The 135,414-nt window shown below is 33.3% G+C and overlaps 1 protein-coding gene across 1 annotated transcript; it reads left to right on the top strand.

Annotated features, from left to right (window-relative positions):
• Window positions 1–49,695: 49,695 nt before the first annotated feature.
• LOC114332335 (facilitated trehalose transporter Tret1-like) lies at window positions 49,696–133,883 on the top strand. Its single transcript, XM_028282120.2, has 3 exons — window positions 49,696–49,865; window positions 128,968–129,369; window positions 132,796–133,883. The coding sequence occupies exons 1-3, from the start codon at window positions 49,796–49,798 to the stop codon at window positions 133,788–133,790; spliced, it is 1,467 nt and encodes a 488-aa protein (XP_028137921.1). The 5' UTR covers window positions 49,696–49,795; the 3' UTR covers window positions 133,791–133,883.
• Window positions 133,884–135,414: the final 1,531 nt, after the last annotated feature.

The raw sequence follows: 135,414 nt of genomic DNA, 5'->3' as shown, positions 1-135,414 counted from the left end.
AAGGGATGAGATATGGTGTAGGATCTTCGGAAGTTGGAGATGATACTTTTCTTTTTTTATTTGCACTATACTCAGTGCTTGATGTACTACAGCTTGGTTGGCTAAAACTTTTGGGTTTCTGTAGGTGAGGCCTCAATGGCTTGAAATAAGGAGATGTACTAACTTCAGAGGAGTTAGTTAATTTTGGAAATTCTTTGTCTGAATTTGACAATATTTCAAATCTGTTATTAGAAATAAGACCAGAAAATGATGAGTCACTCAAATTTTTTGCCTCCAAATATGAGATTTTATGTTCAATCATGATATTTTTTATTTTTTTTTGATGTTCGAAAAAAGCACAGTTTTTAGAGATCGATATATGCTTATCAGTTTTACAGTGTATGCAATACTTTTTTGTTTCATCACATGTATGTATGTCATTTTTAATTTGTCCACATTGTATACAGTATTCCTGTGTACCTTTACACTGTCTAGAAATATGTCCATATTTGAGGCATTTATAACATTGCGTCACTTTACCCAACAATTTTTCCACTTGGAAAAATACATAATTTATCACAACATAGTTTGGCAAACAATTGCCTTCAAAAGTAATTATAACATTACGTCTAGGGACGTATTCTATATTTCCATCCTTTTCTACTTTCCTGTGCATTCTTTTAATATCAATAATTGGTGAACTAGAGCTCATATATTTTTTCAAATAGTCAATATTATATTTGGTATCAACATCGCGTATCAGTCCTTTGATTTCCAAGAGGTGATTTGGAATGTACGCTTTTAAATTATCGTCCTTTAAGTGACTATTATTGACTAAATTGTTTGCATCCAAAATAGATTTGAGGATTACTTTAACACGGTTTCTTCCTATACTTTTAATTTGCTTAATATTATTAATCTTTAATTTTTGATGTAAAATATCTGCAACAACCATTGGATGCAAACGGGAAATATTCTGATCATTGGTCTTCTCAACATAAACACAACAATTTTGAAAGTCGTAACTATTACAATTAATATTAAAAAGTTTTACCTCCCTTGTAGCAGAAGAATTTGTGGTGATAGTTCCTGTATCCATGTCTTGATTACTATCACTAATAACTTCAGCAGTATTTAGTTCGCACACTGGCGTCTTTTTTATATTCTCCCCCATCTGGGGAGAATATTTTCACTTTTGTATCACTATTCTACAATATGTAAATGTTTTTACCCACGATGAAATTTAAATGTTTTAATTGTCACAAAAACTGCGAGCTGAATGTCAATATTTAGGTACGTTTAACCATGGCCAAATTTTAAACTGTTCACACAAAAGTTAAACACCGTGAAAAGAAGCCTAGGCTGTTTAACCCATAGGACTGAAACTTCTTATCAATGATAATTAAAACCACTATAAAATTAATTTAAGTTAAACTACTAAAAAATTAATTTTTTCTGGAGCTATTTTAGATGCAACCGTATTTGACGTTTATTAATGTCGATCTGCCCTTAAATTGATGGTTGAGCTATTTATCGATTCAGAGGAGTGCATGCTAGCGCTGTTGAGGAAGCCTGAAATGGTGGAAACAGCTGACCAGCGAGTTTGTAACCCTCTGAATCGAAAACAAGCAAAACCATCTATTTACTTTGTTAAATATATTGATGTCTTTAAGGAATTTTACCAAACGTTCAATTTTACAATTTTCTCTAAAGATTTCACTTGTTGTTCCGATGGTGTGGTTGTTCTGTCTCCGCAACTGGTATCTTGGACACTCTACAAGTACATGCTTAACACTTAGTGGGATATTACAGTTGTCACATAAAGTGGGATTAGTGTGACTAATTATAATATGTCCGTGTGTAAGTCGGGTATGTCCTAAACAAAGACGAGTAACAATGACTTGGTGAGTTCTGTTGTGAATTTGAGATTTCCATGGTTTTACAAACGTTTTCACTTCGCGAAGTTTTGAAGTTGAACTGTCCCACTGGTTTTGCCACAGATTTTCGACTTTCACTTTAATAAATGATTTTAAATCGTTAAGAACTACATCTCTCACTTCACTCGCCGTTTAACTGTTCCTTGCATGTTGGGCTGTACGGTCCGCTTCTTCATTTCCTTGAAGGTCAATGTGTAAAGGAACCCATAGGAATTGTACAGTATGGCTGTTGTTTTGAATGGTAGCTAATTATTTTTTAATTAGGAGAGCAATTTGATGCTTCGTGAACAGTTGGTTAATGGTATTGATGGAACTGAGAGAACCGGTAATCAGAGCCTATTTTACTTCAAATCAGGCCCGAGGCACTACACAATTTTCGGGCCCCTAAATATAATTTAATAATAATAATTTTTTTGAATGTATTAATTATTTAATAGAAATATACTTGCACAAGAAAATAAAATTTTTATTAGGTAACAATAAATAAAATTTATATTTAAACAATTAAACATTGTTTAAGGGGATAGGCGCAAACTTTCGAGTTCAATGCTATTTAAATGCATTCATTTTTTTTCGAAGCCTGAGGTAATTTTGAAAATTTTAAACGCAGAATGAAAGATTACGATACTACCGAGAGCCGAAAGTCCCTAAAATCTTCGATAATTTTTTTTGTAATAAGTTACATTGGTGAAAAAAGAGCAAATTGAGTGTGATTTTTAATTTTAAATACATATCTTATTCAAAAGAAACTTTTTATTTATTATTAGGGACATTTGGCCCTTGGTAATAATGTAATCTTTCATTCTGCGTCTAATTTTTTTTTAAATATTTAATGTCTGACTGGTCTATTCTATTATTTGACAAATAATGACACTATTTCGAAGTCTATTAAGTACGATATAACGCCCAAGGGCGTGTTACTGAAAAATAGCGCCCTAGGACCTATTAAATTTAATTAACTAGTTAAATACTGTTAAGTTGACAAATAAAACTATGCTTACCACAATTACGTTACGACTATTTCTGGTAAATGTAATTATTTAAAAACTAATTAATTCAAAATTCATTCAAATTTTTTGCATATAATAATAGAATAATTTAGTCGGACATTAAACGTTGAATGCACCACGGGTATTGTAATAATAACGCTTTCGGTCAACATCATTGACCTCAAGCGTTATTATCCTTATAATACCCTTGGTACCTTAATAACTATATTAGTTTTTTGAGGATTCGAAAAAATTATTATTATCACTTATTTATTTATTTATTTATTAACGGGCCTTGCCCACTTTTAGTACAATTTAGTTTAAAAACCTCAATAGAATTAGTCAAATAATAAAACTAAAAAGTGCTTAGAAAAATAAAGTTAAAGTTAAAATAATAAAACAATACACAATACACCATTGATATATGAAACTGATAAGTACAAAATCATTAGTTACACGTTATTACAACATTGCTACACCATCACATTGAAAAATGTATATCACAATTTAACAGGCTCACAAATTTACTAAAGCTTTCATTAAAAAAATCCAAACTATCAGCATAACAGTTAGCCATTCGTGACACTCTAGGTATATAAGAATTAAGGCCAACATTAATGCATTTAAAGAGCAGTGAAGCCGAAAGTTTGCGCCTATCCCCTTAATTATAACTCTTATGGTTATCATTTATCATTGCCTCTTCGTAAAATAAAAGAATTTTAAAAATTTGTTTTGTTACTGTAATAAACATGTTTTGTTTGGTGATCTTTCCGGGCCCCATTCAAATACGGGCCCGAGGCAGGTGCCTCCCGGGCCTAGTGGTAAAATAGGCCTTGCCGGTAATTATAAGAGCATTGGATATATTACTGGAGTTAATATGAACGAGAGCTTGATAGATGGCGTACGGCTCGCCAGTATGTATACAGCTTAAGGATGGTAGTTTATACTCAAGTGTAATATTTCGAGTAATGACAGCTGCCCCAACTCCAGTAGAAGTTTTAGAAGCTTCTGTGTATATATGATAAGATTTAGAAAATTCTGTTAGTGTGTTGATGAAAGTATTTTTTATTAAGGAGTGTGGAGTATCGTTCTTTCTAAAGATATTTAAGGATGTATCGGATTGAGGAATGCTTAATGTCCAAGGAGGAGGAATTTCTATGAAGTTGGAATAGGTATTTGGTATCGGAATTTGTAAAGTCCTAAGGGTTTGCCTAACTCTTTCATAGAATGTCGGTTTCATGTTCCTATTTTCAGTATATAAGTTTTTAAAACGATCAGTGAATATGCTATTTCTAGTTGGATGGTTTGGATTAGAGTTAGCGGCAAATGCATATGTGAGAGTTAAGTGCATCCTTCTATATTTAAGTAATGGCTCTCCAGTTTCTGCTCGTAAACTTTCTATTGGGCTGGTCCGAAATGCTCCTGTAGCTATTCTTAATGCCGTATTTTGAATTATGTCAAGGTGATGTAATGAGGATTCTTTAGCAGATACATATACTATGGAACCGTAATGTATTTTAGATCTAATTAGGGTTTTATAAACATGGATTAAGCAGGTATAGTTAGCTCCATAATTTTTATTAGAGAGAGTTTTCATAAGATTAATTCCATTTTGGCATTTTTTTTATTTGTAGAATATGTTTTTTCCATGTAAGTTTCGTATCAAAAACCTTCCCTGAGAACCTAATATCTTCGGCACAATTCAGGATTTGGTTACATAATTTTAGTTGCGGTTTAATCGGATCATGTTTCTTTGAAAATAACAAACACTTTAATTTGCTGAGTGAAAACTGAAATCCTGTTTTCTTTGACCAGTTTCCGAGTTCATGAAGTGAGGTTTGTAAGTGACGCTGTGCTGATAGGATGTTTTTTCCTGATGAAACCAATACCAGATCATCCGCATCTAATCTGCCACGGACTAAGCTGGAGTTTGATGCTATAATATTATTCATGGCAATTAAAAATACCGTTGCGCTTATTACAGACCCCTGAGGGGTGCAATTTTCTTGATGACTTATTGAAGATATGCAGTGGTTGACTCTTACTTGAAAATTGCGTTGTTTAAGGAAATTTGAAATGAAATTAATGATATTACCTCTAATATTCCAAGTGAGTAATAATCTGATAATATCGTAACGCCATGCTGTGTCAAATGCTTTTGTAATGTCTATGAATACTGCAATAGTTTCCTATTTGTTCGCGAAATATTCAAGAATTTCAGATTCTAAATCAATGAGGTTATCAGTAGTAGTTCGATTTTGTCGAAATTCACTCTGCTCGTTAACCAGGAGGTGATTTTCTTCTAATATTCATAGCAACATTTTATTAATTACTTTTTCCATGACTTTGCACATTACATTGGTGAGAGAGATGGGTCTATATGAGGAAATTTTAGTTCGTGCATTGTTAGGTTTGAGAATAGGTATAATTATTGAATCATTCCAGGTAGTTGGAAAGACATTATTTAACCACATTCGATTGAAAGTTTTTAGAAGAGTACACTTAGCATTGTCTGGCAGTTTTTCCAAGAATACTAAGGGTATATTATCGGGCCCAGGAGCAGAGATTTTTGTAGCATTAAGGGCAAAGTTAAGTTCATCTAAGGTTAAAGGAATATTAAAGGAACTATTATCTCCATCTTCACAATCGAGCTGTTGTTTTTCTGTGATGATTTTGTGTTTTATAAACTCTTCGGAATAGTTGCTATTGCTGGAGTTGCTTGAGTATGTAGCAAAAGCATCAGTTATTTCATTGGGTTTTGTTATTACATTAGCAGGGCCCCCGTAAGGGCTACTGGCGCCTGTGTGCAAAAAAGGATTTTGGCGCCCCTTAAGGCATTTTGGTTCATGTTTATTTATTTATTTTTTTGAAGGTAAGTAGGTATTTTAGGTAGGTGCTTGAAATAAGGCAAAAAACTGAATTGTATGAGTTATAAGTTTTAATGAGTTTTCCCCCAAAAATGCTTAATTTTTTAGTTATTTCAGGTTGAAATATTCGATTTAGAATTTGACGATTAAGAACGTGTTTTTAATGAGCTTCAATTATGCTTTTGCTAGGTCGATAGACTTCATGAGTATACAATTTTTTTCGTTTTTTTTTTCTATAAGCTACATTTTTGATAACAATATTTTTTCGATAAAATACATAGGTACTTACTTTTTGAGTTATTTGGGAAAAACCGCGTAAAACTAGTTTTATGTTGAAAAGTAAACATTTTCACTCGCGAAGAACTCGAAAAGTATTGATTTAGTTACCAAACTCTATAGAACAAAAGTTGCTTAGTTATTTTAAACCTATATTTTTTCACCCCCGGGAAGTGGTAACTTTTGTAATGATTTTTAACTTTGAAAAATATCGCTCGCCAAAAGCTACAGATACAGGCAATGTCAAAAGAATTCTTAGTGAAATGTTTACTTACGTTTGGAAGGGTGCAGATTAATTTTTTTTTCAAATATATACCGGGTGTCCACTTATATTTTCCCCAATTTTAACTTCCTATAACTTCTAAACGGGTCAAGATAGAAATATGCGGTTTTCGCTGAAATGTTTTATTTTAGTAAAAGTTTTGTTTGAATGGATTAAATTTTTTATATCACTGTTAAATAAAAAATGGCGGATTTTTGAAAAAAAAAACGTTGTTGACTTTTTTTTTTATTAAAAAACCCAGTATATTTTTTTGTAGATTGAAAGAACGGTCATTTACATATCCAGCGATATAAAGTTTTTTAAAATCGGTTGTTAAATGACTGAGCAATTAATTTTTAAAATGAGAGATGCAATGTGGAGATCACATAACATAATATCAATTTGCTTAGTTATGTTTTATGTTATTTAGTTATGTGGTATCCACGCTGCACCTCTCATTTTAAAAATTAATTACTCAGTCATGTAACAACCGATTTTAAAAACTTTATATCGCTGGATAGGTGAATGACCGTTCTTTCAATTTACAAGAAAATATAATGGGTGTTACATTAAAAAAGAGTCAACAAAGTTTTTTTCAAAAATTTCAAAAAAAAATTTTTTGTAATTGAAAGCGATATAAAGAACTCAATCCATTCAGAGAAAACTTTTACTAAAATAAACCATTTCAGAGAAAACCGCATATTTCTATCTTGAGCCGTTTAGAAGTTATAGGCAGTTAAAATGGGGGAAAATATAAGCGGACACCCGATATTATAAAATAATTATGGGGTCAGTATCATCAAGTAATAAAAATAACTTCAACGCTTTCATTTCATTAAACAAATGATTGGGGTCTATATCCTCATTATGCTGATGTGTCAGTCGTTCTTCAAGAACAAAACAACGTTTTAAAAGATCGCTGTCACTTAATTTAAATATATGTATATATGTGTATTTATTCCTAATCCTATTTCATTTCTCAACTTTTGTTTTAAAATTATTTTTTTTGCAATTTTTTTTTTATTTTTGACCCTGGATTTTGGCGCCCCTAAAGGATGGCGCCCGTGTGCATTGCACACTTTGCACATATGGTAGCGGGGGCCCTGTACATTAGTATTATGAGTAATAAAAGGCACTTGGTAATATTTGTTTTTCCTGATATTTTACGAATATTGGACCAGACTGTAGATAAAGATGTTGTACTGTTTATATTAAGTGAATACAAAAAACAGAGAGCAAATGCTCGATATATAACAAAAAATGCTCGAAAAAGCAACTGAAGGGGACCCCGCACAAACCTTATGGAAAATAGGTCCCAGTGGATTTCGTTCATACTTTGGGAAAATACTCTTTGAAGCATCCTGATAAAAAGTTCTCATGGGCACAACTTAATCGTATGAAGGATTTTCAAGATATAGAGGCTCAAACTCGAAAAATTATAAGATTTACAGGGTATTCCAATTCCGTGAGTTATTGGTTATTTGGTAACATGTAGAAGTTTGGATCAAGGAAAAGTATTATAGTATTAGTAGTCTCGGATTTTTTCCTGGCTATCCAATGGCGACCTTTACTTTGACCTTGACCTTCAACGGACGTCATCTTCTAGAGTTTCGAGGGTTTTAGGCATTAAATTGATGCAAATGAATTATTGGAGGGTTTTTTGAGGCCGCTAAGCACGAATCTACCACCAGAACCGACTCCCGGAGCACCTGGTTTCCAAGGTCAATGAAAGGGGCTCCTGGAGTTTCGATGGTCTTTGGTACTACATTAATGCAAACGGATTAGTTATAGGTTTTTGGAGTTGCTATAAACCCATACACACCGATACTCACATGCACATTCACAACATGGAATCAAATACCTGTTAATACGTCCACGTGGTTGATGCTGGGTAATGCTAAACACAGGTTTTATATCGGATGGGTCAACAACATCTATATTCATCAAAACAATAACGAATATAGGTATTGACACAAACTTGCAGATGTTATTTTGATCCCAACCCGTAACCTGTCCTTTGTACGTCCTTTATACCGTTTTCAAAGTCAAAAATATTAATAAAATAACTATATTCAGCTCTTCAATTGTTTTAATTATTTATAAAAAATATAAACTCAATTTATATCTGACAATGTTTTTCCTTCATTTATTTAAATATCGATTTACTACATTCTATTTTGATAGTGGTATTCATCGTGGCCACTAGATACTCCAGAGTCTTTTATCTATGTCATATTTGTGTTCAGCAACCCCAAAAGCACAAGAGTAATCCGCTTGCATCAATTTAGTACCGAAAACTCCCAAAACCACAGAAGATGATGTACCTTAGGCACCAGATACACCGGTGTCTGTTCTGATGGCGTTTATGTGTTTAGCAGCCCCAAAAGCAGCAGCCCTCTGCCTTAGGCACCATGTGCTCCGTGGATCGCAAATGATATCGAATTCACGTTCAGCAGCCCCAAAAAACCTGTGAGAAATCAGTTTACATTAATTTAGTACCGAAAGCTCTCGAATCTCCAAAGCATGACGTGCCTTTGGCACCAGGTACTCCGATGTCTGTTCTGATGGGGTATTCGTGTTCAGCAACTCCAAAAACCTGTGAGTAATCCGTTTGCATCAATGTAGTACCAAAGATCCTCGAAACTCCAGGAGCCCCTTTCATTGACCTTGGAAACCAGGTGCTCCGGGAGTCGGTTCTGGTGGCATATTCGTGTTTAGCGACCTCAAAAAACCCTCCAGTAATTCATTTGCATCAATTAAATGCCGAAAACCATCGAAACTCTAGAAGATGACGTCCCTTGCCTTGGCCCTGGCCACTACGTCATTCGGAGGTCAATTCTGATGGCATATTCGTGTTTTGCGATCCCAAAAAACCCATGAGTAATCTGTTTATATCAATTTAATGCCTAAAACCCTCGAAACTCTAGAAGATGACGTCCGTTGAAGGTCAAGGTCAAAGTAAAGGTCGCCATTTAATAGCCAGGAAAAAATCCTAGACTACTAGTACTTTTCCTTGATCCAAACTTCTACATGTTGCCAAATAACCAGTAACTCACGGAATTGGAATACCCCGTAAATCTTATAATTTTTCGAGTTTGAGCCTCTATATCTTGAAAATCGTTCATACGATTGAGTTGTGCCCATGATAACTTTTTATCAGGATGCTTCAAAGAGTATTTTTCCAAAGTATGAACGAAATCCACTGGGACCTATTTTCCATAAGGTTTGTGCGGGGTCCTTTGTCTCAAATTTTGAGACAAATTTCCTTCAGTTGGTTTTTCGAGCATTTTTTGTTATATATCGAGCATGAGCTCTCTGTTTTTTGTAGTCAGTTATGTTAGTTATGTTACTATATTTTTTCATTCTGTTAAAAGATGCTTTATATGGCTTGATTGCATTTTGATATGCTCTATTCCACCGTGGTAGAGGTCTGTGTTCCCTTAATATTTTAGTTTTTTCTATATGTGTTTCTACCGCGTATGTAATAATATTCGTAAAAATGTTGAGAGTGTCATTTACATCAGTGTTTTCAAAACTAGATACTTGTAATTCTTTGTCTGTGTCTATGATATCAGCGTACTTGTCCCAATTAGCGTTTTTCAGGTTCCATTTTCGGACTGGTTGGTATTCAGTGATAGTGACATCAGAAAATACAGAAATTTTTATTGGGTAATGGTCGCTCTCATATAAAAAGGGTAGGGGATCCCAATTAAGAGCAATTGAAAGAGTTGGGTCACAAATCGATAGATAGATTGCCGATATATTATCACTATGTACATTAAATCTGGTTGGTATTCCATCATTGAGAATGTTTAAATTTCCTTAGTTAACAAGTCTTCGATTAGTCTGCTTTTGATATTAAAATTTGTTGAGCCCCACATTGGGTTGTGACTATTGAAATCTGCTACTATTAGCCTGGCCATAGGTATTTGTGAAATGAGTCGGTTAAGGTGAAAAGTGTATTTGGGGGAGTATAAATGCAGCATATGGTAGCGGGTAGGAACTCCTTTGGACAGTCCTACCAGGGAAAGTGAATCAATCCCTGCCTTCCGCAGATTCCAGGAGTTTCCTGACCCGGGAAACTAGTACCTGCTTAGGGTCCCTTGTCCAGGGTGACGGATGAAGACCACAACGGTATCCACGGCGGAGAAGAAAATCTTCGGTACGGTGTGTATGGCGGAAGTGGCGACCCCCGATTTTAGGGATGGTATAAAATCAAATACAAATGGGCAGCTGGAGCTCTAGAGTCGTAGAGAAGACAGTCCATCTAGAAGAAAGCAAACTTCAAAATTAAACTCTGGCCCTCCATGTTGGGGGTTGGATCGTAGGGCTAGCGACTCTACATTCGTAAAAAAGGAACTGCTAAAAATCCGAAAACCCAGCCTCGGAACCCGGACCTGAAAAAACCACGACGACATCCGCAACGAAAATGGACAATGAATTATGGTACATGGAACGTCCAAGGCTTAAAAGGAAAAATTGAAGACGTAATCAAAGGAATGAGACAACACAAGATATCAGTATCCGTTCTTACTGAAACAAAAAGAAAAGGTAAAGGTATAGAAGAAATTGATAATTTTATCCACATCTTCAGTGGCGTACAAAAACATCAAAGAGCTGCCAAAGGAGTATCAATCCTTATCGATAAGAGATATAAAAATAAAATAACAAATTGGGAAGCAATAAACGAGAGAATTCTGACTGTCAACTTAAACATCCATGGACACAAAACCACAGTAATAGGTATATATGCCCCTACCGAAGATACATTAATAAACGAAAAAGACGCATTCCAACAAGAGCTTGAAGACACGATTTCTAAAATCGGAGATCAACGGGAGATATTAATGATGGGCGACCTGAATGCAAGAACAGGAAGACAGAAGGACCACCTAATTGTAGGAAACTACGGGGAAGAAGTAACCAATGATAATGGAGAAAGGATCATTAGTCTATGTCAACAATTTAACCTAAAAATTTTAAACGGCTTCTATCCCCACAAGGACATACATAAGTTCACTTGGCATCAAGAGACAAGACAACTATGATCGATTATAGACTACATTATAATAAAACAAAAATCAGAATGGAAAATCCAAGACACAAGAGTATATAGAGGTGTAGAATGCGGATCTGACCATTACCTACTAATATCTCGAATCAAAATCCTCTTCAAATATGCAATAAATGAAACATCGAAAGAAGAAAGAGTAGAAATAATCAAAGAACCCAAATACAAACTAACTGGGCTATATGACGACAGCACCAGGTTCCTATACCAGAACAGACTGGATCAAAAACTTGATCAAATTGACCTGACATGTAGCACCAATATAATTTACGACAAAATAACACTTGCGATTAAGGAAGCAGCCAGTGAAGCATTAGGCATGGAGGAGATAACAAATACCAGGAAAAATAACAGCATAGTCTGGAGCAATGAACTTGAACAACAGAAACAAATAAAACAACAGAAATATCATAAATGGTTAAAATCACAAAACGCATATGACAAAACCCAATACCGCCAAGAATTAATCAAATATAAAAAAATGTTAACAAAAAATGAGAACAATACCTGGGAACAGAGATATAGGGAAGTGGAATGCCATCTAGGTGGAAGCAGATCCTCAGAAGCTTGGAGGTTCATTCGAAATCTAAGAAATGAAAATAGAAATAATACAAACCTTCAAATGATTGATTTAAAAAAATGGAAAACCCACTACAAAGAAGAACTTCAAGAAAATAGACAGGAATACATAAATACATCACCAAAGCACTACAATTTAAATGGTCAAGTCGTAGAATTAAATGACGAGTTCGTTGAGAGAATGATTAAATCACTAAAAAATAAAAAAGCATGTGGTCCAGAAGGAATACCAGCGGAACTTATAAAAAATGGAACTGCAAAATTGATCAAACTAATAACCTTAATTTTCAACAACTACACAAATGGAGAAAACATACCAGAAAATTGGAAAACAGGATGGATAACCCCAATACACAAAAAGGGTAACAAGGAAGACTGCAAGAACTATCGCTGTATTACTGTAACCAGCACCTTTAGCAGATTATATGGGAAAACTTTAAAAGCTCAAATAGAAAATGAATATGCACCTATAGAGATCGAACAACAAGCAGGATTCCGAGCAGGAAGATCCTGTATCGACCACATCTTCACGCTCAACCAACTCAATGAAAAAAAAGTAGCCAGAGACAGAGAAATACATCTACTATTCGTTGATCTAACTAAGGCATATGATACCGTACCACTTTGTAAATTATGGCAAGTCCTGGAAAAATCCCCTATTAATATAACTTTAATAAAAGCAGTGCAACAATTCTATAACAATATCCAAGCAAACATAAAAATCAACAGCAGATTATCCGATAGCTTCATGGTGAATAAGGGACTACGACAGGGATGCAGCTTATCGCCAACACTGTTTAAAATCTATATAAATGAGGTCTTGCATAAGTGGCGCAAATCGTGTTCTGGAATGGGGATACAGCTAAACGACGACTCAACATTATACACACTGCATTTTGCTGACGATCAGGTGGTGATTGCCCAGGATAAAGATGATCTAATATTTATGACAAACCGGCTGTTTCGAGAATACAAAAAATGGGGCCTATACGTTAATATGAAGAAAACCAAATATATGTGTATAGGAGGACAGAAAAGTGAGTTACATCTAGAGGATGATATGGTTATCAAGCCAAGCTCTGATTATGTATACCTTGGAACGAGAATCCAACAAAGTGGAAGGACAGAATTCGAAATAGAGGAAAGAATTATGAAAGGAAAGAAGGTAATAGGAGCTTTGAACTCGCTACTTTGGTCAAAAACCATATCAAAAGAAAAGAAAACACAGCTTTATAATAGCATCTTTAAAAGCATGGTACTGTATGGATGTGAAACCTGGCAACTGAATAAGCGAACAGAACAGAAGTTGCTTGCACTGGAAATGGACTTCTGGCGAAGATCGGCCTGCATCTCCAGAGTCTCACATATAACGAATGAACGGGTACGAGATGTTATGAATAGAAAAACAAACATAATTGAAGAAGCCCAACAAAAACAACTTTGTTGGTATGGCCATGTACAAAGAATGGAGGAACATCGACTCCCAAAGATAATAATGGAATGGCAACCCCCGGAAAGAAGGAAAAGGGGCAGACCGAAAACAACCTGGATAAGTGGAATCCAGAAAGCCATGTCTGAGAGAGATCTCCGACCAGGAGATTGGACAGATCGACGCGGCTGGAGAATAGGAACCGGAAGGCGCAGGACGCTATAAACCGGTGTTATATATATATATATATAAATGCAGCATACATTAATGCATTGGGAAGCTTTAACTGAGACTGCTACAGCTTCGATGTCTGTTTTTAGAGGAATTGTTTGTGCTTCAAGAGTATTTTTTAACATAAATGGCCACTCCACCACTTGCTGTTTACTGATGGTTTCTATTTTTATAAAATGTTGAAAATTTTTTAAATGTGTGCCAATGTTGATCTCTGAAATTTGTCTCTTGGGGACAAATGATGGCGGAGCTAATATCATTAACTAAAAGTTTTAGCATTTCGTAGTTTTCCATAAAACCCATTTATATTCAATTGTAATAAATTGAATGTTATAGTTATAATTATTGAATGATCAGCTTATGGGATAATTCAGTCGATGTATCTGTGTCAGGCTCTTCATCCTTGTAGTTGTCTTTTGAAAGCTCGGAGGTATATGAATGAATTTTGGATAAGAGTTGTCTAAATTCTGGAATGTCTAATGTATATTTATTTATAACGCTAATAGCATCTTTTGTCTCATGAGTGTTTTCATATAAATCAACTGTTTCCCCGAAAGTTAATATTTGTTTTTCGGAATTGAATAAATTTTTAATTGGTTGCATTAGCCTTTCTAAAAGTATTGTTACTGTTTTTGTTTTTATTCTTTTTTGTTTTTGAGTTGGCTTTAAAAATACATCGTCACTAGGTGATGTCTTAATCGGGGGTGATATTGCTTCAGATACATTTCGTTTGGAGGACGATTTTGATGTATATTCCTCGTTGTATACGCTAAATCCTTGTGGTGATGGGTTCTCTTTATTTTCATTAACAGAGCAAGAAATATTGTTTAGACTAGAAGATGAAGGGTGTTTAGTTATGACTGTGTGAGATAATGGGGCTGGCGAGGTGGGTATATTTGGTTTGGATATCACTGGTATTATAAAAACTGTAGTTGATGTATCAAGCGTTGTTAAGTTGGTTGTAGATAATGTTTGTGGTAGTGATGTTGAATTATTTGATATGTTTTTAGAGGTGCACGTTGTTGAGGGGGTAATAACAGTCATTTCTGTTGAAGATACTGTAGTAGGTTCGTTTCTGTTTGAAAGTGTAGCAGTTGGGACAGCTCTGTTTGAGAGATTTACATTTACTGAGCAACTATTGGAAATATGGCCATGTTGTTTGCAAAGAAAGCATACGTTGTCGAGTGTCAAAAAAATTCGATTGTTAGTATCTTTATGAGTTATTACAATGGAATCTGAGTAACATGTTTGTATTCAGGACTGGTGGTTCCTATTTGAAGAAATGACATTGATGAAGTTGGTTTTACCCTAAAATTTGTAGATATTTTTCTATTATTTTATGCGGGATAGTGGGAGAAACATTGGATATTAGGAGCCTTTCATTTGGAGTAATTAGTCTACGGACTTGAGTTTGTATATTGTTTACAGTGATGAAACCACTACTGTTTGAAAAGAAATCATCTACGACTTGTTTGGTGGAGAAATAAATGCAGTAAGATTGTTGGTGATTCTTGATGAAAAAAGAATGTATTTTGGACTAACTAAAGATCCTACCGCTAACAAGTAATCTTCTAATTTAACATTATTGAGAGAACTAAAAACTATTTCTTGTTGTTTGGATAAAAAGATTGGTTCTTGTTGTTTACTCGCTGCAGCTGAATAAGATAAAAGTGTTTGTGATGTGGATTGCGATAATTCAGTGCCATGATTGGTGACGTCAAATTCCATTTCTCAACACCATTTGACTTTCCTAAGTAAGGACCTGTTCCGCTTCACGTTTTCTTAATTGTCTTTAACGACAAAAAACTGGTGCCGGTAAATGAGTGGTATAATTTATTGATGGTATTTTGTAAAATTCTTTGGTTATGATTTACTTAATAATAGAAAAATGTGTACTCACAGAAAATGTTTTTCTATACACAATTAACTAACACTCTTATATTTACCCCTTTTTAGCTGGCCCCCCAACTTGCAAAATTTAAAAAGCAAATAGTGCTGATTTATGAGCTATTTATGAGCTTTCATATTCCGCAAACTAAAAATTTTGAGCTCGTTACACTGAGCAGGAATTTAATACTCAGCACCCCCCACCCCCACTACTTAAAATAGGGTTATTTAATCGATCTTTGCGGCAGAATTACGAGCTATTTATGAGCTCTTGAAATCCTATATTTTTGAGCTCATCACCTTCACCCCATACAACCCTTTAATTGATTTAACTTAAGAAGAAACATGCTGAAAAAAGTTGAAATTTATCGTATCGCGGATATAATTCGTATAGCTTATATATTCTAAGAATAAACTCTTTAATCACGCGCATTTCGACTATTGAGCTACAACCCATTGAAAAGAAAACTGAGCAAAAAAACTACCCATCTTCTCGGTTTAAGAGAGAGTTGTAGTTAAAATGAATTAAATTCAATATTTGGCGACTACATATGGTTTAATAATTTATGAGCTCCCAGAATTCGCGCATTTAGATCATTAAATTGCAATTTCTTTTGCATAGTGCAGTCACTGAAGGTAAAAATCAACTATTACCTTCAATTTCGGTGAACCTTACTCGATTTTCACGAAGATTGGTGAATAATTAGAGGATACTCCAAGAAACAAAGGTGACATGGTGCCACCTTGAGTCTTTACCCTGAGGATGGATAGCGCCCCTTCTAGGGGGTGGATACCACCCCTTCTCGGGGGTGAAAATTATTTTATTTAAAATAACTCCAAAAATCGATAGAAGGACAAATTATAAGCAGAATTTGTTAAATAAAGTTATTAAAATAAATCAATACTTTTTGAGTTATTAAAGATCAAAGACTTTAATAATTTATCTTGAAAAAAATGCATGCTTTTCGGTTTTTCGTAAATCACTTAAAAATTGTAAGTTTTTACAAAAAAGTTATCATTACCAAAATTAAAGCTTTGAAAAACCTTTTATTATTAATTTAAAGTGAGTTATAGGTAATTAAATGTATTTTTTTTGTCGGCTAGTACTTAAATCTAATTAAAAAGCCTAATTGACTAACAGGAAAACGATACATTTTACAAAATACACTTAATATACATTATATTCAGAAATACTTATTAAATGAGCACCGAAAGAAGTTGATATCCTCAAAATTAAGCAAGTGAACATGAAAATAATAGGACCCTTTCGAATTTTTTAGTAAAAAGTGAAAAATAAAACGAACGCCATTTCCACAAAATTTAAAATTTTTAGTAATCCATATGAGACTTTCTTTACTTTAGCATAAGTAATGACCTTAAATATTTTGACCGATTTATAAGGCATATTTTAAAAAAATATATATATGATTAAAAAAATTAAAACTTTCAAATTTTCGTAAATTATTTGCTTTTAATAATAACTACAACAATACTCGATACACGTAAAAAATGATAGATAACGAAGTTTGGTTTTTTTTATCATAACTAAGATAGAAACGTTTAAGCCTAAATTTTACTGCGAGAACAATGTAACTGAAGCCCTTTAACCTATTATCCTAAAAAAATATAAAGTATTTGAAAGATTGGGTCTATTGAATAAAAAGAAGTATTTGCTTTTACTTCCTCGTATTTAAGTATTGACTTAATAGTAATTCAACAAAGCATTAAAGAAATGACTTTATTCAATTACTATTAAGTAAATACTTAAATATTTGTAAGTAAAAGCACATACTTCTTTTTATTCAATAGACCCAAATAAAGTCATTTCTTTAATGCTTTGTTGAATTACTATTAAGTCAATACTTAAATACGAGGAAGTAAAAGCAAATACTTCTTTTTATTCAATAGACCCATTAAATATAATACAGTTTTATAGCTCTTGAAATTACCTTTCAAATAGTTGGATGTGCCTGATATCATAGAAATGAACAGAGTTATTCCAAGAAAAAGCAATACATGTATTTTTTTGGAAAAACTTTTGGAGTATAAATTTTGATGGTATCAACTTCTTCTGGGGCTTATTTGATAGGTATTTCTAAGTACTTTGACAAGTATTTAGTAAGTGTTATAAAATGCATCGTTTTCCCGTTATTTAAGCTTGGATCCTTAGATTTGAATACTCGCAGAAAAAAAATGTACATTTAATTACCTATAACTCACTTTAAATTAACATTAAATGGTTTTTCAAGTAAGGAATTTATTATATTTTTTATTAGCTTCAATTTTAGTGATGAAAACTTTTTTGTAAAACTTACAGTTTTTGAGTTATTTATGAAAAATTGCTTTAAAATATGCATTTTTTTTTCAGAAAAATTAAAATATTTGATCTTTAATAATTCAAAAAGTATTAATTTATTTCAATAACATTATTTAACGAATTTTGCTTAGAATTTGTCCCTCTGTCGATTTGTAGAAATATTTTTACTAAAGTAATTTTCACCCCCGAGAAGGGGAGACATCTACCCCAGGCTAAAACCGCAAGTTGGTACCATGTTACTTTTGTTTCTTGAGGTATCCTCTATCCACTCACAAATTTTCGTGAAAATGCGTGGAGGTTCACCGAAATCGAAGGTCGTAGTTAATTTTTAACTTCAGTTACTGCACTATAGAAAGAAAATTGCAACTCAATAATTGAAATGCGTATATTTTGCGAGCTCATACATTATTAAACGATATGTAGTCTCCAAATAATTACTTTAATTCATTTTAAGTACAACTCTCTCCTAAGCCGGGAAGATGGGGTGGTAGTTGAATAATCGAAATGCGCGTAATTTAAGAGTTTATTCTTAGAATACATATTATTATAAGCTATACGAATTAAACTACTATTAACTTTTTTGTAAAAGCTTACAGTTTTTCAGTGATTTACGAGATCCCGCGTGAAATCAGTGATTTACGTATTGACTTATTTTAGTAACTTTATATAACAAATTTTGCTTATAATTTGTCCTTCTATCGATTAACTCTAACCACTCACCAATTTTCGTGAAAATCGATGAAGGTTCACCGAAATTGAAGGTACATAATAGGTGATTTTTACCTTCAGTGACTGCACTACACAAAAGAAATTGCAGTTTAATGATCTAAATGCCCGTATTTTTGGAGCTCATAAATTATTAAATAATATTTACTCGCCAAATAATTAATTTAATGTATTTTAAGTACAACTCTGTCTTAAGCCGGGAAGATGGGGTAGTAGCTCAATAATCGAAAGGCGCGTGGTTTGGGAGTTTATTCTTAGAATATATTATAAGCTATACGAATGATATCCGCGATACGATATATTTTAATTTTTCTCAGCATTTTTCTGTTAAATCAATTAAAAGATTGTTTGGGGATGAAGGGAATGAGCTCAAAAATCTAAACTATATAATTTCAAGAGCTCATAAATAGCTCGTAATTCTGCCGCAAAAATCGATTCAATATCCCTATTTTTAAGTAGTCGGGGGGGGGGGGACTAAGTCGGGGACCCAATAAAATATTAAATTCTTGCTCAGTGTAACGAGCTCAAAATTTTTAATTTGCGGAATATGAAAGCTCATAAATCAGCGCTATTTGTTTTTAAATTTTTGCAAGTAGGGGGGCTCAACACGGGTCTTATACTTGATGTTAACGTAGTGTTGATGTTGTATGATTGGTTTTTACAACATAAATTACTAATCTGTCAGGATCGATCAAAAAAGCGCGTGTGCTTATTCGATATCAGTGCCGGACTCCCCGTGAATTTTTGAACAAAAAGTTTTTTAATTCCTGGGTTTGTCGGTCTGTTATTAATAAAACACTTAATTAAACGTTTCAGCTATTCGCCATTTTCAATAAGCACTTTAATTCCTAATTATATAAACCTTACATTATATACACGAACACTAAATTTACGTCTGCACTTGTTAGCTTTTTGGGATGGAATGCAAGCTTTGTTATCTGACTCTGACTCTTGAAACATATGGTAGATTTCAAAGTATCGTCGGTTAAGGGTCGAACTTAAAGCATCTGCTGATGATGCATTTATAAAATAAAATCAATGTATTAAATTGTCGTATATATTGGAGAGTATATCTGTCTTGTTATTTATGCAATTTTGATCTTTTGTTCTTTTTCTAAAATCTCTACATTTTCGAAATCAAAAGCATGGTTATTTTCTATAGAATGTTTGGTTAAGACTGTAGTGTTTAATTTGTTAGTTTGTACACTATGTTTGTGTACAACAACCCTTCTATGTAGGTATTGATGTGTTTGCCCAATGTATGTTGAATTGCAGTATTTACAATTTACTTTATGGGATTTTGTTCATAAATAATATCCAAAGGAATATTTATCCTTACGAACTTCCTTTGTACCCCAAGTACCTACATATGCCATGATGAAATGTTTATTATTTTTGTGGTAGTATTTAGTTGTTATTAATAGAATCCTTTTTCTGTGCAAGATATTTCAGATACTATATCAGTGCTTAAAGAAAAGGTTTACAAAGTTTACATGGTTTGTCCTGGTCAGTAATCATGCTTACTGAAAACTTACTTAAACTCTTACTGTCTTTCTAACTTGCATCTGGTCACTTGAACGCATAATTTCTTGGTCTAAAATAATTAGAATTTATATATTAGATTTATGTGTATTATCTGCTCGTAGAGATTTAATTTACAATGTTTATTTTAAAATTGCTTGTAAACGGATTTTATTTATATTACTGGATATACAAAAACTTATATAATTCTTCTTGTTTGTCAGGGCTTTGATGAGATTTATTTTATTGTATTTATAGCAAATTTATTTTATTTGCACTGATAGCTAGATACGTTATTTTGTATAATTTGAAGTAATGTATAATTAGTGATGTTTATTAGATTTTTTCTACAACCGTGTTAAAATAGCTATTTTTCTACGGCCGTGCTAAAAGAGCCACTTTCACGCACGCATTTCGTTTCCGAAAGTTGCACTTTCCCGCACGGCGTGAGTGTAAGTAAATTTTCACGCACGGCGTGCGAGAATGTAAAATACCTTGTAATATGGCATTATAATATATTATAATACATGCAATAAACTAATATTTAGATATTATTTACTAATTTATTTCAAATTTATAAAATCAATGGAAAAATTCCAATAGTTGGCTGTATACCATAGTTTAAAAAAAACTTATACAGAAGTAAAAACTTCAAGTTGTATACTGGTATAAAATCGTTTATTAAAAACTTCATAAAATGTCGTGCAAAACGTTTTCGTTCTAATTCAGAACATCTTCAGTGCATTCTGCTAAGTAGTTGAAACTAGCACTCTAATTAAAGTGGTGACATCATAATATATGGTTTACATGTTAGATTTAATAAAAATATGGTGAATACCAGTCGACGTTAAAAGATTAAAATCAGTACATGCTTAAAGGGCAACGAAATGCTTCCCTGCTCGAAAAAGTAACTAGGTACTTGCCAGTTCAATGGGCACAGACCAACTCAGACCAACAGTTGGTCTGTGCCCATTCTCTATGTTCTTAAATTATGAACATAACAAACAATTTAAGAGACTGAGGGCTGTTTGATTGGTCAACTCTTCTTATGGGGCTGGTGACTTCCAGGTACATCTTTAGCTGTAGAACAGTTTCAGTGGCTGTTATGTAAGTACATACCGATTACTAATAACTTTATATTATGTCTTTTGATCGCATACCATCTTGTCAGGGCTCCATCAACCCTTAACTAGTTAAGGATTGAAGGTAGTATATATTAAATTATATACCAAACAATTTTCATCAGATGGGTCGTTCCCAATGACAAAATGTCTCATTTTTTACATGCTATAGACTATTGAGTTCAGTACTACACAGTTGTTTGGCTTTATTGTGTGTGATATTGTGTGTGAAGACAAAGTTGTTTTTTATGTTTTATATATGTATATGTACATGTCTCTCGTTTTGTGATTTTAGCTTGTAGTTTGTATTGAGAAGACTTTTTGTACTGGGCCTGATGATGAGTCATATATTGTAAGACTCGAAACCGGTTGCCCCATGATTATATAACAACTAATAAAAATACAAACTTAAGATTGCGAGTATTGACTCAATTACTATATCCAATTGTCAAAGCTTTCTGTTGTAGTATTGTTTATCTTGACTTTATTCATTGTTTTTTGGAGAGTTCATTTTATAATTCTAATAAACTTTGGAGGAACGTCCATGTCTTGCAATGCTGTGAATAATTCGCTTTTTTTCACTCGATCGAAAGCCTGTTTAAAGTCAATGAAAAGAACCATGGTGTCTTTATTATATTCGTAATTTTCAGCTTGTATTTCTCGTAGTGTGAAGACCTGATCCACAGTACTTCTGCCTTTTCTGAACCCACATTTATATTCTCCTATGCTTTTATCAACCTTCGTTTTTAATCTGTTTTTAATATGCATAGCCAATATTTTTTTATACGTTATGTTTAGCAGCGCTATGCCTCGATAATTCTGACAATCAGCCATATTTCCTTTTTTGTGAATAGACACAGTATTGCTTCTGTCCATTTCTCAGGTAGTATTTCTTGTTTCCATATATTATTAATTAGTTTATGGATTTTATCTACTAACTGATTTCCTCAAAATTTAAGCATTTCAGCCGTTATGCCGTCGCTTCCTGGGCTTTTGTTCATTTTTAGTTTATCGATGATATTCTGAATTTCGCTTATAGTCGGAGCCTGCTCTTCACTCTGTTGATTTTGTATTTCATTTACTAGATCCTCTGTTTCCTCGTTATTATCGTCTGTCTCTTCAGGTCCATTTAGAAGCTCATCAGAATACTGCTTCCAGCGTTCTAATATCTCTGGTTCACCCATAATCATTTCTCCATTTTTGTCTTTATAATGTACAGTTTTCGGTTGGTGCCCTCGTTTCTCATTTTTATCCCTTGGTACAGGTTCCTAATTTGATTATTTTTGTAGCTTTCCTCTATATTTTTCAGTTTAACTTCATAATGTTTCCTTTTTTTTTTCTCGTAGTATTTTTTTGGTTCTATTTCTTTGTTTGGTGTAATTTTCCTGCGCTTCTCTTGTTCCTTGAGTTATCATTTTTAATCGTAGCTTGGCCCGTTCTTCTGATTGTTCACATTCTTCATCAAACCATTCTTTTTGTTTTTTCTTTGTGTTTTCATTGGTACTGGAAATATTTGCTGCTTCTTCAATTACATCTTTTAATGTTCCCCACATGCATTCTACATTCCTTTCATCCACTATGCTCTCTAATTTGTTGTTAATAATTTGTCCATACAACGTTTGCTCACATTCTGTCTGTAATCTGATTGGTTTGTTTCTTTCGTATTTTCATCTCTTTTTGTTTCGAAGAGTTGGTACTAATTGTTTCATCCATATTCCGACCAAATAGTGGTCTGAGTCCATATCGGGTCCTCTATATGTTCTCACCTTTGTTAAGCAGTGTTCTTCGTTTTTCTCAATTAGAACATGGTCGATCTGGTTGACTATACTGCCGTCTGGAGATTTCCATGTTCCCTTATAAATGTCCTTTCGTTGGTGGTACGTACTTTTTATTATAAGTCCCTTTTCTTTGGGAAAATCTACCAGGAAATATCCATTTTCGTTAGTCTCTGGATGTAAACTGTGCTTGCCTCTAGTGGGCATTATTATTTCTTCTCTGACTATTTTGGCATTAGCGTCTCCTAGAATGATATTCATATCATACCTGGGTATAGCCTCATATACTTCATCTAATTTGCTATAAAATTGCTCTTTAAGATCTATTACCTTTTTCTCCGAGGGTGCATGTATATTAACAAATGTTATTTTTTGATATTTACCTTTTAATCTGAGAGTGCATAACCTGTCCGAAATTGCTTTAAAATCTGAAACAAATTCTTTCAATTTTTTACTTATTACAAAACCTGTACCCAGCAACCTTTTACTGCCTCCGCTAATGAAAAATATATAGTCGTCTATTACCTGGCTACCCTGCCCCAATTGTTTTGTCTCTTGTAGAGCTATCTGCTAGATCAAACTTACATTTCCTAGCTTCGTTTATTAAATGCTTCAGCTTTCCTTCCTGATAGGATCCTCTCATATTCCAAGTTGCTGCTTTACCATTTCTTCGTTATTTTATTAATTTGTTATTTGATTTCCTTTTTTCGTGTCTGTGTTCCCTGCGGTGTCGTCTTTGTCGATTCATCTTCGTCTGCATCTGATTATAGTTTTTTAAGATGTCTTCTTTTATTTTTTTCCAATTACCCGCTTTCTTTGTTCCATTTTCATAGCTCATTGTTTGCTATTAATATCTGGTAACCTATTTTTGTGATTTTTACTTTGTTTCGCTGCTCTCTAGCCATTATTCTAATTTTGGCTTATATTTCCCTTTCGTCTTTTGTTAGATCATCATTTACATATATTCTGTATATAATTACAAGATAGAGTTTTAATAAAACTCTTCTGCTTGGATGAGAATCATGTGATATATACCTACTTTTATAGTAACGCCACCTCACGTGGGTTGAAAGCATGCTTGCGATTTGTTGGAATCGTTAGGTACCTGTTTTGGTCTTTAGGCGGGAGGGACTTTATTTGTTTTGTTTCCAAAGTAACTTTTAGTCGATTGAAATGTCTTTCTCTTCTTCTTCCTCTTGATAAGCAATTCTGCTTGTTCATTGGCGAATTGATACCTCTATGGAAGGTTGTTACTCCATCTTTCGTACACGTATCTCCCCCATTCTGATTATGTGGTTCCATTCTTTTTTTCTATTTAGTGTCCATTCGTTTATACACTGTACGTTACATTGTCTTCTGAAGTCTTCACTCCTCTTTCGATCTCTCAGTGTATTTCCTGTAATTCTACTCCTGTACTCTCATCTCTGACGTTTCCAGTAGTCTTTTAATCGGGTCTTGTTTCTGATGAATAATATGTCATTATTGGTCTTACATTGGCTCTATAAATTCTTGAATTTATCTCAGTGTTAATATGTCGGTTTCGCCATATAGTCGAGGAATTGAAGCATTTTGGCTCGCAATTTTTTCGTCCAGCATGGATTTACTTGAAATTTTCACAGAAGGTAGGGAATAGTCCAAGGATCATTTTCTATATCATGCCGCTGTACGCTAAAACCTTGGGGTGGTTACTACCTCATCTCGGGGGTGGGAATTTTTTAATACATTTTAACCATGCAAGTCGATGTAAAAAGTAATTCTAAGAAAAATATGTATTTTACATTTTCTTCGTAAAACTAATAGTTTTCGAGTAATTCGCGCTTGAAAGTAACAGTATTTCGTCGAAAAAATCGACTTTTTTAGAGGGTTTTTTGAAAATACCTCGAAAAATATGCATTTAATCAAAAAAACTACAAATAACAAAATTACATCTTTTAGTAACACAAACTAAATTATTTTTCTATAATATCTTTAAGACCAATACAAACCGAGATACGGCAGGTTAAAGGTTAGCTTTTCTCGTGAAATGCATAATTTGAAATATTCAAAGCCAAATAACGGGAAAACTTTGCATTTTCGAGGAAAAACTAAAATATTTTTTTTCAAGCATATAATTTACCTTTCAAAAAATAATAATAAAAAATTTCTAGCATGAAAATAGAGCGACTTATGATCAAAAAAAGGTTGGTACCTGCTTTTCTCTACGAAAAAATCAGTGAAAATTACCCCCTAAATACCCTCCTAATTAAAAATTAGTCCTCACCTTTCTGTAATTCCTTGTATATTTGTATTGTCAATACATTCAAGAAGTTTGATCTATTCAAAAGGCCCAATTTTAGAAAAATTGGAGTTTAAAGAAAAATTGATTTTTTGCAATTACATATTTTTCACCTTTTACTTCAAAATATCTCCGAAAATACTGGAGATATTAAAAAAGTGATAGACCACTAAATTGTAGAATTTTTACTAACTAAAATTATATTGTGCATAGGTTTTCACCACTATAAAAAGTTAGCGAGATAGAGCTGTTTAAAACCTCTATTTACGAGCAAACACCCCCTTATTCGAACCTTTTAAACCCACCCCAATTAAAAACTAAGGGACCTAACGGAATTTAATTTACACACTCTTATAGCTCTTCAAAAATCCTACAAAATAATTTTTAAGAAAACTTTCTATCGCCAAAAATGAAGGAGCTATGTTTATAAAACCATTTTTTTTTCGAAATATTCGAATAGTCCTCTTATGGTACATTTTCAATGCATGTATAATACCACAGAACTGGTTCGTATACTGGAAGATGACTTAAAAACTATTTGTATTTGTACTTCTACCTATGTATTTGTAAATTCGTATTTTTGTGTAAACAATTTTTTTGTAATTCTTTAATTCTACTTTGTTTTCTGTATAGATCTATTAAATTATCTACTTATAAAAATTGTAGTGTTCTTAAGGGTGGTTTTTAAGGGTGGTTGAAATATTATGATATTATATCCTAAAGCATCAAACAATTATTATTTTTAACCAATCAAAACCAAATTTTACCCATGTTAAAGTTTGCAATGTTTTTATATAATTTTTGACAATAAAGGGTAGTTTACACCCCTAAAAATAATCGACGCCCTTGAGCATGATGTTATAGAATATAAAGTACAGGGTGAGATGATCCTCCCAAATTTGTATATAAATCGATGCAAGCCGAACTTATTGTTTTAGGATAAGTAATTTTTTATATATAGCTCAAACAAGGGTGGTTTTAAGGGTTGAAATATTATGATAGTATATTATCTTAAAGCATAATACAATCATTATGTATTTAATTAGAACCAAATGTTGACAATATTAAAGTTTAAAATGTTATTTTATAATTTTTTATAAGTAGTTTTTTTAGGGGTAGTTTTCACCCTTAAAAATCCAAAAGCGTACAACGGCTCAATATAGAAAATGAACTAGAGGGTAAAGTGAGCCTAATCCCAAATTTTTGTACAAATAGATGCTGGACGAAAAAATTGCAAGGTTTTGTCATTTTTTCAGTTTCATTTCCTCGACTAATATAGTGATATTAAAGCATCCTGCCAGTCTATTTGCTTTTTGTACTTAATTTCTCACTTCTTTGTCCAGGTCTCCGTAACTTGACAATGTAATTCCAAGGTATTTTACTTCGATTGCTTGTTCAATACTGATACCATCAATTTCAATTTTACATCTGATTGGTTCTTTACTGATTACTATTGTTTTGGTTTTTTGAGATGGAGATGAAATTGTCATATTGAATTCTTTTGCTCTTACGTTAAATCTGTGAAATAATCTTTGCAGATTATTGAAATGTATTGGAGTTAGTTCGTTTTGACGATAAATAAAGTGTTGTGCCTATATAATGCACTCTGAGAAATTAGTTAAGCTCAATATCTCATTTTCGACAAAAAGTGGATTTAACGCGTTTTGCTTCAAAGTACCTCATATGATATAAAATATACGTGCATATAATATATAGATATACCTATGAAAAATAAAACTAATATAAAAAAGTTTATTATGTACTTTTAAAATACATGACGCTGTTAGAACCAATTATTTAAATTGCAGTGTAGGTACTTCAATAAAATTAGTTAGTAGATGTTGTAAGGCCGCTTCCGTACGAAAATTTTTTTGATTCGGTTTGTTTGCAGATTCATGTTCAAAAATGTTCTCTTTAAACAAATCTAAAGGGTGTCGGGCGAAATTTTTGGGCATACTGTAGCGTTAGGGCAAAAGGACTTAAGTCAGTAAATGGAATATTGCAGAAATAATTTTTAAAGATTTGATGAAACATGCTAAATCTATTTTTATCCTAATTAAAAATTTTATCAGCACATATGGGTCAAAAATAGATTATTTACAATAAATAATATAATATAGTTTAATATGAAATATTGTAAAATAATAAAGTTTGATCTGACTTAGGTCTTTTGTATCAGAGAATAAAATACTTAAGTTTTTTTGACCAGATATTTTAATTATATTAAATACACAAGTTTAGATTTTAATAACAGTATATTGATATGAAATATTGATAATGAAATATTGGAAAATAATAAACTTTGATCTGACTTAAGTCCTTTGGATCAGAGAATAAAATAGTTAAATTTTTTTGACCTGATATTTTAATCATATTAAATACACAAGTTTACATTTTAATAATAGTAATATTTAGTTCTTATATTATAATATAACTATGAAGAAGTTATTCGTCATCAGAAACAAACTCTCTAAATCTGGGTACTTATCGTTCATCATACTTGTAGTTGGCAGTTCTTGATAAAAATTTTTGTATACCTCTGGTACGAGCGGTAAGAGATCTAGAAGATGTTGCTCTTTTTCAAGAGCTATAGGTATTAACCCATCAGACTTTTTCTTGAGTTCTATTGCACTTTGTCGACCTCTTCTAGTAAAATTAATTTCCTTAAAATTTTCTGACTCTTCCAGAGAACTCTTATAAAATATTGCAGCACATTTTTTTCTGTATTGCAGCCAACGACATTGCTGCAATTTGAACAACTCCCCATCAACATATTTTTGCGTTTACAAACGTTGTCCTTAATAAAGCAGCAAAATCGTAGAAGTCATCTGAAGTTAATTCAATGACCTTAAATGGACGTTTTTTGTTTATGCGTCTAATGAGAGTTGCCCAATAATGAGGATGAGCAATTTTCATTCCCGATTTTTTTTCTGTTTTTCAATAAGAGAATGGTCGACATCGCATTCCATGTGTGAATGCCCAGAGATCATAAATTTATGGTTGATCTCATTTATTGAACTTTTCATTTGCATGACTGACATGAACATGGCAGCTATGTGGAAATTTTTATTCTGCCCTGCACATGTATCTGAGTAAAAGGTTATTTTAGTGACTTCAGGTGGCAGGTTCATTATTTCCTTGAAAAGACAAGAAGCAATCTCATTTGCACCACGGTGAGCAATTGATTCATGCCAGATATAACAGGAAGCTGCTCCTGAAGCACAATTATGTACGGTTATAAGTCCAGTAATTTCTCTTATAAAAAGAAACAGAGGAAGAAGAAGAAAACATTTAGCGTTTATCAAACAACAAGTGAGTGTTTTAGCACGATCATGAAGATTTATGTCATAAACACTTACATCGGCACCTACGCGTGGACTATTGATACAGAGGACTTAATGCCCGGTTGCACCAACAGATCTTAAGCTTAAGTCGAGAATATCATAAGAATTTATATAATATAATTATAATATATAACAATAAGAATACCATAATATAATAATAGATATAATTGATAATAAGGTAAGAATCTAAAATTATGATGCAACGTAAGTGATACTCTAGGAGGCCATAAGGCTATAAGTAGAGCTTAGCTAAGCTGGAGCTTAAGATCTGTTGGTGCAACCAGGCATACGTTTCATAAGTCGTTTATATCGGACAAAACTACAAAAATAGCATTCGGTAAAAAGGATTTTAAGTTACATATGTCCATTTGCTCAAACAAAAATAGTCTGATGTAACTTATGTTCGTTGAGCCAGTCTGCCCTACTTTAACAAAACATAGTAACTCGAGTTACTAGATTTTAAAAAATTACATGATTTTTGAAATCCCCGTTAAAAATTACGTATTATGTATTTTTTTTACATTTTACATTCTACAGGCTAACCCAATCAGCTGATCTCTTTTTTTAGTAAGTCGATGAATAGCATAGATATCCTAGAGAAGAACATAGCAAATAAAGTTACTACCTCGCTCTTCTTTATTTTACTAATATCTGCATTATGTAAAAACTAGTATTTTAAGTTACTAGGTTTTGGAAAATTATTTCGTCAAAATTTATAATATATTGGCGCCAGTGCAGTGGTTTGAAGATACTAGCTTTTAAATAATTATTTTGACCTAAAAATTTTGGCGTAGGAACTTGTTAGAAGACAGCAACTTTCAGTTATTAGTTTATACAACGTTTATTTCCACCATTTCAACGACCACTGATAGTAGCATATCAATATGCTAGGTTTTACACATTTCATTTTCTCTTGAGTTTGCTGCATAACTAACAGAGCTCAGTAGTTAATCAACGAGAACAGACGTGTTTTGTTTGGGTTCGGTAGTTAACAATTAAAGTAAAATGGATAATTCTAATTATCTTTAAAATAGGAGTAAATTATTAGTGTCATTGTGTGTTAAAAGGTAAGCGCCATAATCTCCTATAATTTTTCTATCCATTAGAATCTGTGATAGTGGTGAAATAGAAAGTTTATATATGGGGGTTTTTTGCCGTTCGTGATCGAGATAGTGCACCAAAATTTGGGAATAAGTAGATCATGACGTTACTAAGTAAAATCCACAGGGGCGGAACGCTGCGTGGGGGACAAATGTTGTGCCGGGTCACAAAACAAATAATACACACTGCGACTTTGACCCCCTAAAACTACCTGTTGTAAATTCCATACAATTGATTTGTTGTGTAAATAGTTCGAAATCATGTCCCTTCTTTTACCCTTGTCGACGCACGTGGTTCCTCGCTTGCATATTTTCGAATGCACATCTGGGCCGCGGGCAAAAGGACTAATCACGTGAAAACCAGGAATTCTGTTCTCCCTTCGACATCGATGGGAAACATTTAGACGGCCCACGAGAAAAGACGTAAAATTAGTGACTTGGTCGACGCGTCCTGAGTAACGATTGTAAGTATTATTTTTTACCTTGTTTTGTTGTCACTTATATTATTTATCCATTGTTCCTTTGTTATCGTTTTTTGAGCTATTTGACCACCAACAATTGATTTAAATGTGTGTATTAATAAGTTTATATGCGCCTATGAGAATTTCCATTAATCTCTACCAACAATAGTAGCTATCGGAAGAAAATAGCAGGTATTGTAATTTGTATTGTTTATTGTTTGTTTCGATTTTATGACTCGTTTCGTTCAATACCTGCTAATAACCTACACTACCCTCATCCCCAACTCTGGTTTCCGGCTCTGGGGATTTTAATTAGCTAAGTCATGGTCTACTTATTCCCAAATTTAAGTGCACTATCTCAATCTAGCACGTCGCAAAAAACCCCTTATATTTTTTATATTCACACCTACCCCCAGCCCTTTATCGGCCACGCAGCGTTCCACCCCTGGAGATTGTACTTAGTTACCTCATGACCTACTTATTTCCAAATTTTAGTGCACTATCTCGATCATGAGCGTCATAAAAAAAATAATAAAAACGGCGAATTTGACCCCTTATAACTACTCTCATGCCCAACTCTGGTTTCCGGCTCTGAGGATCTTACTTAGTTATATCATGGTCTACTTATTCCCAAATTTTGGTGCACTCTCTCAATCACGAACGTCGCAAAAACCCCTTATATTTTTTGTATTAACCCCTGCCCCACCCCTGTGTCGGCCACGCAGAGTGCCACCCCTGAAGATTTTACTTAGTTAAGTCATGACCTACTTATTCCCCATTTTTGGTGCACTCTCTCGATCATGAGCGTCACAAAAAAAAATAATAAAAACGGCGACTTTGACCCCTTATAACTACCCTCATCTCCAACTTTGGTTTCCGGCTCTGGGGATTTTACTTTATAATGTCATGATCTACTTATTCCCAAATTTTGGTCCACTATTTCAATCACGAACAGCGCGAAAAACCCTTTATATTTTTTATATTCACCCCTACCCCCACCCCTTTGTCGGCCACGCAGCGTTCCGCCCCTAGAGATTTTACTTAGTTACGTCATGACCTACTTATTCCCAAATTTTGGTGCACTATCTCGATCATGAGTGTCATAAAAAAAATAATAAATTCCGCGACTTTGACCCCTTATAACTACCCTCGGCCCCAACTCTGGTTTCCGGCCGTTGGTGAAAATCATGTACACAACTAATTCAACATATCCCCGTATAGTTTTTCCATATTACTTATCACGCACAAAATCCGCTTCTATCTCTCCGGCTATTAATCTTAGCCGCAGCAAAACATAGTAAGTAAGATTTAGTTATAAAGGACTAACATAGGTTACTTTTTTCTTACTTTATCGACATTTTCGCTAAAAAGTATAATATAGATTTCCATCATTAGTCTTGTTTCAGCTTTTATTAGAAATAAGGGCAATCCAATTTTACAAAATCTGTTCTCCTGAATAATTGTCTAAATCATAGTTACTAGGTTTTGCCAAAGTACGGCAGCAGTCTTAATAAAAACTTTATATTTTAAGATAGACTTAATTCTTTTTTACCAAAACAAACTTCTTCACAATTTACAACCAAATGTGTAGATAACTAATTTTTTGGCCAAAAATGGACTTAAGTCCTTTTGCCCTAACACGAGTGTTTAAACAAATTTTTACAACAAATTAAAAAATAACCTTTTTTGACTCAAAAAATATTTTTTTAGGTTTTTAGATCATTTCAGACAAAAAAACGTCTCTTGTAATTTTTCCTTAAAGTTGATAGTTTTCGAGTTATAAGGGATTTAAAATCTGAAACATGTGAAAATAAGCATTTTTGAAAATTCATGTGTAAATTATCATTTTTGAAGTTGCCAAGTGCCTAAATTGAGGTTTAAACATTGGATTTCAAGATTCTGATGAGAAATTGGGCCTTATTTTAATTTAGACAGTTGTTTTTTAAATGTTAATTATTCCCGTCCACTCAACTTTCAAGCCGCGTGCCGCCGCGTTTCCCCGTTTCGCACTATATGGTGCATCTCTGTCGCACTATGTGATTGGCGTATTTAATTAGCACATTAGCAAGAATGACTTAAATAAATAAATAAATTATTTAGAGGCTACAGTAGCGCGTCATCAAAACGGAAAACGCGGTCCAAGATTGCGGCTTTAATTTTGAATATTTTGTCGAGATATTTGGCACACATATTCGTAATATAGTAAAGAATGCCAGTAGAGAGCCCAATTTGAGAAATATGTTAGTCTGTGGAAAGAACTCTATAACTAAATACAATATATAAAAAACGAGCCAATACCGCCATTAAGAAGAACAAAAAAATTCACTTTCTTCAAATAAAGTTTTTTGTCTCATGCCTAGATTTTGTGTCATATTGGAACTACTAAAATTTTTTGTCTCTAACAAGAAATCAAACATACTATAACTAAATAACTGATTAGTCAACATAGAGAAATAGTCACTGTCATTTTGACAAACATGCGTGAGATTTTTTAAAGTGTAACTGGTGTAACTGTATCAACTGTATCGATATCTGATCAGTGCAGTAGTGTATTATTTTAAGAATTCGTTAGTGTTTATCATTGTGTTGATTTTGTGTAATATAACTAAGTTGTTGGACTTTTTGAAAAAATAGAATATTGTTAATTATCGTGAGTTTTACTTATTTGTAAGTACATATATTTAGGTACGTAAAAATATTTGGAAATCTAATGCGAGTATATAAAGCTTTAGGAGGATTCTTTAGTCTAAAAATATTATCAATATGTAGTTTAAAAAAAATGGTAAAAGTTGATTTAAATTTCTATTTAAAAAAAGGGTTGAAACTAGTTAGAGTGCTTTTGGCGCTCTATAAACTAAATAAAATAAGACAGCTCTTGTTTCGCTTCAAAAAGAAATTATTATTTATTATTGTTTTATTATTATTTCGTGCAAACACCTATAGGTGAGCGGAAGATACCCCTAAATGACCAGGTACTGACCACGGAGAGGCGAATGGCTAATTTTATTCATACTTTATATTTTTGAAGGTGCTGAAAACGAAAATGAGGTTTATATTGAATTTAATGTGGGGGAATATTGTCAAAATCGCAATTTTAACCCAAAAATAAAAAAAAGAAATCACGTTTTTTGCCTTTACCTCGCTACTGTAGCGAGTTAAAGGCAAAAAACGTGATTTCTTTTTTTTATTTTTGGGTTAAAATTGCGATTTTGACAATATTCCCCCACATTAAATTCAATATAAACCTTATTTTCGTTTTCAGCACCTTCAAAAATATAAAGCATGAATAAAATTAGCCATTCGTCTCTCCGTGGTCAGTACCTGGTCATTTAGGGGTATCTCCCGCTCACCTATAGGTGTTTGCACGAAATAATAATAAAACAATAATATATAGCGACAATAATATATAACAATAATATATTTAATAATTTTAACCCAAAAATTTTAGCCCAAAACACTCACGTGGGAGTTTTTTTGCCAGTTCTTCTATCAGGCGCGGCCCCCTGCGAATGGAGGATGCTTTCTGGGTATTCGTAGCGCCAGTACCCAGAGAGTAGCAGGGATACTTGCCGTGGAACAAAAACTGACACCTGGCAGTAGATATAAAATGCACACGAAAGATTGAATTGCTGCGTAGGGATATTGGTCAAGTCACAGAATATAAACGAGGTTTAAGAAGTACAAGAGTCATCAGGAGAGCTGAAGAAATAATACGGAATACTGCAAGACACTCAAGATACGATCCAGAAAACAACACAGCCCAACAGTGCCTGGATACATTAAAACAAAGACTCTCAGTTTATTCAGGACAGTTAAGAAGGTATAAAGTGAGTAATAACTGAAAATCCGACAATGCCTTTTTGAGACTGCTGAGAAGGCGTTCTATCTAAAACTCAATTCCACCGTAGAAAATCTCGATAAGTCTTACCCAAGCCAAGAAGAAATTCTTGAGTTTTGGGGAAATCAACTTTCCACACCAGCTGCTCTTAACAACAATGCTGGATGGATAGAAGATACGGCACAGAACTGCCAACACTACACTACTACTCTCTACGAACCCTTCACAACTGAAGAAGTCTCAAATATCATCAAAGATCTTCATAACTGGAAATCTCCTGGACCAGACGGAGTTCAAAACTTTTGGCTCAAGAAGTTTTGGAGTGCTCATGAATGCTTATCAACACTAATTAATCATGTTATTTCTAATCCGCAGGATATACCATCATTCCTAACTCAGGGAACCACTTATTTAATACCGAAGGATCAAAATAACACCCAAGATCCAGCAAAATACCGCCCAATTACTTGCCTTCCAACTTTGTATAAATTGGTCACATTCTGTGTAGCCCGGCGTATCTACCAACACTGTGCTCTGAACAATATCATAGAGCCTCAACAGAAAGGATGCGCTAAGGGTTCCATGGGTTGCAAAGAACAACTTATCATCGACTCAGTCATTTCTAATCAAGCATATTCCAAAAAGAGGAATCTATTTACTGCTTTTATTGATTACAAGAAGGCCTTTGATTCAGTGCCGCATGAATGGCTTATAAATATACTGAGAGTATATAAAGTCGATGATAATATAGTGACCTTTTTACAACATATAATGACAGAGTGGAAAACTAGAATTCACCTTCAAATACCTGGTGAAAGTAACATCGAAACTGAAAATATCGTAATCAGCCGGGGCCTGTTTCAAGGAGATTCGTTGAGTCCTCTGTGGTTCTGTCTAGCTATGAACCCACTATCTCAGCTATTGAACTCCACAGATGCAGGTTTTAGCATCAAAAATAACAACAACGTGGTGGCAAAGCTTAATCATTTATTGTACATGGATGATTTGAAATTAATGGCTTCCACTCGAAACCAACTCGACGAGATGCTAAAAACTGTAGAAACTTTTTCTAATGATATTAGTATGCACTTAGGACTAGGTAAGTGCCGTATTTTAAATATAGTCAGAGGAAAAGTACAGCCCGGAGGATTCGATATGCAAAATGGCCAGAACATCGAGGCATGGGTGAAAGCGATATGTATAAATATCTTGGAGTAAAACAAGCGCGGAAAATTGACCATAAACAAATGAAAACAGAGATAATTACTGAGTTTATACGAAGGGTAAAACAGCTGCTTCGCTCACACCTTAACAGTAGAAATTTGTTTAAGGCACTAAACACCTACGCATGTTCCGCGCTTAGCTACTCATTTGGTATTGTTAAGTGGACAAAAACAGATATAGAAGCTCTTCAGCGAAAAGTACGAACACACCTCACAAAGGCACAAAAACACCATCCTAAAAGTGCAGTAGAAAGAACAACATTACCACGGAATCTAGGAGGAAGAGGACTTATGGATATAGGTGAGCAATTAGATAAACCAAATTGCTAATTTAAGAACTTATTTTCAGATGCAGGCTGAGACATCTACACTACATCGCGCTATCTGCGCAGTAGATGACACAACACCGATCAAACTGAGGGAACCAGAAATGCGCATAAACCACCTTACTAAGGACGAAAAAGTGCGCGACTGGATGGGTAAATCTCTGCACGGGCGACATCCCAATGAGGTCAGCCAAGATTATGTCGACAATATAGCGTCAAACTACTGGTTAACATCAGGAAAGATGTTCCCTGAGACGAAGGGTTCATCACTGGCCATTCAGAATCAGGTTATACCAACCAGAAATTACCTGAAATATATCATCAAAGACCCTCAGGTTCAGAACGACAGATGCCGATATGGATGTCAAGTCCAAGAAACCATCCATCATCTTACAGGGGGCTGCCAGGCATTTGCTGCAACTGAATACAAGGAACGGCATGACGCAGTGGGAGAAATCCTTCATCAAGAGATAGCTATCAAGCTGGGACTTCTCCAAACAGACCATCTCCCGTATTATCAATACGTCCCTGAGAGTATGCTTGAGGATGGCAACTACAAGCTATACTGGGACCGCACTGTGCTCACAGACCAAACAGTGGCACATAATAGACCAGGTCTCGTACTAGTTAATAAATTAACAAGACAAACAACACTAATTGATGTGGCGATACCTAACAACAATATACTACGTAGTAAATTTACTGAAAAGATCGCCAAGTACAGAGATCTAGAAATTCAAATACGAAGGCAATGGAGAATGCAAAGTACCCAGACGATACCGATTATTATATCTACTACTGGAGTCATTCCGAAGACCCTCCTCGAAAGCATAAAAAAGCTGGATCTGAATGAACATCTTTATAAGACCATGCAGAAAGCTGTACTACTCGCGACGGCCAGATGCGTACAAAAATTTCTGGGAGATACACCTGCATTCCAAGTCACCTAGGGCTCGATAACACGGAAAGAGTCCCACCAGAGCTCAATCCTTTTGATACTGTAGGTATCTGGGATGAGTCAATTTTCCCCTTAGAGGGAGTGTGAACCGTATGGCTAAATACAATACAATACAATACAATACAAAAAGTTTATTTTGCCAAAAAAACAAAATATGACAATATACAACAGAGAATATACAAAACTTTTTAGACAAAAAAGGATCTTCTCACGATTATAAAACCGATTACAAAAAGTCCACCACAAAGGTAGACCTTTGCGAAAAGACCCCAATGAGAAGTAATATTTAATATAAGACAAAAGAAAAAATTAATAAACTAAACCAAAACTGAACTGTGTTGAAGGAGAAGGGCATTAACAAATCAAATACGATAATATTTATAATATAACTTCTAGACCCAACGAAAAAGTGCCAAGGACGAGAAGCCGGACAGTGTGCAGATTCTCGACAGCTGGATCGATGGTAGAAAAATAGTTGTTAATAATTTAATTTAGTTAAGTTGTTCTTGTAATAACATGTTTCTTATATACTTTCTAAATTTAACCAGAGACAAGTTTTTTGTTCTTTTTGACAGCCCGTTCCACATTTTGACAGCTAGATAAGAAAATGATTTTTGGAAAGCCGCAGTTCTGTGACGCGGAAGAAGAAATGTTCCAGTGTTCCGTGTAGTATGTATTCTAGACAAATCTGAAAATTTTTCATTTAAATATGGAGGTTTCCCAGTCTTAACAATTTTGTATATAAAATTATAAATATGTTGCCTCCTTCGATAAACCATTTTGAGGATGTTATGTTGATTAAGGTAAGGTGTTATATGGCGATTATACGGAATTCTATATGAAAATCTTACACAACTATTTTGGATTTTTTGGATTGACTTTTTAAGTAACCAAGATATAGAGTCGCCATAAACAACGTCACCATAATCAAACAGGGACAAGACAAGAGTATTGCAAAGATAATATTTTTGTTTAGATGTTAAGTATTTTTTTATTTTATATAAATTTTTTAATCTGAGATATCCTGCAGTTAACTTTTTCTTTACATGTTTTTGGAAAGAAAGTTCATTATCAAAGATAATACCCAAATTTTTTGCATGTTTTACAATGGGGATTGGATTGTTATTAATGTTAATTTGTAATGTATTTTCGATAAGCTCTCTGGCATTTTTATTTTTATTTATAATTATTATTTGCGATTTGGATGCATTTAATTGTAAATTGTGATTTTCTGCATATGAAGATATACATTTAAGGTCCGCATTTAATTTATTTTGAGTGTCTATTATAGTGTGTCTATTTATAGGTATTTTTAACTGGGAGTCATCAGCAAACTGCTTAAATTTGCAGAATTTAATGCAGTTTTTCATGTCAGCAACATAAATGGAAAATAACAGAGGTGAAATTACCGAACCTTGTGGGACGCCATTTTTAACTAATTTAAATTCTGACTTATCAACACTTGAGTCTTTTTTAACAAGAACACAACTAAATCTATTCGTCAGTAGGTTTTGCATGAGATTGACTGCACTGTTGGAAAAGCCAAAGTAATGAAGTTTGGCCAACAGCATCTCGTGACCAATAGTATCAAATGCTTTACTAAAATCCAAAAGTGTAATGCAAGTACTATTTTGTTTTTCTTCATTTTCTCTGATGTCATTCAAAATGCTGACAAGTGTTGTAGTGGTACTAAAATTTTTCCGGAAACCCGACTGGCAATCAGGTATTATTTTGTTAATTTCAACAAATGACTCAATTTGATTATATAAGTGCTTTTCAAAAATTTTAGATAAGACAGGAAGTATACTTATTGGTCTCAGATCTTTCAGCTCCTTTGGTTCAGGTATTTTAGGTAATGGTTTAATTATAGCTTTTTCCAGCCAGATGGAAAGAATGAATTCAAAATACACGAATTAATTATATTCAATAATGCATCTGCACAAAAAGGGTAGCATAATTTTATATCTTTTATTGTTAACCCATCATCACCAGCTGCATTAGACGATATTTTGGAGACGATTTTATTTAAATTTTCCCTGTCGAATAGTGTAAAATTAAACTCGTCAGTGTTGTCTGTAAGCCTGTTGCTTTTATAAAATTCTATCAAATCTGTAGAAACTGTGTTGTTTTTGTTATCGATTTCTGAAAAAAAGTTGTGTATATTTGTCGCATTGTTAAGATTATCTGGTATATAGAATTGATTTTCGTTATAAGTAAGATTGAGTTTTTTTGCTGTTTTCCAAAATTCCTTCCCTTTACTCTGTCCAAATGTATTAAAAAATGTTATTTTTTCCCGTATTATAGCATGTTTGGTAAAATTCCTCAATTGTCTGTAGTACTGTAGAGACCCTTCCGTTTTTGTTCTCATATATTTTTTATGTGCTTTATCTCTAAGCTTAATCAACTGCTTTATGTTGGTAGTTATCCATGGCAAATAAGGTTTTTCGGAAATTTTCCTGGTTTTCACTGGAGCATGCTTATTTAAAATTTTATTTATGTGAGACGTGAAAATCTCCACTTTTTCTTCAATACTATCAGTCACGAAAAGCTGCTGCCAATCGAGCATTCTTACTTCTTCCATTAATAAATCATAAATGATGTTACTGTAGTCTCTGTACGTTACAGTTTTTTTGTGGCAGGTTATTTTAGGTAGATTCAGTATTGTATAGACCAGGTTATGATCCGTCACACATTGAGATATTGCCAATGATCCTGATTTTATGCATTGTATGTTTTGACTAGTAATAATTATATCGATTAAACTAGATGTGTTATTTGTAAAATTAAACCTCGTGGGCTCTTTAATATGTTGATCAAATTGTAAAGTTTGTAACAAGTTTTTTAGTCTGTTTGGATATGTTGTATTACTTAAAAAGTTGATATTTAAATCGCCGACAATAGTAATGTTCTTATGTGCAACGGTTACATAACCCAGTAAATCCTCAAACTGGTCTAGAAAAACAGATTCGCTTACAGAAGGTGGCCTGTAAATATTAATAAGTATATAGTTTATATTTTTTACAGTGAATTCTATGGCAATGTGTTCAAAAAAGGGAAAGTTTAAATTAATCAAAGAAAATTTTATATTATTTTTAATATAAAGTGCAACGCCACCCCCTCTTGCTAATCTGTCCTTTCTTACAAACCTATATCCCGGAAGTCTGTAGGTGAAACTTGGCATGTCGGAGTTTAGCCAAGTCTCAGTCAACCCCAACATGTCAATGTCCAATTCCATCATATAGTTTGTAAACTCGTCAAAACCAGTATTTAAAGATCGTACATTTAAATGGCCTACTGAAAAATTACTCAAATTGCTTATTAAAAAATCGTCGTTATTATTTTCCAACTGTCGAGTGCCCAAATAATTAGCCATATCCCATAATAGCTCCTCTCCCCGCACCAATGTAGGTCAAATTACCTCTTCCCAGATTACACAGTTCAGTTTTGCCCAAAAGATTATTTAAAAAAGTTTTAATAACTAAAAAAAGTGCCCTAACTAAATATTTCATATTTTTCAATTTTATCTCACAACCCGCCTATTTAACTTTATCTAAGTAGTTACTAATGTCCCGGAAAAAAGAAAGAAAAAAAATATATACAAAAAAGAAAATCTACTAATAGATAATAACATTTTTTAAAGAGTTTCTGTTTGTTTTGTTATTGTTTACAATTTTACAAAGTAAGTATGCGTATACATATACATAAATTTTTCGACTTTTTGAATAAGATGGAACGATAAGCCTACCCATTATTATATTAGTATAATGTAAGTTTGCTACTAGGCTATTAATATTAGTTAACGAAAAGTTTTGATATTTTTTGATATCGATTCGGAAGAAAAAAATGATAAAAAATGAAGACATGAATAATAAACAGTATAGAAAAGAGCCAGTTTTTAAATGTTAGAAAGGTACCTAGTCTTATAATGTAATAATTTTATTATTAAATATTGTATTATTATAGACAAATATCACTTATCTACACAAACAATCAACATAAAACACAGCATACAAGGTTACCTTCAGCAAAGAAGAGATGTAAATAACTTTAATCCATACCATAATTCGGTGTTTTATTAATTCATAGCATAGTGGTTAGTTTCCATGATAAATTTTTTCCAATTCGGGCTCACTGTGAATGCGAAAAACTTTGTTAATTTTATTTTTCACGAAAACATTGCCGTTAAGCACCCACGCACTATTTTTTGAGAAAAGCTGTATGGCCTTCCTAAACAAACTAAGACGTAATTTTGTTAAATCTTCTTTGATTTGCACTCCCGAATTTTTGAGATTTTTTCGGTTTCTCAAAATCGACTCTCTCACTTGGCACGTCGTAGACCTGACTAAAATTCCGCTTGGCAAATTGTTATCATTTTGGTTTTTATTAGGTATACGATGGCATTTTAATAGTTCACTTTTTTCCACGTTTATTTTCAATTTATTTTTAAACAGGCTTAAAACTTTTGCTTCAAGGTTTTCTTCATTTTCACTATTTAGACCGAAGATTCTGATGTTTTGATTTCTCGATGTTTGTTCATGGTCGTCAGACATTCTCAGGAGTCGTTTGTTTTCTTCAACCAATGTGTTTACTTGGGATTGAAGGGCATCAATTGCCGCCGACTGCTGATTAAGCCTTTCCTCCAGCTTGCTCGCTACAATTCCTGCTACTTTTTCAGCGATTTCTTGCAAGTATTTATCATTAAAAATACTTATTATGGCACCTTTGATTTCGCGCATGTCTGTCGTTGATATTACCATAATGGCGACTGAACCACTTTAGATTTTGTAATATTCACCAAATTTTGCAAACAAATAATAGCGAATCTCACTGAAAATGTATTGTAAACACAAAACAATAGTTTATACTACACTTTATACTAACTTTTGTAATTAAAAACTGTATGCAATTAACTATATCGGGAAAAATTTGAAGAGCGGTTGCAAAACTACAACGTACTACTCGTGCGCCATCTACCTCCCCTTCTACCTCTAACTAAATCTGGATAGAACATATATATATATATATATATATATATATATATATATATATATATATATATATATATATATATATATAAGAAGACAATGAGTCTTTGCTGACAGTAATTATATAAATTTGGTTATTGGGTTATGCAGCAAATGAAAAAGTGTACTCTTTTAAATTTCTTTAATCCGAGCTTTCGGTTAAGATTTTAACCATCATCAGGGTGCTACAAAGATATTTTTGGTGTAAGATAATATGAAAACATGTATAAAATTTTGTACTTACAAACTTATTGAGGATATTTCAAATATGGTGTAACTAAAATGAGAATCAAACTGAACATGGTCATGTAAATGCTTCAATGGAAAAACGTAAAATAAAGTAGTAATTTAGTAAAATAAAAGTTAATTAATTTAGCACAACTTCAAAATCAATAAAAGATAAAATGACATTTAGACATGACATGACATTATTTGAAATATCTTACAAAAATTTTTTAATATAGGTGAACAATTTATTGAAGGACCAATAGGGTCAATGATAAGAATTGAAATATTTTTAATTTTTATAAAATATTGTTAGCACTATAGAGGGATCGCAGTGACTGCGACTATAGGCCGACTATACTCAAAGGTAACACGAAACCTAATAGAATATGATATTAAAGACAAAAAACCCGAAGAACAAGCGGGATATAGGGCCGGACGCTCCAATATGGATATTTTTCATTAAAATTTGCAATGAAAAAAAACCATGTTCAGTTTGATTCTCATTTTAGTTACACCATATTTGAAATATCCTCAATAAGTTTGTAAGTACAAAATTTTATACATGTTTTCATATTATCTTACACCAAAAATATCTTTGTAGCACCCTGATGATGGTTAAAATCTTAACCGAAAGCTCGGATTAAAGAAATTTAAAAGAGTACACTTTTTCATTTGCTGCATAACCCAATAACCAAATTTATATATATATATATATATATATATATATATATATATATATATATATATATATATATATATATATATATATATATATATAGCACTACCATTTCTAAAGACAACGGTACCTGCTTTAAGCTTTAGTTCTTATTCTGAAAAAGGTTTTGAATTCTTCAAAGGAAAAGGTGAGGATTTGTGCATTGCAAAGTTTAATCGCAAAAGTTGAGTGACGAAATTTAAAATTTAGCCTTTTAATCATATGTTAATGTCATTATGTTAAAATAAAGAGTACAAAGAAGTTTTCTGAAAAATTTTAGATCAAAATGTTTTATAAAAAAAAATAGTGCAACTTTTATTATCGACATTAGAAATCCTCAATATAACGGTTATTTTTCGAGATACTGACCATGGGTGGTAAATGGCTAATTTTGGTCTTAGATTATGTTTTTGACGGTGCTAAAAACGAAAATGAAATTTATTTTAAATTTTAGGTGGGGGAATATTGTCAAAATCGCAATTTTACCATAAAAATAAAAAAAGTGAAATGACGTTTTTTGCGTTTAACTCGCTACAACTCTGATAGATTTTAATATTTTTGTGTAAGGTTTGTACACTATATTATGTTGATCACTTTTATAAAGACAACGGTATCTGTTTTAAGATTTTAGTCTTATTCTAGCAAAAGTTATGAATTTTTTAAAGTACAAGGTGCAGATTCGTGAATTGCAAAGTTTAATCGCAAAAGTTAAGAGGAAAAATTTAAAAGTAATCTTATTAATAACGTTATTTTTCGAGATATTGACCATGGGAGGTGAATGGCTAATTTTGGTCTTATTTTATGTTTTCGATGGTGCTGACAATGAAAAGAAGTTTATTTTGAATTTTATGTGACGGAACATTGTCAAAATCGCAATTTTACTTTAAAAATGAAAAAAAAAGTGTAGTCACGGATTTTTACGTTTAACTCGCTACAACTCTGTTCCATTTTAATATTTTTTTTCTAAAATACGGCATATATTTCTTACCTCTGTGAAGACTATGAAAGTAACTGTAGTCTTTCAGTCTATTTTTTTTATAAAAGTTATGAATTTTTAAAAATAAAAGGTGCAGATTAGTGAATTGCAGAGTTAAATCGCAAAAATTAAGTGACAAAATTAAAAATTTATCTATTTGATTACGTTTACGTTAAACCATGGAGCTCAAAGAAGTTTTATGGTGAGCTTTAGGTCTAGATGTGTTATAGAAAAAATATGGTGCAACTTTTAATTTTAAGAAAAACGTGGTTTAACTTTTTTTTTATTTTTAGGACAAAATTGCGATTTTGACAAATTTCCCCACCTAAAATTCAAAATAAACTTGATTTTCGTTTTCAGCACCATCAAAAACATAAAGTAAGACCAAAATTAGCCATTCACCACCAATAATCAGTATCTCGGAAAATTAGCGTTATTTTGGGGATTTATAATATAGATATAGTTTTCTATAAAACATTTTGATCCAAAACTTTTTAGAAAACTTCTTTATACTCATGTTTTATTTTTGAATTTGATTTGAAATCTATATTGCAAATTTTGTCAGTCAAATTTTGCGATTAAACTTTGCAATTCACGAATCTGCAACTTGCACTTTAAAAGATTCATAACTTTTAATAGAATAAGACTAAAAGCTGAAAACAGAAACCATTGTCTTAAAAATAGTGAGCGATATACAGTGTACAAACTTTAGAAAAAAATATTAAAACCGACCAGAGTTGTAGCGAGCTAAACGCAAAAAAACGTGATTTAATTTTTTTTTTATTTTTAGGGTATAATTGCAATTTTGACAATATTCCCCCACCTAAAATTTAAAATAAATTTCATTTGTGTTTTCATCACGATAAAAACATAATCTAAGACCAAAATTAGCCATTCTCCATCCATGGTCAGTATCTCGAAAAATAAGCATTATGGTGGGGATTTCTAATGTCGACATTAAAAGTTGCACTATTTTTTTTTATACAACATTTTGATCTAAATCTTACAAGAAAACTTCTTTGTACTCTTTACTTTAACAAAAATGTGATCAAGAAGCTAAATTTTAAACTTCGTCACACAACTTTTGCGATTAAACTTTCCAATGCACAAATCCGCAGCTTTTCCTTTGAAAAATTCATAACTTTTATCAGGATAAGAATAAAAGCTTGAAGCAGGTACTGTTGTCTTCAGAAATGTTAGAGGTATATACTGTAAAAATTTTTATTTTTTATTTTTAGGTTAAATTTGCGATTTTGACACCCGTGTTGAGCTGGCCCCCCCACTTGCAAAAATCAAAAAACAAATAGCCCTGATTTATGAGCTATTTATGAGCTCTCATATTCCGCAAACTAAAAATTTTGAGCTCGTTCCACTGAGCAGGAATTTGATACTTTGGTGGGGGGGGGGGGGGCTGAGTCAGCCCACCCCACTACTTAAAAATAGGAATATTGAATCGGTTTTTGCGGGGTAGAATTACGAGCTATTTATGAGCTCTTGAAATTATATAGTTTAGATTTTTGAGCTCATCCCGTTCACCCCCAAACAACCCTTTAATTGATTTAACTTAATAGAAAAATGCTGAGAAAACTTAAAATATATCGTATTGCGGATATAATTCCTATAGCTTATATACTCTAAGAATAAACTATTAAACCACGTGCATTTCGATTATTGAGCTACAACCCCTTCGCAAGAAAACCACCCTATCTTCCCGGCTTAAGAGAAAGTTGTACTTAAAATGCATTAAACTAATTATTTGGCTACTACATATCATTGAATAATTTATAAGCTTCCAAATTACGCGTATTTAGATCAGAAAATTGCAATTTATTTTGTATAGTGCAGTCACTGAAGGTAAAAATCAACGATTACCTTCAATTTCGGTGAACCTTCATCGATTTTCACGAAAATTGGTCAGTGCTTAGAGGATACGTCAAGAAACAAAGGTGACATGGTACCACCTTGCGGCTTTACCCTGAGGGTTGATACCGCCCCTTCGCGGGGTGAAAATTGTTTTATTAAAAATAACTGCACAAATCAATAAAGGAACAAATTAAAAGCAAAATTTAATATATAAAGTTAATAAAATAAGTCAATAACTAAGTATTTTCTATGGGAAAGAAGCCACAATTTTACTAAAAAATTAATTTATTAACGTTTCGAAGCCCAAATCGTGTTTCGTTGTCAAAATATAAAATACTATTAAAATAAATTATTGAATTAAAATAAATTGTCAAAATAGAAAATACTTAATTATAAAAATGCAACAAGGAAATAGCTTCAGAATAACAATAAGTCAATACTTTTTAAGTTATTAAAGATAAAAGATTTTAATTATTCGTGAAAAAAAATGCATGTTATGAAGCGGTTTTTCGTAAATCACTGAAAAATTGTAAGTTTTCACAAAAAAGTTAATAGTAGTTTAATTCGTATAGCTTATATTCTAAGAATAAACTCTTAAATCACGCGCCTTTCGATTATAGAGCTACAACCCCTTCATAAGAAAACCATCCCATATTCCCGGCTTAAGAGAGAGTTGTACTTAAAATAATTTAAATTAATTATTTATTATTTATTAAGCTCAACAGGCCGTGAAGGCCTAGGGCTGAAAGATTTAATTTTTCCTTACAATTACTATTACATATTTATATATAATGCTATATCCTATACTACTATAATATATACAATATTACATTTGTTTGTATAAAACACTTAATACTACACTTAACATTATAGTTTTTCCATACATTTCTTCACCACTTCCTTCCATTGTTTTCTGTCCAAAGCTTTTTCTTTCCAGTTTACAATATTACTTTGTTTTAAGTCTTCATATACGCTGTCCTTCCATCTCCTTCTTGGTCTTCCTATTCTTCTTTTTTGTATTGGCTTACGTAATAGAACCATTTTTGGCATTCTCGCCTTTCCCATTCTTTCTATGTGTCCTAAGTATCGGATTCTCTGTGCTTTGATTGCCGTCGTTATTTTTGGTTCATTATATAGTTCTTCTAAATAAATTATTAAAAAATAAATTAAAAAATAAATTAATTATTTGGCGACTACATATCGTTTAATAATTTATAAGCTTGCAAATCTCAATTATTGAATTGCCATTTTCTTTCTATAGTGCAGTCACTGAAGGTAAAATCAACTATGACCTTCGATTTCGGTAAATCTCCATTCATTTCCACGAATTAACAATAACAACTTGGGGTTTTAACCTGGGGTATATGTCACCCCTTCTCGGGGGTGAAAATTACTTTATTAAAAATAACCCCACAAATCGAGAGAGGGACAAATTGTAAGCAAAATTTGTTATATAATGTTATTAAAATAAATCAATACTTTTTGAGTTATTAAAGATCAAATATTTTAATTTTTGTGAAAGAAAATGCATGCTTTAAAGCGATTTTTCATAAATAACTCAAAAACTGTAAGTTTTTACAAAAAAGTGTTCATCACTAAAATTGAAGCTAATAAGAAATATAATAAATTGCTTACTTGAAAAAAACCCTTTATAAGTTATTGGTAATTAAATGTATACTGTTTCTGCGACTATTCAAATCTAAGGATTCAAGCTGAAATAACGGGAAAGAGATGCATTTTATAACACTTAGGTACTAAATACTTGTCAAAGTACTTAGAAATACCTATCAAAAATGAGCTCCAGAAAAAGTTGATAGCATCAAAATCCGCTCACCAATTTTCGTGAAAATGAATGGAGATTTACCGAAATCGAAGGTCATAGTTGATTTTTACCTTCATTGAGTGCACTATAGAAAGAAAATGACAATTCAATAATTGAGATGCGTATATTTTGCAAGCTCATAAATTATTAAACGATATGAAGTCGCCAAATAATTAATTTAAATTATTTTAAGTACAACTCTCTCTTAAGCCGGGAATATGGGATAGTTTTCTTACGAAGGGGTTGTAGCTCTATAATCGAAAGGCGCGTGATTTAAGAGTTTATTCTTAGAATATAAGCTATACGAATTAAACTACTATTAACTTTTTTGTAAAAACTTCAGTTTTTCAGTGATTTACGAAAAACCGCTTCATAACATGCATTGTTTTCACGAATAGTTAAAATCTTTGATCTTTAATAACTTAAAAAGTATTGACTTATTTTATTAACTTTATATAATAAATTTTGCTTTTAATTTGTTCTTTTATTGATTTGTGCAGTTATTTTTAATAAAACAATTTTCACCCCCGAGAAGGGGCGGTATCCACCCTCAGGGTAAAGGCGCAAGGTGGTACCATGTTACCTTTGTTTCTTGACGTATCCTCTAACCACTGACCAATTTTCGTGAAAATCGATGAAGGTTCACCGAAATTTAAGGTAATCGTTGATTTTTACCTTCAGTGACTGCACTATACAAAATAAATTGCAATTTACTGATCTAAATGCGCGTAATTTGGAAGCTTATAAATTATTCAATGATATGTAGTCGCCAAATAATTAGTTTAATGCATTTTAAGTACAACTTTCTCTTAAGCCGGGAAGATAGGGTGGTTTTCTTGCGAAGGGGTTGTAGCTCAATAATCAAAATGCACGTGGTTTAATAGTTTATTCTTAGAGTATATAAGCTATAGGAATTATATCCGCAATACGATATATTTTAAGTTTTCTCAGCATTTTTCTCTTAAGTTAAATCAATTAAAGGGTTGTTTGGGGGTGAAGGGGATGAGCTCAAAAATCTAAACTATATAATTTCAAGAGCTCATAAATAGCTCGTAATTCTGCCGCAAAAACCGATTCAATATTCCTATTTTTATGTAGTGGGGGGGGGGCTGACTCAGCCCCCCCCCACTAAAGTATCAAATTCCTGCTCAGTGGAACGAGCTCAAAATTTTTAGTTTGCGGAATATGGGAGCTCATAAATAGCTCATAAATCAGGGCTATTTGTTTTTTGATTTTTGCAAGTGGGGGGGGGGGGGGGCAGCTCAACACGGGTGATTTTGACAATGTTCCCCCACATAAAATTCAAAATAAACTCCATTTTCGTTTTCAGCACCCTCGAAAATATAAGGTATGAATAAAATTAGCCATTTACCCCTCCGTGGTCAGTATCTCGAAAACTAAGAGCTTTTTTGAGGGTGTCCCGCTCGTGTACAATGTTGACATAAAATTTTCACCCATTTTGGTGTATTTGTATAAATATTTATGTACTAGTAATAAAATTGTTTTATATTCCTTCCATTTAGCGCGTCTATGATTAAATTGTCAATTAGATAATGTCAAATACTGCCACTGTTGCCAAATTTTCTCAGAATTTTAAAAAAATCGGGAGATACTATCTCCCGATGTTATATTGATGACGCGCTACTGAATGCTGTTAACAACAAACTATGTTAATAATATATTATAAAATTTGAATAAATGTCAAATATTTGTTGGGAATTTATCGCATAAGTACGTATAATATTTCCCGTAATATGTGCGACAGAGACGCACCGTATTGCCACGACGCGGCTGCTTAAAAGTCGAATGGACGCGCGTAATTAATAATTAAAAACAACAGTCTATATTTAATCCGGGATCAGGCCCGCCAGTAGAAAAAATCTAACATAACTTTCCACTCTTAAGTGCCTCGAGGAAGGGTGTAGTAATACGTAGGTACTTTTTTTGTTTTTTTTGTTGAATTTATGGTTTTGTTGGGAATCAATTATTAGCTACAATAGTAACAGAGAACATTAAAAATAGATCGTTTTAACATAACAAGTAAATAAAATTACTACAAAATGAAAATTTGTCGTAAATTCGTATTTCAATAATTCGTATTGTTAGATTCATTCTAACGGCGGAACCCATTACGTGACAGAAATGAGCACGACTGTTTCCGGGTTAAATAAGTCTTGATTATGTATCAGAATTTTGAAATTGATTGTTTAAACTTCAATCTAGGCACTTAGCAACCTCAAAAATAATAATTAACATATTATGAGTTTTCAAGCCTCAAAAATGCGTATGTATTTTCGAAATTTTTAATTTTTTTAAATCGCTTATAACTCGAAAATCATCAACTTTTGATAAAAATTATGAAGTAAAATGATGTGTTTAGTTAAAATGACCCAAAACACATGAAAATTATTTTCCGGGGCAAAACAAATGATCTTTTGAAATTGTTTAAAAAAATTGTTTAAACAATGTCTGCCCAAAAATTTCGCCCAGCAATTTTTTTCATACAGGAGCGGCTTCACAACATTGACTAAAATTGCAGTGTACATAGGTACTTCAACAAAATTGGTTTCAGGTTCTTGCAGTTATATTTTCAGCAGAGTCAAGGCTATTGAGTGAATAATTGCTGCTGCAAGTTGTATAGGTAGAATATACCACTTCGTAATCTTTCTTCAACAATGCTGCTGCCAGGGAGTGTAACCGATAAATTCCGCGGGACATTTCCGCAAATTTTGGCAGCAGTGTCAGGTTTGTATTGATAACAAAAAATAGTTATAATATTATATCACTATCAATTAATTGTGTAAGTCTAAATGTGGTAAATGTGAGTGAGGATAAGAGTGATACACTAATTTAGGGTAAGTTTTTAATTTTGATTTTTTTTATGGAAGTGTTGAAAGTACCTAGTTCCACAGATTTAACTTTTTCTTGTTACGGTCTTTTATTCAAGGCATTCAAATTAAATTTGAATTATGTTAATGCACGTGTGTGATTTTATACATTTTTAGAATTAATTTCTGTAGATCTTATATTATATTTATTTACTTATAACGAATAAACAGTAATTAGTTATAACATTTTTAGAAGAAATATACAGGCTGTAACAAAAATACAGGTTATAAAAATTAAATCACATATTCTGGGACCAAAAATAGTTCAGTTGTACCTAACTTACCTTAGTACAAAATGTGCACATAAAAAAAGTTACAGCCCTTTGAAGTTACAAAATGAAAATCGATTTTTCCAATATATCGAAAACTATTTGAGGTTTATTATTGAAAAGGGACATACGGCATTGTTATGCCAGGAACATATTAAAAAAATTTATAGTGAAATTTGTGCACCCCATGAAAATCTTATGGGGTTTTGTTATTTTGTTACCTTAAACCCCCCAAACTTTTGTGTACGTTCCAATTAAACTATTATTGTGGCAATATTAGTTAAAAACAATGTTTTTTTGCCTCTTAGTACTTTTTCGAAAAGCTAGTTTTTATCGAGATACTTTGAATATTTGTCAAATCCATCACATATTTTGTATATGTACGATTATACAGGGTGTAACAAAAATACAGGTCATAAATTTGATGTTATATTCTGGGACCAAAAATAGTTCGATTGAACCTAACTTACCTTAGTACAAATGTGCACATAAAAAAAGTTACAGCCCTTTGAAATTACAAAATGAAAATCCATTTTTTCCAATATATCGAAAACTATTAAAGATATTTTATTGAAAATAGACATGTGGCATTCTTATCGTAGTAGTATCTTAAAAAAAATTATGGTGAAATTTGGACACCCCATAAAAATTTTATGGGGGTTTTGTTCCTTTAAACCCCCCCAAACTTTTGTGTACGTTCCAATTTAATTATTATTGTTGTACCGTTAGTTAAACACAATATTTTAAAAACTTTTTTGCCTCCCAGTACTTTTTCGAAAAGTCAGTTTTTATCGAGATATTTTGAATATTTGTCAAATCCACCACATATTTGTATATGGCTAAGTACGATTATGGAGACTTGGTAATAATATGAAAATTTATTTATGATTTACATTTTTAGGTATATTTTGAACCATATTAAAAAATAAGTAATATCTCGATAAAAAGTGCCTTCTCGAAAAAATACAAAGAGGCAAAAAAGTTTTAAAAACACTGTGTTTAACTAATGGTACCGCAGTAAAAGTTTAATTGGAACATACACAAACATGTGGGAGGTTTAAAGGAACAAAACCCCCATAAAATTTTTATGTAAACATATTAAAAAAGAAGCCGCAACTCGATAAAAACGGCCTTATCGAAAAAATACTAAGAGGCAAAAAAGTTTTAGAAATATTGAATTTAACTAATGGTACCACAATAATAATTTAATTGGAACGTACACAAAAGTTTGGGGGGGTTTAAGGGAACAAAACTCCCATAAAATTTTTATGGGGTGCACAAATTTCACTATAATTCTTTTTTAAGATGTTCCTGCCATAAGAATGACACATGTCCATTTTCAATAAAAAATCTCTAATAGTTTTCGATATATTCGAAAAAATCTATTTTCATTTTGTAACTTCAAAGGGCTGTAACTTTTTTTGTGTGCATATTTGTACTAAGGTAAATTAGGTTCATTCGAACTATTTTTGGTCTCAGAATATGAGATTTAATTTATGACCTGTATTTTCGTTACACCCTGTAGAGACCTGGTAATACTATGAAAATTTATTTAAAAGTCACAGTTTGAGGTATATTTTGAACCATATTAAAAAAGAAGCCATGTCTTGATAAAAGGTGCCTTATCGAAAAAATACTAAGATGCATAAAACTTTTAAATACACTGTGTTTAACTAATGGTACGGCAATAATAGTTTAATTGGAAATGTGAACAAACATTTGGGGGGTTTAAAGGCACAAAACCCACATCAATTTGTAGGTATGTAAACATATTAAAAAAGAAGCCGCATCTCGATTAAAACTGGTTTATCGAAAAAATACTAAGGGGCAAAAAGTTTTAAAACCATTGTTCTTCTTCTTCTGGTAGTACTATAATCCGGGGCGGGTCTTGGCTGACTGCAGAACTCGCTTCCATCTCGAACGGTCGACCATGATAGTTGGGTCAGTTGGTAGCCCCATTGTTCTTAGATCTGACCATATTTTGTCTCTCCATCGCATTCGTAGGCGTCCTAAGGGCCTTCTTCCCGTGGGGGTTTCCTCCCAGATCAGTTTGGCAAGGCGGTTATTAGGGGGTCTATGGATATGGCCAGCCCATCTTAGACGCTGATATTTATTTTCTTGGACTATGTCGCTCGCCCTATATATCTGCTGGACCTCAGCATTTGTTCTCATTGGATAAGGTCCAAAGATTCTTCTGAGCATTTTTCTCTCAAAGCATCTAAGTTTTCTTTCAATTGCTTGCGTCAGAGTCCACGTCTCACATCCATACATGAGCACCGGTCTAATCACTGTTTTATATATTCTGATCTTTGATGCTCGAGTTAGGCTCTAAAGGCGGGTATACATATGCGCTCTGCTCGGTGTACGAGCCGCTCGCGCGCAGCATATTCGTCAGATTAATACGTGTTTTCAAGTGACGCACAAACGGCACGCACACGGCGCACCACGATCTAAATTCTGTCGGTTTTTCAACAAACGCTTTGATGGTTCGCAATACGTATTTGGACGGGTTTGCGAGTGGCTTGTTGGTTTTGGCGCGTTTGAGCTGAATATTTGTTAGTAATGGAATGGTCGGGACTGTCGGAAGGAAATATCAAACTTATCGTGCGGCGCGGCGTGAGAAATACAAAATAAGATTTACTATTTTATTTGGGCATAAGCCACAATTCGAGTTTGAAATCAAGTTTACTTGACATTTCGACTTTCACTTCGGAGATAGTTATTAATATCAAAAAAAGATTTATAAAATAAAAATTTAACTTTGTTTCTGGTGAAGCAACGCAGTTGGAACAAGCAGATGTAATATGTGTCACTGGAAAGCGAAATAGGTAACACAACTTGGAGGAACCTATAGTTTTTTTAACTTCGTGTCTGGTGGAGCAACGCAGTTGAAACAAGCAGATATATTATAATTGTGTCACCGGAAAGCGAAAAAGGTAACGCACAACTTGGAAGAGCCTATAGTTTTCTAACTTCGCTTCTGGTGAAGCAACGGAGTTGGAACAAGCAGATATACTATAATTGTGTCAACGGAAAGCAAAAAAGGTAACGCACAACTTGGAAGAGTCTATAGTTTTCTAACTTCGCTTCTAGTGAAGCAACGGAGTTGGAACAAGCAGATTAATTATAATTGGGTCACCTGAAAGCGAAAAAGGTAACGCACAACTTGGAAGAGCCTATAGTTTTCTAACTTCGCTTCTGGTGAAGCAGCGGGTTTGGAACAAGCAGATATATTATAATTGTGTCGCCGGAAAGCAAAAAAGGTAACGCACAACTTGGAAGAGCCTATAGTTTTCTTACTTCGCTTCTAGTGAAGCAACGGAGTTGGAACAAGCAGATATATTATAATTGGGTCACCAGAAAGCGAAAAAGGTAACGCACAACTTGGAAGAACCTATAGTTTTCTAACTTCGTTTCTGGTGAAGCAACGCTGTTGAAACAAGCAGATATATTACAATTGTGTCACCGGAAAGCGAAAAAGTTAACACGCGGCTTAGAAGAACCTATAGTTTTCTAATTTCGTTTCTGGTGAAGCTACGCAGTTGAAACAAGCAGATACATTACAATTGTGTCACCGGAAAAGGTAACGCACAACTTGGAAGAACCTATAGTTCTCTAATTTTGTTTCTGGTAGTTTTCTGGTTGTAGGAACAAGCAGATATATTATAATTGTGTCGCTGGGAAGCGAAAAAGGTAGTCCCTGAAATGTTCCCAAACTGTGGCGTATTCCACATAAAATAGTAATTGCATAAGATGCCACAAGAAAACAAGTAACTGGACTTCGTAAGTCCTAAGTTTTCACCCAAAGTAATGGAAAGTAGAACTGGAAGTCGGTATCTGAACTCTTCGTGTAACTTTGCGTCGATTGATATACGATTTTACTAATTTTGAGTCATTGTTACTAAACTTTGGTTGATCATTGTTTAAACAGAAATGACTTCAAAACCGGAACTAAAGATTCAAACTTTCAATACGCTTCGATTGATGTGTTACATGTACTATTTCTGCTATAATGACTATAATGGCACTTCTGGCATGAACTTTTTAACCGCAAATGACATAAAAACCAAAATTTTACATTTGTTCTCATCTTGTTAAGGCACGTCGAATGATATATCGCGTATACCATTTCGGTGACTTTAAAACAGTACTTCTGGTCGTATTTCTAAAACCGGAAGTCCTAGGTCAAATTTTTCACCTTTAGTACCATCCTTGGATTTGACACCTCATTTGACACCTCATTTGTCATTCTACCTGGTTTAATGACGGAGGAGTTATATTCGCGGTCGGACGGACCGACCGACAGACAGCCTAAAGTCAAATTTCTCACCTTTAAAACCATCCTTGGATTATATGTTTTTATTTGACACCTCATTTGTCATTCTACCTGGTATAATGACGGAGGAGTTATATTCGCGGTCGGACGGACCGACTGACAGGCAGTTTAGCTCTTTCTCACCTTTAGTACCATCCCTGGATTATAAGCTTTCATTTGACACCTCATTTGTCATTCTACCTAGTATAATGATGGAGAAGTTGTGGTCACAGACAGACAGAGAGACAGACAGACAGACAGACAGGCAGACGGACGTGGATGATTCAAAGTTTTCAAATTTTTTCAAAATTGGGTGAAAACAATAGTTTCAGAACAATACCAAAATAAGATGTAGTAGAAGTATAGGACAGAGACATGATTATCTACAATTACTAAACGTTCGTAAGTTTCCTCTGGATCGCGGAAGGTTCGTCAAAATTAAAAATTTTAACGAACAATAACCGCGCCACAAACGCGCGGCGCTCACACGGCGCGGAGTTCGCGGCGCGGATATCTGTCTCCGCCTTTAGATTTAATAGTATTGTGGAGACTATACATATACATACATTTGTTTGCTGTCTGAATTCTCCCTTTAATCTCTTCCGTGATATCGTTATCAGCAGTGATCGTTGCTCCGAGGTATTTAACACTCTCCACTCTTTCAAATTTATATGGGTCTATCGTAACATTTTGCCCTATTCTATCTCGTCCCTTTTGTCTGTTGATGCACATGTATTTGGTTTTCTCTTCATTTACCCTTTTTTTGCCTCTACCTCCAATTTATTCACATTGTTGAGTGAGTTTCCCAAAATGTCAATGTCATCCGTCATCCGCGTATGCTAATAGTAATTTTGTTTCATTTACTGTCAGTAATTCTGTTCTAATTTGTGCTGTTCTTACTAGTCCAGAAAGCCACTGCGCATCCGCTAGGAAAAATATTCTAATTCGGATTTTTTGCACAATCTTACTCAAAAAGGACCCCTTTTAACAAATTTGCATGTTGCCAGGACCAAAAGTTGGTCAAAAATTTTTTAAACGTTTTTTTTTTGTTTTTTTCCTAAAATTATTTTTTTTGCATGGAACAATTTTTTTTTTCGATTTTTTGGATCATTCCAAACAGAAAAGGTCTTTAGTGACTTTTCTCTAAAGTTGATAGTTTTTGACATATAAGCGATTAAAAATTGAAAAATTGCGAAATCGGCCATTTTTAACCTTCAAAAACTATGTGAAAAACTGAAAATTTGAATGTTGCCAAGGTAAGTAGATATTCTTTAAACATCGATTGATGAAATCCCGAAGAGTTTTTTGCAATACAATATTCAAAACTCCTTTGTTTTTTAATTGCTAATCAAGCGTGCGCGACACTATTTTCCACCGTTGCATGTGTATGCAGTATGGTGCAAATGAAAGGAATAAATTCGTTATTTCGCAAACCGGTGACTTTAAGGAAAAATTCCGGAACAGGTCGATTTTTATTTTTAAGTTATGATATTATGACATAAATGGTATACTAGTGACGTCATCCATCTGGGCGTGATGACGTAATCGATGATTTTTTTAAATGAGAATAGGGGCCGTGTGCTAACTCATTTGAAAGGTCCTTCAATTCTCTATTCAGTAATATAAACATTTGCATAATTATTTATACAGGGTGTCCAATAATTTAATTTTTTTGTCAATTTGCCATATGATTTAATTTAATAAAAATTTTTTGGACACCGTGTATAAATAATTATGCAAATGTTTATATTACTGAATAGAGAATTGAAGGACCTTTCAAATGAGCTAGCACACGATACCTATTATTATTTAAAAAAATCATTGATTACGTCATCACGCCCAGATGGATGACGTCACTAGTATATCATATATGTCATAATATCATAACTTAAAAATAAAAATCGACCTGTTTCGGGATTTTTCTTTAACGTCACCGGTTTACGAAATAACGAATTTATTCCTTTCATTTGCACCATACTGCATACACATGCAACGGTGGAAAATAGTGTCGCGCACGCTTGATTAGCAAATAAAAAACAAAGGAGTTTTGAATATTTTATTGCAAAAAGCTCTTCGGGATTTCAGCAATCGATGTTTAAAGAATATCTACCTACCTTGACAACATTCAAATTTTCAGTTTTTCACATAGTTTTTGAAGGTTAAAAATGGCCGATTTAGCAATTTTTCAATTTTTAATCGCTTATATCTCAAAAACTATCAACTTTAGAGAAAAGTCACTAAAGACCTTTTCTGTTTGGAATGATCCAAAAAATCGAAAAAAATTTTGTTCCATGCAAAAAGAATAATTTTAGGAAAAAAACAAAAAAAAAACGTTTAAAAAATTTTTGACCAACTTTTGGTCCTGGCAACATGCAAATTTGTTAAAAGAGGTCCTTTTTGAGTAAGATTGTGCAAAAAATCCGAATTAGAATATTTTTCCTAGCGGATGCGCAGTGGCTTTCTGGACTATACTACTTCCTCCAGGATTATATTAAAAAGGACAGGTAACAGCGCATCTCCTTGTTTCAGAACACTGCTTATTTCGAACGATTCTTAGAGTTTCTTACCTATCCGTACTCTGGATCTACAGACATTTACGCATATCTTAACAAGTTGGATAAGTTTTTTTGGAACTGAAAGTTCTGCCATTGCATTCCACATCTGATCCCTTTTAATGCTATCGTACGCTTGTCGTAAATCTATGAAGAGATTATGGATAGTTCTATTGAATTCCCATCCTTTTTCAAGCAGCTGTCTTAGAGTAAAAATCTGATCTATGGTCGATCTATTTTTTCTGAAGCCGGCTTGGTATTCCCCTATGAAATGTTCTACAAATGGTGTTAACCTAGGATGTTCGATAAGATTTTATACGCCGTATTAAGTAAGGAGATGCCTCTATAATTAGAGTACTTGGTTTTTTCTTCCTTTTTTTGGATGGGGATTATTACACTTTCGTGCCATTTTGTTGGTATTTTCTCTTCTTTCCATATAAGTGTTATTAGTTTGTGTTTTGTCTATGCAAAGTTTCTCCTCCGTACTTAAGGAACTCAGACGGTATGTTGTCGGAGCCTGGAGCTTTTGCGTTCTTTAATTTGTTAATTGCTTGTAATGTTTCGTCTATGTTTGGGTCTTCTACCGGTAGGTCCACCCCAAGAAATCTATATATCTTCTCCATGTTCTTCCTCTTGATGTATGTTTAGTAAATTGTTGAAATATTCTTGCCATGTTTGGAGCATTTTCCTCTTCGTTGATTATTAATTCATCATTTTTTCTGACTACAGACACGCATCTAGGTCTGAGGCCTCTCTTTTCGTTTGACACTGATTTGTAAAATGCTCGACTATTTGACTGTTGTCTATTCCTTTCCATTTCTTCATATTGCTGTTGTTCGTATTTCCTTTTTCTCTCTCTTTATTAATGAATTATTAATTTTCTTGTTTCTCGAAGTGAAGTTGCATTATTTTCTTTACTTTCTGTTGTTTCTTTTTGAAGCATAATGTTTCACTTTTTCTGTCTGTCTTGTAGTTTCTTTCTTGTAGTTTAAAAACATTGGCTTTAACTAATGGTAGCACAACAATAATTCAATTGGAACATACATAAAAGTTGGAGGGGGGGGGGTTTAAGGGAACAAAACCCCATAAAATTTTTATGGGGTGCACAAATTTCACTATATTTTTTTAAGATGTTCCTGTCATAGGAATGCTACATGTCCATTTTCATTAAACAATATCTAATAGTTTTCGATTATTATCGAACTATTTTTGGTTCCAGAATATGTGATTTAATTAATGACCTGTATTTTTGTTACACCCTGTATAATGACGAAAACCACTTATTTAATAAAATTATATCTGTTAGTGTTTTGAAAAATTTTAAAACTAGCTGAGACTCTTCTATGTTTACATAAAAATATGCTCGTTCTAAACATAAATTTAAATATACAGGTCGATGTATAGAAGCCTAGCATAGTCCATAAGTTTTATTTTTAATGGAACACCATGTATATTTTTATATATATTTTTTAAAAGCTGCTTAAAAACCTGATCTCAAAAAATTATATCGTGTATTATTATGAATATGCAGAGTGGTATTTCGAAAATATAAAGTATGGAAACCACTTATGGAATAAAATTGTTTGTGCCCTTATTTTATAAAAAACGCTGGTCAACTTTTAAATTTAAATAATGTGCGTTTTAAACCTAAATTTAAATATGCAGGGTGATTTAGGCAGCTCTAGCATAGTCCATCGTCTTTATTTAATGAAACGCCCTGTATATTTTTATCTTTGTAGAAACTACTTAACACCTTTATCTCACATAAGTAGGTATATTATGTAGGGTCATGTAGGGTTATGTATAGGGTCATGTAATACATAAAATCTTGAAAATAATAATTTATCGTACTTAAATAATAGTGTTTTTAATAGTTATTTATGATATACATGTTAAAAGTATACGTTTAAGGCACGCATGTGAAAGTTTGCAGAATGAGCGATAGCGAGTTCTGCAATTCACATGAGTGCCTTAAAATGTACTTTTTAACACGCATATCATACAATATTTTTTCTACAAACGTAATTACAGGACAATATCTGAGTGCACGAGATGCAAAACTCGCTTATTGCATGTAAAGGCAATTTGAGAAGAGTGCAAAAAACGTTTTTTGCAATATATTTGTTAATAATCAATTAATACTGTTAGTGTCCCTTTAGAACATATACATCTCTAATAGTTTTTAACATATTTTTAAAAATGGTGTAGATTTTTTTAAAAAATGAAGAAAAAAGGCATCTAGCGAGTTTTGCACCAAAGAAATGATACAGAAATAGTTTGAAAAATTTTTTATTTACAAAGCAATTAAACAGTTACTTATATTACATCAAACTTGTAGATCAATATCGCAAGGTTTTAAACCACTGCAGCCCAAAGTTAAACAAACAATTCAGAACATTGCTAAATGGCACTAAAACGCAGCTGATTCAAACGGTCGAATCACACCAGTAAACATGTGAGTAAAATCCGATGCTGTGATTGGACGCCTTACAAAAATAGAGTTTTTATCGCATGCGTCAATGCATAAAGCAAGTTTTGCATCAAGTCATGATTTTTGGGATAGCTTTTCGTGTGTTAAAAAACTAGTTTGGCTTCAAATACTTATATAAAATAATAATTAAATAGTATACGAACAAGATGGCGTGCTTAACTACTTTTTTCAATTTTTGTCGATAAGCGAGTTTTGCATCTCGTGCACTCATCTACAAAAACTTTTACTTGAACTTGACTGACATTCCATTTTTATATTTTTTTGACATTACATCAAAAAATTGTCTATACGGTCAATACGAACTGCAGTGTCTTAAAAATATTTTAAAGCACTAGTGCCTTAAAGTAGCATTTTTAACGCTCGTATGGAGCGCTAAAAATTGCATTTTATACACGGTTGTAGAAAAAACTTATTAAATACAGATAATATCAATTAGTTTCTTTAAAAGACATTCAATTATTTAACAGAACACATATAATATTTTTTTGTCTTTATAATCTTCACCTGTTTAAACCTCAGTGACTAATTGTAATAATTAGTTGATAGTCTTCATTTTAATTACTATTTAAGGTAAGTACCTATATCCTATTTTTTGTGTCAATCGCAATTGCAGCCGAGACACATAAATTTAAATAAATTTTTTTTCTAAACTAAGTACCAATATTATTGGTTTTGTACTTAATTTCCGGACCAAAATTATATAATATATTATTTTTAAAATGTCATCCTGTAATATTCATAACAGATTAAGACCATGTGTACATGGTATAGTTTAAGATCAGGTTGGTCAGGAGCTTTTAAAAATATAAAAATATACAGAATGCTCCATTAAAAATAAAACTTATTTGCAATTTTTTACATGTTATTATGTTCGTTTTGTACCTAAAACCGCCAGATTCCGAATAAATTTGACAGTAAGGTTAAGAATGTTTTCCAAAACCCGCCAGCTCCTTTCATTCTGAGGATTTCAATATTGCGGTATAGTTCCAAACTGTGTATATTGTTGTCCGTAATTTTCTTTTATTATTTAAAATATTGGAAGAAATAACTAAACAAGTTGAAAAAGCATGTCCTAGTAAAAAAAGAAAAAGGAAAAGTTGTTAAATTCACTTGTAGTTATATCCAAAATTCGCTAATTCCACGCTATCTCCACTGGTTAGTTTCAAAAGCTGCTAAATCCACTTTTTTATAGGTACTTAAATAAATTTTTATCTTTTGTTTTATTAACCAAGTTACGTAAATCAGGTTTATCAACTGTCAATTAGAATTATATTCTCTAAAAGAATAATTTCAATTCATTTAGACAGGTGCTCTGAAATAAAAAAAATACAGTTTTTTGCTTTTACTGACAATTTGTTGCGCGTGGAGTTAGCGGAGATTGGAATTATACGACTCTTATGTTAATCATTCTGTACTTTTAAATTTATGTTTTGAAACGCGTACATTTAGATACATATTGTAAAAATCGACAGGTCTACTTAGTCGTTTTTAAAACGTTTTTAAAAGTTTTTTGTGCTTTAAATAATTTTATTCCATAAGTGGTTTCCACCGTGTATAATAATATTATATAGAAGAATGGACGTTTTGTAGTGTGTAAGTAAAAAAAAAATTGTAAAAAAATATTTGCAATTAAGTTTATTGTAAACTTGTGTATTTTGACACTTTAGTATTGTTTTAAATAGGTATCTTGGAATTATGACCAAAGATTTTATTGAAAATTTTAAAATAAAAGAAAACTGTACGAAACAAGGTACAGGGTTATTCACTATATTTTGACCCCCTGCAAACTGCGCTATTTACAGAATTAGAAAAAAATGTAAAATACAAAAGTTATTCGATTTTTAAATTATGATTTTTTGATATATATGGTACTAGTGACGTCATCCATCAAGGCGTGATGATATAATCGACTATTTTTTTTAAATAAGAATAAGGGTCGTGTGATAGCTCATTTGAAAGGTTATTCAATTCCCTATTCAGTGATATAAACATTAACATGATTATTTATACAGGGTGTCCAAAAAGCTTTTTTTAATTAAATTAATTGACACAAAAAGAAGAATGTATGTAATTTATTTGATTCAAAATACATTCCACTGCTGTCAGAAAACAGAAATAAATGTTTATTGAACAAATAAACATTACTTTTCACTTAATTCAATATTCAAGCTGCCACCCATCTGTCTCTTGGCAGTTTGAATATTGAATTTAAGCAAAAAGCAATGTTTATTTGTGCAATAACCTTTTATTTCTGTTTTCTAACAGCAGTAGAAGATATTTTGAATTAAATAAATTATATACATTCTCCTTTTTGTGTCAATTAATTTAATTAAAATTTTTCTTTTACACTCTGTATAAATAATTATCTGAATATTTATATAACTGAATAGAGAATTGAATAGCCTTTCAAATGAGCTATCACACGACCTCTATTCTTATTTAAAAAAAATAGTCGATTACGTCATCACGCCCAGATGGATGACGTCACTAGTATCATATGTAAGTCAAAAAATCGTAATTTAAAAATCGAATAGCTGTTGTATTTTACATTTTTTCTAATTCTGTAAATAAAGCAGTACAGGGGTCAAAATATAGTGAATAACCCTGTACATACGTACAATATAAAGATTTATCAAAAGTCTTTTTCTTTTTTTATGCACGCAAATTGCCTGTTTTTTCGACATCACGTCCTACTCAAGTGGAATGTTATAATTCCATTTATTCCGTAAATGACCTCTGCTTCTTTTTCCTATTAAGAATTTATCTCGGGTTATTCTATCGACTCTGTTTTTTGCTATTCGACTATCATGACGATGAAGGTTACACCAATTATTGGTGTAACCCAGGGCCCCCGCTACCATATGTGCAAAGTGTGCAATGCACACGGGCGCAATCCTTTAGGGGCGCCAAAACAGAGGGTCAAAAATTTCAAAAATATTTACAAAAAAATCAAAAAGCAAAAATGAATTTTAAAATAAAAGTTAAGAAATTAAATAGTTCAGTTTTACTTTGTTTGGATGGCATTATTATTCTTTCTATAGATATAAAATAAAAAATCCCGCTATAAAAATAACAAACACCCATTCTGTAGATAACAAATACCTAACTATACCCTGATTTCGTGGAAAAATTCCAGACATATAGGTTTTACATTGGTTGAGCAATAGTGTGTGGGCGGTATCGAAAATCGCGGTACTCTGGGTTCGTCATCCACAAAAAGGTGGGATGTTGTGGCTGGGGTGAGAAAAAATGTTCTCGGGTTAAGTTTAAAATATGACAAGATGGTCCAGCAGAATTTATTCAATAAAGCCCCTTAAACTTTATTTAATTAAGGTTTGCTAAGGTGTTATTTTTTGTAAGTACCTATTTTGCTTTATTTAAAGCACCTACCTACCTACTTTCAAAAAAATAAATAAAAAACATTATCAAAATGCGTTAAGGGGCGCCAAAATCCTTTTTTGCACACAGGCCCCAGTAGTTCTTACAGGGGCATTGGGTGTAACCTTCTTCCTTGTACACATTTATTAAGTTGTTTATTGTGCAAAAATCTCTAATCCCATTACTCATTGTTTTGTCTAGTACTGTGTTTCCGGTTGTTCTTCTTAGGTTTCACATACCAATTGTCTCCAAATATCCCCTTGTCGTGTTAGTGTCTGCTCTTATTTTTATGGTATATGTCATGACTTATATTTTCAAATTTCTATTTCTCCATACTGTATCACTAATTCAATCTGGTCCTTTGCTTGCTTTTGGCACTTGTTCCTTTCCATCCTGTTCAATTTTATTGTCACTAGATAAGTTTTTTGTGTTTATTTAAATTCCTTGGCTTTGGTATTGACATAGTCTTTTTCTTTTGGTGCCTACTCGTTTCGAATATTGGCGATCATTCTGGCTATAATTATTTTATTAACTAATGCTTTAAATTGATTAGTTGTTGTTGTGGTGAACCATTTCCTCACGTTCTTTAACCATGATAATCTTCTTCTCCCAATTCCATGCTTTCCGATGAATACTTTTCCTTGAAGGATTACCTTCAGTAATCTGTATTTAGCGCCGTTTCTTATTATGTGTTCGAGATATTCTAACTTTCTCCTTGTACTCTCTCTAACTGGCGTAGTATTTCTTTGTAAATCATCTCCATCCTCTGCATCGTCGGCGTGGACTATTATCTTTTAATCTTACCTCTGGTTTTATGGTATTACCTACCTCTGGGCCTGTTTTGTAGGTCTCCGTTTGTGATCTTAAGTCTAATGTTTATGACTAAGGCTGTTTATGAACGTTTTTATGTTGGAACATAGTAGACTTTACAAGCATATTGTTAGCCGAAGCTAGTTCTACGAGATTTTGTCCATTATCGTTAAAGATATCGTGGAGGCTGTGTTGCCCTATTATTCGTCTAAGGTTAGGCATTTTGCGAATTTTTTCGTTGAAGTCTCCACAGATTATCTGTATTTGTTGTTTGGGGATTCTCTCATGCATTCTTTCGAGTTGTTCATAGGGGTTATCTTTGATTGTTTTGTCTTTATCTTGATTACGTCGGAGCATGTGCGGATATAATTGATATATTTTACCATTTTCTTTTCCGTCTAATATAACACAGTCCCTCAGTGATGGGCGTAAAACTTATAACACTCTTCAAATTTTCTTCGTAGACTACGAAACCTGTGCCGAATTCGTGTCGTCCTGTCCGGTTTCCACTGTGAAAAATAACCGCCTGGTCCATTCTTATGTTTCCAGTATCCAGCCACCTTAGTTCTTGTATTACCGTAATGTCCAATCCTGCTTTTTCTAACAATTTTATTGCCTTTATGAATGTTCTCCTTCGGTACCAATTTAAAACGTTCTACGTTCTAGTCATAATCTAGTCTATTGAGATTGTCGTTTCCCACATACCTATGTATCTGTTCAATTCCTGAGCACATTTTTAGTTTTCGTAGCAGGCTGTTTTTTGCAAGGGCCAAGCGGAAGGCCTTTCGGTTAACCGACTTCCTTTGTTTGGGCTTGGGACCGGTAAAAATGTCTGTTAAGCTACTCGATCTACCCAACAGTCATTCTAGTCCAGGGCGCATCTGTTTTGAGATGGACGTTGAGAGGTGACTCAAATTTTTTTTGCAGAAATTGCTTGAAAATGACTCAAATAATAATATTTGAGTTATCCTCCATTCAAAATGGCCCGGAACATTGTTTAAATAATCAACATGTCAAAATATGAAGGAAAAATTCGATTTTTTTATTGGTTTTTTGATTATAACTTTAAAACTATTCATTTCTGAGAAAAGCTGTACTCAAATAAAAGTTGTGTAATAAAATTTTCTACAACATAAAATTGGTTAAAAATTTAAAAAGTGGTCACCCTTGTTGCAAAATGGCAATAATTGCGAATAAAACAATACAAAAACAAGTATTGGCATTTTACGTTTTTCAACCATTTATGCTACACTTAGGACCTTCATATTTTACCCAGAAAAACTTTATGATATAGTTAAACAGCACTGTAAATTTCATTAAGATCGGTTTAATAGATTTTGTCAAATAAATTTTGCAATCCAGCTTTCGCAAAAAAAATTAATTTTTTTTAATGTTGCAGGTCTGAAAATAAAGCAGATAGCAAGTTGAATTTTTTTTTGCTTATAGTAGTGTACTGTACATTTCATTTGCAATTTGCAAAATTAAAATCGATTGATTACCACGGCGTCAGGAAATTTTTTAAATAAACATTAATTTTTGGTGCTACGCGCAGGACAGCGGTGTTCGATTCACACAAGTTGATTTCGACCAAAATTTCTTCCAATCTTTATCTAATATATTATTTTCTTACTCTATATTTTATTGAATTTTAATATTTTAATTCCACAAAAATCAAACTAATTTTATTATTGTTTGTGAAATATTGTTTAAACAATTGCATATGTTTAAAAATAGTAAACTTTTATTCTCAAGTTAAAATATATTAACAAAGAAAGTTTTTGCTAAAAAAAGTGTTATTTCAAAGGATAGAGTATGTGTTTTTATTTTGCAATAAACAAATTCATTTATTTATATCGAAATGTAATAAAAATTAAAATGTATAAATCATTATCAAAGGTCATTGGAATGCCCAATCAGAGCAAACTATCCGCTGTCCTGCGCCTAGCACCAATAATTAATGTTTTTTTTTTAATTCCTGACGCCGTGGTAGTTAATCTATTTTAGTTTTGCAAATTGCAAATGAAAGGTACAGTACACTTCTATAAAAAAAAATTAAACTTCCTATCTGCTTTACTTTCAGTCCTGTAACATTTTGAAAAAATGAATTTTTTTTTGCGAAAGCTAGATTGCAAAATTTATTTTGCAAAATCTATTAAACCGATCTTAATAAAATTTACACTATTGTTTTACTGTATCATAAAGTTTTTGTGGGTGAAATATTAAGGTCCTAGGTTTAGAAGAAATGGTTGAAAAACGTAAAATGCGAATACTTGTTTTTGTATGTTTTTTTTTCGCAATTATTGCTATTTTGCAACAAGAGTGACTATTTTTTAAATTTATAACTAATTCTGTATTATAGAAAATTTAATTATGCAACTTTTATGTCAGCAAATTTTTTTTTGGAAATGAATACTTTTAAAGTTATAATCAAAAAACGAAGAAAAAAATCGAATTTTTCCTTAATTTTTTGACATTTTGATTATTTAAACAATGTTCCGGACCTTTTCGAGAGGGAGGATAACTCAAATATTATTATTTGAGTTATTTTCAAGCAATTTCTGCAAAAAAAATTGAGTCACCTCTCAACGTCCAAATGTACTAATATTTTTACAGATCCGCCTTGGTTTATTCCAGGCGGAGTTAATTACAATACAAAAATACAGAGTATTTCATTTAAGAAAACTAAAAAAAGACTTATTCTGAGTTTCAGCGCTTAAACTCGGAATGTCTTTTTTAAATTCCTTGCGCGAATCCTGATTTTTAAAAAATAATAAACACCTGTTTTTTGGTTTTTATTTGGAAATGTATTTTTCGAGATGTTAGGTTAGAGGGTTAGACCATTTCCATAATTTTTTAAGTTATCAGAATAAATCGTTATAGAATAAAAATAGTACATAAGTATACAACATACAACTATTCTAAAAAATAGTTCGAATAAATGTTACTTATTGTTTCATGAGGAAATTAATAGTCCAAGAGCTGGAAGCGGATTTTGCTCGTGATAAGTAATATGGAGAAACTATACGGGGGTATGTTGAATTAGTCGCGTAAATAACTTTCCCACACGGGTGGAAAGCAGAGCGGGGGATGAGGGTAGTTATAAGGGGTCAAAGTCGCGGTTTTTATTATTTTTTGTGAAGCTCATGATCGAGATAGTGCACCAAAATTTGGGAAGTGGGCTGCAGTGGAGCTATGTTTTTTTTTTCACGGTGCCACTAGAGTGCGCTAAGTCGTTTAATTTTCAATTTTTTTAATTAAAATTGTTTTACATATATTTGTACTTCTTTTTATTAGGTACAGTACTTTTTATTTTAGAAAATCTCCAAAAAAGTTTGCGAATTTCATACTTTACACTAGGATACCCCTTAAGATTTCAAAGTTACTCCCTGCCCCATCCCCAGAGGGTGAAGGTGTCATTTGATAGATTGTGAAAAAATTATTGAACACGTGTGTTTCAGTTTTTCGATTCAAAATAAATTTCGCTAAATATTCGACTGTACGGACTGTACCTGTATAATATATAAATAAGAGTTATAAAATCTTTTTAAGTTTTTTACAATATAATATATTATATTATATTATATTGTATAAGGTATTATCTTAAATTTTTTAAAATCAAGCAGCAATTGAAAACGTTTTACATATTCATAAAACATTTTTTGATTAACACAAAGGTTGACTTTTAAATATTTGTCATGATATTAAATCAAGGATCGTGAATGGCTCAGACATTCTGGTATATTTAATTCAAATTATTATTTTTTATTTAATTGAACCGTTATTTTTATCGTGTAGTTGTTCCGGAATTGTAAATTGACATGCACTTTCCTACATACGAATAATCAAGGTTATTAGATATACTTCTCGGTTGCACGATTTATTTAAAGCGGTGAGATGATATTTCATTAACAATTTTTAACAACTGTTCAGTAAAGTAAAATAATAATCTAATAAGTATAAAATAAAGAAAAATATTTTTTTATTATTCCTAAAACAAATATAGTCGACTGTACATACAATACTTTTCTTGATTAAGGTACAGCATGATGCCAAAGAATGGAATAAAATCATTATTTCGGAAACATACGGCTTTAAAATAAATCTTAAAACACGTCAATTTTAACTTTTGAATGGACATCAATTATTAGTTTTAGTAGATGGTGTGAAATCACAGGGGCTCTTAATATTAAAAGGGGAGTACGGCAGGGATGCCTCCTGTCACCCCTGCTTTTCAAAGTTTACTCCGAAAGAATTTTCAGAAATGCACTTTCTGAAAAACAATAAGGAATAATAGTTGTGAACGGTGAAGTCATCAATAATTTGCGATAGGCGGACGATACTGCCTAGCTTCTATTCAAGAACATCTGCAAACACTACTTGATAGTGTCGTTGAGAGTTGTAGGGAGCAAGGTCTGTTAGGGAACGTATAGTTCCCGCAATGTTAATTCTGGAGGATATTTTTAACTCAGAGCCGGATTTAAGGCAGTGGGGGCCCCTGGGCCGAATTGGTGTGGGGGCCCTACCTCCTACCATTAAAAAAAATGTTGATCTACTTTTATAAATATATTTTTAAATAATAAAAAGTACAAGAGTTGTAACTTGTTACAGTAAAATATTAAAAATAATAGTAAGATGTATGGTTAAGGTCCGGGAACTTTTTGAGATATTTTAATTGAAAATTTCTTGATTATGTGGGACATATCTATGTAGTTAAATTAAGACATCGTGGCCAATGTCATTATAGAGAGATGATTCAAGCACTCACGGCCCATCATAGACCGAAGTCGATTTTTAATTAACTTAAATTTTGAGAATGGTCTCTATCCACTGCAGTTAGTTAGCATCAGAACTAAATATAAACGAAGTGTCACCTCAACATTTGGAAAAACCTTATTCATATTCTTTTCTTTTAGCAGTTGGTACATTTGAAGTTCTTTGCTTATATTTGATGAGCTGATTTCCTCTTTAAATGAATTGAACAATCTTACAAACTGTACCAGATGGACACATAAGTTTTCATCTAAATGATTACTATAAATGTTGGCAAACTTAATTGAGTGAGCGTCAATTTTATTGAGAGTTAAATTTTCCAAAAGATGTAAAAATCCAAAATTTGAGTGAGTAGACAGCCTCTGACTTAAAGAGGTAATGAAGTGATAAGTGATCTATTACAGCGATAACATTTTGAGTTCCAAACTTGTCTGATGTTCTCATATCTTTCAAAATTTTAACGTCTTGACTGTAAAATTTATTTAAGTGATCTAAGTACTGCCACTCCTGAATTAAGGTCAATATTTGGATCTTGAAGAATACGACTTATGCTGTTTGTCCTCCCTAATATCCTCGCTGTTTCCAGTAAACACATTCGATTATAGGTACAAATCATTTGCAATGCTACGAATTTTAAATTGTTGCTCATAATCTTCCGAAATTTTGGATAATGCTCCTTTAATCTGATTATAACCTTTAACTAGTTCTTTTGCGGCATCACCTCCATGATCATCTAGTGGTATTTGCTCTTTTAGGAACAATAATATTTTTGCCACGGTCTGCGTTGCTATCGCTTGAAGACGCAGCTTTTAAACATTCTGTTAACAAGCTGTATATATATGTAGAAGTGAAAAATACATATAGTCAGTTCTTCTAAGTTGCAGTTGCAGCTTTTGAAACTAAATTTAGAGAGTGAGCGACACAAGGAATCCACAACTCCAAGATATTAAGGTACGTATCCATACGTGGGTGCTCCGTGCTCGGTATAGCAGCTCCACATAGTGGATACGTTGGTGCTCGCCCCACGGCGCTCACCCGCTCACCCTCTTTAATTCAACCGGTTTGCGGGTTATATGTAGTATACGTAGATACGTACCTTTTTGTTCTATAATGCCTGAACACCATTGTATTTTCCACTGATAACTGACGCATTAACGTAGGACGGTCTCCTGCAGTTTTTCAAATCGATATCATGTTCTTGCAAAAATGTCATTAGAGAATTAAATATATATATCTTCTGCTTTATAACCGCGATTTGGCAAAAATATAGTAAACCTTCCAACAGGAGTGAAACCGTCTATGTAACGAAATATCACAGTTAATCGATTGGTATGAACTGAATAATATTTTGACTTCTTAATCCTTGCAACTATTTCATTTAATACGTTTTGACCCATCGGATGTACAATTTCCTCACATATGGTTGGTGAACGATAGTTGACATGTCAGCTTCCAGGATTTGAATATTTATTAATATGGTGCTTCAAAAATTGATCATATTCAGCTAATAACTGGAGTATTCCCAAATAATTTTCATTTTGTAGTGATGAACTCGACAACTCATTTTCGCTGCGAAATGCTAAATCTCGTTCACAAATAAACTTTTATAACACTAAAATTAGCCTTTGAGTATTTTCCAATAATTCTTTATTGCTTCGGCCTGTTTTGCTATTTCAGTATCAATACGCCCAATCCTTTCGTGTGCTAAAATGTGTACGAACACTAGATAAGAATTTACAAACGAAGCAATACATCCACCCCGTGGAAGGTGAAAAACATAATCATGAACAATGTATTATATTACCACTCCTACGCTCCTTCATTTTATACTTACATACATTGTCGATGTCGAGTTCCTGTATCTCCTGCCAATATCTGTTTAAATGAACCTCTTATGTTTGGGGCTTTGTGGGGCCCCCGGAATGTGGGGGTCCCGGGCAGCTGCCCAGCCTGCCCTCCCTTAAATCCGGCCCTGTTTTAACTACTCGCTCGGGCGAACGTATTCGCTCAATTTAACAGATCTATAGATTTGGCATCGTCGCAAATATTATTGAAAAGTTTGTGTTCCATGTGATTGAACACTGTTTCAGTGTCTATTTAAAAACTGATTTGTCACATTTTTCAATAAATATTGAAATATATTAGGTACATTTTGTATTTCCTCCCTCCTCTATCTGTTATCCTTCGTAAGGATGTAGTGGCGTCATGTAAGTCGTTTGACTATTTCTATCCAATCCTCTCTCTCCTGTGCGTGTTGTTTTGCTTCGGAGAACGAGTAACCAGTCATGTCCCTTATTTGGTCCGACCATCGTAATGGAGATCTTCCTCTGGATCTTCTGCCCTCTACGTTGCCTTCAACTATCATTCGTTCCATGCCTTCCCTTCTTGTAGTTATATGTCCAAAATATCTCAGTATATTTTGGTTGATAGTTGTGCTGAGTCTAGTTTTTATGTTAAGTTCGGCTAATATTGAATTATTTGTGCGATGTGCGGTCCATGGTAGGCGCAACATTCTCCGGTAGACCCACATTTCAAATGCCATTATACGTTTTGCATCTGCATTTTTGATGGTCCAAGTCTCTGAAGCGTAGGTGGCGATAGGAAATATTAACGCTCGAACAAGGCGTAATTTTGTGTTTTTTGTAATGTCAGTATTCTTCCATATTTTTGTGAGTTTGGCTGTTGCCGATCTGGCCATTATGATGCGCCTACGGATCTCGTCTTCGCATCCTAAACCGTTAGTAATAACGGCGCCTAAGTAATTAAATTGTCTGACCACTTTGTAACCTGCCAAGTCTCTTATCTCCGGTTGGTTGTTTCGGATTCTATCGATGATCATTTCTTTGGTTTTCTGTATATTTATTTTCAAACCATATTCTGTACTCACCGTTCCTAGCCTATTCATAATTTCTTCCAGTTCTGGTGAAGACGCCAATATAACAGTGTCATCAGCATAACGCAGGTTTTTTATTTTTCTTTCTCCTATCGTTGCTCCACCTTGCCATTCCTCAAAAACTTGACGCATAATGTGTTCACTATATATATTCAATAGAATGGGGGATATTATACATCCCTGCCGCACTCCAGATTTTAATTTGAAGTTTTTCGAAAATACATTGTTAACTCTTACATTAGCGGTGTTATTTACATAAAGTGCTTGTAATAGATAGATTAGATGTTCTGGCGTACCCATTTCTCTAAGTATATGCCACATTTTATCCCATTTTACTTTATCGAAGGCCTTGGCGTAGTCAACAAAGCACAAATATGTTTCTATGTTAAACTCTCGAGATTTTTCGATAATTTGACGAATATTAAGAATGTGTTCTCTTTTTCCCCTACCTGGGACGAATCCGCATTGTTCTTGTGGAATTTGCGGTAAGAGAATGGATTTTAATCTTTCATTGATTATTGTTAGAAGTACTTTGCTCGCGTGAGATATCAACGCTACTGTACGGTAATTACTGCAATCTGTCGGAGAACCTTTTTTGTATATGGGGATAAACGTGAGTTAACCCCAGTCATTTGGGTACTTTCCGGTATTCCAGATCTCATTGCAAATTCTAAGCATTACTTCCGTCCCTAATTCTCCCATTTCTTTGAGTATTTCAGCTGTTATTCCATCCTCTCCTTGTGCTTTTCTACATTTTAGCTTTTTTATTGCCGACTCAATTTCAGATTTCAATATTTGAGGTTATTTTTCATAACTTCTTTTCTCATTATTATGTTCTGGGTCGTCGTTAGAGAATAGTATTTCACAATATTGTTTCCAAACCTCTGCGATACCGTCTGGGTTTGTTATGGTATTTCCACTATTATCTTTGATGATCTGTGTCTGTGGTTTATATTCTCTCGCTAGATATTTCGGTCAGCATGTTCCTCTAGTTGTTCACATATGCTTTTTATATAATTATTTTTGTCCCTTCTGCACAAGTGTTATAGTGTTATAGTTGTATTTATGGTGCTTATCTCTATTTCTTTTTGTATTGAATTTGACGTGCCGTTTCTAAGTTCTCGTCTTTCTTCTACAAGGTTGAGAGTTTCTTCATTCATCCAATGTTCTTTTCCTATCTATTTTTTCTTTGGGATTTGTGTTGTTGATGGCTTCGGTGATAAACTTCTTTGTGTATTCCCACGTTTTCTCAGGGTCTCCGGTAGTAACTGGTAGGTCAGCTTTTGCTAGTGCCTCTCTAAACTTTTCCGGGTGTTTTGGAACCAATTTTTGTCTTTTTTTTTGCAATTGTTTTACTGTGCAACTTAATGCGAAATTCTGGTAGCATTTTATGGTCCGAACCACAGTCTGCAGCTGGTTTTGTCTTCATATTGGTTACAGAGCTCCTCCATCGTTTAGTGTTTATTAGCGTTTAGTATTTTGTATTTATAGTAATATATTTTTCTTCTGTAGATTACGTTATGAAAATGGAAAATAATTTCAGTTTAATAATTAATATAAGTCAGTAAATATTCAATTTATTTCTTTAATTGTGAAAATAATTGATTTTGGGTTTCATCAAACCAAGAAGGTCTCAACTGGTATCCTGGGTCACCTTAAAATATACAGGGTTCTGAAATTAGGAAGACATATTTTACCAGCTTTTTCTATGATCAAAGATATTAAAAAGTATTTTTGATTGCTAGTAAAGTACGACTCCTTAAATTCGGAACACTCTGTTTTCATCTAAATTCCCTAAGATTCAAGAACGGAACCATTAATTCTTAACAAACTATTGATTCCTGAAATTTCGAAAATTAAAATGGAAACATCCTGTACCTATATTATAAATAAATTCTGACCTAATAGGTAAAATAACATTGTTCTTAAAAAATATTTCGTACCACATTTTGGTAATTGTATTGATTCCAAATGAGTGCATCATGTGTAGCGCCTGAATAATGTGCATTTGTTTTGTTGTTTGTTTGGGTTTATATGACTGCGGACACTAAATCCATTCGCCAATATGTGCATTTATATTCATTATTATAATTACTATTACATATAGGTATCTAAAAATAACTTATTTACAGTATCAATCAATTTTTGAAAGAATGTAAAATTACCAGGGATCTAACTGAAATCTATCATAAAAATGTCTTTCACGGCCGTCTTCCACTAAAATTTCAGCTTCCCTTATAACATTTATCATATATTTTCTAATATCAAATCTTTCACATTCATTTTCCCAAAATCTTATTTACAACAAAAACAGAGTTGAGGTTAAGAACGCCGTTACTATTGTCGAACGTATGATGAAGACCACTCGTTGTCGACGGATCACTTTGAGCGTTGATTTCGAACGAATCGTTCAATATTCATTCCTCCAGAATTGCATTTTTTAGAAACGTTCGCTCACTACGTCACAAACGTATACGTTCGGCGAACGATCGTTCTCGAGAATTGACTCCCGGGACTGTGAATAAAATCAATCTAAATCGCCCTGACGCCTTCGAAATGTGGTGTTATACAAGAATTTTTAAAGTTTCCTGGGTGGAGACAATCGAAACTCCACAATACTAATAGAACGTCTCGGCAAGACTACTGAGATTATAAAAAGCATCAAGCAGAGAAAGCTGGTGTATTTCGGACACATGTAAAGAGAGGACCCAAATATTGGTTGCTGCAAAATAGTATTCAAGGAAAAATAGCAGGCAAACGCAGTCCAGGACGAAGAAGAACCTCATAATTAAAGAACTTGCGAGATTGGTATGGTGTTGATACAAGCATGCTATTCAGGGTGACAGTGAATAAAATTAAGATAGCTGTGATGGAAACCAACGTTCTGAAAGGATATGGTACATGAAGAAGAAAAATCAATTATTATAAAATGTTGAACATTACGCCATCATTGTTGGCTTAATGACGTAGAAGGCGTTTAGGAGATTTCTCAAATGAGGTGTCCCATGAGCTATTTCAAAAATAGCCAATTACGTCATTACGAGAACACTGATGGCGTAGTGTACAACACATATAATAGCAATTATTGATCGCCACTTAAAATTTAAAGTGTATTAAATTTTTTTCAAAGTCGTCTGTTTCTGAAATATTGAATTTATTACATACGTTTGCATCATACTGTATATCCTTAATCTTTATCTATTTTAATCAGGACAGGATTATTTAATCAAGACAGGATATGAAACATTAATAAAGACAGGACATTAATATTTAATCAAGACAGGATATGAAACAATACATGGGGGATTAGGCTTTGGAACTAGAAATGAAGCTGGAGATGACATGCTAGAATTAGCAACAGCATTGGATATGGCGACACATTCTTTAAAAAGAGAGAAACTCAACTTATTACCTACAAAAGTGGACAACATCAATCCCAAATAGACTACTTCATGATAAGGAAAGAAGACATACTTGAATGCAAGGACTGCAAGGTAATAGTTAGTGAGACAGTAAGCCAACAACATAAGCTGCTTGTTCTGGAAATCGAAGTAAAAAGCGAAACTAAACAAAAATATCGGAGAGGACCACAAAAAATCAAGTGGTGGATGCTAAAAGATGAGAAGGAAGGTCATTTCAGGGAAAGAAGAGTAGAAAAAATATATTGGAACATGAAAGGAAGCACCTAACACAATTTGGAGAAAAATGGCCAATATTATTAGAGAGACGGCTATTGAAATACTTGCGAAAACGTCAGGAAAGAAGTTTGAGGATAAAGAGACTTGGTGGTGGTCAAATGAAGTACAAGGAAAAATAAAAGAGAAGAGAAAATTATATAAAAAGTGGCAAGAAACCAGATCGGACATAGATCTTCAAAACTATATGGTCGCCAAAAAGGAAGCGAAAGTAGCAGTAGCAAAAGCTAAAGCAGAAGCGTATTCAAACCTATACGATCAACTTGATACCAGGGAAGGCGAAACGAAGATATATAAAATAGCCAAACAGAGAGCAAAGAAAGCAAAAGATTTTAATCAGATTAGATGTATCCGAGATGAAAATAATAAAATACTAGTTCACGAAAGGGATGTCAAAAAGAGATGGAGAAAGTACTTTGACAGCTTATTAAATGAAGAATTTGACAGACAGCCTGTAGAGTCAACGGAGACAGTAGCAGCAATGGTCACCAAAATAACCAACGAGGAGGTGGCTCAAGCGCTTCAAAAAATAAAGAAAGGAAAAGCGGTAGGACCAGATGATATTCCTGAGAAAGTATGGAGAGCATTGGGAGAGACAGGAACAAGGTGGCTAGCAGGTCTATTTAATAGAATTATGGTAGTTGGATAAATGCCAGACGAATGGAGAAGCAGTATACTGGTACCTGTTTACAAAAACAAGGGAGATATACAACAATGTACAAACTACAGGGCTATAAAACTGCTTAGCCACACCATGAAAATATGGGAAAAAGTAATTGATAGACGGATACGTGAAAAGACCGAAATATCCGAGAATCAATTTGACTTTATGCAGGGTAGATCAACAACAGATGCAATTTTCATTATAAGGCAGTTGATGGAAAAATACAGGAGTAAAGAAACAAACGCTCATATGGTATTCATTGATCTTGAGAAAGCATATGATAGAGTTCCTCGAGAGATTCTGTGGTGGGCACTCAATAAGAAAGGAGTCCCTGGTAAATATGTAAAGATTGTGAGGGATATGTATGAGGGAGTAACGACTAGTGTTAGGACAGGTGTGGGAGAGACTGATAAAATTCATGTGAAAGTAGGATTGCACGAAGGTTCTGTGCTTAGTCCGTATTTATTCTCATTAGTTTTGGACCAGATAACAGCGAAAATACAGGGTAACATTCCATTGTGCTTAATGTATGCTGATGATGTCGTGTTAGTAGGAAATAGTGAAAGAGACTTAGAACAAAAACTGGAACAGTGGAGACGAGCTCTGGAGGAAAAAGGTTTAAAACTTAGTAGGGCAAAAACAGAGTATTTGGAATGTTCGATGGAGCTACTACAAATAAAATGGTATCTTTGGATGGTGAAATGATTGTAAAAAGCAATAGTTTTAAGTACCTAGGATCGGTATTACAGAGTAATGGAGAAATAGATGGAGATGCATACAGTAGAATTAGGGCTGGATGGATGAAGTGGAAAGAAGCGAGTGGTGTGTTGTGTGACAGAAAAATTACAATGAAGCTGAAGGGAAAATTCTATAAAACAGCCATAAGACCAGCTATGATGTACGGAACTGAATGTTGGGCAGTGAAAAAGAAAGAGGAACAGCGAATGCATGTGGCGGAAATGAGAATGCTTAGATGGATGAGTGGAGTGACAAAGAAGGATAAAATTAGAAATGAGTATATCAGGGGAAGTCTAGGTGTGGCACCAATTGATGCCAAAATGAGAGAGCATAGGTTAAGATGGTTTGGTCATGTTCAACGTCGAGACGTTAACCACCCAATACGAAGAATATCTGAAGTGCAGATTCCTGGAAGGAGTAGGAGAGGAAGACCAAAGAAGACGTGGGGGGAGACGATAAGGCAGGACATGTTGGTAAAGGGGATTAACATTGATATGGCCCAAGATAGAATTGTGTGGAGAAATGCAATTAGGGAAGCCGACCCCGCATAGGGATAAGGCAAAGAGAATGATGATGATGATTTATCTATTTTAATCAGTATTGAATCAGACAACAGAAAAATTACAAGATATCATCCGTTGCCGTGTAATATATGAATTGATGATATTCTTTTCTTTGTTTATTCTCAAAAGTGTATGTATGGTGACATCATGCCTCAATCGCTGGGATCGTGGATTTCCATTCTTATTTGTTTTTTGCTGCTAGAGAAGCTTCATGTAGACAATGGTCCATTTGATCCACTCAGCATGTGAGTGACCTTCCTCGCTATTATTTACCATCGATGGTTTTACCTACGATGATCAGTTTGTCTATTTCTTCTATTTTTCGCGTTATAATGTCTCAACTGTCTGAGGTGGGACTGATTTACTTTTATTGAGAGTCTTAACCTGAAGTTACTTTACAATTTACCTAAATGTTGCATGCTGGTGCGATGTTCTGTGTATGATATTTGCAATATTTTTCTGTAAGTTCATTTTAATTTCCACTTTAACGTCCATGTCTCAGATGCATATTATGTGGAAAAGCGAAAGATTAATGTGTTTAAAAATTTAATTCACTTTGTATACTGCCGAGACTCTTCATATAGGAATTAGTTTTATAATATCATAGATGATATGTTGATGAGATGTTGTTAATAAAAGTATTGAAAGAAAATAAGATTGCAATAATCGAAACAGGTTTATAAAGAACAAGAAATTTTCATGCTGATTATAACGTTTTCCGCCATTTTACGACTTCCAATCGCCACCTCATTTGTTTGTTCTCTTGTTCCATAGGTCATCCTCTATATTTCTTTCTCACGTCCCTTTGTCTATTCCTTCGCTCCAACTTTTGGTCGGCCTACCTCGTTTTCTCTTTTCTTCTGGTTGCGATTTAGTATTTTCTTTGGTCATCGTTGTTCATCCATTCTTTGTAAATGTCCGAACCAGATAAGTTGTTTTGTTGATAAGTCAGCTGTGATGGCTCGTTTGATTCCCATTATTTCTCTAATGCGGTCTATGGTCATCTTTTCTCCTCTAGAGTTTGCTGCTGCTCTTCTCCAAAAATCCATTTCCTGTGTTCTCAGCGTTGCCAGTGTTCTTTGTTGGAGTAGCCATACCTCACACTGTATAGAATATAGACTGATAATTTCCACTGTAGTCGCGTGCAGTAGAATTAGAACGTAATGAATAAAATGTAAAGGATCAAGTTTTATCTTGTGAGTAGTCCCAATGTAACCGAAAAATGATTTCTATACGATCGTCGTAGTTCAGAAAGATTAAGAACAAATAATAATGCCGGTTACAGAAATGAAAAATTTCTGATTAGATGGAGCAATGTAGTGAATAGGTACATTAGAAGCAGTACCTCTTATAGGTGTTGCAGGTAATAATTCATTCCAAAATAGAGGAGCATATTACATTAAGATCGTTAAGGGTGCTTAAATATATCAAATAGTATATAAAATAATATAGTTGGAACATAATGTCTGCGTAGAGATTTAATATTGGTATAGAGTATACCCCAAGAAATACCTCTATGAATAAATGTAGGTAATAATAAAGCTAATTCTGCAAAAAGGACTGAAGCCGAAGTGAGATACAGATATTTAATTTATAATTTAATTTCCTGTTAATAACCAGTTCGTAAATACCGATTGTACCTTTTGTACCGATTTGTCTAACTTATCAAGATACTTTATACGGTTAAGTACGTTTTTTAATATAAGTCGCACCTTTGAATTTATTATACAGAGTGGGCCAAACAAAAGTATCCACCTCGATATTTGGCAGTATATATTAGATTTTAAGAAAATAAAAAAACAGGTCAATTTTTGATCTAAGGGGGGCATATTTTTACGGTACAAACATCTGTCATTTGTCAACCCCCTCCCTTCCATTTTTACTACCCCTTATTTTTAAATAGGGAATAAGGGTCGTGTGATAGCTCATTTGAAAGGTTATTCAATTCTCTATTCATTAATCTCAACATTGACATAAACATTTATACAGGGTGTCCAAGAAAAATTATTTTGAATTTAATTAATTGACACAAAAAAGAATGTATGTAATTTATTTAATTCAAAATACATTCTACTGCTGTCACAAAACAGAAAAAAATGTTTTTTGATAAATAAACACTGTTTTTCGCTCAATTTCAATGTCCAAGCTTCCACCCATCTGCCTCTTGGTAGGTTGAATATTGAATTTAAGCAACAAACAATGTTAATTTATCAAATAAATATTTTTTTGTTTTTTGTCAGCAGTAGAATGTTTGGTAAGTTAAATAAATTACATACATTCTTCTTTTTGTGTCAATTAATTAAATTTAAAATAATTTTTCTTGGACACCCTGTATAAATGTTTATGTCAATGTTAATATTACTGAATAGATAATTGAATAACCTTTCAAATGAGCTATCACACAACCCCTATTCCCTATTTAAAAATACGGGTTGGGGGAAGTGGAAGGGAGGGAGTTGACAACCGACAGATGTTTGTACCGTAAAAATGTGTCCCCCTTGGATCAAAAATTGACCTGTTTTTTATTTTTTTAAAATCTAATAAATACTGCCAAATATCGAGGTGGATACTTTTGTTTGGCCCACTCTGTATAGTCCAGGGTAATAAGGATGTTCTCAGGACACTCAAAGATCCAGGTAGCTGACTACTTTTTTGGTTATTGTAGACCTATAGGAAGAAAACCTACCTGTTTCCTGCCTAGAGTTCGCGTCCGTTTTTTAATTATTAACAATTTATTGCAAAAATCGCGATTTTTTCGTATTTTTGGACCCTATTCAAAAGCTAAACAATTGACATAAAACTACAAAATTAAATTTTTTAGAACATTGAATAACCTTCAAAATACCGATTTTTCAAAGTTAAAAAGTTAATTTGTTGCTTCACAAATTGCAAAATAAATGAAACTCGATATTTGTTAATAACTTTTACTAAATTTAAATTAGAATTGTATGGTTTCACCCAAAGTTGGTTATTTTGGTACTTAACAAAACCTCAAAATTTGAGACCGATCCATTAATTAGTTTAAAAGTTATTCTATTTAATAAAAATGTATACCATTTTTATTCAGTTGCAATGCGAAGGCAAAACAATCTTACTTTTCAATTAGAATACGGAGCGCAGTCCAGTCCTCTGAATCGCGATTTTCGGCTCTTATTGGAGCCTCATCGAAGAGAACGTAGGCACTGTTCTCCATATCCTAAATGACCAGCACCGAGAGTTTTTCCCACCCATTGCAACCGAAGTGAAGGTATTAAGTGACTAGCGTCATCTGGCAATTGAAATATGAAGTAGTTTTCAATCCTAATAGCAAAATTAATAATATTGAAAATATTAAAAACGTTACTAAAAGATTTTTAAATTGAAAACTTATTGGTACACTTTCCTCGTGACACCTCCAAGGCTTCTACAATTTGCAAGCACATGGATGCTGCAGTGAAGACAAAGGGAAGGAATTCTACACTATGCAATTCACATCCCCCGTCTGCAGCTTGGTAAAGTTCCAACGGAAAATGCACCCGGTTACTCTACGGAGTAATACGACTATAAAATAAAAATGTATAACTACCATTTTTATTCAGTTGCAATGCGAAGGCAAAACAATCTTACTTTTCAATTAGAATACGGAGCGCAGTCCAGTCCTCTGAATCGCGATTTTCGGCTCTTATTGGAGCCTTATTGGATGAGGCTCCAATAAGAGCCGAAAATCGCGATTTAGAGGACTGGACTGCGCTCCGTATTCTAATTGAAAAGTAAGATTGTTTTGCCTTCGCATTGCAACTGAATAAAAATGGTATACATTTTTATTTTATAGTCGTATTACTCCGTAGAGTAACCAGGTGCATTTTCCGTTGGAACTTTACCAAGCTGCAGACGGGGGATGTGAATTGCATAGTGTAGAATTCCTTCCCTTTGTCTTCACTGCAGCATCCATGTGCTTGCAAATTGTAGAAGCCTTGGAGGTGTCACCAGGAAAGTGTACCAATAAGTTTTCAATTTTAAAAATATTTTAGTAAGGTTTTTAGTATTTCCAATATTATTAATTTTGCTATTAGGATTGAAAACTACTTCATATTTTTTATTCTATTTGTTTATCCCATAGACATTTATTTTGCCATAACATAAGACCGAAAATAATACACATTGGGCAATTCTGAGTATGCCAAACGAAAGTAGAAGACTGGTATTATCAAAATGTATTAAAAAAAGATGAAAACATTAATTAATATAATCAAAAATCTTAATGCCAAATTTTTGAAATTTTCGATTTTATAAACATTTAGAATAACTTGACAAATATTGTCCATAGGAATAATCTTTTTATATATTCGGAAAGCTAGTATTTGAACACGAAATTTCGTATAAAAAAATTTAGCTTGGGTTTATTAGGGACAAAGTTAGCCATCTGTTTTTTTTAATTCACAGCTGATTTGTTTATAACAATTAAGGAATTTCATTTATGCCATTTTAAATAATGGGATTTGTATTTTTTGTTAAAAAATTTGCGTAAATATTGTATCTTCTCACAGCACCCTCTACGATTTTTCAAAATTGTAGTTCAAACGGTTACTAGGGGGAACCTACGAATCCACTGAGTTAAAATACCGAAAAAGCAATTTCAAACTAATAATACAATTTTCTGTATCTCCGGATTAACTCAATGGATTTTCATCTTTCTTTTTTTAATGTGTATGTAATTTCTAAGTACATTACAAATATGCAATTTGTTTATAAATTTATTAATTAATAATCAGTCTAATTTGTTTAAACAATTCATGAAAAAATATTTTTTTACAAAAATCTATTTTTTTAATCATAGTATCATTAATGCTCATAGAAAACGTTAAAGTTCACTTTAATAAATAAATTATTTTTATTAGATAATTATTTTTATTAGATAATTATTTATTGAAGATAATTTATTTATTAAAGTATAACTTAACTTTTTCTAGGATTAATAATGATAGTCTGATTAAAAACATGGATTTTTGGGGAAAAATTATTTATTCAAAAATTGTTTAAACAAATTAGATTGTTTATTAATTAATAAATATCAAATTGCAAATTGACAAATTATATATTTGTAATGTACAGAAAAATTACATACAAATTAAAAAGAGAAAAATCAAAATATGTATATTCAGTAGATCCCGAGATATAGAAAATGATAGTAGTTTTAAGTTGCCTTTTTTAGTTTTTGAACTCGTGCATTTGTCGGCTCCCAGGTCCCCCTTCACTTACCACGACTAGTCACCAACTGAACAGCATTTTTAAAAATTCGTGTAGAATACCAACTTTTAGAATATGTAAAATGATTTTTCTACGGACAATATTTTTAAAGTTGTTCTAAATAGTTATAAACTACAAAATTTCAAAAATTTGGCATTACTATTTTTGACTATATTAAATAATTTTTTATCTTTTTTTAGTACATTTTGATAGTATCACTTTTCTACTTTCATTTGACATACGCAGAATTGCCTTATCTTCATTATTTTCTGTCTTATGTTATTGCAAAATAAAGGTCTCTGGGATAAACAAATAGAATAACTTTTAAACTAATTAATGGAGCGGTCTCAAATTTTAAAGGTTTATTAAGTACCCCAATACACAACTTTGGGTGAAACCCTAAAGTTCTAAAGTAGTTTTAGTAAAAGTTATTAACAAATAACGATTTTCACTTATTTTGCAATTTGTGAAGCAACAAATTAACTTTTTAACTTTCAAAAATCGGTATTTTGAAGGTTATTAATGTTCTAAAAAATTAAATTTTGTAGTTTTATGTCAACTGTTTAGCTTTTGAATGGGGTGCAAAAAATCGAAAAAATCTTGTTATTCATTAAAAAACGGACGCGAACTTTAGGCAGGAAACAGGTAGGTTTTGTTCCTATAGGTCAACAATAACTAAAAAAAAGTAGTCAGCTACCTGGATCTTTGAGTGTCCCGAACATGGTCTATTTCCAGCTTATTACCCTTTTTTTTTGGGGTGAGAATCTTCAAAAGACCGTCTGGGAAGGTGTCCCAGGTGTGTCGGATTCAGTCCGGCACGCTTCACCGCGTGCCGAGGCCGCCTACCGACTAAACTCACCCCCTCTTTCTCCAGCCGACGAGTCTGGAACCGCACTTAGCGTGCATATCTGACCCGCCGACCTTACTCTTAACTCCCCTCCGGCACGCTCCGCGTGCATTCCATGGGTTGGGCGGCCACCCAGCCCTCCCCACCCGCACGAGCATTGCACCAGACCGGTCGGTGAAGCGATCGTCCGGCGCAACCCATGCGCGGGCGGGACGACCGGGGTGCCCCCCCACGATGGAACTAGCAAAACAGAACCAGTTGGTAATTACGAGTAACGCCAATCATTCCTACTCTCATCAATTCATACACACTCTCGTATCCACTAAGTTTTAATAAAAAAAAAGAAAAAAAAGGAAGAAAGGTGCAGTTGGCAAGATTGTATGTAAAAAGTCCTCCCCCGCCAACTACACCAGGACGTAGCGAACAAAGTATTTACAAAAGAAACACGAACATAACATAACGGAGACAATACACAAAGCACATGGTCTCCTACTGATTATGTCCTAAGCGTGCACCACATTTAATAAAAATAAATAAGTACGCGATAAAGTATAAAAATAATTTAAATTAAAATAAAATTTAAATATAAAATAAAATAAAATAAAAATAAAAATAAAAATAAAAATAAAAATAAAAATAAAAATAAAAATAAAAATAAAAATAAAAATAAAAATAAAAATAAAAATAAAAATAAAAATAAAAATAAAAATAAAAATAAAAATAAAAATAAAAATAAAAATAAAAATAATAATAAAAATAAAAATAAAAATAAAAATAAAAATAAAAATAAAAACAAAAAAAAATAAAAATAAAAATAAAAATAAAAATAAAAAGGCAGTCAGCGTGGTTTGGGTGTAAAAGGTCCTCCCCTCGCTGACTGCCTACCACAGCCGAAACATAAATAAATAAAATAAATAAATAAATCAGAGACGGTCATCCCGCTTGCAGCCGCCTCTCCTTTTCCTCCTTATGCTTTATTGACTTTGTGACGAAAGCAATGATCAGATCGAAGTCTCGCTTGCTGTCGATAGCTCTGTCGATTAGCTCGCGAGGCTCGCCCAGAGGAGCTCCCAGACCCAGCTGCAGCTCGGTACGCCCCGCGTGGTATGCGGGGCATACGAACACGACATGCCGCGCGTCATCCACAACCCCACACTCGGGACATAGATCGTCCTCGGATTTACCAATACGGTGGGAATATTTCCTGAACGATCCATGCTCCGTCAAGAACTGTGTGAAATAGTAATTGACGCGCCGATGCCGACACCCGTACCACCTCACTACATCCGGAATCAGGGATCTCGTCCAGGCCGCCTTTCCGACTTCGGCTGCCCATTCCCTCTGCCACATCTCTAGACTTCTGACTCTGACTCTTTCCTGTGGTCCTGAACCTATTGCTCCGTTGCCCCTATTGTACATCCGGACCCTTTCCCCGGCCAGGATGTGCACCGGTACAGAACCAGCCACCACCTGTAAGGCAATGGTAGATACAGTTCTGTAGGCACTCCACATCCTGATCATGGGTTTTCTTTGAGCCCTAAGAAGCATGTCCTTATACTTCTTCATCCGGAAGACCTCATACCACACTGGGGCCCCGTATAATAGAATGGATATTATAGATTGTAGCATAACTGCCCTCTTTTGCGATCCGGGCCCCCCGATATTTGGCATTAACTTATTTATTGTTGAGGTCCTCCCCTCCGCCTCCGACATGCTTCTTGTATATGTTGCCTGAAGCTAAGTCTATTGTCAAGGGTAATTCCTAGGTACCTGACTGTCCTTTGGGGTCTTATTTCGGAGCCTTGATATTCGAATACTATGTCTTCTCTTTTTCTTGGTCCCCTCAAGATAATTATTTCTGTCTTCTCTACTGCTAATTTTAAATCATTTTTCTCAATCCACGTCGCGGTCGTCCTGATTGCTCTATTTACTCTATCTTTTATACCCCAGTTCATATCATCTTCGACCAGTAAGGCTAGATCGTCCGCGTATGCAATCGCTCTCACTCCTCTGTTCTTGTGAATTTCTAGTACCCCGTTGTATAATATATTCCAAAGTAAGGGTCCCAGGACTGACCCCTGAGGTACTCCCGCGGTCATTTCTTTCTTTTTCTTCTTCGATATGCATACGGATCTTTCGGATAAGTAGTCCTTTATTATGTTGGACATGTATTCTGGAGCCCCAAATTCGACGATTCGTTCTATTATGAGGCCCCAATTTGCTGAGTTGAAAGCATTTTTTATGTCCAACAAAACAAGGACCACCCATCTTTTCTTACTTGCCTTAGCCGCGTCCCTTATCCAGGTTGCGGCATCGACAGTCGATCTACCTTTTCTAAACCCGTATTGTTGATTTGACAGAACTGTCTCATCTTCCAAAATGCCTTCCAGTCTCTTCTTGGTAAGTCTCCCATAAAACTTACCAAGGCAGTCCAGGAGGCATATTGACCGATAAGAAGTTGGTGAATCTGGGGGTTTCCCAGGATTTAGGAGTAGGACCAAGTTCGCTTCCTTTAAGTCCCTGGGAAACTCTTGCCTGTGCAGTAGATCATTACATATTCTTCTGATCAAACCTGGTTTCTCTGTCGCCATAATCTTTATCGCCTCTGGTGGCAGCCCGTCAGGGCTGGGAGCTTTCCCTGTCTTCATTTCCTGACCAGCGGTTTTTATTTCTTCTTCTGTGAACTCCTCGACCATCGTTGGAAATATCTTGGTGAAATTTTGCATTTCCGTGGTGGGGAAGAGGAGTTCAGCTGATTTCATCCGCTGGTCTTCATCCAGTCTATATGGGGCGACTATCTTCAACGCCTTCATTGTGATCTTATACGCATCGCCCCATATATCTTCATCTAGTGCTTTTATAAGGGTCTGCCACTTTTCTTTTTTCTCTTGTTTTATTTTCTTATTCAGTGTTCTCTTCAAATCTTTGTATATTTCTTTGAGCTCGAGGTTGCCCTGGCTTCTGGTGTAATTCCTTCGAGCTCTGAGGCATCTCTCCCGGAGACCTTCTATCTCATCCGTCCACCAGTAGGGGGATTTTTTATTATTTTTCTTCTTCACGGTGGCCAAACTTGCCGCGTTTTGGAGAGCTCTTCTCAGTTGGCCAAGGTCAGGAATCTCTTCTTCGTTTATTTTCCTGACCTCCGATAGGTACTTGTTTTTATTAAAGTATGATTCTGTATGACCTATCGGCCGCTTTATTCCCCCTTTTGTTTTTACTTCATACTGTATGTAGCGGTGGTAGGTAAATAATTGATCGTCGAGGACATCCCACCCCTGTACTTTCCTGGATAGCCCTTCGCTTGCGAAAGTAACGTCAATGTGTGATTGGCTGACCCCCCTTATGAATGTTGGTTTATCATTATTTAGTACTTGGAGGCCAGCCTGGGCTATCCATTCGTTCCAGTGTTCCCCCTTTTTGTCGTTTATAGGGGAACCCCATAATCTTGATTTCGCGTTGATATCCCCGGCGATCAATATCTCTTTTTCATTTATGGCGGCACTCATTATTTCGTCAACGATAGCTTCGTATCTAATCATAGGGATGTTCGGAGATACATAGCATGCCAGGAGGATGAAACCCCTCAGCTTAATGAGGATATGATTTCCTCCCCTGACAATGCCCTGCACTCCCACATCCCTATTTCTAATGGGTACCGCCACGTTCTTTCCATTATCTTGGCCCATCCACCGCCTGTCGTAATCTTAATATTTGGTTCGGGGACGATGAGCAGGTCCGTTTCTAGCTTGCAGGCTTTTGCGTGGACAAGGTCGTGCGCTCGGCGCGCTCTGCCCACGTTAACCTGCAATATCCTTATACCAGGTTGATCCTTGGGGTACAATTAGGTTCAGTTCCCTTAGGTTGTGTCTGCAGCGGATTTGCGTTTATCTGCTATGTTAAAATTCCTACAAACTAAGATAAATAAATAAATAAATAAATAAATAAATAAATAAATAAGTATATATAAAATAGATAAAATTAATAAACATAGAATTATTTAATAAAAAAATATATAAGTAGAGAGATAAAATGAATAAGACAAAATAAATAAAATATATAGAATAAATAAATAGAATGTATAAACAAAATTTTTATAAATAAAATACTTTGGTGCTTGATTTCTGGTGTAACTTATTTTCCATGAAACTCCTTGAGAACCGGCCTCCTGTTTCACCGGTGAGCTGTATAGGGGCCCACTCACGTTCTCCAGGAGGCCACCTCTCATCATTTCACTGTTATTTTTATTCTTATACACTTTTTTGGGGTTCCCTTTCCCCTCCCCTGCCGTACACCCACGCACGGTAGGCTGGGCATTGCACCGGATGCCCCTCCTCCTTGCAAGTAAGACAGTACGCAGTGTTATTACACTGTACCGCTGTATGTCCTGTCTTTAAGCAGTTGTAGCAACAAGCTACCCTGTTCTCACCCTTACACTCATAGGTGCTATGTCCGTAGTGTAAGCACTTATAGCACCTCGTGGGGGTGTACCTCTCTGAGATGGGGCACCACACCCAGCTTATCACGATTGTATTATATTTTCTGAGTTCTTCAGCATTTGTGGGCGCACGGCTATGGTGGCGCTCTGCTCCCCATTTCGGTTGGTTCTGAGAATCTTTATATCCACTTCATCTTTCGGAATCCCTGTGTATGCATTTATAGCGTTTTGTAACTTCTCCTCTGTGACCCCGGGATCCATGCCGGTTATGGTAAAGTGGTTTTCTTTCCGTCTAACAGCCATGTTTAAGCCGGACATCCTCGTGTCCATTTCTTTCCTTAATTTGTCGGCAGCCCCTTTCCCCTTTAATTTTACGAGGATGTCCCCGCCTTCCGTTTTCTTTAATCTATCTACTTTCACCCCTATCTTCCCGATGTTTATCTTTTCGTTCATTTCTTTTAGAACATCGGTATACTTCTTCGCCCCTGTTTTAATCAGGAGTGCTTCTTCCTGTTTATGCCTGGCTCCCTTGTCCATTTCTTTTCCTCGAATAACTAATTCCCATATTATATTTTCCCCTCTACCCACGAATTCCAAAGCTTTCCGCACCTCTTCTTTATTGATCTCATTATTTATTATCACTCGTATTGTCTGCGGCGGCATTTCCCTTTCCTTAATTTGCTTTATGGCCCTCTCGGTCATTTCGTACATACCGTGCTTTTTTATTTTTACAACATACGTAAACCATTCCCTCCTTTCGCTTGCCATGGAACTTTTCTTGACATTCTCTATGTATTCCACGTTCTCTTCCTTACATCTCTCGATGATTTTATATACGTTTTCCCGGATGGTCCGTATGACACTTTCTACCCCTCCTTCTTTAATGTCGCTCTTTGTTACAATTAAGCATTCTTTTTTGGTTATTGTCTCTTGTAGACCCCCCTGTTCATATTTCGTTTTTTCAAATACCTTCTCCTCCCATTTCTTTTTGTATATCTGGCTAAAATTATTTATGTCCCCCCCTTTGTTTAACGCTTTTATTATTTTCTCCGTGTCTTTTTTTTTGTCTTTCTTGTTCCATCTCTGAGTATTTTTTGCTTTCTTCTCTCTTTTCTCGTTTAAATTTTTCGTTCATTTCTAGGCTATCGCCTTTCCTTTTTTTGTTTTGCTGTATTTCTTCCCTGTCCGCTTCGTCGAACAGGAAAGCTGTTAGGACGCTCTCTTCTATATCTTGCCAGTATGACTCACCTTGCTCTTCTTCTCTCCGTTCTACTTCTTTATCCCCCACTTCCACAATTTCCACTGAGGGGTCTTCCTCCATTTTGTCTCCTTCTTTTTCCTCTTCTTTGTTAATTTCCTTTAACAGGTCATCCCCTACTAGAGTCGAGTGCTTTGGAGGACCCGACCTATTCATCTTTGGCTGTTTTTTGTGCCATTCTAACATTTCCTTTTCGAATTTTCGTTGTTCTTCCTCTTCTGTTCTGCCGTCTTGCGGCCGCTCTTCCCCATTCTCATTGGTTTTCCCGTCTTCCTTATTATTTTGCCTATAGTCGTCGTCGTTATTCCCTGTACCTTTGTTTTTATTTGTTTGATCCATGTGATTCCCACGAGTGGGGACGTACTACAGGTCCGGCGCGGCAGTGCGCCCTTACCGCGCTAAGGCTAGGTTACTTCGGGAGGTCGCCAGGTATCCCGAAGGGATCGTTTGTGATGCTCTAACCCTCGCATCTTTCATACCTTTGGCACGATGCCTTCCAACGTGATAGTGGGGATTATTTTTTGAGGTTTACTCCTCTAGGCTTTTTATCACGGTTGCCTCCGGACGCAGTGGCAGTCTGTATTCGCAGGCTACCTGGAGTTTCCGCATAACTGCTGCCTTCCTTATTATGCGGGATTTGGAAAGGATGTGTGGTGGGAAGGGTACTTTGGTGGGGTAAGACATGGCGGCTACTCGCAGTGGGTATGTCGAAAAAGTTTTTGGAAATAGAGATTTGTGATCGGAGTCCGACAGCAGAGCCCCCGCATGGTGCGTGAGGCTCGCCCATCGACCCCCCGACCACAAGGCCAGAGTGGGCGAGATTAAATTTAGGTTTTTGAGTAGTCGTAGGGAAGTTGGAGTGTGAAATACAACTGCTGAAGGCGAAGGCGCCGCAACTACTCGCCTCAGTTGCGACGCCTTTTAGCGTCCAGCGACGGTGTCCGGCGGCCACCCGGTGCACAGTCGCTGGACGCTGGGACTGTTCTTGGTTTCATCGGTCGTGCTCCCCTCACAATTTTAGGGACCACGACCGGTTACTCGGCCCTCCCACCGTCGTCGAGGTATAATTACAGCCCCAGGGAGAGAGCTTATTACCCTGGTCTAATATGATTGAAGTAATTTTATTGGATTTGTTAGTCAGTTAGTTTTGGATATTGTTAAAGCCTTCTGCGTTGTATTTTAAGAATAATGTGTAAGATGTATTGATTCAAGCATTCATCATTTAAAAGATCCCACTACTATTTCAGGAATAACTCTTTATTAACAACCAATTAAACAAATGCTAATTTTGTTAAGTAAGATATATGTTAACAAGCAATGCATATAAATATATGTTATAAATATTTATACCGATTAATCCGTATTCAAATTATAAAGGAATAGAATAGATTACAAAATGCTCATTCAAAGTGATATATAAAACCAGGGATATCGGCCTTGATCGAAAACAAAAGTATTATTTTACAGTTTTCACATAGTTAGTTTTATCTACAGTTTCTAATTGTATCAGGTATATTAGGTTTAGATTATGTGAGAAAAAAAGATAATTCACTTAATAATAAGTCACTAAATAAATTTTATAACGGGAATACTTTCTTCGTGTTATTATTATCTTTATATTCGCCAGTAGCGCTACCTCCCGTTTTGAAACTTGTACTTTTCTTGTAAAAATTGTATACTTATAGTCCAAGAGTCAGCGCTGAAAAATCTCTCTGAATTTACTAAAGCTAAATTTTTCAGTTGATTACTGTGATGGTGTAGAGAAAACATAATGCGGTCGGTCAAGCGAAACGTAGAACAGGGGTTGCTGATAGAGTATCAAAGTTGCTTTCCTACGAAGGTAATTAAATCCATTTACTAAGGCTGAAAACCAGTACACACATTCTAAATTGAATATAAATAAAAGTTATTATAGTCGGTCAGCTGTATGACGGGACAGAGCCGGTTTGTCGGCCCCAGTGAATGTAGAGAGTTATTCACTATATTTTGACCCCCTTATAAACTGCTTTATTTACAGAATTAAAAAAAAAACGTTAAATACAAAAGTTATTCGATTTTTAAATTATGATTTTTTGACATATATATCGTACTATTGACGTCATCCATTTGGGCGTGATGACGTAATCGACTATTTTTTTAAATGGGAATAGGGGTCGAGTGCTAGCTCATTCGAAAGCTTATTCAATTCCCTATTTAGTAATATAAACATTAACATGATTAATTATACAGGGTGTCAAATTTTTTTTTAATTAAATTAATTGTTTAATTATAATTCAAAATTTTTTTTGGACACCCTGTATAAACAATGATCTTAATGTTTATAGTACTGTATAGAGAATTGAATAACCTTTCAAATGAGCTAGAATACGACCCCTATCCTCATTTAAAAAGATAGTCGATTACGTAATCACGCACAGATGGATGACGTCACTAGTACGATATATATGTCAAAAAATCATAATTAAAAAATCGAATAACTTTTTTATTTTACATTTTTTTTTTCTAATTCTGTAAATAAAGCAGTTTACAAGGAAGTCAAAATATGGTGAATAACCCTGTACATTCATTGGGGCCGACCGACCGGCTCTGTCCCGTCATACAGCTGACCGACTATAATAATTTTTATTTATATTCAATTTAGAATGTGTATACTGGTTTTCAGCCTTAGTAAATGGATTTAATTACCTTCCTTCGTAGAAAAGCAACTTTGATATCCTCTCAGCAACCCCTGTTCTACGTTTCGCTTAACCGACCTCAGTATGTTTCTCTACACAATCACAGTAATAAACTGTGAAAAATTTAGCTTTAGTAAATTCAAAAAGATTTTTCAGCGCTGCCTATCCGTCTATTATGTCAAATATTGCAAAACGAGAAAAATAGCTCTAGACAAACACTAATTATGAACTGAAATATTATTGTAAACTAATTACTTAAGAAATTCACAGAATTAATAGTAAAAGGGATTATGTTTTTATATTTTATTAATTATAATATTTAATACATTAAGTTCCTGCGACTGGATAACTGCTTACGCAAGAGGGCATTGAGAAAAGAAAGAAGTTTATGTGAAATTTAAAGATTACCTCTGTTTTTATTGACTGTGTACAAGAATTCATCTGTACTCAGTAGATATATCTTAAAAACACCCTGTAATTATCTACAATAATTACTTTCAGTTATTTATGTCATCATAACAATATTACAACCTTCATTCGATTATATAAATATTGTTAGCCCAGATCACGATTCAACTAATAATTGCAGAGTCAATTATAAACACTTTTCATGGTCGATGCTGAATAGGCATTTCTAAAAATATAAACAGTAAAACTATAACAAGGGAATTCATAATATTATATTAGACATTCGTCATTCTAGTTTGGTGATCAGACGTAATATTTCCACATTAAAGATAGTGTCTCTTTCTACACGAGATGTTCTTTGGGTGCGGTGCTACCAGCTTATGCTAATGCGAGTGTAAATAAACCAACTCAACAAGTAAGCGTATCAATTATTCCACCCCTCGGATAAGGGATAACCACCATCACCGGGAGAAGATAGCCTTAGTGCCCAGGGCTGTCATATGGCGATCCAGAACCAGGGAAGAACTCAGGACTGGTGAACAGGACAGGTATGAAGAAACACGTCAATGTTCAGGCACCTAGACCACCTTAGACAACAGTGTGGTATGTAAAATGGATGGAGACATCAGGCCGACGCGGAGCTGAAAAGGGAATAGTATGGAGATGGAACATCGTGGGACAATGGAAAATGGACAATGCTATGGAACGTGCAGCGAGGACTTGTGATACGAACAAAGACGTGTAAAAGTGGTAAGTCCATATTAGCTATTTTTATGGTATTTCCTGATTAATATAAAGTATAAAGTATAAACAATATGTGCTACCTTAATTACATTAATATATGTTTCAAGTTTACCTATTTTTACTTAATTATTCTATTCTATTACCAATATTTATCAATATACAAAGATTTTTTTTTACCCTCATATTAAGTTATTATAGGACGCAATGATACAATTTTATATGATTTTTACATATTTATCAACGTATACTTTATCCTTGCTGACTTTTATTCATTTATTATTTGACTACTGATTTTTAGTACATTTTTGCAATTTTTTATGATCTTAATATTTGCTATCGTAAATATACCTATCAAAATAAATATACGATATAACAAATATACGCTATATGCATAATACATTTAAATTATTATTCTAACTACTTATTTACAAGGGTTAATATAACGTTATTTATTTTTGAATTTTTATTACTACTGCAATTTTTACATATTTTTACCATATATTGACGTATTATTTTATCTCTATATTTTTACTATATATCTATATACTATATACCTATATACACCGTAAGACTATCGAATTTATATTTTCGCTAAGAAGTGCAGAAGCTGGAAAAAAGAAAAAAATTATGTATAAATGAGTAGCAACAAAATTACTTGGGAAGATTTTGTCAAAATAGTTGAGGAAATTGCACAAGAAATAGACAGGCAAAGCAGAAGAAAAAAGTTCCGAAATCTAAGGACATAAAGGAAGAAGTAACGACACAGCTAATTAAAGCTTATAACAAGTTCACACAATTGACTAGGAAAAACTGGGAAGCACTTTCGGACAAACAAAGGGAATCGTGCAACAAATATTTTGGAAAAATCAGAGACAAAGTTATACGCTCATTTCAAGCAGTAAATGTAAGAACAGTGGTTCCAAATTCAATACATCAACCAATCGACGAGGAAGTTGAAGAGGAACAAAGCGACGAGGAAGCAGAAGAAGGAAAAAGTGACGAGGAAGTAGAAGAAGAAATAATTAACGACGGAATAAAAGAGAAAAAAGGTGACATAAAACAAGATATAACAATATTAAACATGGCTTTGACAATCAATGAATTTTTGAATATCGCAAGCAAGATATTGCCCAACGAGTTCGATGGAAGCGCAGGGAAATTACAACCATTTTTAGACGCATTAGAACTACTTGGAAAATTGGCAGAAGGTCATGAAGACACAGCTGTAACGCTAATAAAAACGAGACTCACCAATAAGGCTAGGAACCTAATAACCACAGAAGATACGATTCCACGGATAGCTGAAGTACTAAAGAAAGAATTAAAAGGTGATAATCCGAAGAATTTAGTAGCCAAATTAGCCAAAAAAAGGCAAGGGCATAGAGATGCAGCAGTGTACGCATCTGAAGTGGAAGAGTTAGCAGAACAATTAAAAGTAGCATACATAGCGGAAGGAATGCCACTTGACTTAGCAAAGAAATATACGACCGAAGCTGTAGTAACAACAATGAAACGAAACGCTAATGCAGAGAAAGCTAAGCTAATACTGGAAGCAGGTAACTTTACATCACCGCAGGAAGTAGTATCTAAATTTTTGTCGATCGATACGACTGAAGAAAATGCACAAGGAAGAGTCTTAAATTATAGGACAAACTACGAGAATAGGAGAGGACAGCAGCAATACAGAAGAGGATACCATAACAAATATGACAGAGGAAGAAGAAATAACTTCGGACAACGGAACGAAGGAGAAGCAACGGACAACCAACGAAATTATTCGAACAGAGGATACAGACAATTTAACAATCAAACATACAGAGGAAACCAGAGAGGCGGACGTAACAGGAACGTAAGGTTACTAGAAATAGAGGACAGTCAAGAAGAGCAAGAAAACCAGCAGTTGGGGTTTTGAATGAACAAGAAGTTGGAAGCACACAGGCAGAAATAAAATATAACATTTACAACTTCGACCTAAACCTTTGTACGAATGAAAACAGGAATTCTTGAAAACACAAGCACTTTTATCATAGACACAGGAGCTGACATTTCAATACTAAAATGTTCACAAGATTTTATGAAGGAACAGGTGAAACCAAACACAAAGGCAAAAATAAAAGGAGTCACTAAAGGAGAGTTGCAAACAATGGGAGAAGTTGAGACAACACTCGAAGTAAAAGGAACTCGATTCGAACACATCTTTCAATTGGTAGAACCTAACTTTCCAATTCCAACAGACGGAATCATTGGGAGAGACTTTATTTCTAACTTTCAATGTATACTAGATTACGCAAACCTTAAAATGCACATTAAAGAGGACAACGATTGTTACATTAGTACGAAAATTCTGGATAATATAGACAATGACACCATAATAATACCGCCTAGATGTGAAATTTACAGAATCGTAAAAATTTTTCAAACGTTAAAGAAAGACAGGATAGTGGAACAGCAAGAAATACAACCAGGAATATTCATAGCAAGAGCAATTATTTCAAGTAACAATCCATACATCAAAATTTTGAACACAACGTACGAAACAGTAAATGTAGACGCAAGCACAATCAGGACGTTGGATATTAAACTATTCAATATATATAGGCTAGTCAACGACAGCAAAGACAGAAAAAAAGAATTACGAGAATCACTGAAATTAGACATACCAGAATACATACGAGACAACTTAGTATCGTTATGCGAGGAATATTCGGACATATTCGCCCTAAGGCATGATATGTTAACCTGTAACAATTTCTACGAACAAAAACTAAGAATTAAGACCAAACTCCGGTATATATCAAGAATTATAGGACACCTCATGCGCAAACAGAGGAATTAAATCGACAAGTACAAAACCTAAGAGACCAAGGAATCATAGAACCATCTACATCCGAGTACAACAGCCCAGTAGTACTGGTACCGAAAAAAGCTATAGATGGAGGAAAAGCATGGAGATTATGCATAGATTTTAGACAACTGAACAAGAAGATAGTTTCAGACAAATTTCCATTACCAAGAATAGATTCGATATTAGATCAACTAGGAAGAGCAAAATGGTTTCCAGTTATAGACTTAATGTCAGGCTTTCACCAGATACCATTAGAGAAATCATCGAGAAAATACACATCGTTCAGCACAGAAAATGGAGCATTTCAATTTACCAGATTACCTTTTGGATTAAATGTAAGCCCAAATAGCTTTTCAAGAATGATGTCAATAGCATTTTCAGGATTAACACCAGACAAAGCATTTCTTTACATGGACGATATCGTAGTAATTGGAATATCCGGAAAACATCACTTAGACAACCTGAAAAAGACATTTGAGACATGTCGAAAATTCAATTTGAAACTTAACCCAGGAAAATGTCAATTCTTTAGAAGGGAAGTAACATATTTAGGACATGATCTTTCTCAAGAGGGAGTATCACCAGACAAAGCGAAGTATGCAGTAATTGAACAATATCCGACACCTCAGACAGCGGAAGAAACAAAGAGATTTGTAGCATTTTGCAACTATTACAGACGGTTTATTAAAAATTTTGCGGAAATATGCAGACCACTCAACAAATTATCGAGGAAAGGAGTAGAATTTTCGTGGACCGAGGAGTGTGAAAAAGCATTCAAAAAGCTTAAAGCATCTCTGACGAAACCACCAATTTTAAAATATCCTGATTTCAACAAACAGTTTATCTTAACAACAGACGCATCCAATGAGAGTTGTTCAGCAATCCTAAGTCAAGATTATAACGGAATTGACCTACCTATAGCATATGCATCAAGAAGTTTTAGTAAAGGAGAATGTAATAAACCTATAATCGTTAAGGAATTACTAGCGATTCATTGGGGAATTAATTATTTTAAATGTTATCTATATGGAGCACCAACATTCAAAGTAAAAACAGACCATAAACCTTTGACACACCTATTTGCAATGAAAGAACCAACCTCAAAACTCACGAGGATCAGATTAGACCTAGAAGAATATGACTTCGAAATAGAGTATATAACAGGGAAAAGTAACTACGCAGACCGCCTTTCAAGAATAACATTGCATCAACTGAAAAACCTATACATAGACAACGCCCATATACTAGCTATAACAAGAGCTCAAGCAAAAGAAAAGGAGAAAGGAGCAAGACAAACAAAGGCTGAAAGTGAACTCGCACTACAGCCAGAAGCCACCAAACAGACAGTAAGGAAGGTACTAAATAATTTAGAGGCGCATAGACTACCAATTTTGTCCTTTGGAGCAGAACTAATCTCACCAAGACTGAGCATTAGGGCCAAAAAACAAAATAAAATGCAGCAAAAGCATAGCCACAGGATTGAATCATTTCGATTTAAACCAAGCGTTGGTACAGCTTGATAAGCTGGCGGTAGAGAATGCAGTACGTAAAGTAAAAATATACGTAAATGATATTATTTTTAAAATGTGCACAATTGATGAATTTATTAAAGAAGGAAATAAAAAATTGAAGAATATAGAAATATACATATGTGAAGTACCAGAAACAATAAAAGATGACAAAGAAAAACACAGATTAATAGAAGAATACCATAATCACCCGATGTTCGGAGGACACTTAAAGAAAAATAGACTAATAAAGAAGCTAAAGGCAAGATTCCGATGGAAAAATTTGGAAAAAGACGTAAGAAAATACGTAAAACAATGCCACAAATGTCAAATTAACAAACCGAAAAGAACACATGTCGAAGAGTTCGTGATATCGGACACATCTTCCAAACCATGGGACATAGTATACATAGATACAATAGGTCCATTCACGAGAAGTAATGAAGGTAATAAATACTGTATCACAATGTTGTGCGAACTGACAAAATACGCGGTCAGCATACCAGTGTGCAATAAAGAAGCAGAGACAATCGCAAGAGGAATCTTTGATCATTTCATACCAACATACGGACTCATGAAGCAAATAAGAACAGACCAAGGCACAGAGTATAAGAACGAAGTAATGCAGGAATTAACAAAGCTATTAAAAATAGAACACAACTTTTCAACGGCATACCACCCACAGTCCATTGGAAGTTGCGAAAAACTACACAGAACGTTGAACGAGTACGTAAGAGCATTCATAGACGAAGACAGAGAAAATTGGGATGTGTTGCAGAATGTTCACATACTGCTACAATACAACCCCTAACGCGTATCATGGATACACACCGTTCGAACTGTTATATGGCAGGAAGGTTAACCTACCGGAAGACCTTACACAGGAGATTCAACCATGTTACAATATAGATGCCTACTACAATGAGTTACGATACAAACTACAAAGCGCACACGAGAGAGCCAGAACCTTCTTATTAAAACACAAAAAAGAGCGGCAAGAAAAGAATAAGCTCACAGCAACACCACAACACTTTAAAATAGGAGACCTAGTCCTTGTAAAAAGGGAAGAGAATGGTAAGTTTGATAGTCTTTATGTAGGTCCTTTCACGATAACAGAAGTAAATAACGTTAATTGTAAAATCAGAATAGAAAACAATAAAATCAAGGAAATACATAAGAATAGATTATATGCTTACAATCCGAAAACACAGTGAGTGACAAGTGTTACGAAACAATGTTGTTAAACAAACATTTTATATTATTTATGTATTTTGCGTAGGCTTAGGAAGTTTGTATATAAAATAAATTTTTTGTATTGATTACAACACAGTATGGGTTGGTAGCACGACTTGCAAATTTCCCTCCCCGTAGTCGGAAAATTCCTAAAAAGGGAAGGTGTACAAGAATTCATCTGTACTCAGTAGATATATCTTAAAAACACCCTGTAATGATCTACAATAATTACTTTCAGTTATTTATGTCATCATAACAATATTACAACCTTCATTCGATTATATAAATATTGTTAGCCCAGATCACGATTCAACTAATAATTGCAGAGTCAATTATAAACACTTTTCATGGTCGATGCTGAATAGGCATTTCTAAAAATATAAACAGTAAAACTATAACAAGGGAATTCATAATATTATATTAGACATTCGTCATTCTAGTTTGGTGATCAGACGTAATATTTCCACATTAAAGATAGTGTCTCTTTCTACACGAGATGTTCTTTGGGTGCGGTGCTACCAGCTTATGCTAATGCGAGTGTAAATAAACCAACTCAACAAGTAAGCGTATCAATTATTCCACCCCTCGGATAAGGGATAACCACCCTCACCGGGAGAAGATAGCCTTAGTGCCCAGGGCTGTCATAACTGTAAGTTTCGCCGGTAACGCTCTCTCGCGGTTGGAAACTTCGAAACTTGTACTTTTCTTGTACTTAATATTGTTCAAGTTAAATGCACAAAACTGATACTAATAACAGCGCTGACGAAAAATATTTAATCCCCTCTACTCATCAGCTCATAACGAATAGGCGCTCGTTAAGAATACAACATTAGTTTTAGATATCTTTCAGAGTTGTCGTTACAAGTATTTGAGTATGCAAAACCTGAGGAGCGGCAACTATGTTCGGATTCTTTTACCTGAAACCTGAACAATGAAAACCGAATCTTGCCGGAAGATGCGTTTTTTTTAGATTTTTTTATTGTTAAACAAAGCTATAAACACACAGTGTTTGAGCGTTTTATTGCATGTCCGCACCGCACCAAGGAAGTCCTAAGTACCTGGTCGGTTCCATGGTCGTCGGTTCCGTTCGGTTTTAATCCTTGGCGCGGTGCAGACATGCGACAAAACGCTTAAACCCTCCTTAAACACTGTTTATTTATAGCTTTGTTTACAGTGGTGTCATGGTGTGGGAACGCGTGGGAACGCCGTTCCCACACTGGTTAAGAAAAGAAAAAAAAAATAAATAGAGAATTTAGGTTTTGTAAACAAAAATTAGCAGTGCGTTCCGGCACTGCTAATTTTGCCATGACACCACTGTTTGTTTACCAATAAAAAAATTAATTTTTAGCAATGCAAATAATCAAAACCGGTATAATTTGACTTAAACTGTTAAATGCTGCAAGCAGGATTGCTATTTTATTTTTTAATCAAAAGTTGGTCTGGCTCAAAAATTGCAATTTTTCGATTTTTACCGCGAAGTTTTCGAAGTTTAACCGCGTTTATCTCGAAAACTATGCACTTTACGAAAAAACTTACGAACATTTTTTGCTTAGAACGCTTAAGAAATACAAAAAAATGTTTTTTTGCGAAAAATCGCTTTTTATCTGCCCGTAACATAGGGGGAAGGGAGGGGGTAACAAATCAGCATCGCACCTTACGGCAAGATTCAGTTTTTCATTGGGTGCGTTCGGATGACCACAGCGGCTGGATAGCTGAGCCAGCGGTAGCATTTAGACGACACCGCTGGAAGTCAGCCGCTGAGAGATTTACTAAGCTTTCCCTGTCAGCGCTGGATACAACCACTCAGCCGATTTCTGTTGACAGTCAGCCGCTGTGGTCGTCCGAACGCAACCATTGTTCAAGGTCTCAGGTAAAAGAATCCGAACATAGTTGCCGGTCCTCAGGTGTTGCATACTCAAATACTTCTAGGGTCCGGTTTTGAGTTATTCGTAGTTGAAAATTGGCAATTTTCATTGAAAAATGACACTTTCTCGGACGGCTTTTTGCGAATACCTTAAAAACTATGCATCTATGAAAAAACTATATAGATGGTTTTTTTAGCTTATAAAAAAACAAAGAGATTGGTTCCTTCATTATTCTTCTAGTTATAATACACAAAGGGATATGGTAGGTGAGAAGAGTTTGTGTTTTTGGTGCCTGCTCAAATCGGTGTATTCAACTTTGAAATAACAGAGAAACAGTCGATTTAAGGTGTATAATGGTACTAGTAAGTTTTGTAGTGGTTGAAAATACCTTTAAGATGAGCAATACTAAATGTCGATTACATTTAAACTAAGCGAGATATGCTGCAAAAAATTGATGACTAATGTATTTTGAGAAGCAATGAGAACTTTTAACCCCTCATCCATCAGAATTTAAATACATCGTGTTACTTCTACAATTATTTTTATTATAGTGTTATTTATATTTTAAAAAAGTTCGACTGGTTTAATACGAATGGTTTTTGAAAAAAAGAAGATCAAATTAAAGAGCGCATTTTTAAATGTTCTTGAAAATCTTCCTTTTTCTCCATGCAACTCGAAAATGATAAGAGATACGAAAAAAAGGTTCCACACAAAAGTGTAGGGGTTTTTTAGATAAAAATTTCGTTATCATTTTTCATTACTGTATCTCTTATCGTTTTCAAGTTATATGGGGAAAAAGAAGATTTTTAAGAATATTTAAAAATGCGCTCTATAATTTGATCTTATTTTTTTTTTCAAAAACCATTCATTTTAAACCCGTCCAACTTTGTGAACACAGAAATAACACTATAGTAAAAGGTATTGTAGAAGGAAAACGATGCATTTACATTCTGGTGGATGGGGGTTAAAATTACTTCTCATTTCTTCTTAAAATACATTAGTTATCAATTTTGTTTGCAGCGTATCTCGCTCACTTTGAACGTAATGGACCTTTAATATGGCTTATTTTAAAGGTCTTTTCAAGCACTACAAAAGGTATTGGTAGCATTATATACCTAAAGTCGACCGTTTCTCTGTTATTTCAAGTTGAATACACCAATTTGAGCATGTACCTACCAAAAAAACAAATTCTTTTCACCTACCATATCTCTTTTTTTGTCATAACTAAAAGATTTATGAAGGCAAGTGTCTCTTTGTTTTTTAAAACCTACAAAAATGACATAATAGTTTTTTTAGTTAGATGCATAGTATTTAAGGTATTCGCAAAAAACCGTTCGACAAAGTATTATGTTTCAATGATAATGGCCAATTTTCAACCACGAATAACTTAAAAAGTATTGAATTTTCAAAAAAAAATATAGAACAGTTTTTGCTTACAATTAGGTTATCTAACCAGAATTTGGTTAATATAACCAAAAAATTTTCCACCCCTGATCACCCAAGGAATCACCCCCCAAGATAAAAGCACACATCGTCATAGAGTAGACTTTGAATTTGAAGATACGTAGAGGCAATTCCCAAAATTTCATTAAAATCCATGCAGTAGGATTGAATTCGGAGGTAATATTTACTGTATTATTATATTATATTATGTATTATATTTATTATATTCTGGCTCTCATTGACTGGCGTACAAACGCATATTGTATTTATAGATTTTGAAGATTATCGACTGAGTAGATGGCACAAACTGTGTTTGAAATGATAAATGATTACGGAAATTATGAAAAGAAGGAGAGTATACCCTGTTCACCTGATCGGAGTAATAAAACAGTGTACCGTGCGTACATAAAAAACACAAATATCACGATTAAGATACTGCCAAAGGAAACAAGACTAATAAAAATAAACCAAGGACTAATAGTATATTATTCAACGAGCATGTAATGATGGCTATTACTCACGATGATGAAGTTTGGGACACGATCCGTAGGCGAGTGTCGTAATTCATCAGAGTGAGTAATAGCCATTACATGCGAGTAGAATACTATACTGTTTCTACGACCTTTTTTATTTTAATTAGTAAAAAATTTAATTTTCAACTACTCGAGATTTAAATTATAATAATTTACAAAAATACCTAAATGCTATTTACCCCTAGTACGTGGATGAATAATTGGTTGCCTACTATTACTAAATTCTTATTTATTGTAAAAATACAACTAGAAAGAGTCAATAATATAAGTTCTATTATATATACTATAAATTTGTACCTACTGTCAGTGAATTAAATAAATAGGAAATGGCTGTTGTCGGTGGACGTATTTTATACAGTTATAATGTATATTTACATTTAACTAGGTATATACCTATAATATAATAATATAACTATACATAATATGTTAACATATTTAACACAATATAACTTGAAAAACAAACACAATATTAGTTATAAATTCCAATTAACATAAACAAAATGCGCTAATGTCACTGTAACTAAATTAAATAATAAACGTCAAAATTTTTAGTAAACAAGATATAAACGTAAAAAATATACCTACTGACATTGTTACAGTTAAAATTCCTTTAAAAATTTTTCGAAGTTAATTATTGGTATAAATTACAATAATTATTGTATTAAAACAAGTTTAAGTAATTTTATTTGCAGTTTATGTACGATTAATATTAAAAGTGGCATGCGCCACTTGAATCTAACTTCAGCCCGTGAGTAATGACCCGTGAGCAACTTCAGCCCGTGAGTAATGAATTATTACTCACGGGTACAGTAATGGGTGCTACCATCTATGAAAGAATAGCGAATAATTAGCATGTTATTAAACGGTCGTAGAAAAAATAATATTGTAATACATTATCAACGATTGTTAACTAACTAGATACTTTTCATCGAGGATCAGTGGTTAATAATCCAACATTCTTAAACCGAGTTAAATTTCAAGATGAGAATATCGACCAAAAAAGACGACAGTTTTGGAAATAAGTAAAGACCTAAGCCAAAAATTAAATACTTACTAAATCAATACAAACGTAAAAAATAAATACAGAGCCAGTAGTTCATTGACTCACAGTTTTTGCCCCAAATTTTAAAGAACCTCTTGGATTTACATGACACACGTTGAAAAAATATACGTTCAAAATAAGTCCGGAAATGGATAAACTGACTAATTGTAAGCAACTTTTGTTTTATAGCATTTTTTTCACGAAATTAATACTTTTCGAGTTAATTACGAGTAGGATGTTTTTTCAACAAAAAAAAAAAAAAGTTTTTAGACTTTTTTTGTAAATTATTCAAAAAATTAGAATTGTACACACTTAAACGTCATCAAATCAGTGACATCACTATTTAGCGTGCCCTCTGACTGGGTTTTTTTGGTACACGCTAATTTGAACCACGTGTACCCGGGCAACCAAATAGCGTTTACAAAACGTTGAAAAAACGTCATAATTATCACCAAACGACGTCACTTTATCACGTTTTTTCGACGTCGAAAATCACGTGAATATGTCCCACCATAACTAACGCCATTTTTATCACGTTTTAAATGCGTGATATGAAAAACGTAGTTTTTACGTCGACTTTGCGTCATTTTTTTGCGTGATTTATTTTTCATTTTATGGCTTTAGAAATACACAATAATTGAATGGGTCGCCGAATAACGTTGTAACCACCACATGGTCAAAGAAAAAGTTTTAATATTGTGATAATGGTGAGTTTATACATTTTAAAGGTGAGTAATACCGTTTGTATTTTGTATTTAAAAACTGTATTACTAACCCTTAAAATGTATAAACTCACCATTATCACAATATTAAAACTTTTTCTTTGACTTCTCAAAAACAAACCATGTGGAGCTTACAACATTATTTGGCAGACCCATTAAATTATTCGTATGAGCATTGTTGGTATTGCAATTTTTCCATGTAAAACCAAATGGAAGGCTCGTTAAAATGCATAGAATTACAATATCCTCAATGCAACATATATAACTTACATAGAATTTTCACTTTTTATATTATATTTACTGTGTCAAAACTGAAACGACATATAAACTAATAAATCATTTATTAACAAATTAAACATTTAAGTCACAATTTAATAACAAACTTAAGTTTAAACCATTTAAGTTATATAATATATATAATTACATATTATAATTATACCACACACTCCGACAACGACTGCAGACGGTAGTTACAGTTGTCATCATGACAGACTTCATTATTTTGCACTATTAATTTGCATAATTATTAGTATAGCATTTTTACTACAAAAACGTTATTACGTAGGTCAAAATTTTTGACGTAAGAGAACTGTCAAAACATTAGATTGTGACTTTTCATTATTGCTATGTTTATTATAAACACGGCAATAATGAAAAGTCACATTCTAATGTTTTGACAGTTCTCTTACGTCAAAAATTTTGACCTACGTAATAACGTTTTTGTAGTAAAAATACTATAACTGACATTCTGCCGGACAGCAGTTGCAGTCAGATGTCGGAATCAGTCTCATACAAATAAATAGTGCAAAGTAATAAGGTCCGTAACGCTGACAACTGCAACTAATGTTTGCAGTTGCCGTCTGCAGTCGTTGTCGGAATCGTACCTTTAGTCCCAATCTATTGAATTTCAATGAAAACTATCTGCTTTATATTTATAAATTTTAAGGAAGACGATTGAATGATAAAAAATAGGACAAAACTATAATAGTCTGTGTTCTCACATCTATTTCCATACTCTTAAAATACTCAAATTGATTTCAAATAATTATTACACATTTTTGCATACAAAAAGATCTACAGACACCTGAAAAAAACAATTTACACGTGATAGCTGATAATACACACTTAAAAGACTAGTACATAAATACCCATGATGAAGAAGTACATTATAATTAAAAATGAATAACCATTTTCATATCGCTGCAACATAAAGCCAAAGCCGTCTTATATTTCAGTTCGTTTAGAGAGCGCAACAAGCACTCTGACCAAACAGTTTCAAAACTCATTAGTTTTCCATCAGAGAATGTACATAGCTATAAAGTCTGTACATGCATTGGGTTCTTCATCTTCTGTCTTGCTGTCGGCATACTCATCTGCAAATAAGATTGCTGCAATATTCAACTATAGCAATAGCAAACTTCACTATTACCGGCCATACACATAGAATGTGCATTTGCTATGCCATTGGAACTGGCTATCACCCAAGCATCTAGTGGTTTAGCATTAGCTTTTTGGGAATGCTTCACCTAAAAAAATATTTTACCTTTGTGGGAATGCTTCAACTACACAAATTTATTTTTATTAGAGTATTTGCGTTCTTTACAATGATTGAGAATATTTTAAAATCAGACATTCATATAATATAATTTTAGAACAAACAATCATGACTGTTTATTATTCTCTTTTCTATGATAGCAATTACATGTCGTCGACTTAATCTGTAAACTGTGTAACTCCATTTATCCAAATTTTACAGAAGACACAAAAAGTATTTCTCTAAATATGACTAATGTGAATACTACTACATTTTAAAAGATAGGATGCTAAAATGAAATATTTTATAGATACACATATCACTAACATTTGTATATTGTTTAATGAGTATTTAATATTACTTACCACCAACTTTTTCTTGAAAATATCACTTTCTAAACAGTGAGGTCAGTCTTGTGGTATGACAAACTGGGGACTTACATATTTTTCATAATAAATTTGCCGCAAGGGAGATACGGTGTATACGAAGAGGTCACTATTTAATCTTCTGGTAAAAATATGCATGTGCATTCTTTTTTAAACAAGTAGGGATTTTTTCAAATAAATGGCAGTAATAACTCATTTTCAGAGAAATATGGAGTTACACAGTTTACAAATTAGGACGACAATATGCCTGGTTTCATACAGATATATAAACGTAAATAAATCTAAACCAATTTATCCAAAAGACACTAATACTGTTATCCATATATGTATTTCTTAATGGTGAATAAACAAAATAAAGGCATACCTTTCCAACAATAATATAGAAATCATTAACAATTTTTACTCCAACTTTCAAAACAAATCCAGTTTTGAAGGCTTTTATGTGCCTAAAGGCTTTTGTATGCTTTCATCTGCTGCTTATAGTAACTGTGAGACTCTACCAGATATGTATATGGATCTAAATCTCCAATTATTTTCAGCTTCAATATGAATATCTAAAACAATAAAAGAAATAATGTTATTGCTTGCAAAATTCATCATTATTGATAAATATCAGGGAAAAATGAACAGTAAATAAAAATTGTTTCACCTACCTTTTTCTCCAACATTTGGAGTTTCCAATAATAATTTCCTTAAATAATCACTTTGAATTGTGGTAAATTTATAAAATTCACAAATGACAAACAAAAGTTTTAAAAAATACACAAAAAAACAGCCAATAAAGTCCAAATGAATCCAAAATTCCAAAATAGAAATTACGACATCAAACAATGAAATGAAACGACGATACAAGATACAAACATAACCTATAACCTTTTTTTCTTCTTTTTTTGTTTTAATGAGGTTAAGCTTCTACCAATTTCGTGACGTCAGACTTACGCTGTCTGAAATGAAAACGTCTTTTAAAACGTCATTAATCTTACGTATTTAAAATCACCTACAAATGACGTCCATATGACGTAATGTTCAACCACGTGTGTATATTCAACCAAAAACTGACGTTTCCTCGACGTTGACGTCTCTTGGTTGCCTGGGTATGCTGTGGTAAATATCTGTAAGCGTCGCGAGTGTCAGAGTGTGGTTACAATTTGTCTAATGGTGTTTTTTTACACTTTAATATTGATTAGTAAAGAGTTTTCTTATTTTTTATTTGTTTAGTGTTTTTTTTATTAACTATTGAGTGTGTACAATTATTTATACTAAATTTACATTCAAGATGCCGTAGAAATAAACAAACCAAGACACGTTAAATGCTACTAGGAGCACTCTTGAATCATAATTTACAATATATAAATTTTGGAAATCATTATTTGGGATTTGCAATGTATATTATATAACTACATACAATTATGATTCGTGAGTGCTCCTAGCTTCTACATAGTAGCATTTAACGTGTCATGGTTTGTTTATTTTTACTGCAACTTGATTGTAAATATAGTATAGTTCTTTTAATGAGTTTAACAACATTCTAAAACAGTAATAAAAATATAAGAGAGAAAAATTCGTGATTAACCCTTAAACGCCCAAGGGTGGGTAAACAATGTCCACCTCATGCATATTCCATTGTAACATATTTATTACGTGTTTTAAAATTTTTCAAAAATTATTTGTTGTTAAAAAGACATCCCTTTATCAAATGCTAATTTGGTTCTACCGATATTTCTGAAAATAAAAGTAATATCTTGAGTTAAATATGGGTGGGCATGAAAAGTACACTTTAGTAAAACTTGTTACTAGGGATGTAAAATTTCCGGGAAAATTCGAACGCCGGAAAGTTTCCGGAAACTTTCCGGGAATATTGGAAACTTTCGGAAATTTATGGAAATATTGCATTTTCATTAAATTTATTATAATAAATTATACAAATCAGTAGTTAGCTTTACTTTATGTTGTGGTATTACGACTACAGAAAAATCTGTTAAAAATTAAATGTCCAAAAATACCGTTAAAATTTATTTCAGTTAATTAAAAAAATACTCTGAATATTCTTGTTGTCATTATATTTAAAACAAAAAAGTTATTTTATTTAAAAATGTATTAAAATAAAAAAAGATAACACACAATAAACAAACCAAATTGATTATATAGGAACTTACTTTAGGTAATCTGTATTCCTATACCTATAGTATTAAAGAAGGAATATTTTTCTTAACTAATAATAACAAAAGACACTACAAAATGCTTAGGAATTTTAATTATAAAATATATAAATAAGTAAGTCTATTCTTGCGAGTCAGAGAAATTTTCTTCACACAAGCTGCACTCTGTATTATGAAGATAATATAATGAAGAGTCTCTCTCCGTCTTGCTTAAACTTTCATTTTCTGATATAGATTTAGAGTCTTGCCTGGTTCCAACAGATGAGTTATAGAAAGGCTCTCATCACATAGGTACCATTTTTCCATGTTTATGATCTATTAGGAGTTTTTCATTATGAGCCATTATACATTAACTCTACTCTATCTATTTCTCCTTTAATTATTGTGTAGGAAAGAGTATATGCTATAATTACACTCTGTTTCAGCGTAGGAAGCTGGTAACCCCAGTATTGTAATTGCCAAATCTTTTAAAGAAGTTTTGGTGCACATTCCTTGTCACCAGCTTATACAATCTACTGATCGTGCTGAAAGAAAAATAGAATCCATTGACCAAAGGTCTGCTTTTGCACAGAACTTTGTTAGTTCTGTAAAAATGTTTTCTTTTTCGTCAATAAACTTCGGATGAATGGTTTAATATCTTGTTTAGACATTGCAAAGCTATTACATGTCCTTCACTGGGACAATGAGGTTTTGTCCTGTTAAAGAAGAATCAAGTAAATTTGCAGCATAGTGCACAGGCTTCACTGCCAATTCTTTTTCTAATTTAGATAAGCATTCCTTTTCCTCAAACTTACTGATTGAAAGTAATGGAATATTCTCGGTAAAAATATTTTCTGTATCCTTAAATGCCTCGACAACCTGGGATATTTTACAATATTGCCTTCCAATAAAGTATGTACCTAATCTATTTCACAATTGGTGTTAGCACAACTGATACTTTGTGCAACTTTATCCAAAATATTTCATCATCCAGACAGTTTTTTTTTTAAATTCCGTGAAAATTTAAAATTTTCTATTTTCTCTCTCTATGATCATCGGTACAGCACTTTTAGACTCAATAACGTTATTTATACAAATTAAGGAATGAACCCTATCTAGTTTTTACAGGATGTTTTAATGACATAACTTTATTGTAGTTTTGAATTTTTTCTTTTTATTTATTATTTCTCTTTTGAAATATTCCCATGCATTATACCTATATACTACCACACTAAAGATGCACTAGAAGTAAACAAAGCAAAACACATCGAATGTTCGAGGAGGACTCCCAAATCATGATATACAATGTATATATGTACATTGTAAATCCCAAATCATGATTTGCAAAGTTTATACATCGTAAATCATGATTCGGGAGTACTCCTCGTAACATTAAACGTGTCTTGGTTTGTTTATTTCCAGTGCATCTTTATTGTGATTTTAGTATAGCTTTAGGCATTTTTAGTATAAAAATAATGAAAGTAATGTTCAAAACAATATTCCTTTTGTACTTAGCAGTAGTACCTATAGGTTTGCTGGCTGTGTGAATTAAATAGCGCTACTTACATGTAAATTCAAATTATGTCACTGACTCTTATGTCCAAAAGGCTCTTGGAAATATTCTCAAAAGTTCTCGGAAATATTATGGAAAGTTCTCGGAATCATTCTTGAAAGTTCTCGGAAATATTCTCGAGAATTTTCCATTGAAAGTTTCCGGGAATATTCGCGGTCAAGAGAATATTTCCTTTTTTATACGCGAGTATTCTCGGAAACTTTCCAATGGTCGCGAATATTCGCTTGGAAATATTCTCGACTCACATCACTACTTGTTACTAATGGTTTCTATATAATTTCTCGTTGGTAGGAACATAATCGATATAAATATCGACGTATAATTACATAATCAACATAAGTATCCGCCAAGAAGGAAGCTGAAAGGAAGAATGTGGAGAAAATCGACAAATCTGAATTACCTGCTTTTACTAGTATGTTAATTTGGATGTACATTGTAATTTTGTTATAAGATTTGTAAATTGTTTATATTAATATTTTAGAAGATTCTATGTTTATTAAGCATAAGATTCTTAAGTTTAATCCATTTCCAACCACTCTCAATAATTAGCTATTTTCTAGGTGGACATTTTTTACCCACCCTTGGGCTTACATGGACCAAAAAAAGGTTGGGCGTTTAAGGGTTAAGGGTAGCAGAAGTATTAAGATAAAATATACAGGACGATTGATTAGTGTGATAAAGCTCAGTAGATGCGCTTTAATAATAGATAGCAATAAAAGTTAGTAACAAAAATTGTAGCAAACTTTGAGTCTCATATTACAAAAATAGTTAGAACGTTACAGGGCGTTCAATAACATAGTGGCAGACCAAATTCATGTTTTTCAAATGGAACACCCTATATGTTATTTTATGTTCGAAATCTTCTTAACTTCCCCATCACAAAAATATAAAGGTTTATTATGTTATACAGGGTATTTACAAAGTTGTAACCAATTTTCTATGAAAATCGTAACAAGTTCAACTCACTGTATAAATAAAAAAAATACACCACAGCATTGGTTTATAAACTGGTATAATTAGCTTAAAATTAAAAATTATTTTAACAGTGTTTTGTACATTTCATATCAACTAAATATTTATTTTGCCTACCTGAATATATACTTTTATATACATATTGATTTATTACAATTAAGTTTGAAACATCTGAATAGATCTGCTTCGCTTCCCCTTCCCCTAATAACAAATATTTTTCTATCAACAAACACTAAACATATTATCAAACTAGCGTGTACAAAAATATACAGTTACAAATAATGACGTCACTAGCATCTTCTTTTTAAGGTGCCTATCTGTTCCGGATGTTGGCGATCAGCATGGCTATCCTAACTTGGCTTGCTGGTATTCTGAATAGTCCGGCTGTCGATGTATTAAACCACTTTCTCAGGTTTTGAAGCCAAGATATTCTTCTTCTCCCTTGTCCTCTCTTTCCAAATACCTTGCCTTGAAGAATAAGTTGCAACAAGCCATATCTCTGTTCATTCCTCATAACATGGCCAAGATAGTCTAGTTTGCGCTCTTTGATTTTGTTAATAATCTCGCATTCCTTGCCTATTCTACGTAGAACCTCAATATTAGTCACACGATCCACCCACGAAATTCTCAAAATGCGCCTGTAACACCACATCTCAAATGCCTCGAGTTTTTTCAAAGAAGCCTCGTAAAGTGTCCAGTATAATAACGTAGAAAATACATAGCATCTGATGATAGAGATTTTGGTAGCAAGAGGTAAATCGTGGCTTCTGAAAAGAGACTTCATCATTATGAACGCTGATCTCGCTTTTTCCTACGCGTTGTTCTATTTCAATTGAGTGGTCCCACTAGCTGTTTATGTTGGTACCAAGGTATGTGTAGCTGTCGACCCTGTCAATTAGTTGTTGGTTAACCAAGAGCTGTGTATTTAATATTTCGCGCTTACTGACTACCATGCAATCTGTTTTTTTTTTTTCGTATTGAGATCAAGTCCGTATTCTCTACTTATATCTGATATGCGCGACATTATTCTTTGCAAACCATCTAGACTGTCTGTAAAAACTACAGCGTCGTCGGCATATCTAATGTTATTCAAATGCACTCCGTTGACTAATACGCCTTTCTGTAGTTCTCCCAGCGCTTGCTCGAAGATACATTCAGAGTATATATTAAGCAGCACCGGGGACAGGATGCATCCTTGCCTCACTCCTCTATCTATGGAGACTGCCTCTGTCAATTGGTCATCCACTTTAATATTGGCAGTTTGGTTGTAATACAAATTATATATGATTTTCAAGTCTCTATCATCTACTCCCGCTTCTTTCAAGATGTTTATGAGTTTATCATGTTTACTCTAGCAAACGCCTTTTTGTAGTCGATAAAACAAATATACACGTCACAGTCAACATCCCTGCATCTTTGCATAAGCACTTGGACAGCGAATAGAGCCTCTCGGGTGCCTAAGGCATCGCGGAATCCAAACTGCGTCCATGATATCTGTTCTTCGCATTTTTTTATATATTCTGCCGTGTATCACTTTCAGAAACGTTTTGAGTAAGTGGCTCATTAGGCTAATTGTTCTGTAGTCTTCAAATGTTTTGGGATTTACTTTTTTGGGTAAAGTTACGAAGGTCGACTTTAACCAGCTTTGGGGTATTTTTCCAGTAACGTATATTTTGTTGAATGCAGTTGTTATCCATTTTAATCCTTGTTCATCCATAAGTTTTAGAAATTCTACAAAAAACTGGTCAAGCTCTCCAGCTTTACCATCTTTAGTTGTTTTAATAGCTGACGTGACTTCTTCAATGGTAATCGGGGGTCCTGTTTAGCATTCAGTGTCTTCAATGGTATTCTGCCTTTCACCTGCAAAAGTTACTTCCACATATTTCTTCCATGTGTCTAGTTTTTCTTCCACACTTAACAGTGGTTTGCCTTGGTTATCTGCCAAACACCCAACTCTACTAGGTTTGTATAAGCCTGCAGCTTCTTTAACTTTTTTGTGCATATTGAATGAATCGTGTTTATGTTACAATTGCTGGATTTCCGCTGGATTTCTCTTAGTCGTGTATCCTTAGCTATTTTAATTGCTTTTTTGATCTCTTTATCTATTCTTTTGTATAATGACATATCCTGATCTTTGGACTTTCGCGTCTCTTCCATCATATCTAAAATCTCGTTTGTCATTCACAATTTCTTCTTTATTTTTGGTGGTTTGAGGAATTTCTCACGTATGTCTTGTGAAACTGTATGCAACTTTTCTATCTCCTGGTCCGTGACATCCGATTGAATAACGGTATTCAAGTTGTTCTGTATATACCGTTTTACACTTTCTGTTCTTTTCTGTCTTGTTTACACTCTGTCACTGGCTTGTTGAAGTTTAATTCGCTTATACCTAACTTTTTTATTTACGTACACGTTAGCTTGTACCTGGACACAGCGGTTATTTTTATGAACCATCTAGACTCAGTAGGCACATTGAAAAGAGATAGGTACAAAAAAGACGATTGGGAATGTTTTCACATATTTTAAGTACAATTTCTGACGTTTTAGTTTGTTTACTTTTATGACTGTCAGTTTGTTGAATTTTTTGCTGTTATTTTGTCGAATTTTTGCATTTTGAAATTTTTTATAGTATACAAACAGTTGTTTTCACAACTAATTTTATATTGGAGTTTGAAATTTTATGGTAAGTTTATGTTATTTTACGATTAATTTTGACAACGTACAAAACTAACCTCATTGACATAGTTAAGGAATGCTTGTGTTTAATATTCCGCCAAAGTGAATAAAATATCAAAAAGAAAATATGTTATTGAATTTTTTGATAAATTGTTTATTTATTTATTAATCAACGATAATAAAACTATTTATTAAGCTACTTCAAATGTAGCTTTAATTATGCACCAACATTTTAAAGCAAAACTTAAATTTGACATTCTATTTATTTGATAACGTCAAATTTTAAACTATAACCCGTGATCGGAGTAATTCCCACTTTTTGTCACTTGCTGTTGCGTTTAGTAAATTTCCGACTTATTTCGTATGCTTTAACCCGGCACCTGCCACGTGGCTTTGCAAGACGCCAACTGCCACGTGGGGTGCTCACAGCACCCCTTTAAAATTTTCTGTGATCTACTTGTTTATAAACAAAATAATGTGTTGAGTTACATAAGAATATAAAGAAAAACATGTTTTATTAACTTATTAGCTACTAATATATTATAAAAGTTAAAAAATAAAATTAAAAAGGTATTATAAGCAAATTAGCAAGTACCAACCCATAATAAATGAAGTGAAATAAAATATCTAAAAAAATTAAAATTTAATGAGTATGAAGACTATATTAATATTTTAAATCAGTTATTACAATAAAAAATGTAAATCTGACCTGTTTATCAAAAAAAAAAAAAAAAATTTAAACTTAAACTGCCAGATGATGACACCCCGATTCGACTTTAGAGCTACAAGTTCAGAATGACACTAAATAACCACTTCAAACAGATCTATGCTATATAATATTATAGAAAGCTACTATGACGCACAGCACGGTTAACAAACTTGAAATACCAAATATTTGATGAAAATATGTTATGGGGTGCTGGTAGCACCCCACGTGGCAGGTGCCGGGTTAAATGATGACGAACGGGTAAATACTCGTGGACTAAACTGTATGTATGAACTCTCTAGACCCGGTAGAAGCAAAATTGTAGCTAATGAAAAAGTGCCAAAATGAAATAACCAAAAAATGATGCACTTTTTGGGGAAAACTCATTACAACTTTTTTAAAATGCTTAAAAATATCTTTATTTTGGTTTTTAAAAAAGTTTCTAGCATAAAATATAAGCAAGATACGCTTAAAATAAAGTTGATCTCTTTTTTTGTTAAAAAAACTCGGGAAAATCACCTCTTAATTAGCATCTTAAATCAAATTAATCGTTACCGCTTCTCAATTTACTTTACTTACGTAGGTATTACCTATATGATCTTTAAGTTTCATCGGTTCAAAGGGTTAATTTTTGAAAAAAATTGGTTTTAAAATATTTTTTGTTAGTTTATAATTATGAAAAAATTGCTTTTTTTCAAAATAATTTAAAATCTATTAGAGATACCAAAAATCACAAAGAGTACAAAATGCAGGTTTTGTTTTTCTGAGTAGGTATTTTGGATTCTTTGTTTTTCTATAAGAAATATTGGTTACGATATAGCTGTTCAAAATTTGCATACACTCTTGATTAGTGACTAGTTCAAACCCTTTCAACTACAAAACCTTCAAAAATAAGTACTTTGTACCGATGAAACTTACAGATAACTTAAATGAAACTGAAAGATAACGCACATATATATATATATATATATATATATATATATATATATATATATATATATATATATATATATATATATATATATATATATATATATATATAAGCAATACATACACGAGTAAAGCAACTTGTGAAGTGGTAACGATTAATTTCATTTGAGATGCTAATTAGGGGGCAATTTTAACGATTTTTTTTACAAAAAAAAAGGTCCAACTTTATTTTGAGCGTAACTTTCTTAACTTTTTGGGAAAATCTTGTCTAATAACAAAAAATAAAGCTTTTTTTAAACACTTTACAAAAGTTGTAGGAGTGATCTTTCCCCAAAAAGTGCTTCATTTATTAGTTATTTCACGTTGAAATATTCAATATGGAATTTGGCGAATATGAACCTATTTTTCATTAGTTACAACTCTTCTTTTACATAGTCTAGATACACATGGTCACACATACACAATTTTTTCACATTTTTAGAAGCTATATTTTTGGTAAGAATGTTTTTTTTTCGACGAAATATTTACTTTTGTAGTTATTTGCAAAAATCGTCTAAAAATAAGTTTTTCTTTGTTAAAAAATGAGAATATTTACTCGCAAATAACTCGAAAAGTATTGTTAGCGAAGAAGCGTTATAGAACAAAAGTTCCTTAACATTAGTCAGTTTATCCATTTCCGGACTTATTTTGAAAGTATATTTTTTCACATCGGCATAATATCAATTTTCTTCTTTGCCTTGTTACCTATGTGTATGCCAAATTTCATGTCAATCTAAGCGGTTCTTTAAAATTTATAGGTTTTGCAATATTTTATCGTCAGCGAACGGACTAAAGACAGAAACAACCTAAAATAACCTACAATAACAACCTAGAATAATAAATTGTAATCGACTAACCAAACAAATAAGAAACTACAAACCGAAAGGAAGATGAATCTGTTTAGTAGTTACAAAATTTTTTAACCTAATATAAGTATTACATTTGACTTTTATATCTATCATGTTTTTTATTTCATTAGATAACAAACATATAGTATTGCTATAATAGTATGATAAAATTGATCCAAATAATGGCATAACCCAGACATCCAAAGTGAAAGTTATCCTCAAACACCAAATTGTTCTATATGGTCCACATAATGTTCAGAAAAAAGTCACACCATTTTGAGCGTCGGGTTTGGGGGGGGGGGAGAGGGGGGAGAAATCGGTAAATTCGTAGTTTTTTACGTTTTTCGTCAATATTTCTAAAACTATGCGGTTTAGCATGAACAACCTTTTATACAAAAATGTTCTACATTAAATTTGAAATAAAAAAGTCCTATGCGTAATCCTTCTAAAATGAACAATTCCAAAGTTACGGAGGTAGTATAGTATAATTGGTCCAAAAAAACGACTAACCCAGACATCCAAAGTAAAAGTTTTCCTCCAACACCAAATTGTTCTATATGGTCCACATATTGTTCAGTAAACAGTTACATCATTTTGAGCGTCCGGTTTGGGGGGAGATGGGGGAGAAGTCGGTAAATTAGTAGTTTTTTTAAGTTTCTCGTCAATAGTTCTAAAACTATGCTTTAGCGTAAACAATGTTCTACACAAAAATGTTCTACATAAAATTTAAAACAAAAAAGGGCCTATATATAATTGTTAAAAAATCAACCGTTCCAGAGTTACGGAGGATGAAAAGTGAAGGTTTTCGATACTTTTTATATTATTTGGACAATTGATGATGATTTTGGGTGGTGAGGTTGACGTTTATTCAAGGGCTTATCACTAACATACCATCGGCCACTGAAATAGCAAATTTTTTTATTTACAAAAAAATTTCTTTCATCAGTAATAATATTATAAATTGCCCAAAAAATACAAAATGTATCGTAAAGCTCCACTTTTCACCCTCCGTAACTCTGGAACCGTTGATTTTATAACAATTATGTACTCAACTTTTTTTGTTTTAAATATTATGTAGAAAATTTGAGTATAGAACATAATTTACGCTAAAGCATAGTTTTAGAGATATTGACGAAAAACGTAAAATAACTACTAGTTTACCGAGTTCTCCCCCATCTCCCCCCCAAACCGGACGCTCAAATTGGTGTAACTTTTTACTGAACAATATGTGGACCATATAGAACAATTTTGTGTTGGAGGAAAACTTTTACTTTGGATGTCTGGGTTAGGCCTTTATTTGGACAAATTATAATATACTATCTCCGTAACTTTGGAACCGTTCATTTTAGAAGGATTATGCATAGGGCCTTTTTTTTCAAATTTAATATAGAATATTGTTGTATAGAAGATTGTTCATGCTAAACTGCATGGTTTTAGAAATATTGACGAAAAACGTAAAAAACTACGAATTTACCGATTTATCCCCCCTCTCCCCCCCCCCAAACCCGACGCTCAAAATGGTGTGACTTTTTTCTGAACATTATGTGGACCATATAGAACAATTTGGTGTTGAAGGATAACTTACGTCCCTCAAGTTAGCCGAACAAAGTCAGCAGAACACAGTTATTCTTATACCATAATTAAGTGTTAATTTAATGCTAATTTAATGTTCCAAGAAAAAATTTATTGCTCTTCTTCTTTAAAAGTTATCGCATGCTCTGCTAACTTGAGACTCAAGTTAGCAGAACAAAGTCAGCAGAACACAGTTATGCTTATACCATAATTAAGTGCTCATTTAATGCTAATTTAATGTTCCAAGAAAAAATGTATTGCTCTTCTTCTTTAAAAGTTATTGCATGTTCTGCTAACTTGAGACTCAACTTAGCAGAACAAAGTCAGCAGAACACAGTTATTCTTATACCATAATTAAGTGCTAATTTAATGCTAATTTAATGTTCCAAGAAAAAATTTATTGCTCTTCTTCTTTAAAAGTTATCGCATGTTCTGCTAACTTGAGACTCAAGTTAGCAGAACAAATTCAGCAGAACACAGTTATTCTTATACCATAATTAAGTGCTAATTTAATGCTAATTTAATGTTCCAAGAAAAAATTTATTGCTCTTCTTCTTTAAAAGTTATCGCATGTTCTGCTAACTTGAGACTCAAGCTAGCAGAACATTAGGTCAAAAATTTGAAAAATCATTTATAATTGAATGTCAAAGTATTCTCTCAATTAAATGCTAATTTAATGTTCCAAGAAAAAATGTATTGCTCTTCTTCTTTAAAAGTTATCGCATGTTCTGCTAACTTGAGACTCAACTTAGCAGAACAAAGTCAGCAGAACACAGTTATTCTTATACCATAATTAAGTGCTAATTTAATGCTAATTTAATGTCCCAAGAAAAAATGTATTGCTCTTCTTTTTTAAAAGTTATCGCATATTCTGCTAACTTGAGACTCAAGTTAGCAGAACAAAGTCAGCAGAACACAGTTATTCTTATACCATAATTAAGTGCTAATTTAATGCTAATTTAATGTTCCAAGAAAAAATTTATTGCTCTTCTTCTTTAAAAGTTATCGCATGTTCTGCTAACTTGAGACTCAAGCTAGCAGAACATTAGGTCAAAAATTTGAAAAATCATTTATAATTGAATGTCAAAGTATTCTCTGAATTAAATGCTAATTTAATGTTCCAAGAAAAAATGTATTGCTCTTCTTCTTTAAAAGTTATCGCATGTTCTGCTAACTTGAGGCTCAAGTTAGCAGAACAAAGTCAGCAGAACACATTTATTCTTATACCATAATTAAGTGCTAATTTAATGGTAATTTAATGTTCCAAGAAAAAATTTATTGCTCTTCTTCTTTAAAAGTTATCGCATGTTCTGCTAACTTGAGACTCAAGCTAGCAGAACATTAGGTCAAAAATTTGAAAAATCATTTATAATTGAATGTCAAAGTATTCTCTGAATTAAATGCTAATTTAATGTTCCAAGAAAAAATTTATTGCTCTTCTTCTTTAAAAGTTATCGCATGTTCTGCTAACTTGAGACTCAAGTTAGCAGAACAAAGTCAGCAGAACACAGTTATTCTTATACCATAATTAAGTGCTAATTTAATGCTAATTTAATGTTCCAAGAAAAAATTTATTGCTCTTCTTCTTTAAAAGTTATCGCATGTTCTGCTAACTTGAGACTCAAGTTAGCAGAACAAAGTCAGCAGAACACAGTTATTCTTATACCATAATTAAGTGCTAATTTAATGCTAATTTAGTGTTCCAAGAAAAAATTTATTGCTCTTCTTCTTTAAAAGTTATCGCATATTCTGCTAACTTGAGACTGAAGTTAGCAGAACAAAGTCAGAAAACACAGTTATTATTATACCACAATTAAGTGTTAATTTAATGCTAATTTAATGTTCCAAGAAAAAATTTATTGCTCTTCTTCTTTAAAAGTTATCGCATGTTCTGCTAATTGAGAATCAAGCTAGCAGAACACTAGGTCAAAAATTTGATAAATCATTTATAATTAAATGCCAAAGTATTCTCTGAATTAATTGCTAATTTAATGTTCCAAGAAAAAATTTATTGCTATTCTTCTTTGGAAGTTATCGCATGTTCTGCTAACTTAAGACTCAAGCTAGCAGAACACTAGGTCAAAAATTTGATAAATCATTTATAATTGAATGCCAAAGTATTCTCTCAATTAAATGCTAATTTAATGTTCCAAGAAAAAATTTATTGCTCTTCTTCTTTAAAAGTTATCGCAGGTTCTGCTAACTTGATAATCAAGCTAGCCGAGCAGTAGTTCAAAAATTGATAAATCATTTATAATTAAATGCCAGGGTATTCTCTGACGTAAATGCAAATTTAATGTTTCAAAAAAATGTATTGCTCTTCTTCTACAAAAATTATCAAATGGTCTGCTAACATGATAATCTAGCTAGCAGAACAGTAGTTCAAAAATTGATAAATCATTTATAATTGAATGGCAGAGTATTCTCTTACTTAAATGCAAATTGAAAAAATGTATTGCTATATTTTTTAAAAAGCTATCGCACCTTCTGCTAACTTGATTTTAAGCTAGCAGCACAGTAGTTTAAAAATGAAAATAGGGTTCGTGTGATAGCTCGTATGAAAGGTTACTCAATTATCTTTTCAGTAATATAAACCTTACCATAATTACTTATACAGGTTGGCCAATAAAACACTTGTGAATTAAATAAATTTACACAAAAAGAAGAATGTATGTAATTTATTTATATCGGAACAAATTGTACTACTGTCAGAAAATAGAAAAAAAAATGTTTATTTCACAAATAAACATCGCTTTCGCTTAAATTCAACGTTAAAGCTTGCACCCACCTGTCTGTTGGCAGTTTGAGCATCTAATTTAAGCGAAAAGCAGTGTTTGTTTGTCATATAAATATGTTTTTATATTTTCTGACAGCATTAAAATGTATTTTGAATTAAATAAATTACATCCATTCTTCTCAATGTGTGAATTAATTTAAATTAAAATTAGTTTTTTTGGTCACCCTGTGCAAATAATTATGGTAAGGTTTATGTTACTGAGAAGATACATTAAAATGAAATGTCACAAGACCTGTCAAAATACATGTGCCGTTTTCGTGGTCTGACCTTTCCAAACTTTTAACCTGTTTCACAATTAAAACTTCCCCTGTTCCAGTGTTCCCACATATCAAAGTTTGACCGACTAGACACCCTTAAGCTATTAACAAATTTTCAGCTTGCTATTAATCAACTTTTTTTTCATACCCGGGATCCAGACCTATTAATAGTGGTACCGAAATCCTTTTTTTTATTGCTGAGTCGGAAGTCATTGTAAAATGATATTTTTTTATTATTATAGACAACGTTACAATCCGAACCGTTGATAATCGCTAAGATTTTTGAATTGTCAGAAAGGCGGTCACGGTCAATATTATTGAAGCAATATTGACGAATAATAATGGTAAAAAAACTTCAATTGTGCATTGAAGAAGAATGGTTATAGAGTTTCTAATCGCATCTGCTTTTGGTAAATATTGGTAAAATTCCCATGGCTTCGTCCGACCAAACGCGAATGTTTATTATCTGTTTCTTGAAATGTGAGGGTAAGATCCATTTTGTACATACAATTGATTGTTTCCTTGCAGCAAGTGTCTAGAAATTCTATAAAATCTCATGCCATAAAGCAGGGGTTCCCAACCTTCTAGCAACTGCGTACCACCTGAAATATTTTGAAGATTTCGGCATACCACCAAACACCATAGGGGGGAGGGGGGTATGAAATGGAACGAAGCTACCCCCAATCATAATTTTTTAGAAATACTTCTACTAATTATTTCTAATTCTTCTCAGTGTATGACACAATGTGTACTTCGGCATTCAGGAGCAATTTTCTTTATTTTTGCTGCTAGCTCTATAATTTACCTGACATATCAGTTCCTTTGTAGTGTTTGATTCAAGTAATTTGCAGAACAAAACCTCTTCTATAACTTCTTCATAAAAATCAAATTGTACAAATTCGAGTAGCTGTGCTATGTTTGTTATATCGGTGCGTTCGTCTACTTGAAGTGCAAAATATTTGCATTCTTAAAGTTTTAAACAAGTTTGTTTTTCAATATTAGAAGACATATCACATATCACTAATTCGCCTTTTCACTATATTGTTTGACGATGGCAAATTTCTTTGATTGCCTTTTCTCCTAACACGGTTTGAGCAATGTTTGAGCAATGTTCACAGCGGCCGGTAGTAAAAAGGTATCACCTATTGTGTGAGGCTTTCCATCCTTTGCAATTCTACATCTAGCAAGGTAGGATGCCTTTATTAAGTTAGTATCATATTTACAAAGCTAGTCATGAATTTATTTTCTTTCTTAAAAAAGTAGATTCTCTTTAAAAAAAATCGATCAGCTTACCAACCACATCAGAGTGCTTTGTGTGTTGGTAACGCATCAGCATAGAAGGCTTCATGCATTGGTTCGAAAGCGTTTCGAAACAAGCAACGCATTGAGCAATAGGATTGTCACTATTTTCTGTGCCAGACTTCACCATAAAACCACACTGTAAGTAGCTTTAGTGGTACATATTTCCGATTGGCCTGCAGTTTCGGTTTTTTAACACCATCCTTTGAAGTCCCAGGATTCACCAAAAACTTCTTCATAACTTCATATGGAAGCATAACAACTGCGCTGGCACTTTCGCAGACAGAGTCCCAGCGTAATCGCTTGTTCCACCCACGTGACTCGTACCACCTGAAATCTTTCCGCGTACCACCAGTGGTACGCGTACCACCGGTTGGGAATCCCTGCCATAAGGAGTTAAGCAAAGCTGTAAACGAATTTGTACAATACAGCCCCAGTAAGGTTTGACCCCTTCAAAGAATAACAACGTAACTCTAGGTATTAGATAGCACCAGTGGAATTAAATTTGTTTTCCGAAAAAAAAAGAGAATTCAATTTATTGTTGGAACATTTCATTTGCATTTAGTTTAGAGAATACTGTGGTATTCAATTATTTGATGATTTATCCATAAGTATTGAACTACTGTTCAATGTTAAAGTTGAACTACTGCTAGCTTGAATTCAAGTTAGCAGAATATGCGATAACTTTTAAAAAAGAGCAATACATTTTTTCTCGGAACATTAAATTTGCATTTAATTCAGAGAATACTCTGGTCTTCTTTTTTACGTGCCATATCCACGACGGAAGTATGTTTTTTCCAATATTTCCATTCCTTTGTTGACTCTTCCCATGGCTTCGTTATTTGTTACATGCTCGGTCCATGATGACTTCAGGATTCTTCTAGACACCCACAGTTCAAATGCTTCCAAATTTTTAGTAGTCGACGCGTTAAGTGTCCATGCTTCTATCCCGTAAAGCAGAGTCGAGAAAATATAACACATTGCCAGCCTAACCAGGCTATACAGTGATGAGCGTGCTAATAACCGGCAAAATAGCGCAAAAGATGGAAACATATTAAATGGTGAGATAAAAAGAAATAAAACTAGTAGAATTGTTATATTTAGCGATAGTAACATATAAATTGACATTATATTGATTGTTTCCCACCTTTATACGTATCATAGGAGTATGTTAACTAAAACTGTCACTGTGACAGTGGCATTTCTCAAATTCGTCCTATACGTCTAAAGGTGGGAAATAATTAATATAATGTCAATCTATAAGTTACTATCGCTTAATTTAACACCTCCACTAGGTTCATTTCTTTTTATCTCACAACTTAATATGTTTTCCATCTTTTGCGTTATTTTGTCGGTTATTAGTGCGCTCATCACTGTATACAGGGTATCCAGAAACTCTCCCGACAAGCGAAGACTGGAGATTCTTCGAAGATGGCGTATGGAATTACTTTTTCTTAAATATCTCCAGAACACTACTATTTACAAAAACGATAACTTTTCTGAACTCTTCTGGTCCAGAAACTCTACCCACAAAAGAAGACAGGAGATTCCTGTCTCCCTAATTAGTTTTCCTTAAATAACTCCAGAACGCTTTTATTGACAAAAATAAAAATTGGTACACATATTTATCTTCCAGAGATAAATCCATTCCATGCATTACGAATTACTAGTACCGGTCATAGGCGTCCGTTTTGGGTGGGCAATAGATATTTTATCGCATAATTTTTTTATCTTTAATTCTGGAGCATGTTTGACTCTGGATTATTAAATTGTGAGATATTCTACAACTAAAAGTTACTCTAGTTTTAAGTCGATAGAATACACCGTTTTCTAGAAAAATCGATTTAAAATTTTTTCTTTTTTGAGTTTCCAAAAAAAAAAATAAAAAAAAATATTTAGAAATCCGAAAACTGGTATGTTTATTTATATTTCAGAGATAAATTAATTTCATTAAGGGGATGGGTACGTATTTTTGGATGCAATGCTATTCAAATGGGGATTCATTTTTTTTGAATCCTGAGAAAACTAATAAGTATTTTTGAAAATTTTAAACACAGAATGAAAGATTACAGTCTTAACGAGGGCCGAAATTCCCTGAAAACTTCTATAATGTTTATTTTAATAAGTTACAGGGGTGACAAACTAAGAGAAATTGTGGTGTGATTATTAGTTCCAATTATCTCGTTGAATAGAAACTTTTTATTTATTCTAAGGGATTTTCGGCCCTCGATAATAATTTAGTCTTTCATTTATCAAATTTTTGACCTAGTGTTCTGCTAGCTTGATTATCAAATTAGCAGAACATGCGATAACTTTTAAAGAAAAAGAGCAATAAATTTTTTCTTGGAACATTAAATTAGCATTTAATTCAGAGAATACTTTGACATTCAATTATAAATGATTTTTCAAATTTTTGACCTAGTGTTCTGCTAGCTTGAGTCTCAAGTTAACAGAACATGCGATAACTTTTAAAGAAGAAGAGCAATAAATTTTTTCTTGGAACATTAAATTAGCATTTAATTCAGAGAATACTTTGGCATTCAATTATAAATTATTTATCAAATTTTTGACCTAGTGTTCTGCTAGCTTGAATCTCAAGTTAGCAGAACATGCGATAATTTTAAAGAAGAAGAGCAATAAATTTTTTCTTGGAACATTAAATTAGCATTAAATTAACACTTAATTATGGTATAAGAATAACTGTGTTCTGCTGACTTTGTTCTGCTAACTTGAGGGACGTGGATAACTTTCACTTTGGATGTCTGGGTTTGGGTCTAGTTATACCATACTAAGTTAAGTGATCATTATACAATTATCATTTTTATTTTTAGTATAATTGGCTAGTTCCATATAAAATCAAATATATTTATTGAAAAATATTTGGTGGAATTGTCTAAATCCATTTTAGAATGATGAAAATGCGTTACCTCTAAGGATTATTGAACTTTCATTATAAGATCTACTAAAGTATCTACATCCCGTTTAAATCAGCGCATCCGTAAGAAACAACGACAAAACAAAACTAAAAAAATGCAGATAATAATCGATACCATAATTATTGCCTCATTACTGAAGAATTCCAAACTTTTTCTAAGTCAAAACCGGTGGGAATTGCACTATATAATATAGGTACAGTGAAACCTCGATAAGTCGGATTAATCGGGACCGCTGCCGATCCGGGTTATCGAAAATCCGGATTAGCCGGAGAATATGGTAAAAATTAATAAAATACATATAAGTTATAAACAATTACACATCATTATAATTGCAAAAACATAAAATACATATGCACAGTACATCTAAATTACGTACAGTTTTATACAACACAGTATTGTTTATTTCTTGGTAAAAAAAATCAGTCAAAGTGAAAAAATGTTTGTTTTGTCTGATGAAAATCGGTCCGGGTTAGCCGGACTTCCGGGTTATCGAAGGCCGACTTATCGGGGTTCCTCTGTACTTCCTTCCTTAGGTTCTTTATGAAAATTCAAATTCATTACGTAATATTAACACGTTGACGGACAGTGCGTCAAATCTATAAGCAAGTGTTGTGACACTATATTATGTATTTTGCAAAGTAGAATAGGGAAAAATGCAACGTCTATAGACGTTGTTGTGTCACATTACATCAATGGAAATTAGACTTCTATCATATAGACGTTCTGTCCGTCAACGTGTTAAATTAATGATGGCTACAAAAGAGACTTATGAATAATAACAAACCTTTACTGGAATCAAGGAGCACAAATTGTAATAGGGGTTTTCATTCACAGTCATTTGTTTCGAGCCTCTGTCATACGTCGTATAATCCGTATATATTAATATTATACACAGATTATACAACATATGACAGAACCTCGAAATAAATGACAATCGATGAAAAGCCCTATAGATAAGGAACCGAGTCCCTTAATTTAAATCAGGGGAGGATTAGACAGGGATGTATTGTGTGTTCATTACCATTCAATGTATATAGTTGAATACATTTAAAAATTTTATTTTTGAAGAAGCATTACTATCTGAAAGTAAAGGAATAATAATTAACGAAAGATCGATTAACAACATAAAATATGCAGATGACACCGCGATTATGACAAGCTCTGCTAAACAACTCTAATTACTAAATAAAAGTCGTATATGATAACAACTAAGAAAATAAATATACAAACAAGCACACAAAACAATTCTCTGCAACAAAAACCTTAGATTAGAACTGAGAATGAGAGCTCTGAGATGCTACGTATTTTTGATACCTCAATATGAACTTGAAAGCTGTACATTGCAGCAAGAACACGTAAATAAGCAACATACAGTCATTTGAAACGGGGTGTTACAAAAATATGCTTAGAATTGCTTGGACATCGAAGAAAATGAACAGGGAACTATGGTGAGAAATATGCAAAGAATACGAAATAAGTAATAAACGCAATAAAAATAAGAAAATAATTTTAAGAGGTTGTTTAACTGCGGTGCCATGGAACCCTTTAGAGCAGTGGTTGAAATAATAAAGATAGTGGTGATGATATCCAACTTCCGATTGTGAGACGGCTCTCAAAAGAAAAAGAAATTATCTACTGATTAATTTTTATCAGAACTCCTAGAACAATTATTATCCATTCAGTGAATTGAGTTCGATGGCAATATTGACATATAGTCCTGTCGCCAGGAGGGGGGGGGTACAACGGCCTCCTTAATTCAGATGGACTTACCCAAGTTTCTTTTATGTATTTTGACCCGTAGAACACGAATTTTTTGGGTGACAGTTGATCCGGATGTCGATAAGTTTGTTATAAACAAAGAACTTGAGGAATTACATAACAGCGATTTTTCGCAATACAAAACATTTTTTTTTGTATTTTTTGGGTGATTCTCAGCAAAAAATGGTCTTACAAGTTTTTTCGTAGAATGCATAGTTTTAGAGATAAACGCGGTTGAACTTTCAAAAAATCGAAAAAGTGCAATTTTTGAACCCGAATAACTTTTGACTAAAAAATAAAATAGCAATTCTGCTTACTGCATTTGAAAGTTCAAGTCAAATTCTATCGGTTTTGATTATTTGCATTACTAAAAATTAAGTTTTTATTTGTTAAACAAAACCATAAACACATAGTGTTTTCCGTGCCCAATGAATGCGTTTTAATGTAGGTACGTAATCTACGTAGAAATTGTATGTATGCGCGCCTACTCGTTCGATTTCAAATGGGAAACGCATTGAAAATATCATTAAATCACTATGTGTTTATAGCTTTGTTTAACAATAAAAAAATTAATTTTTAGTAATTAAAGTAATCCAAGCCCATATAATTTCACTTGAACTTTCAAACGCGGTAAGCAGAATTGCTATTTTATTTTTCAATCAAAAGTTATTTGGGTTCAAAAATTGCAATTTTTCGATTTTTTGAAAGTTTAACCGCGCTTATATCGAAATACATCCTACGAAAAAACTTTTAAAAACATTTTTTGCTTATGGTAGGGGAGCCCAAGCGGGGATTTTTGCAGTTACTCGAGCGCGTCAGATTATCATATGGGGAGAAACCTGGTACCCTGCAGATGTACCTCTACCATATATTGGCTCTTAACACAGGGGAGTTCGTTAAGGGGGGCCCGAAAATAAAAATATATCCTTAAAAAAACTCTAAATTGTCAGATTAAGATAAGGTAAGTTAAGTACATACAAAAGAAAGTATATTTCAAAAATCTGACGATTTGAGCCGAGCGTAAGGAAATGGGCGAGTCCCAAAATTTCACAAGAATAAAGCGAATATTTCGCGAAATGAATGACAGATCGAAAAACTAAAAAATATGTGCTCAATATTTTTTAAAAATCTATCAAATGATACCAAACACCACTTCCCACGGAGAGGGGTGGGGGGTAAATTTAATATTTTAAATACGAATCCCGCGATATTTCGCGAAATGAACATCAGATCGAAAAACTGTAAAATACACTTATTTAATATTTTTAAAAAATCTATCGAATGGCACCAAACACGACCCCCCACGGAGGTGGGGTGGGGGGTTACTTTAAAATCTTAAATAGGAGTCCCCATTTTTATTGCAGATTTGGATTCCTTACGAAAAAATAAGTAACTTTTGTTCGAAACATTTTTTCGAATTATGCATAAATGGCGTTATAATCGGAAAAAACCATTGTTGGAAATGGAAAATTAAATTAAAAAATGGCAAGCGCCCACTAAAATGGAAAATGTTACTTAACTTTTTTTGGTTTTAGGACCTACTCTTCACAACCCAATAGGTCTCTAAAGCGCTCGAGTGACTGCACATTTAGCATACTTTGCTCCCCTACCATTAGAATGGCCTAAAAAATACAAAACAATGTTTTGTTTTGCGAAAAATCGCTGATATGTGATTCCTCAAGTTCTTTGTCTATAGCAATCTTTTCGACATCCGAATCGACTATTACCCAAAAAATTCGTGTTCTACGGGTCAAAATACATAGAAAAAACTTGGGTAAGTCCATCTGAATTAAGGAGGCTGTTGTACCCCCACTGGCGACAGGACTAATAATTATTACGCTGTCAGCAAATAAAATAATCTGTACTACTCATGAACATTTCTATATACCGTGTATTACACATTATTAATATTGATTTACAAATAAGCGTAGTATATCATATTCTCCAGCTATTATATTAATAATAGTTAAAACGTTAAAATATTTTTTCTACGAGCGTGCAAAAATGTCTACTTTCGCGCACGCATTTTAGTTTAGAAAGTTTCACTTTTCCGCACGCGTGTTACTTTTCCGCACGCGGTTTTTACTTTTCCGCACGCGTGTTAACTTAGATATGTTAATATGGCCTTAAAGTAATTATAATACATGCAATAAACTAATATTTAGATATTATTTACTAATTTATTTCAAATATATCTTATGGTGTTCCTGTTTTAATGAAATTAACGCGACAATTCGATGAAATAAAATTATTTTGACATAATGTTCGAAACTCAAATCGGTAGACAATAACAGTCGTTTTGAATCATCGTCATGGAAACCAAGATCGTCGTCATGCTAACTAATTATATTGAAAGTTTGGTTTTGACAACCTTGTCAAAGAATTAATTTGTGTATGTATTTTCATATTAATTAAATTAATTGAAGATTTGGTAATTTTTTAAAGACTCTTAAAAAAATATTGCTCCTAACTCTTGCAGAAAGTCTCTTTTCCGCACTCGACTGCTTGCCGACCTCCCGCTTCGCATCGTTCGGCAAACTGCAGTAGCGTGCGGAAAAGAATGACTTTCTGCACTTGTTAGGAAAATAACTATAATAAATTTATTTATATTTTTAGGAACAATTTCCGCCATATCTGATGGCATGCAATATGGCTGGACTTCCCCGACAATTCCAGTTCTTCTCTCTGAACACTCTCCACTGAAGGTAACACCTGAGCAGGCTGAATGGCTGGAATCTGTTCTAATGATTGGAGCGTGCTGTGGTCTTCCGGCTACAATGTACTTAGTCGATAAAGTAGGCAGAAAAAAATCTCTAATTACGTCAATTATTGTCACTGCCTTGGCTTGGATTGTGATGGCAACGGCACCTAAAATTGAATATATTTATGCTGCCAGATTTTGTTCTGGAATGGCGGGTGATATGGCATTCGTTGCAGCTCCCATGTACATTGCTGAAATTGCTGATCAAAAGATTAGAGGATTTTTGGCAAGTCTTATATATATCATGATGTTGACAGGTAGGATTAACTAAGAGAACATAAATCATTACTTTTTCGGTCACTATTTTTTCTGCCACTATTTAAATACAATAAGTACTGGGTTAAATAAAATTTTCTGGCAGTATATACAGTCCTTGGCCATATTATTATGACCACCTAGGAATTTTTATAAAACTCAACTATTCCATTAGGTAAGTTTTGTATAAAATATGATTTTTAAATTTAATTTTGTTATGTAATGTTAATGTTATACATTAACTATATTATATTTAATAATAAACACGAATAAAACATTTGAAAGTATTACATGTTTATATAATTTTTTTTGTCAGCCCTAAGAGATGCTCGAATAGACTCACGGTACACTACACTCAATAAAAACATTTATGAACAGGCCACATTCCACATCAAAATCAATGAAGACCAAAAAACCGAAAAATACGCCTTGGTAAAGGTATTAGACAAGGTAATACTATTTCACCAAAACTTTTACCTTAGCATTGGAAAATGTATTCAAACAGCTCGACTGGGAGGAAAAAGGTCTAAACATTGATGGTGTACGTTTGAGTCATTTGAGATTTGCGGACGACATAGTATTATTCAGTACAGATATCAAGGAACTGGAGCAAATGATGAAGGAACTAAACCAGCAGTCAAATAAAATAGGTCTCAAAATGAATCTTTAGAAAAAAAATAATGAGTAATGTACAAACTAATCTTGTTATTGACAACGTCAGTCTTGAAAATGTAGACCACTATAATATATATATTGAACATACCATTAAAATCGGCAAAGAAAACCAAATAGCCGAAATAAAAAGACGCATACAATTGTCTTGGGTAGCTTTCGGCAAGTTAAGCTTTATCTTGAAGAATAGAGATATACCAATGTGTCTAAAACGTAGAGTTTATGACAAATTTATCTTGCCTGTAACTACACATGGACTGGAGAACACGGCCTTTACAAAGAAAACCTTAGAGCAGCTCAGTACAACTCAAAGAGCGATGGAGAGGGCCATGCTAGGGATTAGTTTGAGAGACAAAATTCGAAATATCGACATTCGTGAAAGAACAAAGATTACTGATGTCGCAGAACGTATAGCAAGGCTCAAGTGGCAATGGGTCGGACATGTTGCCCGAGATAATCCCGAAAAATGGACACAGAGACTAACAAACTGGAGACCAAGAGAGAACAGGCGAGGAGTAGGCAGACCGCAGAAGAGGTGGGCAGATGATATCAAACAAGTCACGGGCAAACAGTGGATGAGAATTGCCAAGAGTAGAAATCGATGGAAGTAAATGGAAGAGGCCTATGTCCAGCAGTGGACGAACACAGGCTGAAGAAGAAGAAAGAAGGAGATACTTTTTAATAATTTGTTGAACTTCTGACCTTAATCAGATGGAAAATATTTGGGAGTTTTTAAAACGAGAAATTTCCTATGAAAAGGTCACTAACGAAATTGTTTTGATTAAAGGACTAACATATCATTGAAACCACAATGAGAAATTGAAGCAAAAAAAATTTAACTGCATTCAAATTATGCCAATACGGATACAAGCGGTAATCAAAGTTAAAGGTGGCTCAACAAAATATTGAAAAAATAAAAATATGTGATATTTTTAAATGTTTTATTGGTGTTTATTATTAAATATAATACATTTAATAATAAACAGCAATAAACCATTTAAAAATATCACATATTTGTATTTTCTTAATATTTTGTTGAGCTCCCTCTAACTTTGGTTACCGCTAGTACCCGTCTTGGCATATTTTGAATCCAGTTAAATTTTTTTTGCTTAAATTTGTCATTGTTGTTTCAATGATATATTAGTTCTTTAATCAAAACAACTTCGTTAGTGACCTTTTCATCGGAAATTTCTCGTTTTAAAAGCTCCCAAATATTTTCCATCTGATTAAGGTCAGAAGTTCAACAAAATATTAAAAAAATATAAATATGTAATATTTTCAAATATTTTATTACTGTTTATTGTTAAATATATCTTAGTTAATGCATAAAATCAACATTGCATAACAAAATTAAATTTAAAAATCATATTTTAAACAAAACGTACCTAGTGGAATAGTTGATTTTTGTAAAAATTGATAGGTGGTCATAATATTATGGCCAGGGACTGTAGTAATCATCTTCCTTAAAATGAAGTAAACCTAAAAATGAAGTAATAGGAGAAACATGTTTTAATTTTAATACAGTTCTCCAGCCTTTTAATTGATTGTTTTCAAAAAATTAATAGTGTGTAAAAAATCTTTCTCTACACACTATCAGCTTTTTGAAAACCAGATCCCGTTTTGATTTATATAGAAGTGTGTACAAGTCATGCAGTATTTTTCTATTTTAATTGACTAACTGTCTTTATTTGTCTGATCAAAATAATGAAATTTTTTAGAAAGTTGATTTTTTCATTGATATTATGTACTATTTCATTAGAAAACAACATTTTTTCTTTTTCTTACTTCTCGATTTATTTGTCTTGTTGCGTAAATTGTCGAATTAGGGAATTGTCTGCACAAAAAAATGGAAGCAAACCATTCAACTTAGTTTTCGTGCTCTTTTCAAATGTGCAAACAGATTTTGAAAATGCCAATATAAAGAGTGTTATTTCAAGGTCACAGTTACTTTATATTTTTTTGTTAATCCGTAAAAAATTAAACCAAACTTATAAATTCACTTTTTTGTACTCTTTTCAAATACATATGCAAACGGATTCTGAAAATTTCAATATACAAGGTGTTGTTTCATGGTCACAATGATTTTATATTTTTTTTTAGTCCGGACCTCGATTTTACTTGTCATTATTAATTGAGTGGTTTGGGTCCTAAATAAGACATAAGTGTACCAAATATCAAGAAAATATACCGGGTGGTTCGAAAGTTATGGATCCAGAAAAAATCGGGGCAAAATCGATAAAACACCCTGTAACTCGGTTATAAAATGGGTGAGGCAATGAGAAAGTTTTGTGTTTGAACATGGTGATCACCATGTATATTATATGGCTAGATGTCAAAGATATTAAATAATTTAAAAATTACACTTTACTAGAAAAACTTTGACATGCCCTTCACAATAATAATACTTACCTACGTTTGAAACCTAATCCACATCTCTTTAAATATCACCATTTTCCCAATAGCTGTGTAAATATTTCGAAAATTATCAACTATACACCTATAAAACCTTATTAAAACTCTTCGTAGTTTTGAAAACAATAGATAATCAAGAATGATTTAATATAGAGGGCGTTCCATTAAAAGAAAACACAACATTGGTTCATGTTGTTGTTCCGACTGATCTTTATAAATAATCAAAAATAATTATAAATTATAGACGTCTTTGATACTTTAGTTGTTTCATAAACATTTTTTATATTATATATTTTACATAGGTAAAGTTTAGATATAATTTATATTTTTCTTTTTTATTTTAGGAATACTGATTGTATACTGCGTTGGACCATTCGTACCTATATGGGTTCCATGCTTATTAGGAGTCCTAATAAATCTTATCGGATTAATAATTTTCCTATTTCAGCCAGAATCACCATATTATCTACTATACAAAAATAAATATGAAGAAGCTAAACAGTCGCTTAAAAAACTTCGAAAAAGAGACGACATAGAAGATGAATTGCGAGATATAACGGTAGCTATTGAACGTCAAAAAAGTGAGAAAGGTAGATTTCAAGATTTGATTTTAATATCCAGCAATAGAAAAGCATTAATTATAATGGTAATGCTAAATAGTTCTCAACACATGAGTAGTATCAGCGTAATGTTAATGAATCTTCAATCTATTTTGGAAGAAGCAGGTTCTACATACGTTCCTGCTTATACAGGGGCTATACTTTTTTCTGCAATTATGTTTATCGCAGCGATGTCCGCTTCGTTGGCTATTGATAATTTTGGTAGAAGAATGTTACTTTGTATCTCAGGTGTAATGGCCGGTACTACTCTTATAGTAATAGCAATCTATTTCACACTTAAGAATTCCGGGGTAGATACTGAATCTTTCAGTTGGTTACCCCTCGCCATGGTATTACTTTACGCCGCATCTTTTAAATTTGGTATAGGCTTAGTTCCTGTGGTTATGACGGCTGAGCTATTTCCGGCAAAAGTAAAAGCATTTGGAATGACGTTATCTGACCTTAGCTATGTAGGATTTTGTGTCATTAGTCTTCAAATTTATCATGGATTAAGGCATGCGTTTGGTATACAGGTACCTTTCTTTATATTTGCTTGTTCCTGCTTTTGTACAGTAATTTTTACTTTATGTTATATACCAGAGACTAAGGGAAAGACTTTGGAAGAAATTCAAATGATATTAAAAGGAGAAGTTGTATCAAATACTTCAATATCTAAGGAAAATTTAGAACAACAAAAATGTGATAAACAATCTTATAATAACAAAGGTTTTATACCATAATACTGTACTTACTTTGTACTGCATTTTTATCTATTAAAAATATTATTATAGCTTGTTTCTATATCAATAAAATTATTTTATTATCTGTTTCTACATACTGTATTGTTTATTCTGGAAAAATGTTCTACTATATTATTATAATGATAAGTGTTATATTAAATATTATAATGATAAATGTTCTACTATGTTATTATTATAATGCCGTTGATTGAAATAATATATTTCATCAATCAACGATAATACGAATATAACGAACAGAGGGTAAAACCAATCTTAATTACAGTAAGTACTTAGTTGTTTAACAAAAATTAATGTCCGTCGGGAAATACAGAGGAAGTAAGATAATATTAAATATTAGTGCTAACTGGAAATAACAACTTTTTAAAGAAATTGTAAAAATTTACATTATGATCAAAAATTTGATCATTTTAAAATAGTACGAGATCCCACTGCATAGGGGAGACCGGGGCTGGTTGACGCATTTTTTACATTTTTGTACCTAGATGCTAAATTAAAAGATTTAGTACAACTTTTTGCTCAATATATGAAAATTTAATCTTTTGCGCAAGAGATATTGTAAAAATAAACATCTTACAGACGGTACTTTATGTTCAATTTGAGAAAGAAAAATGTATGTCATTGTGCGCCAACCAGCCCCGCCACGGGGTTGGTTGAAGCAACACACGGGGTTGGTTGACGCTATAAAGTAACAAAACAACAAAATAATAAACAAAAACCAAATTATTCATGAAAAACGTTGGTGTATTAAAAGTTCTAGAATCTAAATTTAACTCAAATAATAAATTAGGTATAATACCAACAGAATAAAATATTTTCTTTTTTTTACGTTTAAGTGCAACCAAATTTTAAATAAAATAAAAGTGATAAATCATTTTTTTATTTATTGAAAAATATTTAAATAAAAACTTCTTCTTCTTCTTTTTCTTCTTCATTTTTTATAGACATGACTCTGTCTGTTTTTCAATGTGCCTCTAGTAAGTTGTCGTTCCATCGTTTTCGTGGTCTTCCCACTGATCGTCTTCCTATTGGGGAACTGTCCCTCGCTGTCCTGACTACCCTATTTGTTGTCATTCGGCTTATGTGGTCATTCCATTCTATTTTTCTGTTTCTTACCCAGTTATTAATGTTATCCACCTTGCATCTCCGTCGTATATCTGTACTTCTAGCTCTGTCCCATAGAGTCTTACAATCGATTTTTCGAAGGGTTATCATATCCGCTGTTTCGAGCAATCTTTTTGTCCTCTCTGTGTCGGGTCGTGTTTCTGTCGCGTATGTCATTATTGGTCCGTAAATAAAAACTATATGACCAAATAGATATTCTGTAAGTAAACTTAATTTCAGATAGTTAGTCGACTTTACAATTTATGCAAATAAAAAAAAAATCCAGTATCACCAGCACAAGCTTTGTGTGCCCACTTTTTGCAACTACATACATACTACATTGTATCCACTTTTCTTATGAAGCGCTATTTTGATACGTGTCTAAAAAAGGGACAGAAGCATTCTTCACCCTCCGAGTCTATATCTTTAACAACTTTCCTCTTTTTTCGTTTCTTTGATTCTGCTTTCATATCTGGGCAAATGCTTCTCTTTAAGAGTTTTA

This window comes from Diabrotica virgifera, chromosome 6, assembly GCF_917563875.1.
Source record: "Diabrotica virgifera virgifera chromosome 6, PGI_DIABVI_V3a".
In the NCBI taxonomy this organism is placed as follows: Eukaryota; Metazoa; Arthropoda; class Insecta; order Coleoptera; family Chrysomelidae; genus Diabrotica; species Diabrotica virgifera.
This window is presented reverse-complemented; position numbering and strand designations above follow the sequence as displayed.

What these genes read in the sequence shown, in the direction of transcription:
- LOC114332335 (XM_028282120.2), top strand. Translation starts at nt 49,796, where the DNA reads ATGCTGCTGCCAGGGAGTGTAACCGATAAATTCCGCGGGACATTTCCG. An exon ending in AATTTTGGCAGCAGTGTCAG is followed by an intron (nt 49,866 to 128,967) that starts GTTTGTATTGAT and finishes TTATATTTTTAG; the next exon opens with GAACAATTTCCGCCATATCT. An exon ending in ATATATCATGATGTTGACAG is followed by an intron (nt 129,370 to 132,795) that starts GTAGGATTAACT and finishes TTTTTATTTTAG; the next exon opens with GAATACTGATTGTATACTGC.